This window comes from Homo sapiens, chromosome 4 (genome assembly GCF_000001405.40).
Source record: "Homo sapiens chromosome 4, GRCh38.p14 Primary Assembly".
Taxonomy (NCBI): Eukaryota; Metazoa; Chordata; class Mammalia; order Primates; family Hominidae; genus Homo; species Homo sapiens.
This window is the reverse complement of record NC_000004.12, coordinates 9,624,258-9,757,454: the sequence shown is the minus strand read 5'-3', so window position 1 is coordinate 9,757,454 and position 133,197 is coordinate 9,624,258. Positions and strand designations below refer to the sequence as shown.

At 47.1% G+C, this 133,197-nt stretch overlaps 1 long non-coding RNA gene and 5 pseudogenes across 5 annotated transcripts, besides 7 other annotated features; 1 reads left to right on the top strand and 5 right to left on the bottom strand.

Annotated features, from left to right (window-relative positions):
- On the bottom strand, window positions 1,649–2,562 carry OR7E35P (olfactory receptor family 7 subfamily E member 35 pseudogene; annotated as a pseudogene).
- EVA1CP1 (EVA1C pseudogene 1) lies at window positions 15,089–24,085 on the bottom strand (annotated as a pseudogene).
- Window positions 24,539–25,326: an enhancer, noted in NCBI's record as "NANOG-H3K27ac hESC enhancer chr4:9733753-9734540 (GRCh37/hg19 assembly coordinates)". NCBI's record gives its function as "activates a minimal SCP1, AML or CMV promoter by ChIP-STARR-seq in naive and primed H9 embryonic stem cells {active_cell/tissue: H9 hESC(naive and primed)}" and the evidence as "EXISTENCE:reporter gene assay evidence [ECO:0000049][PMID:30033119]".
- Window positions 46,643–54,811, top strand: ALG1L3P (ALG1 like 3, pseudogene; annotated as a pseudogene).
- On the bottom strand, window positions 53,861–64,358 carry FAM86MP (family with sequence similarity 86 member M, pseudogene; annotated as a pseudogene).
- Window positions 53,941–54,000: an enhancer, noted in NCBI's record as "active region_21302". NCBI's record gives its function as "activates an Ori minimal core promoter by ATAC-STARR-seq in GM12878 lymphoblastoid cells {active_cell/tissue: GM12878}" and the evidence as "EXISTENCE:reporter gene assay evidence [ECO:0000049][PMID:35858748]".
- Window positions 64,237–64,746: an enhancer, noted in NCBI's record as "H3K27ac-H3K4me1 hESC enhancer chr4:9694333-9694842 (GRCh37/hg19 assembly coordinates)". NCBI's record gives its function as "activates a minimal SCP1, AML or CMV promoter by ChIP-STARR-seq in primed H9 embryonic stem cells {active_cell/tissue: H9 hESC(primed)}" and the evidence as "EXISTENCE:reporter gene assay evidence [ECO:0000049][PMID:30033119]".
- Window positions 64,747–65,257: an enhancer, noted in NCBI's record as "H3K27ac-H3K4me1 hESC enhancer chr4:9693822-9694332 (GRCh37/hg19 assembly coordinates)". NCBI's record gives its function as "activates a minimal SCP1, AML or CMV promoter by ChIP-STARR-seq in primed H9 embryonic stem cells {active_cell/tissue: H9 hESC(primed)}" and the evidence as "EXISTENCE:reporter gene assay evidence [ECO:0000049][PMID:30033119]".
- Window positions 65,565–65,714: a silencer, noted in NCBI's record as "silent region_15272". NCBI's record gives its function as "represses an Ori minimal core promoter by ATAC-STARR-seq in GM12878 lymphoblastoid cells {active_cell/tissue: GM12878}" and the evidence as "EXISTENCE:reporter gene assay evidence [ECO:0000049][PMID:35858748]".
- Window positions 65,725–65,774: a silencer, noted in NCBI's record as "silent region_15271". NCBI's record gives its function as "represses an Ori minimal core promoter by ATAC-STARR-seq in GM12878 lymphoblastoid cells {active_cell/tissue: GM12878}" and the evidence as "EXISTENCE:reporter gene assay evidence [ECO:0000049][PMID:35858748]".
- Window positions 65,835–65,914: a silencer, noted in NCBI's record as "silent region_15270". NCBI's record gives its function as "represses an Ori minimal core promoter by ATAC-STARR-seq in GM12878 lymphoblastoid cells {active_cell/tissue: GM12878}" and the evidence as "EXISTENCE:reporter gene assay evidence [ECO:0000049][PMID:35858748]".
- Window positions 66,901–98,430, bottom strand: LOC124900660 (uncharacterized). 5 transcript variants are annotated; one of them, XR_007058016.1, is made up of 5 exons: window positions 92,735–98,430; window positions 86,108–91,026; window positions 79,521–80,144; window positions 72,213–72,448; window positions 66,901–67,165 (listed from the first exon to the last, which is right to left on the bottom strand). It is a non-coding gene; the product is annotated as an uncharacterized LOC124900660 (long non-coding RNA). The 5 variants fall into 5 exon arrangements; XR_007058017.1 differs by having other exon boundaries at window positions 86,108–86,237; XR_007058019.1 differs by having other exon boundaries at window positions 86,108–86,237; window positions 92,792–98,430.
- Window positions 79,521–80,147, bottom strand: ENPP7P11 (ectonucleotide pyrophosphatase/phosphodiesterase 7 pseudogene 11; annotated as a pseudogene).
- Window positions 98,431–133,197: the final 34,767 nt, after the last annotated feature.

Below are 133,197 nucleotides of genomic sequence, written 5' to 3'. Positions count from 1 at the left end.
TCACAGGGCTGTACACCCTGTGATAGTATTCATAATTTCCCAGGGGTTTATTCTCCTATTCGAACAGACGATAACACCCTGTGACATTATTCGTAATATTCTAGCGAGATGATACTCCTCATGTCACAGGGGGTGTACAACCTGTTTTATTATTCTTACCATTCTAGGGAGATGTTACTCCTAATGTCACAGGGATGTACACCCTGTGATATTATTCATAGTGTACCAGAGGGATATTAGCACTAATGTCACGATGCGTGTACACCTTGTGATATTATTTGTCATATCCTAATGTCACAGGGGGTGTGTTCCGTGTGATATTCTTCCTAACATCCTAGACGGATATTGCTCCTATTGTCACAGGGTGTGTACACCTTGTCACCTCATTCACAATATCCTAAAACTACGCTATTCCTCAGGTCACAGGGGGTGTTCACCCTGTGATATTTTTCATCATAGTTTTGTGGGATGTTACTCCTAAAGTCACACGGGGTGTACACAGAGTCACACAGTGATATGAGTTGTAATATTCTATAGACATGTTACTCGTAAATCACAGGGGCTGTACCTCCTGTGATATTATTCATAATGTTCTAGGGAAATGTTGCTACTATTGTCACGGGGGTGTACACCCTGTGATATGACTCGTCATATCCCAGCGGGATGTTACTACTGATGTCCCAATTCCTGTACACCCTGTGATACTATTTGTAATATCCTAAAGAGATGTTACTACTAAGGTCACAATGCATGTGCACCCTCTGATATTATTCATTGTATCCTCAGGGGGTGTTACTCTTAATGTCACACGGGCTGTACTCCTTGTCATATTCGTAATATCCAAGGGGGATGTTATTTTTAATGTCACGGGGGGTGACATTATGCATTAAGAATGTGTATTCAAGGCCTGTGACACTATTCCTAATATCCTAGGGGCATGCTCTTCCGAATGTCACATGGGGTGTACACCATGTGTGTACACCTGCTGTGGTATTATTCGTAATATCCTAGGGGAATGTTACTCCTGATGACACAGGCGGTGTACACCATGTGTGTACCCCTCCTGTGTTATTATTCATAATATCCTAGGGGGATGTTTCTTTTAATGTCACAAAGAGTGTACAAAACGTCACAGGAGGTGTACACGTTGTGACGTTAGCTGTAATACCCTAGAAGGATGTTACTCCTAATATGTCACAGGGGTGTACACGCTTTGATGTTATTTATAATCTCATAGAGAGACAAGACTTCAAATATCACAGTGGATGTACACACATAATGTATATCCTGTGATAGTATTCATAATATCCTAGGGAGACACAACTCCTGATATCACAGTGCGTGTACCCCGTGTGTGTACACCCTTGATATGAGTCATAATATCCAGGGTAAATATTACTCCTTATATCACACAGTGTGCACACCCTGTGATATTTTTCATCATACTTAGGGAGATATTGCTTCTAATATCACAGTGGGTGTACCCCATGTGTGTATACTCTGTGACAGTATATTCTATATCCTAGAGAGCTATTACTCGTAATGTCACAGTGGGTGTTCACCCTGTGATGTCATTCTTATTTGACCTTGCTGCCTTTTTTAACCCACCCTACAAAAGGAATGGAACAGATAAGAAGATATTGAGATTAGACCGTGCTGCCGTGCGGCCGCCGCAGGACACTTTTCATATCCCTGTTTCTCAGGCTGTAGATGAAGGGGTTCAGCATGGGGGTGACCATCTTGTACATCACTGAGGCCACTGCAGCCTTTCTCAGGGAAGATGACACATCTGAACTGAGGTACCCTCCAACACCTGTTCCATAAAATCAGCAAATAACTGACAGGTGAGACCCACAGGTGGAGAAGGTTTTATACTTCCCGCCTGATGATGAAACCCTCAGAATGGAGGAAACAGTTTTAAAGAGAAAAGGGTCCCCGAGATGGGAAGGAAAACAAATATGACAGCAGGGAAATACACGATGATGTTATTGGTGAAGGTGTCACAACATGCAAGATGGGGGAGTTGAGAAGGGTCACAGAAGAAATTAGGAATTTCCACATCCTTGAAGCAGGTCATTTGTAAAGCAATCAAGTTGTGCAGCTGGGTGTCTAAAAGACTGAGAAAAAAAAAAAAAGACAACAAAAGTAGGAAGCCACAGAAACATGGATTCATGATGGCTGAATGATATAGAGGGTGACAGATGGCTACAAACCGGTCATAGGCCATCACACTCAGGAGCATTTCTGTCTTCCATGCCTCCAAAAATGGCAAAGAGAGACATCTGAGTCAGGCGGCCTGCATAGGAGATCACTCTGCTGTGAGACTGGATGTCCACAATCATCTTGGGGACAATGGTGGAGGTGAAACTGATGTCAGGCAAGGACAGGTTGGAGAGGAAGAAGTACATGTGGGTGTGGAGGTGGGAGTCAGGGCTGAAGGCCAACATGATGAGCAGCTTCCCCAGCACTGTGACCAGGCACATGGACAGGAACAGCCCAGTGAGGACCGGCTGCCGTTCTGGATCCTCTGTGGTTCTAGGAGGAGGAATATAGAGACATCCATTAGATTCTGTGGGTCTGTAGAGATTGGACACCTTTTGCCTAGAAAAGAGGGTTGAGAAATCGGAAACAGGTAAACCAACACCCAGCATCGTGTCTGCATTTTGGATAGAAGCAATTCACAAGTCATGTTTTCAGATTTCAGAGCAATCCACACTCAGCAATATTTTGCAGTTCTGACAAACTCAATTGTCTTCTAATGCTTTCATCATTGATTTCTGTGTTATTCACTTCTTGTTGTACACACCCGCCTCAGAGTCACTAGATTCAAGAATGTTCCAAGAACCAGATCATCATATATAACAAATTCATAATTGCTAGAAAATATAGCTTATCTTTACCAAAGGAAACTATGTAATAAAATCATTCTCTTCACTTTAAGAAAAAGGTTATCCTAATTAAAGGAAATTAAGAACTCAAATGTTTTATTTTATTCGAATAGATTGATACAAATTCCCTTGATTTAGAACATCTGTAAACACTGTATAGCTGCTGAGACCATGCCATCTGGAAATGAAATGAAAGTTGATAGTTCATAAGCAGAAAATAGTTCCACAGGCCAGTTGGGTCCTAGTGATTTCATCATTCTGTTTTCTGACTTTTCTCCTTCAAGAGAGTAATTGCTTACTCAAATCGGTGGGTCTTGTTTCCAAATTCATGGAAGCTATAACTCCTGTCCTTAGCTTCGGTGGACTTAGAGTTTTCATCAGAACGTTTGGCCAGACACTGTGGCTCACGCCTCTGATCCCAGCACTTTGAGAGGCCGAGGAGGGCGAATCACGAGGTCAGGAGATCAAGACCATCCCGGCCAACATGGTGAAACCCCACCTCTACTGAAAACACAAAAACCTCACGCAGTATGGTGGTGCACACCTGTAGTCCCAGCTACTCAGGAGGCTGCTGTGGCAGGAGAATGGCTTGAACTTGGGAGGCAGATGCTACAGTGAGCCGAGATCACACCACTGCACTCCAGCCTTGGCAACAAGAGCAAAAATCCTTCTCAAAAAACAAAAAGCCAAAAACACACACTCTATCACACTGACGTCACACTGATGACAGCCAATTTTTGTGAACCAAGGAAGTGTCAATTCAATAATTCACATAGATGTTTCCTTTTGCTATCTCCTATGTGTCAAGCAAGATATAGGCTCTGGGGAATCAGAAACAAGAGACTCACTTGTTCCTCTCGCAATACTTAGTACTTACTGAGATAAGGACAAAATAAAATGTCCTGTCTGGAATGCAGGGAAACCAGAACTTCAGGTCAGGGGATATTTCCGTTGAACCGTATGGAGTTTAAGTTTAAAATATTTATGAATATATCTAAAATTCACTTTGCCTTTACTTTATGCATCCATTACGTAGAGATCACACAGCAGGCAACCACGATCGGTTTAATCATCGCTCACTTCCATTGGATCAACTAGAAATCAACTCAGATCAGAGTGCTGAGTCTCAGAGGATGGACGTCTCACCCCTTGCCGTACAGAGAAGTAGAAAGGGTGGTATTGAAAATTAATGACCAGACTCTAAGTCCCGGGCACTATACTTGATGGTCTCCCAACCCTCAAAATGTTGTGGGTTCTTTTTTGTTTTTGTATTTGTTTTTTTTTCAGACGGAGTCTCATTCTGTTGCCCAGACTGGAGTGCAGTGGAGTGATCTCGGCTCACTGCAACCTCCGCATCCCAGGTTCCAGCTGTTCTCTTGCCTCAGCCTGCTGAGTAGCTGAGATTACAGGCGCCCGCCACTACGCCAGGCTCATTTTTTTCTCTTTTTAGGAGAGACGGGGTTTCACCATGTTGGCCAGGCTGGTCTCGAACACCTGACCTTGTGATTTGCCTGCCTCAGCCTCCCAAAGGGCTGGGATTACACGTGTGAGCCACCGCTCCCAGCTTCCAAAAGTTTTCAACAGAGCTCAGAGGTCTTAACCACAGGCACATCGGAGGAGCATTTTTGAAACACTTTCCAGCTTCCTCAATAGGAATGGAAGCCAAACCCCGAATTGATGACTCCTTTGAGGAAGTCGAGAGCTGTAAGGAAAGCCAGGAACAGGGGCAAGGGACAGATGGATCCCGAATGATCCTGTGCCAATTCTTTCCGGAATCTTTGATGTGATCTCAGCTGCCCTTTCCATAGTTGACACAGTGATTGTGGCACCCACTGGTCTAGCTGTGGTCTAAAAGGAACCCCCAAAGGGAAGGGCACAGTGAGCAGGGGCATCGGCCCGAGTGACAAGGATTGGAGGGGGCAGGTTGGATGCAGGGAGAGGACTGGCCAAATGCCATGTGTCTGGCCTTAGACTGCCTGGTTCAAATTAGGCTTCACCCTTTTTGACTTCATGATCTGGTACAAGTTCTATGAAAATGTGTTGCTCCTTTTCTAGTCTGTAAAATCATCATGAAATGTGCACTAATAACTGAGAGACTACACAGATGAAATGAAACAAGCTGCATAGAGCACAGAGCTCAGAGCCTGGCCTTTAGGAAGCTTTCAGTTAAGTGTTCATGATACCATGGTGTCTGTCATCATCCTCTTTATCCTCATCATCACCTTCATCATCTTTTTGTTGTTCTGAGGGAATAGTTTAGAGGGACTCATTCCCTGCTATCATGGGTGAGATGTCTATGAAAAGGACAACAAGTGGGGGAGGGAAGCAAAATTTTGAAGAAGATTTCTGAGACCCCCAGCACAATCAAGAACAGAAACTCCACAGACTGCTGAGCAGAGAGTTTGCACATTGGTCTCCTCCCATCTGCCCACCGCACTATCCTGTTTGTCCTGAGGAGGAGGAAACAAAAGAAGGCTCTCGACCGTCCCTCAGCACTCACTTGAAGGGGTGACCTGCCCCTCCACACCTGTGGGTATTTCTAGTTGGGTGGGATGAGAGACTGAGGAAAGAAATAAGACACAGAGACAAAGTATAGAGAAACAAGTGAGCCCAGGGGACCGGCGCTCAGCATACCAAGGATCTGCACCAACACCAGCCTCTGAGTTCCCTCAGTTTTTATTGATTATTATTTTTATTATTTTAGCAAAAAGGAATGTAGTAGGAGGGCAGGGTGATAATAAGGAGAAGGTCAGCAAGGAACATGTGAGCAATACAATCTATGTCATAATGAAGTTCAAGGGAAGGTACTATGACTGAACGTATACGTAAGCCAGATTGATGTTTCTCTCCACCCAAACATCTCAGTGGAGTAAAGAATAACAAGGCAGCATTGCTGCGAACATGTCTCACCTCCCACCATAGGGCGGTTTTTCCCCCATCTCAGAATTGAACAAATGTACAATCGGGTTTTATACCGAGACATTCAGTTCCCAGGGGAAGGCAGGAGACAGCAGCCTTCCTCTCTCTCAACTGCAAGAGGCTTTCCTCTTTGACTAATCCACCTCAGCACAGACCCTTTACGGGTGTCAGGCTCGGAGACGGTCAGGTCTTTCTCATCCCACGAGGCCACTTTTCAGACTATCACATGGGGAGAAACCTTTGACAATAGGCCGCTTTCAAGGCACGATTCCCTGAGGCTTTCCACAGTGTATCGTGCCCCTGGTTTATTGAGACTAGAGAATGGCGATGACTTTTACCAAGTATACTGCTTGGAAACATCTTGTTAACAAGGCACGTCCTGCACAGCCCTAGATCCCTTAAACCTTGATTTCATATGACACATATTTTTGTGAGCTTCAGGTTGGGTCAAAGTGGCTGGGGCAAAGCTACACATTAACAACATCTCAGCAAAGCAATTGTTGAAAGTAAAGGTCTTTTTCAAAATGGAGCCTCTTATGTCTTTCCTTTCTACATAGACACAGTAAGAGTCTGATCTCACTTTCTTTTGCCTACACTCACTGAACTGTCCTTCCCCTCTGCTGGGCCATGACCACGGAGAACAGGTCCACTGTCCTCCCTGCATGGTGCACGATGGAGGATCAGACTCCGTCCTCAAGGCTGGCAAGAAGACAGGGTGAGACATGAGCCTCCTGATACAGGTGACGGGTGTGGAGCCCACAGGACTGGAACCTCACACTGCAGGGCTGGAAGCACAGACTGAGTATTTACTGTTCTGTGGCCTGGGGGGTTCAAGACACAGAGCTCCTCATTAGCCAAAGTCACCCAAGTTCCCCAGCCTCTAAGGATTTCCTCATAATAATGCAAGAAGAAGAAGAGAAAAGTGAGTGTCCATAGAAGTTTTGGGGCTCTTCTTCTAATCAGGAGAAAGCTGGTGTGTATTATTTGCTTCTTTCTCTTCTTTTTAAAGATCCAACTGCTTTAATTTTCATCTTTTATTATGGGAAAATATACCACGTATAAATATTAAAAAATTATATATATATTAGTTCATATAGAATGGCCAGTATAAACATTTACAATTTCCACTCTTTTTCACTTTACAGTTTCACGACATTAAGTACATTCACATTGTTTAGCAACCATCACCGCCATCATCTCCGGAACAGATTTATCTTTGAAAATGGAAATTGCACCCATTCAGCAAGCTCTCCACTCCTCTCTCTCACCCACCCCTGGGGGCCACCTTTATATTTTGCAACTCTGTAAGTTTAACTACTCTAGACACTTGATAGATAAGTGGAATCATACCGTGTTTAATTTTTTTGTTTTGGAGACAGTCTTTCTCTGTCGCCCAGGCTGGAGTGCAGTGGCATGATCTTGGCTCACTGCAACCTCCGCATCTTGGGTTCAAGTGATTCTTGTGTCTCAGTCTCCCGAGTAGCTGGGATTACAGGTGTGCGCTATCACGCCCAGCTAATTTTTGTATTTTTACTAGAGACGAGCTTTCACTATATTGGCCAGGCTGGTCTCCAACTCCTGAGCTTAAGTGATCCACCTGCATCAGCCTCCCCAAGTGCTGGGGTTCCAGGTGCGAGCCACTGAGCCTGGGCGTGTTTATCCTTTTGGGATTTATTGATTTCACTGACGAGAATGTCTTCAAGGTTCATCCATGCTGCGGCCTGCGTCAGAAGTGCCTGTTTGTTTTTGTTTTTTTTTTTTTGGTTTGGTTTTATTTTGTTTTGTTTTGCGTTTTCATGGACCCTCACTCTGTCGCACAGGCTGGAGTGCAGTGGCACAATGTGTGCTCACTGCAAACACCACCTCCTGGGTTCGAGCGATTCTTGTGCCTCAGCCTCCTGAGTAGCTGAGATTACAGGTGCGTGCCACCACACCAGCTAATTTTTGTATTTTTAGTAGAGATGGGGTTTGCCATGTTGGCCAAGCTGGTCTTGAACTCCTGACCTCAGGTGATCCACCTGCCTCAACTTTCCAAAGTGGTAGGATTACAGACGTGAGCCACTGTGCCCAGCCCAAGGATGAGTATATTTTCTATAGACTTTTGATGATAATCCTTTGACAGCAAATATATTGTGAATATATATATATATATATATATATATATATATATATATATATGGAGAGAGAGAGAGAGAGAGAGAGAGAGAGAGCATGTGAGAGAGAGAGAAAGAGAGTCTCCCTTTGTCACTCAGGCTGGAGTGCAGTGGCACAATCATAGCATGCCATGGCCTTGAATTTCTGGGCTCAAACAATCCTCTCAACTCAGCCTCCTGAGTAGCTGGGACTACAGGCATGTACTACCATGCCCGGCTAACTTTTTATTATATTTTTTTGTAGAGATGAGGTCTGACTTTGTTGCCCGGGCTGGTCTTAAACTCCTGGCTGAATGTGATCCTCCTGCCTTGGCCTCCCCAAGTGCTGGGATTACAGGGGTGAGCCATTGCATCTGGTGTGAAGCTGGGATTGCAGGTGTGAGACATGGCATCTGGTGTGAATATCTACTGGTAAGTACCTTGTACTTTCACTTTCATTAAGATGTCTTTCGACCTCATGAAATTATCTGAAAAACAGGGATGAAACACTGTTCTGCTCCATCTTCCCTGCAGGCACTTGGTTCCCATCCTGCTCTCTTGCCTCCCTCTTCTAGTGAATGGCCAGATAGGAACTATTGCAGGTTGATGGGCCATGTGGTCTCTGTTGCAAATATAACAGCTTTGCTGTTGTAGTGCAAAAGTAACCACAGACCACATGGAAACCATCTTTCCTGCATGGCCTCTATAATCTTTTAGAAATACACGTTGGGTCACACCACTGCCTGACTTAAAACATATAGATGACCTCTTCCCTGTCCTAAGCTATTAGGTTGGTGCAAAAGTAATTGCTGTTTCCATTAAAAGTAATGGCAGAAATTGGCTGGGCATGGTGGCTCACACCTGTAATTCCAGCAGTTTGAGAGACCGAGGCAGGTGGATCACTTGAGGTCAGCAGTTTGAGATCAGCCTGGGCAACATGGTGAAACCCCATCTCTACTAAAAATATAAAAATTAAAATTAGCTGGGGGTGGTGGCGTATGCCTGTAGTCCCAGCTACTTGGGAGGATGAGGCAGGAAAATGGCTTGAACCTGGGAGGCAGAGGTTGCAGTGATCCAAGATCACACCACTGCACTCCAACCTGGGTGACTGAGACACAGTCTGATAAAAAAAAAAAAGAAAGTAATGGCGGAAATCACAATTACTTTTGCACCAAACTAATAAAAGTCAAGTTCTGACCACAGCCTAGGAAGCTGGCTATGACCTGGCTCTTGTCACCCTCCCCAAGTTCAACTCCCGAGAACTTCCATTTCTTCTCCACTCCCCGCTCTGGTCTGCCATTCCTCACTCGTGTTGCATCAGATGCCTGCTCACCCTGGTGTTTCTGCATGTGCTCTTCTGTTAGCCTGGAAAGTTCTTTCCTCCCTCTTCATCCAGCACTACTAGACACCTCCCCCTGCCTTAGCCTAGCCATGTCCCCTGTCATTTAGTCTCAGAGTATCTTGAACGTCTTCTTCACAGCCCAACTTACAATCCTCACTCATTTGCTGAGTGGGTGCCATCCTTTCCACCTAGAATGCAAGCTCCCTGAGGGCAGGGGCTGGAACCGTCTTGTTCTTTGCCAAATCCCCAGTGCCATCTCTGGCACAGAGTGGGCATTATGAAAATATTTGCTGAGTGCATAAAAGGAGGGAATCATGGATTTAAGCACTCGGCTTGGTGCCCTGGGGATGGGGCTCCATAAAATCAGTTCCCATTTTTTCTCTCTCCTCTTCTCCTGGGAGGTGGGTGTCTGGGTTCTCCTGCCAGGCGAGCTTCTCTCTCATAAGACTCCAGGTGCCTCTTGGTCTAGGCCTGCCTCCTGCTAAGTGAGACTCTTTAGGGCAAGTCTGCATCTACTCTGCTGAGATGCAGCCACCAGAGATGGGCAACATGGGCCATGCTTGGCAGGTCCTGGGAATGAGGCTTCCTAGTCATCTGAATCAACTAGTCTGAAGTTACAAACTCACCAGATGTTGGTCAGCTGGAATCTTAGTGATGAGCTGGTCCAACCCCTCTTGTCGTAGTCAAGTCACTTGTGCAAAGCCACCACTTGGCTGGGACCCCAAGCTCAGGCCAGGGCTCTCTCCATGGTCCCAGGCTTTACACTAAGGGAATGTCAACTGTTCTCTAGAATCACTTGGACTACTTTATACTTTTGTGTCTCCTTTTCCTATTCTGTATTCTGGAAAAACAGAGTTTTCCTTGTGATTGAACAGAATCTTCACACTGTGTTGTTGCCGGCATTGTTTGAAATTTAGCCTTGGTTCATCCCCAGCTGGAGTGAATGACTTTCATTTGATCAGCTGCTGGATGTGCTGGGGAGGCTCTGAAGGGGGACCTATGGCCTTTAAGGCTCCTTTCCACCGTTAGATCCTGACTTGGGGCAAACACACACTCCAGCTCCTTCATGTCCAGATAAGACACCCAGAGGCCATGGCGAGGGTTCCCCCTGTCGGGGCCCTATTGCTGTTGAGAGGATCAAGGCAGCAGTCAGGGCCCGAGGGTTGTCCAGAAGAAAGCACAAAGCATACCGAGCCCTGGTCTGACAGCACTTAGGGGTGTGACAAAACCTTCTGTCATGGAACCAGAGATTGGAGACCATGGGAACACATCTGAATCCACATCACCGTGACAAGGTGGTGCTGATTTCCAGTGGTCCTCCCTGGTGGGGGAATCACGTAGCTCTGACTCTGGAGCGTGTTGTTGTGTTTCTCTTTCAGTATGAGCTTCTCTGTGGCCCTGGAGTTGCTCCCTTATGAAACAATGATGCCTCCCAACACAGGACATTCCAGGCTGCAAGCCTGTCCCTTCTGCCCAGCTTCCTTACCCCTGTGCCCCAAAAGCCCACAGCAGGTCCTGCCAGAGGCTGATGACATAACTGTCACTGTCCCAAGGGGGCAGGGGTAGCGATGGAAATATTAGGCCACAAAAGGCATGCCTGCGGGCACATATGAGGTAAACACCCAAAGCCAGATGTCAATGAAACAGTAATTCGGTGGAATAGGAGAGGTCATATTCTCATGCAAGACTGTGTAAATACATAAGTCTCCTTGGGCACAATCTGCCAGGGGACAATGGTTCATGCCGAGCCAGCTATTACACTGCGTTGCTAAGAACTTCCAACACACACTTAGACACACAGATACACACGCACATATGCATGCACACATATGCATGCATACACACATGTACCCCCACACACACATGGAAGCACACATACAGATACACACACGCACAAAAATACAGATATACATACAGGCACACACATGCACACACACAGATACACATGCACACACAGATACACATATGCACAGAGCTACACATGCATGCACACACATGCAAACACACATGCACATGCACACATATGCACACACATACATGCACACACACATGCACACCCAGAGATATGCATGCACGTACAGGCTCACACATGCAAACATTCACACGCAGATATGCATGTACACACGTACACACAAACACACATGCACACATATATATGCACACACAAAAACACGTGCACACACACATGCACACGCGCATATACACATACAGATGCACACACATGCACACAGACACATGCACACACATGCACACATCCACATGCACACACACGCTCACACATAGGCATGCACATGCACATGCACACACGTATGCACATGCTTACAGACGCACACGCACACTTGCGCACATGCACATGCACACACGTGAACACACATGCACACACGTATGCAGACATGCACGTGCACACACATGCACACACACATGCACACATGCACACACATGCACACACGCACACATACACACACACCACTCCTTTTCCATTTCTCTAATTTCCAATTTTTTTTCTATGAGCTTCCTCAGACTCATGATCTTGATTCTAGAATGAATTCAGGGAGTAAGTCTGTATTATTGAAATGACAGTAAATTCAAACATGCCTAAGCTTTTTCAATGTTGGGGAAACCATCTCACAGATCATTCAAATGACCCCAGGAGACATTTCACCAGGAACACTTGTTCATATCCCTCTCCCTTCTGCCAACCTCTGTGCTTTAATTATCAGGGGACCTATCTCTCGATTTTGGTTTCTCACCTCTTTGTCCCCATGTACACTGGACTGCACTACTGTGTCAAAGCTACTTGCAGCCTGACCTGGGAAATGCACTTTTGGATTCACTCAATTTGCTATCTATTTGGGTGGTTTGGGCTGGAAACTGCCCTGCTCACACTCTTGGCTCCCAGCTGCTCCTGCTTTGGGGGCGCCTAGAGACCCCAGCTCATCCCATGGGTCACATCCCCACAGTGGGGCCGGGGATGCGACTGAGAGTTGTCTGGGCTCCTCTCTCCAGCAGCATTGAGGATGGAGCTCAGCACTGTGTGACGTTGGCTGGTGGCCACTGCCTGTTTAGGTCGGAATGGCCCAGCCTGATGTCCACATGCACCTCTGCGACACACTGGCCTGCAGACCCCCGAGAATGTGCTGCATGCTTCTCACCTCTAGAGTGGCCACCCAGACAGCGATACAGACACACCAAGAAAACCCACAGGCAAGCCCAGAGTCGCCCGTTCTATAGGGCTTTGTGAGCCTCTGTGATTTGAGTCACAAGCTTCTTGTGGTGATTTCATTTAGCTAACATCCAACACAGTGCATTTAGAGACTCTTTCTCTTGGACATTATGTGGAGGCGTGGCAATGGTTTGTTGAGATAAATGTCCCAAAACACCCCTCAATAAAACCAAATAACAGCTCATCAATCCCTTACATTTAAAAAAACAATTCATATCTTATAGACAGCAAATATTGGACGACAATAAGGCACAGGAAAAAGCTCATAAGCCCAGATCAGCAGTCATCATTCAATTGTTCCTTAACTACTGACTGTGCACCTGTTCTGTACCAGCACCGCATCCTAGATGCAGGGACACCACACGAAATAAGATGACAAAGCAGCTGCCCCTGTGGATCTGAGCCACTAGCAGAAGAGACAGTCACTAAACGAATATCTCTATCCTGTGGTTTCTGGGAATGACAATCACATAAAAGGATAGAAACGGATGGAGGAAACCTAATTCAGACAACTCAGGATCAGAGTGGGGAGGTGGTTGCATCCCTCAAAATTCAGAGTAGCTGGAGTGCAAGCCTTGTCTTAGCTGAGCCTGAATCCTGGCCCTGCCGTTGACCATGGTGTCCTCAGGCAAATGGCTCAACTCCTCTGACCACCGGCTTCAAGTGCAGAACAGGGGACCAGAGTCCCATCTCTCAGGGTTGTTGCTGTGGACTGAATTGTGTTCCCCCCAATTCACTCATTAGGAGCTAATTAAGGTTAAAGGGGGTCATAAGGGTGGAATCCTAATCTGATAGGATTGGTGGTTTTATAACAAGAAGAGATGTCTCTGTCTCGGTCTCTCCCCCTCTCTGTCATGTGAAGACAAGCAAGAAGGCTGCTGTCTGCAAGGCAGGAAGACAGCCATTACCAGAAAGGGATTGGTGGATACTTCAATCATGAACTTCTGGCCTCCAGAACAGTGAGAAAATCAATGTCTGTTATTTAGGCCATCCGGTCTCGAGTACTTTGATATGGCAGCTGGGCTGGCTGAGGCAGTTGTTGAGAGGAACCGACAAGGTAGTTGGGGTAAAGCACACAGCACAGCCACAGCTCACTGAGCACAATGTCAGTCTCATTCCCCTTCAATTGTTATTTTCTGTCTGGAGGATTTTCATGATGGATTTTCTCCAAGAAGCTCCCTGGGCTCTTTGTAAATATGGAGATATTTCTGACAAGAAAAATCCTTACAGTTCTTAACATTGACAATGATCAGGAACAGCAAGACATGAAAATGAGAAGGTGACTAGAAAACAGAGGACCCACAGAAGAAACCAACAACCACACAACACACAAACACACAGGAGGAATTCTAATGCAGAAGGAGAATAGAACAGCAGGGGACCCCAAGACTGAACTCTGCATCTCATGTATTGAGATCATTCCCTGATATGGTTTGGCTGTGTCCCTACCCAAATCTCATCTTGAATTGTAGCTCCCCTAATCCACATGTGTAATGGGAGGGACGTGGTGGGAGGCAATTGAATCATTGGGTAGGTCTTTCCCATGCTGTCCTCATGATAGTGAATAAGTCTCATGAGATCTGATGGTTTTATAAAGGGGAGTTCCCCTGCACAAGCTCTCTTGCCTGCTGCCAAGAAAGACGTGACTTTGCTCCTTATTCACCTTCCACCAAGATTGTGAGGCCTCCTTAACCATGTGGAACTGTGAGTCCATTCAACCTCTTTCCTTTATAAATTACCCAGCCTCAGGTATGTCTTTATTAGTAGCATGAGAACAGACAAATACATTCCCTAAGCCTCTATTTTCCTCTGAGACAGGCTTACCCTGAATAGCCCCATCTTTGCAGGCCTTGAATAGTAATACTGTTATGTGCTACATTAACATGTATTTTACTGAAGGTCTCTGGTTTTTGTCTCTCTGAACATAGGCAGGCATTGCTGAAACTTGCAGATGACATTCCAAAATGTGTTCTGTCTTAAGATAAGCAGAGAGGGTCATGAGGAAAAACTGTACATACCTTCCCCCCAGTGATGAGGTCCCCACAGTGTGGCCAGCCTTTGTATAAGCCTTTTGGCTCTGCTAATTCATGAGGGCTGAGTCTGATTGATCCTCATGGGGAAGACTAACAAGGGAATCCTTGGCAACCATTAGGAATAACACTCATGACCCAGAAAGTGGTTCTGTCTTCATGGGCCATCATCTGTCTTGTTTACTAAGTGACCTTTGGGCTCATTTTTCTTCCAGCCAGGGTTGGAATTCAATAATCCTAGTTCCTTCCCAAATTTTAGAGCTGGGAAATGCATTCCTCGGGTTTCTACTTTTCAAAACCAACAATATCTGTGGAGCTCAACTCCTAAATAGTGTGACTTTGTCTGTTTATGTGGTTCTCTTTCTGACTGCCTGGTTGCGACTGTGCCTGAACTCAGGCCTCTGTGTTTCTGAGTCTTAGAAGTGGTGGTTGGCATGTCAAACTTGAAGTCATTGTCCTTTAGTTATCTGAGTGTTATAATTGAACAGCACATTTATTAACAAGACCTTAGGAAATCCATCAGCTTTCTAGGAAGCTTTGATTCATTGACCTATCTCTAATGTAAGCAAAGGCTGCCAGAGAGTTGCTAACAAGAATTCCATCTTTCCTCAGAACCTTCGATTCGCTTGGGTCAAAGTTTATACCTGTTTCATGAAAAATGCAAAACCAATTAATCACAGCTGCTCATAGCATGCCTATTCTAAGAGACCTCTGCTGTTCCTACCCCAGGGACTGCCAGAATAATTAAAAGTCACAGAAATCAAACAAATGGGCCTCTGGCTAAATTATAGATGATTAACCCAGGAAGAGCACTTATTAAATAGTAAGCAGTCCCTGAAAATATTAAAGTACAAAAAGGATTAGAAATTGTTTTAAGTGTTGGTTCCAACTTCAGGTGCTGGTCTTCCACTCCACTGCGGAAGGGAACAAATGGATTTTCCCATCCTAAAGACAATGACATTCATCACGCCCCTTGGAGGCTTAATAACATCTCACTTTATGTTATTTTATTTATTTATTTATTTATTTATTTTTGAGATGGAGTTTCACTCTTGTTGCCCAGGCTAGAGTGCAATGGTGCGATCTCGGCTCACTGCAACCTCTATCTCCTGGCTTCAAGCGATTCTCCTACCTCAGCCTCCTGAGTAGCTGGGATTACAGGCACGTGCCACCATGCCCAGCAAATTTTTGTATTTTTATTAGAGATGGGGTTTCACCACTTTGGCCAGGTTGGTCTCGAACTCCTGACCTCAGGCGATCTGCCTGCCTCGGCCTCCCAAAGTGCTGGAATAGCAGGCGTGAGCCACCCCCCCGGCCAATAATATCTCACGTTAAGCTTGGAGTTGCTGTCCGCTGTGCTGTGTGGCCAGAGATAAAACAAGTCGCCATTACAGAGGGAGGTGGTATGGGGCTACATTTTTTTTTGGAAACAACAGCAAAATGTGAGGCAAATCCGCTTTTAGATCCTGGTTACACTGCTGGATGGAGCTTAGCAAGCCTGTGATAGCGTAGCCTGGTGGTGCCTTGGGGGACTCCTAGCCATGTCAGACAGGACAGATGCCTTTGAGGAGAGATGGCACAGTGCTGGCTCTCAGGCCCCCATTGCAGGGGGACCAGGCTATTTATGGATCGGGTGGGAACCCTGTTAGAAAAATAAGAGGAGGCTGGGTGTGGTGGCCTACGCCTGTAATCCCAGCATCTTTGGAGGATGAAGTGGGTGGATTGCTTGAGCCCAGGAGTTCGAGACCAGCCAGGGCAACTTGGCAAAGCCCTGTCTTTAGAAAAATAATAATAATAGTTAATTAATTAGTTATTTTTTTTAAAAAAAGAAAGAGAAGTGGAGCTGAGGAACACAGAGCCTGCCAGAAAGCCAAGGTGGTCAGCTAGAAGGACACAGAAGAACATTACCATAGTTCTCACTGAGCTTTTGGACTAGGGGTGTTTCATGTGGTTTTCATATCATACTTTACTTTTATACTTAGCGGGGAAAGACCTAATACATACAATAAAGGTAACACAAGACAAAACTCTCACCAAAGCCTAACATCTTAGATGCTCTACTGGGTCTCTGCAATTTCTACTAGGGACCCCACGGGTTTGAATTCCAGTTAGATTTGATAAGAAAATCCAAATGCTCAACCCCATCATCCCCCCCCTCTTCCAGCCCGTCCACCCTATTTACAAAAGCCAAGTGAAAACTAAGGAGGGGCCAGGTGCAGTGGTTCACACCTGTAATCCCAGCACTTTGGGAGGCTGAGGCGAGGGGAACACCTGAGGTCAGGAGTTCGAGACCAGCCTGACTAACATGGTAAAACCCCGTCTCTACTGAAAACACAAAAATTAGCAAGGTGTGGTGGTGGACACCTATAATCCCAGCTACTTGGGAGGCTGAGGCAGGAGAATCACTTGAACCCGGAGGCAGAGGTTGCAGTAAGTGGAGATTGCGCTACCGCACGCCAGCCTGGGTGAGAAAAAGCGAAACTCCAAAGAAAAAGAAGAAAGAAAGGAAGAAAGAAAGAAAGAGAGAGAGAGAGAGGGAGAGAGGGAGAGAGGGAGGGAGGGAGGGAGGGAGGGAAAGAAAGAGAGAGAAAGAGAAAAAGAAAGAAAGAGAGAGACAGAGAGAGAGAAAGAAAGAAAGCAGAAGGAGAAGAAGGAAGGAAGGAAGAAAAGAGAGAGGGAGGGAGGGAGGGAAGGAGGGAGGAAGGGAGGAAGGAAACTAAGGAGGAAGGTGGCATGTACAGAGGTACAGAGGCCCTCAGGTCCTAGCTGGCCCTGGGTGACAAGAGTGAAACTCTGAAGCAAAAGGAAGGAAGGAAGGAAACTAAGGAGGAAGGTGGTGTCTACAGAGGTACAGAGGCCCTCAAGTCCTAGCCGGCACTGGCACCTACGCAGGTTCCAATGGGCTGAGCTTTGCAAAAAGCTCATTGTGTAACCCAGGAAGCACAAATTTATTTCTGAGCAGATGTCTTTTCAAAGTGATTTTCTTTTAGGAAGTGAGAGGAGAATGAAGGGGAGGTTTATCCTACTTCTGATGTTAAAAAAGTCATAACAAAATAAATTGGTGTTGATTTGCAACTATTGGCCAAAGCACTATCGTCACCGGGACCGGTACCTCAAACACACCTCCTGACAGCCCCTTCCATTCTAATCAAGGTATTCCCAACTGTGGTCACCCAGGGGCTGTTTACTTTTACTTAAAGAGAAATGCTGGTAGTAAGCCATAAAAATTACCATATTCACCATCTTTCTGCTTCAAAGAAGGTTTTAGATTAGCAATGGCTGGATCAATCACTGTGAGTATGTTCTTGGGAACTAAAAGCCAAAAAGAAATATTTTAAATACGTGGTATATTTTTAAAATGTGGACTCAATATATTTTTAAATGCAATGTAGATAAGATTTTAAAATCACTTTCCAAATCGGTGCAAGAGTCACTCCCTCTCCCTGTTAGATGCACATACTTACACACAAACCAATGGTATCCACATGATCATCAAGTGCTCCAGAGAGGTGGTTTTAGGTCTATTTTGCAAGATTTAAAAAATGGAGAATAAAAACAAGATATGATATGTCCATCCAGCAGAATGCACCTCAGTAATAAAAAGGAATGAAAAGCTCGGCATGGTGGCTTACACCTGTAATCCCAGCACTTTGGGAGGTCGAGGTGGATGGATTACTTGAGGTCAGGAGTTCGAGACCAGCCTGGCCAACATATTTGAAACCCCATCTGTACTAAAAATACAAAGTTAGCTGGGCGTGGTGGCACACGGCTGTAATCCCAGCTACTTGGGAGGCTGAGGCAGGGAGAATTGCTTGAACCCGGGAGGCAGAGGTTGCAGTGAGCGAAGATCACACCACTGTATCCCAGCCTGGGTGATAGCGTGAGACTTCAACTCCAAAAAAAAAAAAGTGAAGTACTGATATGATACATGCTACAACATGTACGAACCTCTGAAACATTACATTCAGTTAAAGAAGTTAGCTGTGCACACACACACAAAACCATCCATTGCATAATTCCATTTGTATGAAATATTCAGAAAAGGCAAATCTAGAGAGAAAGTAGATGCGTGGTTACCTGGGACCGGGGGGTTGGTAATGGGGCAGTGATGGCAAATGGGCACACAGGAGCTTCGGGAGATTGTGAAAATGTTTTAAAACTGGAGGGTAGTGATGGTTGCACAACTCTAAATTTACTAAAAATCACTGAATTTTATTCACGTGTAATAGAATTTTGAGAAAAATAAACAACACCTCAATAGAGTGGTTAACTCTGGGCCGGGCATGGTGGCTCATGCCTGTAATCCTAGCACTTTGGGAGGCTGAGGCAGGTGGATCACTTGAGTCAGGAGTTCAAGACCAGCCTGGCCAACATGGTGAAACCCCGTCTCTACTAAAAAATACAAAAATTAGCCGGACGTGCTCACTTGAACCCAAGAAGTGGAGGTTGCAGTGAGCTGAGAGTGTGCCACTGCACTCCAGCCTGGGTGACAGAGCAAGACTCCATCTCAAAAAAAAAAAAATATATATACATATATATATATATATATATATATATATATATATATATATATATGTGGTGGTTAACTCTGAAGATGAGCTTCCCTGGACTTAGTAAAGCAAAATGACTGTGACCAACTCAAAATCCACCATCAAACTCTCCCAGCACCTGCTCTTCTGCTTTCTACCCCAAGCTCTTTGCCTCTGTGTTTCCATCGTAAATCTGGAAAGAATTCGAAGACTCTGTGCTAAAGTGATTTGCTAAATATTATCAGAAAGGACTACAGAAAGATGCAGAGAGGATGGCAGCGTGACCGACTCCTTTGAAGGTGGTTTAAGACTCTGCTGAACTGACCCTAAGAATAAGCCCTGGGATGTCAGAATCCCCAGGCAAAGCAGCTGGCAGATGACAACACCCGCTGAAACAGAGGGCAGAGCAAGAATTCTGCAGGCCAAGCACACTGCCGCAGGCTGGGAGAAGGGAGTGGAAACCGAATATTCCTCCTGCATAAAATTGCTTATTTTTGTTTGTTCCTCAGCCCAGCTGAGATCTTGGAGAAGTAGCAACAGGAAATGGAAAGAAAGCAAAAACAAACTGCAAATTCAATTGCACTGCTTTTTTAAAAAAGAACAAGTGAGACATCTTCAGCAGCAAGAAAACCTTGTTTCCTTTCTTGGAAGGCTTAACTAAATTCTTCTGGGGATGTCCCAGGATCAGCAACCACAGGACATTCCTAGATTTTGCGTTTTCCATGTACAGGAGGCCCTGGTGCGTTCGTGCCTATCAGCAGCAAGGGAGACTTCCCAGGGAGGCCCGGTGAAGTTGCTGGAGGTGGCTGATGATTTCCAGGGCCTTGAGGAATGTCCCTTGGCTGTCGTCAGGGCACACCACTGATCCTGGGACCATGGCAGCTTTGGAGAGCTGAGCGGAGCTGTTGCAAAATGCTTTCTGCTTTAATTACCTCGCATTCATTTCTGGGCCCTGAGAAGGATGCAGTGGCCTGGGAAGTGTCAGCTCTCCCTGCCAGGAGTGGTACTTCTTTCTCATGTCTGCCTCTTGGCTTATTCTCAAACTGTGGCTTCAGGAGGGCCTTGGCTCTTGGCAAATGCCAGAGGCTTTACAGTTTGAGAAAGAATCAGAATTTTGAAGAGGAGCTCAGAGAGGAAGGTAATTCTAGGATGCACTTTGCAGAATAACCAGGCAGTGAAAAGGTTAATTGGCTGTGGATGACACAGGCCACTGCAGGGAATGTGCCCCTCTACTATATGAAATTGGTTCTGTAATCCAGAGAATCTCTTAGGTCCTTTAAAATCACCGTTGTCAACACACTTGTCAGATTTTTGCATCTGCTTGTTTCAAACTGGTTCAGAATGAGGTCGGGGACAGGGGTGTGATTGATCACCGTCCTGCTCCACTTCAGATATGTTGGTGAAAACACTAGGGACCACTCTTCATGGAGCTCCTACTGTGTGCAGGACCCTGTTCTCAGCAGTTTAAACCAGGGCCATCTTCCTCCTCATCAACACCTTTCCTCTCCCACTCAGCAATCTCAGTGTCTCAGCCCCTAGAGTGAAGCTAGTGTGCATACCCTAGTGTTCACCCTACAGGATGGTTCTCTTTGGAAGACTTAAACCACCACCCCCAAGCCAAATTAGGCCCCCTCCACTGCTATAGTCTTCTTCCCTTTTCTAAAATAGCATTTGTCATAGTAGGGCATGATGATGTGTCTGCCTATTTGGTTAATGCTTGCCTTTCTCCCTCAACTGTTCACCCCATGAAAACAGGACCCTGTCTTTTTTTTTTTTTTTTTGAGACAGAGTTTCACTCTTCTCACCCAAGCTGGAGTGCATTGGTGAGATCTCAGCTCACTGCCAACTCCGCCTACCAGTTTCAAGTGATTCTTCTTGTCACAGCCTCCCAAGTAGCTGGGATTACAGGCATGCGCCACCATACCCAGATAATTTTGTATTTTTAGTAGAGACGGCGTTTCATCATGTTGGCCAGGCTGGTCTTGAACTCCTGACCTCGTGATCCACCCGCCTCAGCTTCCCAAAGTCCTAGGATTATAGGCATGAGCCACTGTGCCCGGCCAGTTCTTGTTCTTTTACTTATTTATTTTTGGCAGATTACTGTTTACAAGCATTTATACACACACACACACACACACACACACATATGGGAGTTTATTAACTATTAACTTTCACGATCACAAGATTGTGATTGTGTTATTAAGTATTGACTTCCACAATCATATATATATATGTATATATATATATATATATCCCATTATATATCCTATTAGTTCTGCCCCTCTAGAGAACCCCGGCTAATACACATACAAAAGCACATACCGAAAAGGGGGGAGCCGCTCTGGCTTGGAGGAGCAGATGTCCCTTTCCTGGGTCCTCCTGCCATATGTCACAGAGTAGATGTTGAGGAACTTGGATTCATGGCAGTGCAGTTTCAGCTCCTTGTCTTCACACACGGTTTTGTTTTTTAATTCATCTGAAGCAGAAACAAAAATTGAAGGCACCATCAGCTTCCACCAGAAGGAATTGATGGGCTCTCTCCAAGTCCCACTGCTCATTTCCCCGGGGCTGCACCCTGAGAAGGGGGCAGCGGGGATGGCCCTGTGGGCTCATGCTGTCTCTGATCCCAGAAAACAAAGCCCTCTGCAGGAAGCAGGTGGGAAGTAACCTGTTGACAAGCGCAAAGACCCTGGGAATTATACTAAGGGGCAAATGGAGGAGAGGTGCTGGCGTTAAGGAGGCAGACACATGGAGTTAGGCCCCAGGAAGGGCGTGGCTAGAAAGGAAGTTTCTCTTGCTCAGCACTTCAGGTCACACATTCCTTCACTGAAGGGGACCTTTTCTCAAATGTTGGCTTGGGATCCACATAGGTAAAGACAGACCAGAAATTACTTGAAAGAAGCATTAAGCTTCTTTCTCTCTCTAGAGAGAGCCCAGTTAAACCTCACCTCCAGCCCCTCAACTGGCATCCCCTTGTGTGTATGAATTATTTATTATGTTAGTTTAGCTTAGTTTTTTTTTTTTTTTTTTTTTTTTTGAGATGGAGTTTCACTCTTGTTGCCCAGGCTGGAGTGCAATGGCACCATCTCGGCTGACCGCAACCTCCGCCTCCCGGGTTCAAGCAATTCTCCTGCCTCAGCCTCCCGAGTAGCTGGGATTACAGGCATGTGCCGCCACACCCGGCTAATTTTTTTGTATTTTTAGTAGAGACGGGGTTTCACCATGTTAGCCAGGATGGTCTCGATCTGACCTCGTGATCTGCCCGCCTCAGCCTCCCAAAGTGCTGGGATTACAGGCGTGAGCCACTGCGCCCAGCATTAGTTTAGTTTTTTAGAGACAGGGTTTCACTCTGTTACCCAGGCTAGAGTGCAGTGGTGCAATCATAGCTCACTGCAGCCTTGAACTCTTGGGCTCAAACCTAGGCTCAAGGGATCCTCTCGCCTCGGCTTCTCAAGTACCTGGGAATATATGAATGCACACCATGCCCAGCTTACGTTTACTTGTTTAAAAGACAAGAAAGAGGCCAGGCACAGTGGCTCACACGTGTAATCCCAGCATTTTGGGAGGGAGGCTGAGGCAGGAGGATTGCTTGAGTCCAGAATTTGGAGACCAGCCTGGGAAACATAGCAAGGCCTCATCTCTAATTAAAAAAAAAAAAAAAGCAAGAAAGATGATATGATACCAAATAAAATCATTTCCTTTCCTAGGAAAAGGGAAAAAACAAGGCACGTTGTCAGTTAAGAATCCCTCTTTAGAGAAGCTTGAAGTCTGCCCCAAATCTGGTAAATCCAGGAACAACTGACTGTGAAGCTGATGGTGCATTCTAGGTTAGGATGATTTGGACCAGGTTGTACTTTGTTCCTAAAGAATTCAAGGAAAAGTTTGTTTGTTTGTTTAATCTGCTTAACATAGTAAAATCTTTCTTTGCAATGTCATACAAAGTTGGCATTACGTGTGCACTGTTGAAGAAAACATAGTTAATTGTTTTTTTTTAAAGAGTGTACTCCAAAACCATTTAATTAGTAAATATGTTTAATAATGATTTTTTTTTTTTTTTTTTTTTTTTTTTTTTTTTTTTTTTTTTTTTTTTTTTTTTTTGAGACAGAGTCTCGCTCTGTTGCCCAGGCTGGAGTGCAGTGGCGCTATCTCTGCTTACTGCAAGCTCCACCTCCCGGGTTCGTGCCATTCTCCTGCCTCAGCCTCTGGAGTAGCTGGGACTACAGGTGCCCACCACCACACCCGGCTAATTTTTTGTATTTTTAGTAGAGACAGCGTTTCACCGTGTGAGCCAGGATGGTCTCAATCTCCTGACATTGTGATCCACCTGCCTTGGCCTCCCAAAGTGCTGGGATTACAGGCATGAGCCACTGCGCCTGGCCCTTTGAGTACATTCTCTAAGAAGTTGGTCATGAGTTCAGATGTCTGCCTCAAAGAGACACTTGTGGTTTCCATTAAAGAACACACCTTCCCTTTCTACAGGAGTATTTATGGGAGATACGGGCCTGGAGGTTGGAATCTATCCTGGTTGTACTTTGCTATACTGAAGTAAGGAGTAAACCTACAAGTAAATTCATATTGAAGTGTACAAAGGGGCTCTACAATAGGTAGGAATTCTATTTAGTTTTGTTGAGTAACAAATCCTTTGAGAAGCAAATAATAGCTCACCTACAAAACTGGTGATCTGTATAAGTTGGGATTTTTTATGGATCAGTTTTGCTTGGATTGAACTATATAATCACAAATATATTTATACCCAGAGAGACAGAAAGAGTGTCTGTTGAAACTGTATCATCTTAACGTGTCTATAAAAGGCAATATCTGGAAGGTGGTGGGTGCCACACAGGTTAAGCTGTCTTCCCTCTGGCAGGCAGGCTTCTGGGAACTACACATTGGGTAATCTTGCCCATAAAATGCCGATTGGATACTTATTGTAGAATGCCAAGGGCACTATGGATTCAGATAGTCCCCATCACAGGCATAGGTGGTGTGGTTTTGCAGGAGTTTGGTTAGGTAACCTGGAAAATATTCAGTCGGTTTACAAGAGGCCCAGGAACCCACCACTCCTCCTTGGGTTTGGGGACAGGAGGACGTTGGTTCCCCTGGGGAAGGGCTGTTGAGTTAACAACATGTGGGGTAGGGCCTCCCTAGCAGCTCTGGTGCAGAGGTCACAAAACCAGGCCCAGAGGTGGGGCACAGGAGCCAACGTCAGCTTTCATGTTGATATGGAAGGGGGGCAGGGGAATGCTGGGTAGAGAAGGGTGGGGTCCCTGGCGAGGGCTTTGCCCTTGGGCTTGTGCCCTTGCACCTTAGTGAGAACAGGCACTCCTGTTTTCATGTCCAAATATTGCATTTTCCAAGACTACTCTGGCCTGCTATGACCCCCATCCTGTGCCCATAAAAAACCCAAGACCCTAGTGGGCACAGACACAAATGGCTGGACATCCAGAGGAGCAGAGAAGCAGAAGAGCACACCGACAGACATCAGCAGATGCTGGCAGGCTTTTGACAGTGGGGAGATGTGGAATTCAGTTGGGGGCGGTTGGAGGAGAGTCTGGCTGCTAGGCAGCCCAACTCTAGGGGAAGACCACCTTCCCTCTCCATCCCCCTTCTGGCTCCCCATCCATCTGAGAGCCACCTCCTCCACTCAATAAAATCTTGCATTCATTCTCCAAGTCCACGTGTGATCTGATTTTTCAAGTAAAGCAGACATGAGACTCTATTTTGTTCTGTACTAAGAAAAATTCTTCTGCCTTGAGATGCTGTTAATCTGTAACCCTACCCCCAACCCTGTGCTCCCTGAGACATGTGCTGTGTCAACTCAGGGTTAAATGGATTAAGGGCTGTACGGGGTGTGCTTTGTTAAACAAATGCTTGAAGGCAGCATGCTTGTTAAGAGTCATCACCACTCCCTAATCTCAAGTACCCAGAGACACAAAACGCTGCGGAAGGCCACAGGGACCTCTGCCTGGGAAAGCCAGGTATTGTCCAAGGTTTCTCCCCATGTGATAGCCTGATATATGGCCTCCTGGGAAGGGAAAGACCTGACTGTCCCCCAGCCGGACACCCATAAAGGGTCTGTGCTGGGGAGGATTATTGAAAGAGGAAGGCCTCTTTGCAGTTGAGATAAAAGGAAGGCATCTGTCTCCTGCTTGTCCCTGGGCAATGGGACATCTTGGTATCAAGCCCGATTGTATATTCCATCTACTGAGATAAAGGAAAACCACCTTAGGGCTGGAGGTGGGACATGCTGGCAGCAATACTGCTATTTAATGGATTAAGATGTTTATGTGTATGCACATCAGAAGCACAGCAGTTAATTCTTTAACTTGTTTAAGATGCAGAGACCTTTGTTCACGTGTTTTCCTACTGACCTTCTCTCTGCTATTACCCTATTGTCCTGCCAAATCCCCCTCCCCGGGAAACGCCTGATAATGATCAATAAATACTAAGGGAACTCAGAGGCTGGTACCGGCATGGGTCCTCCGTATGCTGAACGCCCTTCCCCTGGGCCCTATTTTCTTTCTCTATACTTTGTCTCTGTGTCTCTTTCTTTTCCAGGTCTCTCATTCCATGTAAGGAGAAACACCCACAGGTGTGGAGGGGCAACCCACCCCTTCAATCAGGAACCTCAGAATGTGACATTTGTAAATTGGGTGGTTGCAGATGTAATGAATTAACTTGGCCACATACTGGAGTAAGGTGGGCCCTTCACACCATATGACTGGTATCCTTATAAGAAGAAAAGAAGAGACACAGAGGGAAGACAGCCGTGTGCATCTGGAATGATGCATCTGAAGCCAAGGAATGCCGCGCATTGCCGGCCACCACCCAAAACTGGAAAAAGTCAGGAAGGATTCTTCCCTAGAACCTTCAAAGGCAGCACAGCCCTGCCAACACCTGGATTCAGACTCTGGCCTCCAGAACTGTGAGAGGATGAATTTCTGTTGTTTTCAGCCACCCAAGCTTAGGAAATGGGTTGCAGCAGACTGGGAATAAGACAGGCAGCCAGGCAGCCTCCGTGGAATTCCCAGGCAGCTTGCAGGAGCCACAGTGGGCCCTGGGCTCTGAGAAGGTCTGAGGCCCAGCAGGTGCAGGGGCCTAAATTATTTCTCGGCAAGGAGGAAGGAGGCTCATCCAGAACGTAGATCCCCTTCCTCCTTCTCACACCTCACAAGGTCACAGCGAGGTGGCTGGGAGGAGAGCCAGTGACTTTTCACTGAGGTGTGTGGGAGACAGCTTGGCCACCCTTGGCCTCTGAAGGGAGGAGGTGGCCTGAAAGAGGGCGGCTTCGGAACTTCCCAGTTCCTGCTTGATGGCCTGTGTGTAAAGTATTCCTGTTTAGGTTTCAAAATCCTCTGAGAAACATAATTCTCAGAAAATCCAGGCACCCAATCCAGCTCCCTGGCCTTCCCTGAAATCTGAAGTCAAAGGGGCTGAGCCAGCCTGCCCTGGGTGTCAGGCCTCTGAGCCCAAGCTAAGCCATCATATCACCTGTGACCTGCACGTACACATCCAGGTGGCTGGTTCCTGCCTTAACTGATGACATTCCTCCACAAAAGAAATGAAAATGGCCTGTTCCTGCCTTAACTGATGACATTGTCTTGTGAAATTCCTTCTCCTGGCTCATCCTGGCTCAAAACCTCCCCCACTGAGTACCTTGTGACCCCCACTCTGCCCGCCAGAGAACAACGCCCCTTTGACTGTAATTTTCCCTTACCTACCCAAATCCTATAAAACGGTCCCACCCCATCTCCCTTCACTGACTCTCTTTCAGACTCAGCCCGCCTGCACCCAGGTGAAATAAACAGCCATGTTGCTCACACAAAGCCTGTTTGGTGGTCTCTTCACATGGACGCACATGAATCTGGGGTCCTTACGCCCACCAGCCCAGAGTGCTCTCTAGAGGAAGGCTACAGACACTTCCTGGCTCGCTCATCCAGACGTTAGCTGTCTTGCTGAAACTCCTTTTTTCACCCTTGAAAACCACTGGAAGAATGTCCAAGAACGCAGCTATCCTGAGTAAGTTCCCTTAGAGAAGCAAAATCTAACATGAGTGGCAAAATGGACATTGGCACCAGGAGTGTGGGTCAGAATCCTGCCCCTTGGAACTACATCATCACTTGTACAGTGAACCCCCCAGGCAACAAGAGACCAGGCCGAGACCCTTCAGTGGCCCTGGGCCTCTGGTCAGTGTCTTCCCGCCTGGCACACAGGCAGGCCCTCATAAAACAATGAGTACTGAAAGTTCCAGCCTTCTTGGTGGGTTCTCAGTACCCTGTCATGAGCCACACCCTGCCCCAGGGAAATCAGGATCACCCTGATGCTACCCCTAGGCCAGTGCCCCTTCTGAAGTGCCCCAGGCTGGTACCCCTATACTTAGGTCTCTTCAGCCTCCTCATGAAAACCTTCTTGTCCATCACCCCAGCATTCCCCACACTGTGCTAAATGAGCAGCTGACCACACGTCAAATCAATTTTCAGAGTTTGCCTTTAGTTTAATATTCATGGCTCATCCAAAAGATCTTGTCACCATAGCTAGATGAAAAAAATGACAAGGCTCTGGAGAAGCAGAGCCACAAGATGGAAGATACCTGGGTCCCAGCTTCATGAGGAAAGGAGCTGCCTGCTCCACAGACTGTCACATGAGTGGGAATGAAACTTTTGCTGCTTTTAGACCATTACCTTTCTTCACTCTGTCACATAGTCTATCCCCGCTAAACAGAACTTGACCTCTGCCAGACCTCATCAAGACCTGTATGTGCAGTGCAGTGGCCTGAGCCTCCCATCCATGCCCCACCTATCCAACCAGCCTTACCATATTCTTCCTCTGAGAGTGGGATTCTGGGGACAGAAGCTCAGTGCATAGAATTGACTAATGCCAGATCCTTCAGGCACTTTGCACTTTGAAGTCTATCCATCCTAGCACATTCCAAGTACAAAGAAGACACTTTAGCAGTATAACCTGGCCTACACTCAGTTCAATTCCTTCTTCAAAAACCTAGGCCTGGACAGGTGTGGTGGCTCACATCTGTATTCCCAACACTTTGGGAGGCTGAGGCGGATGGGTCACCTGACGTCAGGAGTTCGAGACCAGCTTGGCCAACATGGTGAAATTCCATCTCTACTAAAAATGAAAAAAATTAGCCAGGTGTGGTGGCACGCCCCTGTAATTCCAGCTACGCTGGAGGCTGAGGTGGGGAAATTGCTTGAACCCTGGAGGTGGAGGCTGCAGTGAGCTGAGATTGTGCCACTGCACTCCAGCCAGGGAAACAGAGCAAAACCCCATCTCAAAAAACATCAACAACAACAACAACAATAAAAAACAAAGAAACCTAGGCCCACTTCCAGACAATGGAATGTTACTTAGCACTAAAATGAAATGAGCTATGAAACCACAAAAAGACATGGAGAAACCTTAAATGCATATTCCTAAGTGAACGAAGTCCATCCGAAAAGGCTGCGCACTGTATGATTCCAACTATATGACATTCTGGATAAAGCAAAACTATAGAGACAGCGAAAATATCCACGGTTGCCTGAGGTCAGGAGAAAGGAGGAATGAATTGGTGAAACACAGAGGATTTTTAGGGCAGTGAAACTACTCTGCGTGATACTACAATGGTGGATCCACGTAGTTGTCCATATGTCCAAACCCACGCAATGTACAACACCAAGAGTGAGCCCTCATGTAAACTATGGACTCTGGGTGATAGTGATGTGTCAATGTAGGTTTATTGATTATGACAAATATCCCACTCAGGTTTGATATTGCTAGTGGGGGAAGCTGCGTGTGTGTGTGTGTGTGTGTGTGTGTGGCAGGTGGGAGTAGATGTTGATGAAAACTCTGCACTTTCTGCTCCGTTTTTCTTTCTTTTCTTTTCTGTTTCTTTCCTTTTCCCTTCCTTCCTTCCTTCCTTCTTTCCTTCCTTCCTTCTTTCCTCCCTTCCTTCCTTCCTTCCTTCCTTCCTTCCTTCCTTCCCTCCCTCCCTCCCTCCCTCCCTCCTTTGTTTCTCTCTCTCTCTCTCTTTCTTTCTCCTTTCTTTTTTTCTTTCTTTGTCACCCAGGCTGGAATACAGTGGTAAGATCTCAGCCCACTGCAACCTCCACCTCCGAGGTTCAAGCAATTGTCCTGCCTCAGCCTCCCAAATATCTAGGATTACAAGCATGCACCACCATGCCCGGCTAATTTTTTGTATTTGTAGTATAGACAGGGTTTCATCATCATGTTGGTCAGGTTGGTCTCAAACTCCTGACCTCGTGATCTGCCCACCTCGGCCTCTCAAAGTGCTGGGATTACAGGTGTGAGCCACAGGGCCTGGCCTCTGCTCCATTTTTCTATGAACCTAGAACTTCTCTAACACATTAAGTCTATTTAAAAGGAAAAAAAAATAATCCCTATCCCCAGGATAGCATTACCTTTGGGAGGAGAGGAGCTAGCGTTAGGGAGGGGAGAACGAGGAGCTCAGGAGAGCTGGACATGCCCTGTTCTTTGATCTGCATGGTGTGCATGTGCTTTACTTTGTGAAAGCTCACCCAGTTATCCACTTTGGATATGTAAACAAAAATGTTTAAGAAAACTTCACCTGCAGTTATCTGACCTACACTTTTAAACAATAAAGAAAGCCTAGGCACACGGAGCCTTGGGTAACTCATGGAGCAAGTGGGTGCGGAATGCCTTCTGTAGCCAGCCTCTGTCCCACGAGGATGGGCTGCTGGGTGACAGCAGGACAGGCTCATGAGGACTAGCCATCGCCCAAATGCTCTGGTCCTCCAGGCTGCCTGCCCATGCCTCAAGCTGTTTGGTCTACAGTGCCAGAAGTTGAGGAAGAAGGACAGTTAGAACAACCCCATGGTTTCAGCAACATGGAGGCCATCAAGAACCATTTTGAATCCATATGGAATGGGGGGTGGGGACAGAAGCTTGTTTGGAAAAGGTGGAAAAGTGAGTGGAGGGGCCAGGTGTGGTGGCTCATGCTTGTAATCCCAGCACTTTGGGAGGCTGAGGCAGGTGGATCACCTGAGATCGAGAGTTCAAGACCAGCCTGACTAACATGGAAAAACCCCATCTCTGCTAAAAATACAAAATTAGCCGGGTGTGGTGGCAGGTGTTTATAATCCCAGTTACTCGGGAGGCTGAGGCAGGTGAATCACTTGAATCTAGGAGGCAGAGGTTGCAGTGAGCTGAGATTGCACCATTGCACGCCAGCCTGGGCAGCAAGAGCAAAATTCCATCTCAAAAAAAAAAAAAAAAAAGAAAGAAAAAGAAAAAAGAAAAGTGAATGGAAGTTAAGAAAGTCAAAGATGGTCCATGTGGTAGGCAGAATAACGGCCCCCAAAGATGTCCACAGGCCTTAATCCCCAGGACCAGTGATTATGTTACCAGACATTCGTGGTAAAAGGGACTTGGCAGATGTGAGTAAGTTGAGGATTTTGAATGGGGGAGATCATCCTGGATTATCTGGAAGGAGTTTATAGAATCACAAGCGTCCTTAAAAGGAGGAAGGTGGCTGAGTGCAGTGGCTCACACCTGTAATCCCAGCACTTTGGGAGACCGAGGTGGGTGGATCACCTGAGATCAGGAGTTCAAGGCCAGCCTGGCCAATATGGTGAAACTCTGTCTCTACTAAAAACACAAAAAATTAGCTGGGCATGCTGGCGGATGCCTGTAATCCCAGCTACTCAGGAGGCTGAGGCAGGAGAATAGCTTGAACCTGAGAGGCGGAGGTTGCAGTGAGCCGAGATCGCACCATTGCACTCCAGCCTGGGCAACAAGAGCAAGACTCCATCTCAGATAAAAAAAAAAAAAAAGAAAGAAAGCAACATAATAAAATGGAAATGGTTTATACTGGATCATGCTACCTGGGGAATGCAGGGAGGAGATATTCCCAAGCAGGGAGGCTCTTTTCTCCTACGACTGACTCTGGAAGAGTGAGGAGCTGCTGGATTCTATCAGCAGTTCAACAGTGCCCTATATAACCAGCTCTCAACTCACTCACCCCCAGCTGTTTGGTCTATGGATGACAATTTCGAGGTGAACAAACAACATCCTGTTTGGACAGCTGCTACTCTGGCTAAAGATGGTAAAAATCAGTCAGCTCAGTGAGCTGAATTGCATGCTCTTTTTCTAGCTGCTGATTTATACTAGAATGATGGCAATAACTGATTTTCAAAGAATCATAGTATGTGTCCCAAAGTGTTCCACAGGAGTGTGATATTGTGAAATATATATTTGATCAGTTGAACAGTGGTAGAAGCCCCCTGTTTGGGTTTTTACTGACTCCTGGGCAGTGACCAGTGTCTTGGCTGTACACTCAGGCAAGAGGACAATAGCCACCTGGCTTATTAACGGGATGTCCATATGGGGCACAGCCCTGTGGAGAGGTGAAAGATGCCTTGAGGTAGAACAGGTTCACGCCCATCAGAAAAACTCCCTTCCAGTCTCTGGAGGTGGCTGGAGTCACCAAGTGGATTTTTTTTGTGTGCTCCTTTGAGGTGGTCGCCTGGGTCCGTGAAATGAGTGAACAAGGCGGTTCTGCAGCAGTGCAGAGATGGGCTGAATCTAGCCATGCCCCTCGGGCTCAAAATGCCAATAAGAACTGTTCTGTCGCTGGGTGCGGTGGCTCAAGCCTGTAGTTCCAGCACTTTGAGAGGCCGAGGCAGATGGATCACCTGAGTTTGGGAGTTCGAGACCAGCCTGACCGACATGGAGAAACCCCATCTCTACTAAAAATACAAAATTACCGGGGCTTGGTGGTGCATGCCTATAATCCCAGCTGAGGCAGGAGAATTGCTTGTACCCAGGAGGCGGAGGTTGCGGTGAGCCGAGATGATGCCATTGGACTCCAGCCTGGGCAACAAGAGTGGAACAACGTCTCAAAAAAAAAAAAGAACTGTTCTGTCTGCCAGCAAGAGAAAGAGAGACTGCCCATGGCTGCGAGGTACATTCCCTGGTGGGAAAGCTCTTAACATAAGTGGCAAGTGAGATGGATGCTGGCAGCCCTGGGGGGCTGCATCTAGGTCTTGACAGGAATAGACACTGTCTCCGGACTGGGCTTTGTTTGTGTGGTAGAAGATGCAAACACTCAGAGTGCCATTAAAAAAAAGAAAAAGGGCCAGGCATGGTGGCTCATGCCTGTAATCCCAGCACTTTGTGAGGCTGAGGCGGGCAGGTCACCTGAGGTCAGGAGTTCAAGACCAGCCTGGCAAACATGGTGACAACCCGTCACTACAAAAATACAAAAAAATTAGCCAATCCCAGCTACTTGGGAGCCTGAGGTGGAAGAATCACCTGAACCCAGGAGGCGGAGGTTGCAGTGAGCCGAGATCATGCCATTGCACTCTAGCCTGGGAGACAGAGGGAGACTCTGTCTCAAAAAAAAAAATTAAAAAAAAAAAAACAGAACAGGAGATACTGCATGAATCTTGATGGCCAACGTCATTGCTTCAGAAAAAAGAGCACTCTGTACAGCCCATAATGTCCAACAATGGGCAGAGAGGCATCCTCTTCAGAGTCATAATTTGGCACAGAATTGGAACAGGCAATTCAAACGCTGGTTGTCTAAAACGGGGGAGGTGAAAGCAGAAGGGCTGGTGATAGAGTTTGGATCTGTATCTCCACCAAATTGTGTGTTGAATTGTAATCCCCAGTGTTGGAGCTGGGGCCTGGTGGTAGGCAGTTGGATCATGGGGGCAGGTTTCCCATGGATGGTTTAGCACTATTCTCTTTGGTATTGTACTCACGATAGTAAGTGAGTTCTTGTGAGATCTGGTCATTTAAAAGTGTGTTGGGCCGGGCATGGTGGCTGATGCCTGTAATCCCAGCATTTTGAAAGGCTGAGGTGGGTGGATCACCTGAGGTCAGGAGTTCAAGACCAGCCTGGCCAATATGGCAAAACCCCATCTCTAGTAAAAATACAAAAAGTAGCCAGCGTGGTTGTGGGTGCCTGTAATCCCAGCGACTTGGGAGGCTGAGGCAGGAGAATCACTTGAGCTCAGGAGGCAGAGCCAAGATCACTGTGATCTTGCAGTGAGCCAAGATCACACTATTGCACTCCAGCTTGGATGACAGAGAAAGACTCTATCTCAAAAAAAAAAAAAAAAAAGTGCACAGCACCTCCCCCAGTCATTCTCTCTGGCTCCTGCTCCTGCCATGTAAGAGAACAACTGCTCCTCCTTCATCTTCTGCCATGATTGGAAGCTTCCTGAGGCCTCACCAGAAGCAGAAGCTGCTATGCTTCCCATACAGTCTGCAGAACAGTGAGCCAATTCAACCTCTTTCCTTGTAAATTACACAATCCCATTGCTTCTCAGCCTTTTGGCTAAGATCAAGAGTAAATTACCCACTCTCAGATATTTCTTTATAGCAATGCAAGAATGAACTAATATAGCTGGCTTGCACGCTTTGTGAGTGTGCACTCATACTTAGCATGAGTGGTCTAAAGGAGTGGCCTTCCAGATTTTTCTCCATTTTTTTGGTTGATCTGGGGAAGAGGGGGTGGGGAGGATGCTGACATGACCATGAAATTTTTTTTTTTTTTCCCGAGACGGAGTCTTGCTTTGTCACCCAGGCTGCAGTGCAGTGGTGCAATCTCAGCTCACTGCAACCTCTGCCTCCCAGATTCAAGCAATTCTCCTGTCTCTTCCTCCCAAGTAGCTGGGATTACAGGCGCATGCCACCAGGCCCAGCTAATTTTTGTATTTTTAGTAGAGATGGGGTTTCACCATGTTGGCCAGGTTGGTCTCAAACTCCTGACCTCATGATCCACCCACCTCAGCCTCCCGAAGTGCTGGGATTACAGGTGTGAACCACCGCACCCAGCCCAATGAACACTTCTTGAATGAATGAGACAGTGAAGAAGACTACCAGAACAAGAGCAGATCAAAGGTGAATAAGTGAGTAGTAGCTTCTGATTAATCCTCATCAGCAACCAACATAACCCAGGGCTTATAGATTTCTCTATGTAATATGCTACTCACACGTCTACGGAAAGAGAGAGAGAGAGAAGCACATCAGTCAACCAATTATCAAAAGTTACTGTAAATCTGCTGTGTTGGTCTTGTATTACAATCTTTAGATTACACTACTATTTTATTTCAAACAGGACTGGTAGAAACTTCTTCATGCCTTTGCAACCAAAGGCCTTTAGTCCTATAAAACTGATCACCTTGTTGCTTGGCCAAGTACCAACCTTAGAAAGTTATGCAGTGAACACCATCTGACTTAGATTAGTTGAAAAGTAACTGGATCAATCCCCCTTTACCCCAAACATCTAAACGGAACAATTTTCTTTTCTTCAGGATGCAGCATAATCCTCAAACTGCAGAGCCACTTGGTGATGAAGCCAGGATCGCAGTGCATTTGACAACTTAATGCAACTTTTTACTAGCACTTAAAACTCAGATATGAAATCTATACTTGATCTTTTCTGCTTGGAATTGGCCAGATTAGTGGTTCTGCCCCGGCATACAACAAAAGGCTCTCAGAAACACTCAGGGTCGCTAACCAATTAGGAGAACCAACAGAGCTCGACAAACAGACAAGAGGGAGAAGGGCACCGCCTTCCACCCCGCCCGCTTAGACAGCCTTTCAACTCTGTCCACTTTGAGGATGTGTAGGATGATCCAGGTAATCATGACATCTACCTTAACTTCAAGGTAGAAATTAAGGCTTGAGGGCACTTATTTGGTGCCTTATTCAGTTAATTGGAAGATTATATGGTAATTTCACTGCTCATAATAATTAAACCTTTTTTTTCACTTTAGGGATGATAATGACATTTGGAGAGTAGCACTATAAACGTCAAACATCTATTTTGGAGATGATTGGATTTAGGAGCAGGACAGGTTTGCTGTACACTTGACCGAACATGCTTTGTTCCCCAAAGCAGCAAAAAAGCCACAGCCTGGAAGTTTCTAAAACTTGAAGCAGATGTAAGTGGCAAATCCAAAAAGCCGTGCCTAGAGAACAGGTCGGGTGACCGGCTGTATCTATTCCAGCCTCCCCATTGGCTCGGTGGAGGACTTCGGACAGGTCTCTCAGTTTCGCCTTCTTTGGTTTCACCTTAGAATGAGGGGAAGTCACAGCATTTCTTCCTTTGTATTTCACAGAAACACAGTCAGCAAATGTAAAAAAATACGGGCGCCCACATGGTGATTATGCTGGCCTGGTCTCAAGCTTCATATTCATCCTTAATTGATTCCCAGACACACTCGCCAGTGACCTGGCTCCGCTTCACTGAATGGCCCCAAGGGTCCACGCTTTCTTAATTCTCCTGTGGACCCTTTATTCACTCCCCCTCATCCTTCCTTTGCTGACGGTGGTTGCTTCTGACTGCCCCAATCTTTTTTTTCTTTTTCTTTTTTCTTTTTTTTTTGAGATGTAGTCTTGCTCTGTTGCCCAGGCTGGAGTGCTGTGGTGAGATCTCAGCTCACTGCAACCTCTGCCTCCCCAGTTCAAGCGATTCTCCTGCCTTGGCCTCCCGAGTAGCTAGGATTACAGGCATGTGCCACCACGCCTGGCTAATTTTTTTTGTATTTTTAGTACAGATGGAGTTTCACCATGTTGGCCAGGCTGGTCTCTAACTCCCAACCTCAAATGATCCACCTGCCTTGGCCTCCCAAAGTGCTAGGATTACAGGCATGAGCTACCGAGCCTGGCCTCAATCTTATGCTTACTATTCTTAATCTGTTGCCTCATTTTATAGCCACAGCTCAGGTGACAGCTGAGGGATTACCTTCATCTGTCTCTGAGCCTCTAAGACTTCTATTTTCTTCACCACTCTCCAGGAATCTTTTTTTCTAGCTCTTGGTTGCTGGCCATCTCCTGGACGGTTCAGTTGAAAATCTGACCTCCAGTTCATTGGTGCATCTACAATCAATCCTCATTACCTGCAGATTCTGTAGCTGCAAATTCACCTGCTTGATAATGTTTCTTTATAGCCCCTAAATCAATCCCAGTGGGGCTTTCCTGGATGTGCACCAAGTGCTGAAGAGGTTGAATGGCTGATATGCACGGTCCCAGCAGAGCTCCATCGAGGAACCTCTGCCTTTTGGTTTCCGCTCTTATACCATAAATGAATGCCCTTTTCTTGGTCGTTTTGGTTTTTTTTTTGAGACAGAGTCTCACTCTGTCAACCAAGCTGGAGTGCAGTGGTGTGATTGCAACCTCTGCCTCTCAGGTTCAAGCGATTCTCCTGCCTCAGCCTCCCGAGTAGCTGGGACTACAGGCCTGTGCCGCCACACCCAGCCAATTTTTGTTTTTTGGTAGAGATGGGGTTTCACCATATTGGCCAGGCTGGTCTCAAACTCCTGACCTCAGGTGATCCACTTGCCTTGGCCTCCCAAAGTGCTGGGATTACAGGTGTGAGCCACCATGCCCAGCCAGGGTTCTCTTAAATATAATGGAAAGAGGAGAATTGGAATGGCAGAGAGAGAGAACTAGGACCCTGAATGAATGAATCAAGTTGAGTTGGAGAGAAACTGTATTTATAGGAAAGTTAAGGCTCTGAGTTTGGAGGCCAAGCAGGGTGGGGGTGAGCAAAGCCGTGAGAAGGAAAGCAGGGCTTCAAAAAGCAGCTGCTCCTTCTTGATAGACGCAGAGAGGAAACAGGAAAGACCGGGGTCCATGCAGTCTTATTTGTAGCACTTGAATAACTTGGTGCTTAGAGTCCCAAGGCCTCCAGCTAGTGATCCAGAGATGCCATTAGAGGGCAAAAGCACTCGCTGCTCCCTCATTTGTCACCAAGAAGACCTGGTATGGCCCTGGTTTTAAGGACAATTTAGTCAATTGCTTATTGTATATCACAAGATGAACGCTGGGAGAGAGGAAATGCAGGGTCTGTAGGGAGAGGGCAAAAACAGCTACATCTGACCCACCCCAGAGACGAGGAAGGCTTCCAGGTGGGAGGTGATGTCAGGAGGTAACCAGGTGGAAATCACCCTCAAGTAGCAGGGACAGGTGTGCAAAAGCTCAGAGGGAGCTTCTCCAGGATCAGCAGAGCTCGAATGTAGGGTGTGAGGCTGTCACAGAGGCTGGAGAAATAAGCAGTGCCTTGCTAAGAAGTCTGAATTTTATCCTGAAGGGACATGGGAGTTACTGCAGGCTGGTAAGCAGGGGGGTGATATTGGTTGGATTGCAATGCAGAGAAACCCTGGGTTGGCCTGCGTCTGATGGACTGGAGAGACCCTTGAAGAAATCAGGGTACAGGCAGTACTCCGGAGTAGAAATGAGGAAGGTGCCACCTGAGACCACAGCAGTGGGGAAGAGTGTAAGAGGGATGGAAATTGAGATGAATTCATGGGTGTTTGGCCTGTGCAGTCACACAGGGCCCCATGCTGAGAGGGACCCTGAGCTTGGCTTAATGCTTTGCTGTTACCGTCTTAAAATTCCTCCTCATTTTATCTTTGAGTCTATGTTTTGTTTTGTTTTGAGAAAGAGTCTTGCTCTGTCACCCAGGCTGGAGTGTACTGGCACCATCTCAGCTCACTGAGATCTCCACCTCCCAGGCTCAAGTGATTCTCCTGCCTCAGCCTCCCAAGTAGCTGGGACTACAGCCACCTGCCAGCACGCCTGGTTAATTTTTGTATTTTTAGTAGAGAGTGGGTTTCACCATATTGGCCAGGCTGGTCTTGAACTCCTGACCTCAAGTGATCTGCCCACCTCAGCCTCCCAAAATGCTGGGATTACAGACGTGAGCCACTGCACCCAGTCTGAATCTATGTTTTATCAGTGAAATCCAATGGGCAATAGAACATGTGCATGGGCAGATGAGACACCAACAATAAGAGTTACCCCCATCCCTTGCCACTGCACTCCCCATGGCGTGTCTGCTGTGCCCTGAGCATAGAATCTTGGGGGGCCCGCAGTGCATGGGAGTCCAGCAAGGCTCCAAGTTAGCATAAGGGAAGCCTACTATGTCCACAACGGAGTCCGTGAGACATGCTGACAGCACTAAGAGGTCACGCTTTCTCTTATTATAGAATCAGAATTGAAAACCAAGTCAATGGCATTCTAAGAAACAGGAACAAACAAGGAACCCTCTCCCAGCCTTTTCTACCCATCTGATTCCCTGTAGTAGCCAGCCACTTCCACTGGAAATGATGACACAGGAGAAGCAAAGATAGCAGAGTCATAGTTATTTTTCCTTTCAATTCTTCCTTACACATCAGTAAGCCAAAGGTAGAGAGTGGTGGTAGATTGTATAGGTGTGAAAAAGTGAAATAAAAACAGCTGAATGGCGAGTGTGGTGGCTCATGTCTGTAATCCCAGCATTTTAGGAGGCCGAGGTGGGTGGATCACAAGGTCAGGAGTTCGAGACCAGCCTGGCCAACATGGCAAAACCCCGACTCTATTAAAAATACAAAAAATAGGAGGGTATGTTGGCGGGCTCCTGTAATCCCAGCTACTCAGGAGGCTGAAGGCAGGAAAATGGTCTGAACCCGGGAGGCAGAGGTTGCAGTGAGCAGAGATCTCACCACTGCACTCCAGCCTGGGCAAGAGAGCAAGACTCTGTCTCAGGGAAAAAAATAAAAACAAACAAACAAACAAACAAAAACAGCTGAATTAGTTTCCTGCAACATCTCACTGTTTCTGTGAGGCAAAAAAATCCCACATGCAAAGTACAAATTATGTCATTTCTGTGATTCCACATTTGAGTCCAATGTTCCTGTTGAAATCTGGCATTGCACAATATAAAGAGGAACAGTATAATCCATGCTGGTAATTTAAAATGTTATTTTTTTTTTTTTTACTTAGAAGGACATTAAATAACAAATGAAAGCATCATGATAAATTGAGACACAGAGACCACAGAGGAAAGAAAATGCTGTATATGTTAATACTTCAGCAGTGCTTTTCCTCTGATTTTTGAATAAGGGGGCCCATGTTTTCATCTTGCACTGGACCTTGCAAATTCTGCAGCTGGTCCTGACTGTCAAGAGAGGGATTTAGCCATTAAATCAGCAGGGGTTGGTCGTGGGGATGTGGGGTACAGGAAGATAGAGGATTTAGGCATGGCTGCAGGGTTTTAAGCTGGTGGGACTGTTGGCTGGGAAATCTAGGAAATCCAGCATTGAAGGACAGGCTTTGTGAATCTGTTGTGGATGGGCTGAGCCTTCAGTGGCCATGGGGCAACCTGCCTGGGAGGAGGGCGAGCAGCAGTTCATCAGCATAGGTGGTGAATGAGGCTCAGGAGGGGCTACTGAGGCCGGAACTGTGGGCAGGGATGCTGGGGAAAGCAGACATTTAGGAGATGGGACAACAGCTGGGTATGATGGCTCACACATGTAATCCCAGCTACTCAGGAGGCTAAGACAGGAGGATAGCTCGAGGCCAGGAGTTCAAGATCAGCCTGCACAACATAGCGAGACCCCCTTTCCCCCCCACAAAAAAAAAATTACTGCAAAGTAAAAATACAAAAAAGAGATGGGACAACAAAGAAGGCCTCATAAAAGAGATGGAGAGGAAGGGGACAGGAGGAAAGGGGAGAGGGAAGGCGACAGCCAGAGGCAGGCATGAGAGGTTCCCTAGAGTGGAGTTTTTATTATCTCAAGTGACCATGAGCAAACTACTGAACCTGTCTGTGCTGCAGACATCATGGATAAAATGAAGACGAAATGAAGACAATAACAACAGCACTTATGGGTGGGGCAGTTGTGGTGAAGATTCAATGAAGAGTTTATATGGGAAGGGCTCAGAATGCTGCTGTATTAAATGCCTCAGGTTGCTATAACAAGGTACCACAAGCTGGGTGGCTTAGAACTACAGAAATGCATCGTCTCACACCTGCAGGCCAGAAGGCTGAGATGAAGGCGTTCTCAGGGCCATGCTCTCTCTGAAGATGCTAGGGAAGGATCTCCCTCCGAGCTTCCGCCAGCTCCTTAGCTTGTGGCAGCAGAAGTCCAATCTTCACGTGGCCTTCTCCCTGTGTGCATCTGTGTCCAAATTTCCCCTTTCCATATCTATATCTATATCTACACACACACATACACATATATGTAGTGTGTGTGTGTGTATATATATATATATTTATGTATGTATGTATGTATTTATTTATTTATTTATTTATTTTGAGACAGAATCCTGCTCCGTCACCCAGGCTGGAGTGCAGTGGTGCAATCTTGGCTCACTGCCACTTCCGCCTCCCGAGTTCAAGCAATTATCCTGCCTCAGCCACCTGAGTAGCTGGGATTACAGGTGCCTGCCACTATGCCCAGCTAATTTTTTTGTATTTTTAGTAGACACAGGTTTCACCATGTTGGCCAGGCTGGTCTTGAACTCCTGACCTCAAGTGATCCACCTGCCTCGGCCTCCCAAACTGCTAAGATTACAGGTGTGAGCCACCGCACCTGGCCTATTTATTGTTTTTTAAAGATGGGAGTCTTGCTATGTTGGCCAGGTTTGGTTTTGGACCTTAGCCTCAAGTGATCCTCCTGCCTCAGCCTCCCAAACTGCTAGGATTACAGGCATGAGCCACTGTGCCTGGCCTATTTTATTTATTATCTTTTTAATAGAGATGGGAGTCTCCCTATGTTGGCCAGGTTGGTCTTGAACCTCGGCCTCAAGTGATCCTCTTGCCTCAGCCTCCCAAAGTGCTAGGATTACAGGCATGAGCCGCTGCACCTGGCCAATTTCCCCTTTCCATAAGGACACCCATTATACTGGATAAAGCCCACTCTATCAACCTCATTTTAACTTGACTACCTTTGTAATGACTATCTCCAAATATGTCACGTTTTGAGGTACTGGGGGTCAGGACTCCAAGAAGTCTTTTGTGAGAGAGGGGATGCAATTCAACCCACAACAGTGCTCTGCTCTGTTAAATGTTCACCTTTATGAATAAGACGACCTCCACGAGTTGTTTTCTTCAAAGGTATGAGGCAGAGACCAGTGAGGGACAACCTGAGGGTGGGGAACCTAAATTTTCATGGCCACAATCTCCACAACAACCCAATGTTTCTCCCGCAGCACTTAGCAGCCCAGGTGAAGGTAAATACAAGAAGGAGAGGGAACAAAGATGAGGGAGGGACACATCCTGATAATGCGCCAAAGACAACCACAGGCAGGAATACTGATGGCAACGAGGCAGACAGGGAACACTGCCCATTGCTCTGCCTGCCTCACTTTTGTTCAGGGGCCACCAGGAGGCCTGAGGTCCCAGGTGGACAGAAATCACCACAATCCCCTCTTGTCCCCAACCAACATATGCACAGGAGGCAAACCAACTTTTGATCATTTATTGAAACAAATAAGAGGTTAATCTCTGGGTAAAAAGGCCTTGTTTGCCAGCAGCTCAGGGGATGCCTTCAAGCTGACAGGCACTAGTGCACTTTGAAGTAGGAAGCATCACATAGGTTCTGGAGATAAGCAATAGATAAACAACGGGAGTTACCAGAAGTGTCGAGCCAGGCATCACCTTAACAGAAATTATTCCTGGAGCTAATGTGGAAGTCAGTAATCCCAAGAGAAAAGACAGAGGTGGGCATGGTGGCTCATGCCTGTCATCTCAACACTTCGGGAGGCCGAGGTGGGAGGATCCCTTGAAGCCAAGAGTTCAAGATCAGCCTGGGCAACAGAGTGAGACCTCATCTCTAGAAAAACTAAAATAAATAAAATAAATTAGCCAGGTGCAGTGATGCACACCTATAGTCCCAGCTACTGAGGAGGCTAAGGCAGGAGGATTGCTTGAGCCCAGGAGGTCAAGGCTGCAGTGACCTATGATCACATCACTGCACTCCAGCCTGGGCAACAGAGCAAGACCCTGTCTCTAAAAATAAGAGAACAGAAGACAGATGAAGCAAAGTGGGCCAAAACTTAGAAAAAGGGAATTGCTCTGTTTTAGATGAAGGATTGTGAAACAAAATTTTCAAGAGCAGAAATGAAACACCTGTCTACCACAGTGTAGCCCTCAGCAAAACCACAAGTTGGCAGACTCTGACTCTCCCACACCCCTCTGGCTAACCCCAAACCCCTTCTAGATAGAATGTTCTCCTTCCTCTTCATCCTAATGCCAGGAGCAAGTTTGGTGGTGCGTTCCCCACACCTGCGCCCTTTGCCAAAGCTCCAGGTTCCAAAGCCTTTCTTTCTTCTCTTCTGCTTTAAGGCTTGCTTACCCTGAGTTCAAGACCCTTACAGCCTTGTTAGATAAATGGCTACATAAGATGATTGGTTAATCAGAGCGAGTATGGCTGATGATGGCTTCTGCAATATAATGCAATGAACCCGCACCCACCTTCACTGAACGATCAACATTCACTTTGGTGTAATGGGATAAACCATCAGCATGTCCCTCCTGATGCGATGCACAGAGAACATGACACCATTGCTGTGATAATCCCACCTCAAATGCATAAGAATATCACCGCCAAGAAACATCAGCCAAATCCAAAGTAAGGGACAATCTATCAAATAACCATCTTGCGTTCTTCAAGAATGCCAATACCATGAAAGATAAAGAAAAACCGAGGAGCTGTTCCAAGCTAAAAGGGACCTACAGAGACACAGCAACTGAAAATAATGCATGATCTGGGATTATCGTTTGCTCCAATGTACATCATTGGGTTAACTGGCAAAATCTGAATGAGGTCCCTACATTAGAAAACCTTATTGTAGCAGGGTTAGTTTCCTGATTTTGATATTGCCTTGGTTATATAAGACAAAGTCCGTGTTATTAAGGAATACACAGGAATATTTAGGGGTAAAAGATAACTCATCTGCCACTTAGAAAATAATAAAGCAAATGGGGTAAAATGGTAGCACTGGGGAATCTCAGCGAAGGGTATAAATGATGTCTTTGTACTATTCTTGCAACGCTTCTGTGTCTGGAAAAATAATAATAAATATTACATGTTTAATAACTAAATGAATGAAAAAGTGTGCAAGGTTTCTGCAGGTGTCAACCTTGGCGATACAACAGGATCATCTCAGAAGCTCTGCATGAATATCAGTGCCCAGGCCCCAACCCAGAGATTCATAGTCAGTTAGCTGGGGGTGAAACTCCAGACATCGGCACGTGTGAAACACACCCCAAGGTCATTCTAGCGTGAATCCAGAATAATAAGAAGAAAGCTTAGCCTTTAGTGTCATTGGGTGACAGGAAAGTTCTAGGCTGGGGACTTTCTGAGCCCCCCATGTCTGCTTGGTTTGAGATCTGATCTTGGGGGCAGCATGGTGACACAAAACAGGAGTACAGTTGTGGGTCCAGTCTTGGTCCTTCCTCTAATAAGATGGGAGACATTGGGTCAGATCCCTTGCCTGTGCCAAGCCTGGGTTTTCTCAGCTGTGGAATGAGGTTAACCAGGAAGTGCCTCAGAGGCCAATGTGCATTCAAGGAAGAAGATGCCCAGCTCAGATATGGTGTGGCTGTGTCCCCACCCAAATCTCTAATTGTAGTTCCCATAATCACCACATGTTGTGGGAGGGACCTAGTGGGAGGTAACTAAATCATGGGGTGGGTCTTTCTCCTGCTGTTCTCATGACATTGAATAAGTCTCACAAGATCTAATTCTTTTTTTCTTTTTTTGAGACCGAGTCTCACTCTGTTGCCCAGGCTGGAGTGCAGTGGCGTGATCTCAGCTCACTGCAACCTCCACCTCCTGGGTTTAAGCAATTTTCATGCCTCAGCCTCCCGAGAATCTGGGACAACAGGCGTGAGCCATCATACCTGGCTAATTTTTGTATTTTTATTAGAGATGGGGTTTCAACATGTTGGCCAGGCTGGTCTCAAACTCCTGATCTCAGGTGATCCACCCACCTTGGTTTCCCAAAGTGCTGTGATTAGAGATGTGAGTCACTGTTCCCTGCCTGATCTAATGATTTTATAAAGGGGAGCTCCCCTGCACAACTCTCTTGCCTGCTGCCATGTAAGATGTGACTTTTTTCCTCCTCCACCTTCTGCCATAATCATGAGGCCTACTCAGTCATGTGGATCTGTGAGTCCATTAAACCTCTTTTTCTTTATAAATTACACAGTCTCAGGTATGTCTTTATTAGCAGAGTGAGAAAGGACTAATAGAGTAACCCTTAAACCCCCGGACCCCAAAATGGAGTTGCCGCAGGATGGAAGTCTGAAATCCTTGTGATGTCCAGCTGGCAGAAAGGAATTTGGATGAGTAGGGCTGGCCAACTTCTGGTATTGCTGGTGGGTCCTGTCATTGTGTGGGTGACTCCTTGCACCCCTGGCCCTTCATAGGACTAAATTCTGGGAGGGTTCTTGGGAAAGAGGCTAGAGAAGGCAAGAGGACATCAATCTTCTTCCAGGCAGTAGGAAGGCAAGCTGGAGAGGCCAAGCTCCCAAGTAAATGGAGGCACCTCCACTGGCCCCTTTGTGAGGCACGTTTGACCTGGGTTTTACGGAAAGAAAGTGCCCTCACCAAACGGTGCAAAACAAGGCCCCAGGCTCCACACCTGATCCCAGGTGCCCCCCTCTGCCCTGCCCTAGACTCACCTAAAGCTGTACTGCCCAGAGTCATGGCCTCAGGCCACACATGGCTACTGGCCACTTGAGATGTGGCCGTCTCAGTTGAGATATGCTGTTAGTGTAAAATATACACTAGATTTCCAAGCCTTCATAAGCAAAAAGAAAAACATAAAATATCTCATTAAGAATTTTTAAGTATTCATTAATGTTGAAATAATAATATTTTGAATATAGTGGTTAAATAAAGTTTACTAGGAGAATTCATTTCACGCCTTTTACTTTTTCTAATGTGGTGACTAAATTATTTAATATTACACATGTGGATTACATTGTATTTCTATTGGATAGCTCTGTTCTAAAGTCTGCACATTGTCCTTTTGTGGCTTATTTCCTTGATAATTTTATTAAAATTAAATTGGGGGGCCAGGTGCAGTGACTCACATCTGTAATCTCAGCATTTTGGGAGGCTGAGGCAGGTGGGTCACCTGAGGTCAGGAGTTCGAGACCAGCCTGGCCAACATGGTGAAATCCTGTCTCTACTTAAAAATACAAAAATTAGCCGGGCATAGTGGTGCGTAACTATAATCCCAGCTACGCGGGAGGCTGAGGTAGGAGAATCGCTTGAATCCTGGAGGCAGAAGTAGCAGTGAGCCGAAATCACACCACTGCACTCCAGCCTGGGGGACAAGAACGAAAATCCATCTCTAAATAAATAAATAAATAAATAGAAAAACAAAATTGAGGGCCGGGCACGGTGGCTCATGCCTGTAATCCCAGCACTTTGGGAGGCCGAGGCAGGAGGATTACCTGAGGTCAGGAGTTCGAGACCAGCCTGGCCAGCATGGTGAAATCCCGTCTCTACTAAAAATACAAAAATTAGCTGGGCTTTGTGGTGGGTGCCTGAAATCCCAGCTACTCCAGAGGCTGAGGCAGGAGAATCAGTTGAACCCAGGAGGTGAGGTTGCAATGAGCTCAGATTGCACCAAGGCGCTCCAGCCTGGGCGACAGAGTGAGACCCTGTCTCAAAAAATAAAGAAAGAAATAAAAATAAATTGAGGAAGGACTGAGCATGCAAAATAGAATCAGCCTTTGACCCTGAATACCCTGCAGTGAGAATTCCCCTGTGGTTCTCAGGCTTCTGTAATTCCAGCAAATACACTCTTTCCTCAGGTTCACTAAAATGCAGATATTGTGAGATAATGCTCATTTCTCACAGATTGCTTGAATAATAATAATGATCATTACAGTAATTTACAACTTAATAGTCAATACTGCCTTTTTAACCCAGTCTGTGAGACTGAATCGTAAACGTGACATTCTTTGAAGTAAAGCTCTCAATTAATATACCAGACTGCATAAACTCTAATAACTTACCTTTCCATGGAAAGAGAATATGTGGGTATTCTCTTTGAAGACAAATGGTGGAGAGTAGACTCTCATCAAAGACCCTCTGGCAGTAATGAGTTGCATTCGGGAAGGTTCCAGAAGGTTCTGTGGAAGTCTGCAGTTTGGGATTGGTTCTCAGGTGTCTGTCTAACTGCTTTCTAAGGATGAAGACTCCTGGTTCATGCTTCAGCTCCACCCACAGGAGCAACAGACTGACATTCCTCCACATAATAACAGACCCAGGCAGTGCAGAGCCATGTGGGGGGTCTTATCTGTCCTGTTGTCCACAGTCTGGTTTTATCTTAGACCCAGCCTGGTGCAATTCATGTTGTGTATTGGCACTCCACTTAAGTTTCCTGTTTGTAAAAAGCCTCTTTCATTCGGTGATTTCTCAGGGCTTTAGGGGAACTTTCTGGAAAGCAGGAAGAAGGAAATAAAGGTTGTTTTGCTGAGGATGGGTGACATTGGGCGCGGGACCCAAATGAGTGGTTTGAGAAGAAAGTAGCCTTCACGCTGGACTAATGCTTGGCAACATTATGGGAAAATTTGGGGAAGCTGGGAGAGGAGGGGGCAGAGTTTCCTTCCCAGCCAGCCAGGGGGTCCAGGCAGTTTTGGTCCTAGGACATCTCTCTGTGCATTCCCAAGTAATTGCAAGGCTTTTTCTTGTCATCGTCTGAGACTTGGATTCCCCAAGCGTCCTTCTTTTCCTGGAGCCTCTGAGTCCTCTATTCCTGAGGCCTTTCTTCAGCACCCCCAATAGCCCCGCCATGATTTCATTGCAGGGCTGTGACCGTCTACGACAAACCGGCATCTTTCTTTAAAGAGGCACCTCTGGACCTGCAGCACTGGCTCTTCATGAAGCTGGGCAGCACACACTCTCTGTTCAGGGCCCGGTAGGCCTCCCATCCTCAGCTGCCTTCTCTCCTGCTCGCCACTGCCCTGGCCTCTCCCCTTCTCGCTGCAGACCTGGGAAACCACTCATCCAGGGGTTGGCAAACTAAGGCTACAGGCCAGTCTCCTGATTTTGTAAATCAAGTTTCATTGGGACACAACACACTCATTAACTTCTGAGTTGTCTACAGCTGCCTTTGAGCTACAATAGCAGAATCGCGTTTTGCAACAGAGAACCTGTGGCCCGCAAAGCCTGAAGTATTTACTCTCTGGCCCTTTAAGAAATGTTTGTGGACCCCTGCACTGTCTTACTCTCCTGTCAATGGGTTCCCAGATCTGTGGCAGGATCTGTGGACCTGTGTGTCCCCTGGGGTGTCTCATGGGGCTAAGGAGGGGACCTTTGTGCAGGTCCACACACCCTGAGGTGTGCCCCTGGGTAAGCTGGGGTGGTGTGGGAGGGCATCCCTGCACCCTCATCTTGAGTCCAGGGGATGATAAGACAGTAAGTCCCGTGGAGAAAAGGAATGAGTCAGTCTTGTTTGCTGTTGTAATCTTAGCACCCAGCAACAATATTAGAGAAAGCAAGCCCAGGCCTCGGATGGCAGGGGTGGCCTGGTGCTGCTGATGTGGCCAGGCACCCCAACCGCTGGGAGCCTGCAGGCCTCGCCATGGCAGGAGATGCCCGTCCTTGGTCCTGGGCCTGCTCTGTGGCCTCTCACAGGCTTTTTTTCTGCTCTTTCATCTCAGAACCTGAGGATCCAGCCACGGAGCGGTCGGCCTTCATGGAGCAGGATGCTGGGAGCAGGCTGGTGACACGTCTCCATGAGCAGCCAGCCCTGCTGGTCAGCAGCACGAGCTGGACAGGTCTGCAGGACCCCTGGGGCACATGGGTTTGGTGTGACGGGCACCTGGCCAACCTGTGTTCTCCTCACCTCTGCCAGTCCTGCATGCCCCCACCCCGTCACAGTCTCAGTGAGAAGGGGAGGGTGTGTGACCTGGAAGAGAGGTGTCTAGTAACAGGACCCTGACATTCAATTCTCTTCTCATAGAGGATGAAGACTTCTCCATCCTGCTGGAAGCTTTAGAAAGTAGCTGTGTGGCTGCGGTGAGGAGCTCTGGGCTTGTCGGGGGCCACTGAGCTGTGAGCTGCTTGCCTGGCCTGCAGCATGTTCCTGAGCTGGACCACTGGGTGGGGCAGCCTGGGGACAGTGGGGGTGGTGGAGGTGGGCCGCCCTGAATCCCCAGTTGGGTCATTGAGTGACCAGGCCCTCAGGCTGAAATGCCCCCTCCAGGAGAGTATCTCACAGAGGATGGTGGCCTCCCCACCAGAGCAGTGCTCTTTCTCCACCTTACCAGGTGACTCTGGCTATTGTTTATTTAAAAATTTTTTTCTGAATGGGCATGGTGGCTCACACCTGTAATCCTAGAACTCTGGGAGGCTGAGGCAGGCAGATCACCTGAGGTCAGGAGTTCGAGACCAACCTGGCCAACATGGCGAAACCTGTGTCTACTAAAAATACAAAAATTAGCTAGGTATGGTGGTGGGCGCCTGTAGTCCCAGCTACTTGGGAGGCTGATGCATGAGAATTACTTGAACCTGGGAGGCAGAGATTGCAGTGAGCTGAGATCGCACCATTGCATTCCAGCCTGGGTGACAGAGCGAGAGTCTGTCAGAAAAAAAAAAAAAAAAATTCTATCAGAAATTCCATGTAGAATTGTTTCTTTTTTTAAACACAGAGTTTGAACAACTGACTCTTGACGGACACAACCTTCCTTCTCTCGTCTGTGTGATAACAGGTACCGCCTGGGACCCTGGCTTTCTGTTTGGTTGGGGGATGGCGGAGGGGGCGGAGCATGCAGTCTTTACCCTGTGCTTCCCACGATCTTGTCTCCTTAATCCTCACTGCAGCTCTCTGCCATAGGGTCTTATATTGCTTGACATGGGGGAAACTGAGGCTCAGAGGGTTTCACAGCAGGGCAGGGAGCCCAGATTTGAATCTGTAGATACCAAACTTTTTACTTTTTCAGTAGTTTCCAAGCATCTTCTTTTTGTTGTTGTTACGTCATTGGTGTCTTTTTTTTTTTTTTTTTTTTTGAGATAGAGTCTTTGTCGCCCGGGCTGGAGTGCAGTGGTGCGATCTGGGCTCACTGCAAACTCCGCCTCCCACATTCAAGCAATTCTCGTGCCTCAGCCTCCTGAGTAGCTGGGACTACAGGTGACCACCACACCCGGCTAATTTTTGTATTTTTAGTAGAGACAGAGTTTCACCATGTTGGCCAGGCTGGTCTTGAACTCCTGACCTCAGGTGATCCACCCGTCTTGGCCTCCCAATATGCTGGAATTACAGGCATGAACCACTGTGCCCGGCCATGTCATTGGTGCCTTAACCGAGCCTCTTAATTTTTCAAATGGAAGAGCCCCTGTCCCACAGTTACTGCTGCTGAGCCCTTTCAAGGTGACTCAGTGAGGAGGGAGAAAAGCGGAAGCGGTGTGGGAAGAGGCGGGGTCTGGGCCAGCTGCTGGTCCTGCTCTCCTCCTTCTTCTGGCCTCTAGGCTCCCAGGAGTGGTTTGGAACCCGCGCCATGTGCTCTGGAGGCTGTGTCAGGGAAGGGGGAGTCCTCGTGTCCCCTGCGCACAACACAGACAGAAGGCTGGATCCACCCAGTGGGCGGTCGGGTGCCAGGCCAGTGCTTACCCCGCCATGTTTGCAGCCCGAGGCCAGCTGGCTGCAGGTACAGGGCTGTGCGTCAGGGGTCAGCGTGCACACACCCCTGCAGGTCTTGGGGCTCCTGGGTTGCTTCTGGAAGGGCCCGCATGGGGCCTGACTGGAGCTGCCGAGGAGTGGAGCTTCTGGGAAAGGGATCCCTCCTAGGGGGGAGTGTCTTGGGCCTGGGGCCACGTGGCAGGGACAGAGACGGGTCCATGGCAGTGTCTCCTCTTCTCTGTGAAGGCAAACGGCCTCTGAGGGAGTATTACAGCTGCCTCATCCACCAGAAGCATTTCCAGCATATCCAGGTCTGCACCCCCTGGCTGGAGGCCGAGGACTACCCCCTGCTTCTAGGTGAGAGGCCAGCAGGAGGCTCAGGGAGGAGGCGGGGCCTTAAGCAGGGGGAACGGGGTGGGCGGGATGTGCTTTTTCTGAAAAGGTGGCTCTGGAGGCCACTTGGGCACGGGACCTTGGCTCTGGCTGAACTCCCAGGAGGAGGCTACTTCCTGGTGTGCCAGCCCCTCCCTGCCAGTTGGCCCCAGAGGCCGTTTACCAAGGCGTTTGAGGAGGCCACGTCCTTTCAGCCTGCCACGCCCTCCATTCAGTCCTCTTCCTTCCTGCAGGAGGGCTGGGCCTGGGGTTGGGGCCACTGTTGCCCAGGTGTGGGAGGGCAGTGGCTTTGGGAGGTACAAGGATGATGTGTCAAACAGCGTCGCCTCTCCCAGTGAGATGGTTCTCCTTTGCCTCCGTCTCTTTCCCCATTGATTCCTCCAAGTGGGGAGTCGTGTCTTGGTCCTGATGCGTCTCTAGAGCTGCATCTTCCGGCTTTGAGTGAGCAGAGCAGTTGGAGGCTGAGGGCCTTTTCCTGGCAGGACTCTCCAGCTAGTCTTTGTTTTAGACAGTCTCGCTGCATTGCCTAGGCTGGAGTGCACGATCTCAGTTCATGCAACCTCTGCCTCCTGGGTTCAAGTGATTCTCCCACCTCAGCCTCCTGAGTAGATTACAGGATTACAGGAGCCCACCACAACACCTGGCTTATTTTTGTATTTTTAGTAGAAACAGGGTTTCACCGTGTTGGCCAGGCTGGTCTTGAACTCCTGACCTTAAGTGATCCTCCTGCCTTGGCCTCCCTAAGTGCTGGGATTCCAGGCATGACCCATCATGCCTGGCCCCAGCTAGTCTTTAGAAATGTTAAGCTATATGGCTTTATTTTCACAGTGACAGCTGGTTTGTGGTGGGTGTGCTGTGGTTTATTATTATTATTAGTATTAGTATTAGTATTAGTATTATTAGTATTTTGAGATGGAGTTTCACTCTTGTAGCCCAGGCTGGAGTGCAATGGCATGATCTTGTCTCACTGCAACCTCTGCCTTCCCAGGTTCAAGCGATTCTCCTGCCTCAGCCTCCTGAGTAGCTGGGATTGGAGGCACCTGCCACGACGCTTCGCTAATTTTGTATTTTTTTAGTAGAGATGGGGTTTCACCATATTGGCCAGGCTGGTCTTGAACTCCTGACCTCAGGTGATCCACCCGCCTTGGCCTCCCAAAATGCTGGGATTACAGGTGGGAGGTGAACTTGGGAGGTGGAGGTTGCAGTGAGCTGAGATTGTGCCACTGCACTCCAGCCTGGGTGACAGAGTGAGACTCTGTCTCAAAACAAGACAAAACAAAACAACAACAACAAAACCAAATTGTGGTTATGTAGAAAAAGTGTCAACTTATGTTTTCAGATGTCCCAGCCAGGCCGTGTGGCTGCTTGGCCAGCTTAAGCCACTTGTGCTTGGTGATATTGGGGGCCTTATGAGATTTTCACTCCCCTCCGGGGATGTTCCCTCACTGTGCTGGGAGGATTTGTGTTCCCAAGGCAGAGACCAGCGCTCTGACCGCACCCCTCTTGCCTAGCATGGTCGGTGGACCTGGGTGTCTGTCTGCACATGTCCTCCAGTGGCCTGGACCTGCCCATGAAGGTGGTGGACATGTTCGGGTGCTGTTTGCCTGTGTGTGCCATGAACTTCAAGTGGTAGGAGCAGAACCCGAATCTTTCTGGGGATAGCTTCACAAATCCACCGCTGAGGGGGAAGCAGTGCAGAGCGAGATGCCCACAGTGAGGCCCTGTCCCTCGGTCAGTCCAGCACACACTGGAGGCCAGGAGGAGGAGCCCTGCATTTGCTGTGGCTGGGCTGAGCCTCATTGAAGTAGTTGCTTCCATTTAGAGCTCATGTTATATTTAGGTTGGTGCAAAAGTAATCACGGTTTTTGCCATTAAAAATGACAATTACTTTTGCACCAACCTAATATGAAAAAAAAAGCATCTTAAATACTAGAACTCCACTCGGGGCTTTTGCTCCTGGAGTAGAATTGGCGGGAATTGCCTGCAGGCTTACATGGTTTTCTTTGTTGTTTTCTCTCCCACCATGTCCCTTTTGGCCAAGCTTACGTGGTGGGTTTGAATCAGTTGAATGAGTGTCATGCTGTGGCCTCACTCCACCCAGCATAGACGGGTGTTTGGAAGGGTGGCACTAGAGGAGATTCTAGAAGCAGTAGCCTCAGCACAAGTTGAGCCCTTGGCCCCTGCTCAGGAGCCGGCCCCTGGATGGGATTCAGGGATGTGAGCCCCTCGTGTGATCTGAGCTCAGGGAATGTCAGGATCAAACCTGGTGCCCTAGAAAAGTCATCTTTTATGTGCTGAGCCAGTCTCCAGGGGGTTGCCTTTACTTATTCCATGGCCATGGAATTAAGAAAAACATGCAAAAATAATTCTTCAGTCCTTGAAGAGCATGCAGCACAGAAGGTACAAACCCTCCTTAAGGCTCCCTCCTCAAATCGCTTTGGCCATTTTGATGTGCACCAGCGCCCCCCCCAGGCCTTTGTACCCTCAGATGCCAAGTCTAAGAACCAGCTCCTGGAAACCACACCCCCCTGTTCCAACCCCCAGCCTGGCTTGAGCGTGGGGTGGGTGGGAGCCCTGGTGGGCACCACAGCGGTCTGGTATCTTCTCCAGGCAGCTCTCAGGCTCCCTTGGTTCTCTCTGCAGTTTACATGAGCTGGTGAAACATGAAGAAAACGGCCTGGTCCTTGAGGACTCAGAGGAACTGGCAGCTCAGCTGCAGGTAGCCACGTCTGCCACCACGCCCGGGTGGGCAGGGTTCTGGAGACTGGCACCGAGCCACGCTCCCTGATCCCTGCTTCTCACAGCCAGGGTGGGACCATGTGGGGTCTGGTGGAAAAGCTAGGGAGGGAGCAGAGGTCACAGATGCTGGCCCTCTCTGCTGCCCAGTTTTGGTACAGTAGGCTCGGGAAAGTTAGGACACACCCCCTCCTGCCCTCTGGATTTATGGAGCTGACACTCCACAAATGATGCTGGAGCCGGGTGGGTCGGGCTGCAGTTTAGGAAGTGATCAGGATCAGGTAGGTGTGTAGGTAAAGGGAGCTTCTGGGACCAGCCTTGAAAGATGGGCGGAATTCTGCAAAGGTTACTTGTTTCTTATTGCTAAAAGTAATACATCATTCTTGCCAACAGAGTGACTGGGAGGATTTTCAGTAAAGGTCCAGGTCGGAAGTCATTTAGACTGGGTGCCCCAGTCTCTGTCACAACCATGGTACTCTGTTGTGGTGTGAAAGTAGCCACAGATCGTCTGTAGATTAAGGGGTGTGGTTTTGTTCCAATAAAACTTTATTTAGAAACACAGGCTGTGGGCTGGATTTGGCCTGCAGGCTGTAGTTTGTGATCCTTGATTCAGACAGTTTAGCAAGGCTGAAAAGAACACCGACAGCCACTCATTACCCACAGATGGGTGGGACTGTGTTGGCCAGAGGCCGAGAGGAGGGTGCTCACAGGGGAACGTACAGCATGTAGAGGCCGGAAGGTGCTCCAGGGCACCAAGTGTGGGAAAGTGGGACATACAGGTAAGTTTCCAGGGGAAGTTTCCGGAAAGCATAATGTCAAGTTGGAGGCGGAGCACTGCTGGGGCGTGAAGGGTCTTGAGTTCAAGTGAGGGAGTTAGGGGCTTGGGAGGGGTTGTTATTGGGTCGGGGACCTGGGGTCATCCAGGTGGTGACCTGGGATGGGGTTGGGACAGGCAATGAGGTAAGCTCTGCTCTTTATTTTTTTGCAGATGCTTTTCTCAAACTTTCCTGACCCTGAGGGCAAGCTAAACCAGTTCCGGAAGAACCTGCGGGAGTCGCAGAAGCTCCGATGGGATGAGAGCTGGGTGCAGACTGTGCTCCCTTTGGTTATGGACACAGAACTCCTGGGCCAGAGGCTAAAACCCCAGGGCCCCTGCTGTCCTTCCCGCAGCTTCTTCTCGGAGTCTCAGGGCAAATCCTTTCGAGTAGCGCCTCCCAGTGGCCAGAAGCTGATATGACGGCAGTGGTGCCGCCTGGTGAATGAATTGGTTCTGTGACCGGGGAAGCTGTGGTTGGCCCTGATTTCTTCTCTGGAGGCTCAGAAACGCTTCCTGTCTTCTTCTGTTCTTCACGCCCCATGCTCCTGCTAGAGTATTACTGTTCTGTGACTTCCCTGTGACCTCTGCAGTACTCCTTAGCCTGCGTTTGGTCTCCAGGTGCCACCTTTCTGCCGTGTTCCTAACATGTTGATTCCTGTCTTGAAAAAAGCACCTGCTGCACCATAAGCCCAGGGATGTGACAGCTGCAGCGGGCTTGGCTTTGTGAGGAACCGAGTGTGTCCACGTTGGGGGAACATCATACTTGATACACACGTTTTTATTTGCACAAAGAAATTGCTATTTTCGGAGCCAGAATTTTCATGTCTGATTTATGGTGATTTTCTTAAGAACCAGAACTGCTGGCAGAAAGGGGGCACCCACACGCTTAGATAGCCGATGTCTTATTAGAGGGCACTTTGTGGTTCCTGATTTGGAAATTAACACTCTCCAAACATTCCAGTCCAATGAAAGTTTTATCCGCTTTCCCATATAAAAATTCTTCCCACGAGAGTGACTTGATTCTCACGATCCTGTTGGAGTCGTGTGTGAGTCCTACAGTGTGAGGTTCAGCATTGCCATCTCCAAGTGCTCTCCTTAGGGAAACAGTTTCTGGTCATGATGAGCTTCCGCTTCCCATGTGATCCTGGCCCGGCCTGGAAACAGAACACGTGTTTGAGGATGGCGGTGTTTGGGGACAGGACATGAGCATTTTGTGTGGGGCTGCTAGGACAGGCCTGGCGGGGTGGGGGGTGTCCAAGTCAGTTTACTTGGTTCACAGGTTCCCAGGCCCACCCAGGTGCCTAGAATTGGCCTCCAGGATGGGACAAGAAATCTGGTTTTGCATAGAAATGGCTAGCAGCAGGCACCGTGCTGCTGTCCACTCTCTGCCTGCGTCCATCCTAGCACTTGGCACAGCGGGACAGAAGCAGAGATCTGAACCCACATCTACCTGGCTGCTCAGTCAACCCACTCTTCACAAAGCTTAGAAAGCCGCCGGGTACAGTGGCTTACGCCTGTAATCCCAACACTTTGGGAGGCCGAGGCGGGCGGATCACTTGAGGTCAGGAGTTCGAGACCAGCCTGGCCAACATGGTGAAACCCCATCTCTACAAAAATACAAAAATTAGCCAGGCATCATGGTGGGTGCCTGTAATCCCAGCTACTTGGGAGGCTGTGGTGGGAGAATTGCTTGAACCCAGGAGGCGGAGGTTGCAGTGAGCTGAGATTGTGCCACTGCACTCAACCGTGAGTGACAGAGTGAGACTCCATCTCAAAACAAACAAACAAACAAACAAAAAAAAAACCGCACACACCACACACACACACACACAAAGCTTAGAAGGGGCTGGTGTTCTCAGAAGCACAGATGTCTGAAGAGCCGTTAGCCAGAATGATTCTTTTTTTTTTTTTTTTGAGATACGATCTTGTTCTGTCACCCAGGCTGGAGTGCAGTGGCACAGTCATTGCTCACCACAGCCTCGACTCCTGGGCTCTAGCAATCCTCCCACTTCCTGAGTAGCTGGCATGACAGGTGCATGCCACCATGCCAGTAATTTTTTTGTTTTGTAGAGATGGGGTCCTGAACGCATGGCCTCAAGTGATGCTCCTGCCTCAGCCTCTTTTATTATTTTTTTTTAGACGGAGTTTTACTCTGTGCCCCAGGCTGGAGTGCAGTGGCGAAATCTCAGCTCACTGCAACGCCTCCCAGGTTCAAGTGATTCTCCTTCCTCAGCCTCCCGGGTAGCTGGGATTATAGGCGTGCACCACCATGCCTGGCTAATTTTTGTGTTTTTAGTAGAGATGGGGTTTCACCGTGTTGGCCAGGCTGGTCTTGAACTCTTGACCTCAAGTGATCCACTCACCTCAGCCTCCCAAAGCCTCAGCCTCTTACAGTGTTGGGATTACAGGTGTGAGACACTGTGACCTCGGATGATTTTCAATCACAGTTTTTTGTTACAAGTGGAAAATGCGTATTTTTAAAAATGAAGTAGAACAGACATGAACGTGTAGAAGTCTCTATAATCCTGCCAATGGCACCTGTTCACGTGTATATCAGGGATATACAATATTTTGGCCTCCATGGGCCACGTTGAAAGAAGAAGAATCGCCTTAGGCCACACATAAAATACACTAATGCTAGCGATAGCTGGTGAGCTAAAAGAAAAAAAATCACACAAACTCCTCATACTGTTCTAAGAAAGTTTACAGATTTGTGTTGGGCCGCAGGTTGGACAAGCCTGCTGTATATATATTCTAGGTTTTCCCCTATAGGTATACTTATGTGAAAATGATGATTGTGATAATTTTTTTTTGAGATGAAGTCTTGCTATGTTGCTCAAGGTGGCCACAAACTCCTGGGCTTAAGCCATCCTCCTGTCTCAGCCTCCTGAGTAGTTGGGAATATAGGTACTCAAAACCATGTGTGGGTGATTATTATTAGTTTTTAAACAAAAATGGGTCGGGGCGCAGTAGCTCACACCTGTAATCCTAACACTTTGGGAGGCTGAGGCAGCAGATCACTTGAGGTCAGGAGTTCAAGACCAGCCTGGCCAACATGGCGAAACCTCAACTCTACAAAAAATACAAAAATTAGCCAGGCGTGGTAGCACGCGCCTGTAGTCCCAGCTACCCAGGAGGCTGAGATGGGAGAATAGCTTGAACCTGGGAGTTGCGAGGTTGCAGTGGGCTGAGATGGCACCACTGCACTCCAGCCTGGGCAATGCGAAACCAGACTCTGTCTCAAAAAAAAAAAAAAAAAAAAGGTTGGTAGGGGCTTATGCTATGTGTGCTGTTTGGCACTTTTTTCACTTAAAAGATATTGCAGGTATTTTTTCATGTAAGTATCTGAAGAAAGACTTCCTGTTTTTTTTTTTGTTTTTTTTTGTTGTTTTTTTTTTTTTGCCTTTTTGAGACAGGGTCTTGCTCTGTTGCCTAGGCTGGAGTGCAGTGGTGAGATGAGGGCTCACTGCAGCCTCCACCTCCTGGGCTCAAGCCATCCTCCTACCTCAGCCTCCTGAGTAGCTGGGACTACAGGTGTGCGCAACCACACCTGGCTAGTTTCTGTATGTTTTGTGGAGATGGGGTCCCACTATGTTGCACAGGTTGGTCTTGAACTCCTGGCGTCAAGAAGTCCTCCTGCCTTAGCCTCCTAAAGTGCTGGGATGACAGGCCTGAGCCCCGCGCCCAGCCAGCCTCCTGTGCGACGTTTTGCGGGACTCTGTCGTGGAACCCAGTATGCCTTCGTGTGCTGGCTTGTTTGTTGGCTCTGTAGTTAACGGGCTGCCCCACGTGGGCAGGCATTGGATCATCCGTGTCTCTGTGTGCAGGCAGAGGCTGCTGCAGGTGCATCTGTGCACATGGCTCCCAGGAGGGGCTGTGCTCAGGGGGAGCTGGAGCAGAGGCTGATGGCATTGGGGGGCTTGGGTGTAGTGTGGAGGCATGAGAGCCAGGTGGCCGGGCTGCAGTCTGCGGGAGTTCAGGGGTCGCTTGGCCTCTGTGTGTCCTAGTGTCTTTGTCAGTGAGATGGGACAAAGACAGCACACCCTCACAGGTGCTGGGGGCTGACAAATGTCAGGTCTGAGGACAGTTGCTGGCACACTACGGGGCCAGTTCCCCTTCTTTACAGTCATCCTGCTCGTCTTCCATCGACTGGGTGCTCAGGACAGTGGCATGGTGGATCCGCCTGTATAGCCTGTGCTCCAGCATCCTGCAGGCCACAGCTGTGTCCAGCCCTGAACCCGACTGCCTCTCCTGCCACCTCCATTTTATAGATGAGGAAACCGAGGCCCAAGGGCTTAGGGAACCCTGCTCTGAAGCACACAGTAGGGCTGCTGGGCTCAGACCTTCCCTCCCTGGGCTGAGCTGCCCTCCTGCTGCCGCAAGCCCTCCATGCCCCAAGCCCACCCTGCTCACTGTCCTCTGCCCGAGTTCCCCGCATGGTGTGGGAGTGTGGGGCATCCTAGCTTTTCCCCGGTGCCCAATTCTTTCACTTCCAATGGAGTCCTGCAGGGACAGCTCGGGGACCATGCAGGCGCAGGTGGACATGGAGGCTCACCTAGCTCGGTGGTGAACAGCTGGCACGTCTCTGGGTTGCGGACAGTGAAGGCCACATAGACCTCAGGAGCCCGCTGGTGCTCCCGGCAGGCAGCCAGCCTCCACAGGACCCTGACCAGCGACACAATGGCTTCTGGGCAATACAGCACGTCTACGGTGAAAGCTTCAGGTTACTGAATGGGACCAGCGGACAGTTCCAGGTCATGCTGTCCTCAGCAGCAGGGCGAGGCCAGAGAGGCAGCGGTCATATGAGATTGGTAGATGCCATTTGACCATTTGTGCCATTAGATGGAAAGGCAATTACTTGGTGAAAAAGGAGAACCCTTAGTAGAGCAAGCTGCAAAAGACCGAAGCAAAAGAAAAAAATCTCCAGACTCACTGGTGTTCCTTAGAAAAACAGCTCTGGTTCTCGGCCTATCTAGAGGGCTTCGAATGACACAAAGCCTGACCCTGCCATGAACTTCGTGTTTCAGGCATCTGCCGATTGGTCTGCTGGCTTGCAGGCGTGGACCTGTGTCCCTGGCCACCGCTGGACCTGTGGTTTTCAGGGCGGGGCCCAGGACCACAGGCAGAGCTCTGCTTGACCAGAGACCCCTCTCTGGTCTCTAGGGTGACCAGAGACACCTTAGGGACTGAGTGTGCTGGCAGGGGTGAGGGGTTTTTGGTGGCCCAGCCAAACACCACCTTCTCTCAAGAGCCCTGTCCTTGTCCCAGAAGTGGTTGTTTTCCTCCTGTGGTCTCTGAAGGACACAGGGCATGGCTCTGGGACAGAGCCATGTGGTGACAACTGTAACAGGAGTATGCCTGTCTCCAACAAGAGGGCTGTGGCTTGAAGGTCACCTTAAGAGGCACCCCTGTCCTTTGATGTCACCCTGGAGGCCCAGAGTAACTCTTCTGGAAGCCCCATCATGTCCATGCCCGACAGCGTCCATTGTTCCCTTTTCCCAGAGCCAAGAGCTGGGTAGAGCTGCAAGGACACTGCCTGCACAGGATGCCCGGGGCTGGGCATTACCTGCTGCAATGACAACATCTGGCTGGAAGGCAGAGAGCTGATGGACCGTCGCGACGTCCCAGTCCAGCTGGGCCAATGTCACCCTGGGGCTGTCTAAGTTGGAAGTGATGTCTGCCTCTAATGAGAGGCCATTGAGGACATTCCCTCGGAGCTGCTCGAGGACCCGGCTGTGACAGTCGCTGAAGATGTATGCCCGGGGGCGGCACATCTTGCAGATGGCCAGGCCTGTGAGGCTGGCACCACTGCCAAGCTCTAAGACAGTCCTGGCGGGAGGAAAGGGGACCGTGTCTGTGACTGCACCAAGGTAAGCCTGCCCTGCACCCCGAGGCCACCTGTGAGTGAAGGCTGCTGGGTTCTCGGCCCATTCTGCAAGGTAGAGGGCAGTGTCCCATGTGACCAGGCCTGTGGTGCCGTGGGAGATGATGGCCGTACTCTCGGAGAGTGTGACGGAGCCTCCCGAGGGCTGCACCAAGAGAGGGCGGGAGAGTCAGTCCAGCAATCAGAAGACAAGTGGCATAGAAGATAAGTAGCCATCCACCACATGGCTGAATAAACCATGACAGGACCAATCGCCACTCAGCAATCAGAAGCAGCTAACTGTTCACATCCCAACAGCTTGCATGGGCCTCCGGTGTCACGTGGCATGAAAGACACTCATCTCAGGCCACACAGGAGTCCACTCATCCAACATTCCTGAGACGACAGAATTCTGGTGATGGAGCACAGGTCAGCGGTGGCCAGGGCCTGGGTGTGGCTATGAAGGGGTGACTGCCTTGTGATGTTTCAATATGCTATGTTTTTCCTTTGTGGTTTTCTGTATCTATGTTTTATCTTATTTTTTTTGAGCTTTGTCACCCAGGCTGGAGTCAGTGGCACGATCTTGGCTCACTGCAACCTCCACCTCCTGGGTTCAAGCAATTCCCCTGCCTCAGCTGCCCAAGTAGCTGTGACTACAGGCATGTGTCACCATGTCCGGCTAATTTTTGTACTTTTTTTGAGACAGACTTTCATTCTCGTTGCCCAGGCCAGAGTGCAATGGCGCAATCTCGGCTCACTACAACCTCCACCTCCCGGGTTCAAGAGATTCTCCTGCCTCAGCTTCCTGAGTAGCTGGGATTACAGGCGCCCAATGCCACACCCTGCTAATTTTTGTATTTTTAGTAAAGATGGAGTTTCACCATGTTGGCCAGGCTGGTCTCAAACTCCTGACCTCAGGTGATCCACCCGCCTCAGCCTCCCAAAGTGCTGGGATTACAGGCATGAGCCACCACGCCCAGCCTAATTTTTGTATTTTTAGTAGAGACAGGGTTTCACCATATTGGCCAGGCTGGTCTCGAACTCCTGACCTCAGATCCACCAGCCTCGGCCTCCCAAAGTGCTGGGATTACAGGCGTGAGCCACCGCGCCTGGCCCTGTCAAGTATTCTTTGAGGACTGGGCACCAGGTCCTTGTGCAGCAGGTAGTGTGTGTTACCTATTGGACAACTGCCCAACAACCCCACGAGACATGCTGTTGTTGTTGAAGTGCTTGATTTACAGACAGGGAAACTGAGGCCAAAGAAGGTTAACAGACCTCATGTCTAAGACTGCAGCATGGGTGAGTCAGGACTTGAACCCACACCCACGTTTTCACTTTGTCTGTGCAGGAAGGGTATCTGGGCTGTGAGGGGGAGGAGGGTGCCCTTCTCATACCAGCAAATAGCTCCAGTGGCCCTGGGTGGACCCCTTGGCCATCAGGGTCTCTGCCAGCACCTTGTACAGCTCGTCCAAAGGCTCCGTGTGGACAGCCTCGTGCTGGGGGCAGACAGAGTAAGAGCTTGTTTGCTTTCCTTCTAATCTGTAAAAATGGCCAGATGATTTTCACCAAGCTTGGAGGGGAGATTTGGGATGGAATGGTGTAATACCGGCCAGTTGGCATATAAAATATTCACTTCGTTGGGCGTGGTGGTGTGTGCTGAATAGTCCCAGCTACTCTAGAGGCTGACATGGGAGGACTGCTTGAGCCCAGGAGTTCGAGGACAGCCTGGGCAACAGAGATCTTGTCTCTAAAAAAATAATTCACTTGATAGGGAAACCTGGATGGGAGGGCCTTCAACAAGAGGTGTTGAGAGGGTAGGGTTAGGTGTAGTCTAGTGCAGGAGACAAGGATTCCGTGAGAGCTGCCACATAACCATGACAGAGAGGAGGAAAACAAAAGGTGCTTTTAAGTGAGCCCAGGCAGAACTGCGAGGGCGGCCCATGCTGCAGGCTGTGGCTGTCAGCAGGCTGCTTCTCCACAGCTGGCCCCGTCCTAAGATTCACAGGGCAGCAGCAGGGTACACTGGGTGACTGCTGCCCTCTCTTGGTGGCACAGGGCAGACCTGCTGGTGACCACAGATGCACCCTTTTGGGGAGGACTAGGGAGAAAGCAGGTATTGGAGAAGCAGGGGATTGTTTATTTGCTAAAAGTGTGGCCCTTTCACTCAGCAGGTCTGCTACTGCCTACTAAGGAATGGCCTCTCGACATCCTCACGTCAAACCCTGCATGTTCGGGCCCATCTTTAAAATCCATCCTAGGCCAGGTGCGGTGGCTCATGCCTGTAATCCCAGCACTTTGGGAGGCCGAGGCAGGCGGATCACCTGAGGTCAGGAGTTCGAGACCAGCCTGGCCAACATGGTGAAACTCTGTCTCTACTAAAAATACAAAAACTAGCCAGGCATGGTGGCGTTTGCCTGTAGTTTCAGCTTCTTAGGAGGCTAGGCACGAGAATCGCTTGAACCAAGGAGGCAGAGGTTTCAGTGAGCCGAGATTGTGCCACGATAATCCAGCCTGGGCAACACAGTGAGACTGTGTCTCAAAAAAATAAATAAATAAGTAAAAAATAAAATCCATCCTATATCAGTCAGGAAAGAGCTCATTCCAGCAGGATCAATGCGGAGAATTCACCAGAGGAACTAGTTCCAAAGGTATGGCAAGAGGAAAAACTTCCAACAGGGGCCCGTGGGGCAACCGAGAGACGGAAAAGAGCAGGAAACTCCAAACCCTTTGGCGGGCAGGACAGAGGGTGTGGGTGAGGGTTCCAGTGCTGTGGGCTGGGCCAGCCTGGTAGGAATGAGAATCCATATGCTAGAAACTGGGGCCCCAGAGAAGCAGCTGCTGCGGAAACCCCAGGAGGCAGAGTGAGGGAGAGACGCTGGCCTCCCCTTCTTCCCGCCCTGCACTGTTTCCCATGGGTCACACACAGCTGCAGCCAGTTGCCTGGGGAGGCCCCTGCCATGCTGGGGTTTGCAAAGCAGGCCCAGGGCCTGGGAAGGACAGGGTGTGCAGCATGCAGGTGGCTATGCTGTCCGGCTACTGGGTGGACACTGCCCATAACTGACCTTTTTGATGAGTTCTGAGAGAAAGCACCAGGCATACTTGACTGACGGCGGGTGCTTCACACACACAGGATACTTCACAGTCTACAGCAAAGGACAGAACGTTGGTTGCTCGAGAGCCCATCTTAAGTCTCCTATGAGCTTCAAGCCAACACAGCAGAGGGCAAACTCCAGGCTACCCAATCCCTCAGCAAAGATGAAGATGGACACAGCGTTCTGGCCCCACGCATCTGCAGTTTGTCTTAAGATATAAGCCGTTTCCTAAAAATGCTTCCACTGCAGTGGCACAGGCTATGGCAGCATTTCTAATGCCCATTCTGAGCAGGAACACAGGGCATGTGGGCCCAAACCACCTCCCTCCCAGGGGAGCCAGTGTGAACCAGGGTTTGCAGTAAGGACAGTCGCCAACTGTCTGGCTCTATGGAAGAGGCAGGAAGGCCCACTCGGCAACTGCTCTCTTGGAGCATGTGTCCCTGGGGACAGGATGGAGGGGAGGTGACACTCCAACTAAAGCCAAGAGAAGCCAAGTGCAGGACGAGCAAGTTCCAGGCAGTGGGAACAGCCGGTGCAAGCTCTGAGGTGGCCACAGCCTGGCACTTGGAAATGAGGGCAGAGGGAATTGTGCAGCAGGAGGGGGGACGGTGGGAAAACAAGAGCCTGGAGGGAGAGGGAGGAGACGGTCCGCAGTGCCTGCTGGCTGGGAGGGATGCAGATTCTGCCCAAGGGCAGCAAAGTACCCCACGCAATATACAGGCTCTTCAGGCTGGTGCTGGTTTTTCATTTATTCTGACACAGAGTCTCGCTCTGTTGCCCAGGCTGGAGTGCAGTGGCCCGATCTTGGCTCACTGCAGCCTCCACCTCCCAGGTTCAAGCAATTCTCCTGCCTCAGCCTCCCGAGTAACTGGGACTATAGGCGTGCACCACCACGCCCAGCTATTTTTTGTATTTTTAGTAGAGATGGGTTTTTGCTATGTTGGCTAGGCCGGTCTTGAACTCCTGACCTTAGGTGTTCCGTCCACCTCAGCTTCCCAAAGTCCTGAGATTACAGGTGTGAGCCAGTGCATCCAGCCTTTTGCTGGATTTTAAAGCAGCTCTCCCTACATTTCATGCTTCACCACCTACGAGAGTGAGGCTCAGGGTGAAACTCAGAGTAGGGTGCAAGATAACTTCAGGTATCTCCCTGCTTGAAGCCCTGTCCTACTGTATTGCCCTGAAAGTCTTCCCTGCTGTGGCTGCATCTTTTCCACGTGGATAATCTTGGTTCACCTCTAGCACAGGAATTCTTCACTGGGGCTCCTAGGATGGGCTGGGTGGGTGGGGGTGGAGGATGTCTGCCTCCCCTGAGTTTGTATGGAAAACGTATTCTTCTGGTGCACTTCTTTCTGGGAGGGAGTCTGTTGCTTTGTCTTTTCTGAAGGGCTCATGGCCCTTTGAAGGTGAAGACCCAGGATGCAGGGTGATCTGCACTTGGCCCTCAAGGCCAAGGTCAGGCTGTGGCTGGGCCGGGTGGTGATCCTGCCTCTCACCTTCATGCAGATGCACTTGAGTGCAAACCCCACCCTGGGCAAAGCAAGGGCCCATTTAGGTCTAGAATAGACAGGAGTGGACAGGACAGGCCTCATAAATGAAAAAAGAAACTCTCTGAGCATCTACCAAATGCTAGAAGCTGTTTTGCACCTGTCATCTCTGTTTCTGCTGTGGATGGTTTAAAAAACATTCCCTAGATTCCCCCCTCTTATGCAGATTTTTGTATATACTGATGTCTTTGTCTAAGTCTTAGATAGAAAACAAAAGTGCTGGAGCTATCGGAGGTGCTGACACCCACCTGCAGTGCTGACTCAATGTTTTTGTTCTTTGAACAGGGGTGTTTTTAAAGGGTACAAGCACATCTGTGGTTCTTCTCTCAGGTCTTCCGGAGAGATTCAGGAGGCAGGGTCATGAGTCCCAGGGACTCTGGGACTCTTACCTTCTGCAAAATATCCCACAGAAGCTCAGAATCTGATGAGTCTCTTAACTTTGCTTCTAAGCTCTATGTGGAGGGAAGAGAGAGAAATCTCAAGGGTGCATTCACAGGAACATTAAACGTGCAATAGAATGTGTTGGCAAAGCGCTATGTGATCTCTCCTTGGGGACGTGGAGCCAGTTGGAAGTGGAAGCCACAGCAGCTGAAAGCCTGACCTTCAAATGTTGCAGGTGCACCTGGATGAGTCACAGGAAGAAGGCTAGAAGACTGACTCTTGGCCACATTAGTCTTGGCTACTTAGCTGCCACCCAGGTCATGGGCCAGCTCCCTGGTTGCACTGGTCAGCCAGGAATTACCAGGGCAGCCATGGCACCAAGGTTTGATGGGCTTGCCATCTGAGTTTAAGTGGAAATGCAGAATGTGCCCATACCAGCCTGGGTTACATTGTCCTCTTACAGGGGCCTCAAGCCCAGCAGCGAGCTTTGGCTCCCGAGTTAGGCAGACTGTCTCGGCTGGTATGTGACACGGGGCAAGGCACTTCATTGCTTCAGAGCTCCTTCCATGCCGTAAAAGGCCCTACAAGACCTGGTCCTAATCCCTCTCTCTGGCCTGTTCTCCCTCACCTCTTGCCCACCCTGCTCACTCCACTCCAGCCACACTGGCTGCCTTGCTGTTGTTCCTCAACCACAGCTGGCTTGTTTCCACCACAGGGACTTTGCATATCCTGTTCCCCAAGCCCTTCCCATGGCTAGCTGCTTCACCACTCAGGCCCCAGTTCAAATGCCACCTCTTTGGGGAAGGCTTCCCTGATTCCCCGACTTTGGTGACTCTTCTCCCCAGTTACTCCATTCACCATTTCCCTGTTTTATTGGCTTTAAAGCTACTCTCATCTGGTCTTTTCTTGTTTATTCATTTATTTGTTTGTTCTCTGGCTCTCCCATGCAAGCAGAGCCTCATCTGTCATGGGTACTGCTGATCCATGGTGCCGGGCTCACGAAAGGCATTTATTAAACATTTTCAGACCGAATAAAAACAGTAGCTAACACCGACATGCATTTACCATGAGCCAGGCACTGATCCACAGGCTTTTGTACTCAACTCTGACAACAACCCTAAGAGGTAGCTATCATTATATCCCCCATTTTATTAAGAAGAAAACAATAGCACAGAGAAGGGCTCAGGAGGCGGGGCCGGGGCGGGGCGTTGACTATGTCGTAGCACATGACCAGGCGGTGCTCGGACTCTGGGAGGCAGAGCTTAGGGAGGGCCGACGTGGGGAGGGGCCCAGGGTCCGGGAGGCGGGTCCGAGTCTGGGCTGCGGGCTACGCTCAGGAGGCGGGCCATGGGGGTATGGCCAGGCGCTGCTCGGGCCCTGGGAGGCGGAGCTTAGGGAGGCGCCGGTGTCGGGAGGAACCCAGGGACTGGGAGGTGGGTCGGGGCTGGGCTCAGGGGCCGAGACGGAGCTGGGCTTGGGGCGGGGCCGAGACGGAGCGAGGGGTCCAGGGTGTGGGAAACGGGGAGGGGTTTGAGGAGGGAATCGGAGTGTGGCTCACGTTCGGGAGGCGTTACCTGCGGAGGGTTTGAGGCAGGCCCAGGAGCAAGGCCATGGTCGGCCGAGGCGGGGCCAGGGGCGGGCCCTAGGAGCCGGAGCTTTGGGCGGGGCCGAGTACGGGTTTGGGGCCCGGGAGGCGGGGCCGGTTAGGGCAAGGGTCCCTGGGATCGTCGAGTCAGGCCTTGGGCCAAAGTAGACACTCTCGCAGTTCCTCCGCCTTCAGGAAGGTCTTTTTGGCAGGGGCCTTATGGGTGCGCGCTTCGGTCCTGGAGGCCTTATCCCAGCCGCCTCTCCATCAGCGCCACCCGTCTGGGGCCCGACAGGAGGGAGCTTTCCCTCTGTCCTCCAGCCTTTGGACTGTCACCAAACAAGCCATTCGTTCACCAAATACTTACTAAGCGCCTACCATGCGCCTGGCAAGGCAGATGTAACAGTGAGAAAAACTAGGTGTGGTCCAGACCCTCCAGGGTCTCAGGGGCTCGTGGAAGAAGTGGACATTGAAGTACTTATGATACAAATGAATATAAAAGTACAATAGCGATATCTGCCATGAAGGTGAGCAGACAGAGCTAGCGGGGCTTCCAGGAGGAGTTTTGATCTTGCAGGGACAGGAAGGAGGAGTTAGCTCCTGCGGGGTGGGATTAGCGGTGGTGGTGATATAGACTTGGGGACAGAGTGGAAAACAACAAAAATATAATTATTTTAGTTCAAAGTTATTGTGTCTTGAGTTGAAAGGCAGGGCAGTTAGCAACACAGTTCATATTTCAGTACTGCCCCTGAAATCTGAACTGTGTTCAAAGTCTAAAACGTTTACCTTAGCAAATGCCTCATAAAACTCCATTTGGAAGAGTCCAGAGAGCTAATTTGTTGAGTATACTTGCAGAAGGTAGATGAGGAGACAGATTAAATCTTATTACCTCTTTCAGATGAGAGGCACTTGAGCCCTGCTCAGCTATGAGAATAAGAGAGGGGAATTAATTCTAATTGAATACACTTGTTCTCTCATAGCTGTTGTTCCCCACCAGAACCAAATGAGCGCAAGATCTGACAAAGAAAAAAAAGGTTCATCTTTTATTCTCCCAAACACTTTCATTTAAATCAAGAGGGTGGGATGTGGTTATTGCTGTGCTTTTAGACAGAATCAACGGTTTCTGGGTCTGAGATATTGCATATACCCTCTCAGTCCCTGTATCCTGAGATGGAGTCACCTGAGAATCCACAGCAAGTCCTAACCAGGGATGGGTCTGCGTGGTTAAGGAAGGTTGGCTTCAGAACTGGGCCAGGGGCACTGCTTTGCTTTTGCTGTTTTGATCAGCTCTCTGCCTGTAGGAGACAAGGAAAACCAATGGGAACAGGTTAGTTACACTCATAAATCCTGGGCTTATTTTACTAACTCACATAATAGCTATTAATTGCCTTTCTTCCAAGGAGCAAAAGGGTATATACGGTCAATGCCATAGTAAGTAACACTGTATTATGTTATACTAAAATATTAATAAATCTAGGTTGGTTCAGTCTTTCCTGATTCCATAGATTGGAAGCGGATTGAGGAAGGACGCTAGCGGACCACAGAGCTGAGCCATGCACACAGAAGAAACCTTTTTTTTTTTTTTTTTTGTGAGACGGAGTTTCGCTCTCTTGTTGCCCAGGCTGGAGTGCAATGGCACGATCTCGGCTCACTGCAACCTCCACCTCCTGGGTTCAAGTGATTCTCCTGCCTCAGCCTCCCGAGTAGCTGGGATTACAGGCGTGAGCCACCATGCCGGGCCATTTTTGTATTTTTAGTAGAGACAGTGTTTTAACATGTTGGCCAGGCTGGTCTCAAATTCCTGACTTCAGGTGATCTGCCCGCCTCTGCCTCCCAAAGTGCTGGGATTACAGACGTGAGCCACCGCGCCCGGCCAGAAGAAATCTTTATCTTGGTGTGCGGGCTCTGATGAGGGACAAATGTCATCTATCTTGGACCTGAATCTGGAAGGATCAAGGCACTGAAGGGATTTTTTTGTTTCAGACAGTCTCCCTCTGTTGCCAGGCTGGAGTGCAGCGGCACGATCTCAGCTCACGGCAACCTCTGCCTCCCGGGCTCCAGCGATTCTCTTGCCTCAGCCTCCTGAGTAGCTGGAACTACAGGCACGCGTCACCACGCCCAGTTAATTTTTGTATTTTTAGTAGAGACAGGTTTTCACCATGTTGGCCAGGATTGTCTCAATTTCTTGACCTCATGATCCATCTGCCTTGGCCTCCCAAAGGGCTGGGATTACAGGCGTTAGCCACCATGCCCGGCCTCACTGAAAGGATTTTTTTAATGTCACGTGGCTCTCACAGGTGCGGTGTGTTCGGGTGCAAGTGAAGATTATGACTGATGCTTAAAACCAAACGTAAAATTCCAGGTGGTGTTGCTATGGGAAGAAGCATTAGAACAATCTGAGTGGTTTCAGTTGCAAGTGTGTGTCTATGTGCAAGAACTACAATCAAGATTCAACTTCTGGCTTTGAGGGTCTCTTTAATAACAGTAATAGCAACCTAAGGCAGTTTAACAGTATGGAATGATTGCCTTTTAGAAATTAAGCTATGGGCATGGAAGTTCAATCAGTACACTGAAGTTTTTCCTTTATCTCTCCTATGGTTAATTGTTTCTGCAGAAAAGGACCAACTGATTTCTTTCTAAAACGTTGCTTCAGGGTGTAGAGACCTTTATAGGTCCTGTTTCAACTTACAGAAAATTTTTATAGTTCAAATATAAATTATGTTCAATGTGGACTTTGTAATAGGATTTAAGGTTAAGTAAAGTTTCCACTTTCCTTAGGCTGTTTGCAGTGCCCAGCAGGCCCCATGATATCGAGATGGAAGTTATGTTAAAGGAGGAGATTGGTCAGGGATGGGCAGAATAAGGAATATGGGCAGCTCAGGCTAATGATACAATGATTGAGGTGTAGAAAGAGGGTCAGGCATGGGATAACGCCTGTAATCCCAGTGCTTTTGGAGGCCAAGGCAAGAGGATCGCTTGAGGTCAGGAGACCAGCCTGGTCAACAGAGTGAGACCTAATCTGTACCAAAAAAAAAAAAAAAAAATTAGTTGGGCATGGTGGTGTGCACCTGTAGTCTCAGCCACTTGGAAGGCTGAGGTCAGGGGATCCCTTGAGCCTAGGAGTTTGAGGCTGCAGTGAACTATAATCACATAACTGTACTCCAGCCTGGGTGATAGGGTGAGGCCCTGACTAAAAAAAATTGAGTCAGGGAAAAAATTGGAAATCTCAATCCTCGGTACCCAGGAATGTGACCTTATTTGGAAATAGGGTACTTGTAGATGTAATCAAGTAACGATGAGTCATACTGGATTGGGGGCTGCTGTTGGGGGGACAGATGCAATCACTGGTGTCCTTATAAAAGAAGAGAATGAGTGCCGGGCATGGTGGCTCATGCCTGTAATCTCAGCACACTTTGGGAGGGTGAGGTGGGTGGATCACTTGAGGTCAGGAGTTCGAGACCAGCCTGGCCAACATGGTGAAACTCCATCTCTACTAAAAATACAAAATTAGCACTGCGTGGTGGCGGGCACCTGTAATCCCAGCTACCCAGGAGGCTGAGGTGGGAGAATCACTTGAACCTAGGAGGCAGAGGTTGCAGTGAGCCAAGATTGTGCCACTGCACTTCAGCCTGGGTGACAGAGGGAAACTCCATTTCAAAAAAATAAAATAAAGAGGAGAATGTCAGGTGAAGACAGAGACACAGGGAGAAGGCAGCCATGTGATGAGGGAGGAGAGATTAGAGCAATGCATCTACAAGGAACACCAAGCATTGCCAGCGGCCACCAGAAGCCAGAAGAGGCAAGGAAGTATTCTCTCTTACATGTTTCAGAGGAAGCGAAGCCCGGCTGACACCCTGATTTTGGACTTCTAGCATTCAGGCCTGCGAGACAATACATTTCTGTTGTTTTCAGCCACATGCGGGGCCCTCGTTGTTGTTGTGGTTGTTTTTTTTTTTTTTTCTGGAGACGGAGTTTCACTCTTGTGCCCCAGGCCGGAGTGCAATGGCGCGACCTCGACTCTCTACAACCACCTCCTCCCAGGTTCAAGAAATTCTCCTGCCTCAGCCTCCTGAGTAGCTGGGATTACAGGCATGCGCCACCTTGTCCAGCTAATTTTTGTATTTTTAGTAGAGATGGGGTTTCACCATGTTGACCAGGCTGGTCTCAAAATCCTGACCTCAAGTGATCCGCCCGCCTAAGCATCCCAAAGTGCTGGGATTATAGGCATGAGCCCCCACGCCCGGCCTTGTGGTTATTTTTTTAGACAAGATCCCTCTGTGTCATTCAGGCTGGAGTGCAGTGGTACAATCTCAGCTCCTGCAGCCTCGACCTCCCTGGGCTCAGGTAATTTTCCCATCTCAGCCTCCAAGTAGCTGGGACTACACGCTTGGCTAATTTTTGTATTTTCTGTAGAGATGGGATCTTGCTATGTTGCCCAGGCTGGTCTCAAACTCCTTGGGCTCAAGCCATCTGCCTGCCTTGGCCTCCCAAAGTGCTAGGATTACAGACATGAGCCACTATCCCTGGCCACCCTTGTTAAAAAATAAAGAATTTCAAGATGGTGATGGCAGATTATTAAACCACAGTGGGGACTCTTCTGTGTCCCTGTGGGACTGTCCAGGTTGCAAACCCATGAAGCTGGCCCTGGCTGCTGGGTTCTTGGAGTGCTGGACCTCCTGTGGCATGTGGCAAGGAGTTGTCATGGGTTATCATATGAATGATCAACTACAGGAGACCCAAAGCCCACTCAGTCCTTTTTCCGATGAATGGCTGTGTATGTCACACTAGCAACAAACAGAACCGCAAGAGCTCCTGTGACAATGCTGAACCCGATCACTGCACCTTGCAGAGCAGATGCCATCTGTACCTCCGCTCCTGTTAAGAAACCAGAGGGTTTTTAATTGCCTGATTTTTAAGAGGTTGTTCTGGTTGCTCCTGGTTCCCTGGGAAGTTTCCCATCTAGCCGCCAGTGAGTATTCATTATGGAAATGAAATGTACATTTAACCCAAGAAAATGCTCACTCTAGAGAAATCTCATAGGGCAAGTCGTTGAAAGCCGATTTACTAAATGACCTTTTCACTAAATGACCCATTTGCCTAATGAACAATTTGCCAAGTGATCAATTTGCTGAAAGCCAATTCACTGAAAATCTGTTTGTGGGATGTCCTGCTTATCAGTAACTGACAGTCGGACACAGCTTATCCCAGGCTCCCAATGGGATGTGGGACAGGGGAAGGGCTACAAAATAGTTGTAGAAAAACTCCAAAACTTAAAAAGCAGAAAAATCCTCCATAATTTGGTGAATTAGTCATTCATTTAATTAGTTTTCCACAAAAGGGACTGCTTCCTGTAGGTTGGAAAGGAGATCATGGGCAGTGGCTTACAAGAAGAGAAAGGATGTGTATCACCCCTGCCCTCCCCTCTTTTCCTTTTTTTTTTTTTTTTTTTTTTTTTTTTAGAGGCAGGAATTGGAGTCCCGTAGCACAATCATAGCTCACTGCAGCCTCAAACTCCTGGGTTCCAGCTATCCTCCCACCTCAGCCTCCCAGTAGCTGGGACTACAGGCATGTGACACTACACCCAGCTAATTTTTTGTAGAGACAAGGTCTCACTATGTTGCCCAGGCTGGTCTCAATCTCCTGGCCCCAAGTGATCCTCCTACCTTGTCCTCCCAAAGTCCTGGGATTACAAGTATCAGCCACTGTGCCCAGCCCTACTCCTTTTTGCATGTAATTGCTTTAAGTGCTCATTAGATCACTGGACAGTGTCCAAGTCTCTCCTGGTATAAGGAAAGATAACCAGTGTTTGTAAACACAAAAGAAGGCAACAGCAAATTCTGAGATGGTTTTATTCTTCCTTTGTATCACCCAGATTGAAGGGGTTTGAAGTCTTGAGAATTTGCAGTCTCATTTCAGACTCTCCCCTCTCCTTTTTTCAGCATCGAGGGAACAGCAGGGTTTTGCTCCTCCCCTATGAACAGCTTTCTGTGCTATTGAAGGAGGGCTGATTTCCATATCTGGAAGGGGCATCTTGGGGGCAGACTGTACACAGTGATTTCCTGAGGACCGGAAGGATTACAGCCTGACTTTATAGAGCACCTTCCCTTTGCCTAAAAGACACTATGTAAAATGTTACCAGCAGGTCGAGGGATTCCCTACCTCCCCTGCTATCTGTTTGGAGCTATTGGCATCTTGTTCCTGGGGCTCCAAAGCTGCTGGGAAACAGGATTGTTGTGCTTGAATTCCCTCCTCCCCACCATGAGACCCCTTTTTGATTCTTTTCTATCTCAGGACAGAGCAGACTATGCTGACAGTTTTCTGGCAGCTGCTTTTGTGTCTCACCTGGCTGCTGGACATAGGAGTTCACGAGCATTTCCTGGGTGACTGCCAGGGAGCTGTTGTGGGTTTGGGGGTGACTCCCAGGAGCTTACACATGAATGGGTAGATGTGGATGCCATTAAAAGGCTCGGCCAGGCGATTCCTCTTGAAATCTGGCCCGAAAGCTCTGAATATGGTCTCATATCCATGAGGACATTATCAAAGCCACGGCTGCCTTTGTTGAAACACATTATAATTCTCTGAAAAATAATAACAATAAAAAAGCCATTTTAGGTTCCAATCCACTGAAAGAAAACTGTCCCTTAGTTAATGTCATGCTTGTTGAATCCATGAAGTCTTTGAGAATTTAAACTACAAGGACACTGCTCTCGGTGGTGGTGGAGAGAATACCGAGGATTTAAAGGTCTTTAAGAAAGAGAATGTAGAAAGCGTACCCATTGGAAACAGCAAGATGATGATAATCTGAATGCTTCATAAATATATGTTACCTCCTTTACCCTCATGGCAGCCCAGTAAAGGTGCCATTCCCCATTTTACAGTTGGGGAAACTGAGTTACAGAGCTTTTCTGCACTAAGTCATCAGGAGCAAATGCTAGATCAGGTAATTGAACCCAAGCAATCTGGTTCCAGAGCCAAATAGATGTATTTTTTATGGTATAAATACATATACATATACTTTTAGGGGAAGGGTGGGGGTAGGATGGGATGAGGATTCTGGGTAATTGCATGGTAAATGCCAAATACCTTTCTTGTCTGTGCCTCTTTTCAAATGATAAAGTAATGTCAATTGCAACACTTTTTTCTATTTTTGAGACAAGGTCTAGCTGAAGTAGAGTGATGCAGTCATAGCCCACTGCAGCTTCAAATTCCTGGGCTTAAGCAATCCATCTACATCAGCTTCCCAAGTAGTTGGGACTACAGGCCCACACTACTATGCCCAGCTAATTATTTTAATTTTTGTAGAGATGGCAGGTGGTGGTGGGGGTGTCTCGCCATGTTGCCCAGGCTGGTCTTGAACACTTGACCTCAAGTGAACCTCCTGCCTCAGCCCCACAAAGCTCTGGAATTATAGCCACTGTGGCTGGCTACAATACTATTTATTTATATTTTAGACCAACAGATATTCTAGCATATAAGAAATATGATGCTCTCTGTACATTGAAGAGTTGGTCTAATATTTGGCCTGGTGCATACAGAAATTGCCTGTCTGCTCCGCTCTGGTTGAAGAAACCAGTCCGACTGTCTCTGAGGCTATGGAGCAGTCCATCAAGAATGAAAGCCCTCTGTCAGGCACGTTTTCTCACACCTGTAATACCAGCGTTTTGGGAGGCCAAGGCAGGTGGATCACTTGAAGTGAGGAGTTTGACACCAGCATGGCCAACATGGTGAAACCCTGTCTCTACAAGAAATAGAAAAATTAGCTGGGCCTGGTGATGTGTGCCTGTAATCCCAGCTACTCAGGAGGCTGAGGCAGGAGAATCACTTGAACCTGGGAGGCAGAGGTTGCAGTGGGGAGCTGAGATCACACCACTGCATTCCAGCCTGGGCGACAGAGTGACACTCTCTCAAAAAAAAAAAAAAAAAAAAAATGAACGTCCTCATGATGGCCTCAAGCAGGTTGGTCCCTGAAGAGAGTCAAGGAAGGCCCACTTTACTCTGCACTGCAAAGCAGGCAGGTGGACAGGATGAGAAGTGGATTCAGTGAGAGACATTGACCCAAAGGATTTTCTGGCTAATGGTCGGTTCAGCAGAATATTAAACTGAGCACAGCATCCTGTTCCCTCAAACCATCTGGCTGGTCAGTGGGGAATGTTCTTGTCTCGTTAAATGTCCTCATGCTACTGTCAAGATACCCTGTTACAAAACGTCATAAACCAGGTTTATGGGCGTGGGATTGGTGTGCAGTAATCACAGTGTTCCGGGCCACTTGAGGGATAAAATATACCTTAGGTGATAAACTGTTGTATTTTAATGTGAATATTTCCACCAACATTCAACAGTAACCCCATGAGTTTTCTCATACCTGTTACACTCTGGAGTTGCAGCAAGCTAACATGAAGTAAGTGGTAAACATAATGATCGCATTTGGCTTCTATTCACAGCAAGGGTTCTTCAAGCTGTACCTGGGGCAGTCTTCCCTCACATGAGGTTTATAGCATCATTTATTTAATTATTTATTTATTTTTTGAGACGGAGATTCGCTCTGTTGCCCAGGCTGGAGTGCAATGGTGAGATCTTGGCTCACTGCAACCTCTGCCCCACCAGGGTTCAAGCGATTCTCCTGCCTCAGTCTCCCGAGTAGCTGGGATTATAGGCACCCGCTACCACGCCTGGCTAATTTTTGTATTTTTATTAGAGACGGGGTTTCACCATGTTGACCGGGCTGGTCTCAAACTCCTGATTTCAGGTGATCCACCCGCCTCAGCCTCCCAAAGTGTTGGGATTACTGGCGTGAGCCACAGCGCCTGGCTATAGCATCATTTAAACTTTGTTTCTGCCATGAATTGTTAGTTGGTAGTTAACAAAAAATAGACAACCTCATTTATGTCTCACAGTTAGCATTGGTTTTTGTGTTTTCTTTAGGCTTGTTTTTTAATTGTTTTCAAAATTGTGAAACAGGGTCTTGTTCTGTTGCTGAGGCCAGAGTGCAGTGACACAATCTTGGCTCACTGCAGCCTCAACCTCCTGGGCTCAAGCAATCCTCCCACTTTAGCCTCCTGAGTAGCTGGGACTACAAACAAGAGCCACCACCGCTGGCTAATTTTTAATTTTTAATTTTTTTTTTTGGAAATGGAGTTTTGCTCTGTCTCCCAGCAGTTTGGAGTGCAGTGGCGTAATCTCAGCTCACTGCAACCTCCACCTCTCGGGTTCAAGCGATTCTTCTGCCTCAGCCTCGGCACCCACCACCATGCCTGGCTAATTTTTAAAAAGTATTTTTTGTAACAACAGGGTTTCACCATGTTGGCGAGTCTGGTCTTGAACTCCTGACCTCAAGTGATCCACCTACCTCAGCCTCCCACAGTGCTGGGATTACAGGCATGAGCCACCACGCCAAGCCTAATTTTTAAATTTTTTGTAGAGACCAGGTTTTGCCATGTTGTCTAGGCTGGTCTTGAACTCCTGGGCTCAAGTGATCCTCCTGCCTTGGCCTCTCAAAGTGCTGGGATTACAGGCATGGCCCTTATATCTGGCCCTTAAAGCTGCTTTTTAATAACAGCTTTATTGAAAGATAATTCACATACCACACAATTTTCCCATTTAAAGTGTACAATTTGGCCGGGCATGGTGGCTCATACTTGTAATCCCAGCACTTTGGGAGGCTGAGGTGGGAGGATCGCTTGAACCCAAGAGTTTGAGATGAGCCCGAGCAACATGGCAAAACCCTGTCTCGACCAAAAATACAAAAAAATTAGCTGAGCATGGTGGTGTGTGTCTGTAGTCCCAGCTACTCAGGAGGCTGAAGTGGGAGGATGGTTTGAGCCTGGGAGGTGGAGGGTGCAGTGAGTTGAGATTGTACCACTGCACTCCAGCCTGGGCAACAGAGCCAGACCCTGTCTCTAAATAAATAAATAAAGTGCATAACTCAGTGGTTTTTAATATATTCACAGAGTTGTGCAGCCATCATCACCATCAATTTTAGAAATTTTAATTACCCCAGAAGAAACCCTGTATCCATTAGCAGTCACCCCTTATTTCCCTCCAACTATCCCCACCCCTGGCCCCTGGAAACCATTAATCTACTTTCTGTTTCTTTGGATTTTCATATTCTGGGCATATATATATACACAGAGAGAGAGAGAGAGAGAGAGAATCATCTCATATTTGTCTGGCTTCTCTCACTTAGCCTAATGGTTTCAAGGTGTATCCAGGTTGTAGCATGAATCAGCCGTTCATTCCATATTTTGGCTGATTAATGTTCCATCACACGGGTAGACTGTACTTGTTTGCCCATTCTTCTGTTGTTGATAGGCATTTGTGTTGTTGCCACCTTTTGACAATTATGAATAATTTTGCTATGAGCATCTGTGTGTGTCTTTGTATGAACAGGCTTGCATATTTTTTGATATGGGCAAATGAGAACCAGCGGCGGGGGGCTTCTGTGGTGACTTTTTTGGTGATCTTTGTGTACTCTGTATAATGATTGGCCACTCAGGCTTGGGGGCAGCACTTAACCTTACATTTCTTTCTTTTTTTTAAGATAGGGTCTCTCTCTCTGCCACCCAGGCCAGAGTGCAGTTGACGCAGGGCAGGGGAGCCCCGAAATGGAGCATAGTGTGTCTGGAACTGGTGGGTTCTTGGTCTCACTGACTTCAAGAATGAAGCCACGGACCCTCGCGGTGAGTGTCACAGTTCTTAAAGGCGGCGTGTCCGGAGTTTGTTCCTTCTGATGCTCAGATGTGTTCAGAGTTTCTTCCTTCTGGTGGGTTGGTGGTCTCGCTGGCTTCAGGAGTGAAGCTGCAGACCTTCGCAGTGACTGTTACAGCTCATAAACGCAGTGTGGACCCAAAGAGTGAGCAGCAGCAAGATTTATTGCAAACAGCAAAAGAACAAAGCTTCCACAGTGTGGAAAGGGACCCCAGTGGGTTGCCACTGCTGGCTGGGGCAGCCTGCTTTTATTCCCTTATACGGCCCCACCCACATCCTGCTGATTGGTCCATTTTACAGAGAGCCGATTGGTCTGTTTTACAGAGAGCTGATTGGTCTGTTTTGACAGGGTGCTGATTGGTGCATTTACAATCCCTGAGCTAGACACAAAAGTTCTCCAAGTCCCTACTAGATTAGCTAGATACAGAGTGTCGACTGGTGCGTTCACAAACCCTGAGCTAGACACAGGGTGCTGATTGGTGTGTTTACAAACCATGAGCTAGATACAGTGTGCCGATTGGTGTATTTACAATCCCTTAGCTAGACATAAAGGTTCTCAAAGTCCCCAACAGACTCAGGAGCCCAGCTGGCCTCACCAAGTGGATCCCACATGGGGGCCGCAGGTGGAGCTGCCTGCCAGTCCTGTGCCCTGCACTGGCACTCCTCAGCCCTTGGGTGGTCAATGGGACTGGGTGCCCTGGAGCAGGGGGCGGTGCTCATGGGGGAGGCTCGGCACTCATCGGGGAGGCTCAGGCCACGCAGGAGCACATGGCGGGTTGGGGGGAGCCTCAGGCATGGCGGGCTGCATGTCCCGAGCCCTGCCTACAGGGAAGCAGCTAAAGCCCGGCGAGAAACTGAGCAAAGCAGCTGCTGGCCCAGGTGCTAAGCCCCTCACTGCCAGGGTCCAGCAGGGCCAACGGGCCACTCCGAGTGCGGGGCCCAGTGAGCCCATGCCTACCCAGAACTCGCGCTGACCCACAAGCGCCGTGCCCAGCCCCGGTTCCTGCCCGCGCCTCTCCCTCTGCACCTCCCCACAAGCTGAGGGAGCCGGCTCCAGCCTCGGCCAGCCCAGGAAGGGGCTCCCACAGTGCAGCGGCGGGCTGAAGGGCTCCTCAAGTGCCGCCAAAGTGGGAGCCAAAGCAGAGGAGGCGCCGAGAGTGAGCTTGAGGGCTGCCAGCATGCTGTCACCTCTCAAAAGTACGTGAGGGTTCTTGTCTTTACCCAGGAAAGAATTCAAGGGCAAGCCAGAGGTATAGAAGAAGACAGCTTTATTGAAGAGGCAGCATTACAGCCCTGTGACTGCTCCTGTAGGGCAGGGCTACCCTGGAGGCAGAGAACAGCGGCAGAGAGTTTGCAATCACATTTATACCCACTTTTAATTGCATGCAGATTAAAGGGCAGTTTATGCAGGAATTTCTAGAAAATGGGTAGTAACTTTTGAGTCATTGGGTCATTGCCATGGAAAGGGGCAGTAACTCCTGGGTGTTGCCTTGGCAATAGTAAACTCACATGGCACACTGGTGGGCATGTCTGATGGAAAGCTGCTTCTGCCCCAGCCCTGTTTTAGCTAGTCCTCAATTTGGTCTGGTGTCCAAGCCCTGCCTGTGGAGTCAAGTCCTGCCTCCTATCTCACAGTGGCGTGATCATGGCTCACTGCAGACTCAACACCCCCGGGCTCAAGCAGTTCTCCCACCTCAGCCTCCTGAGTTGCTGGGACCACAGGCACGTGCCACTACACCCAGCTACTTTTTTTGCATTTTTTGTAGAGGTGATGTTTCACTGTGTTGCCTAGACTGGTCTCAAACTCCTGGGCTCAAGCAGTCTACCTACCTTAGCCTTCTAAAGTGCTGGGATTACATGTGTGAGCCACTGCACCCAGCCCAACCTTAAATTTTTAATCTCAAGTCGCTTCTCTCTAGGTTTTGATTTCTTCTTTAAAATGGTGGAACTAAGATCATCTATTTTATAGGGCTGTTGGGAAGACAAAAATGAAAGAACTGCTATTCAATGTTTAGTGAAGAGCTATGCACAGTTTTGAATAATGAAGTTGGTGTTTATTTTTTATTATTTGTTTATTTATTTTTTAGAGGCGGGGTCTTGCTCTATTGCTCAAGCTGGAGTGCAGTGGTGCAATCACAGCTTAGTGCAGCCTTGACCTCCTGGGCTCAAGAAATCCTGCCACCTCAGCCTCCTGAGTAGCTGGGACTACAGGCATGCATCGCCATGTCTGGCTATTTATTTATTTGTTTGTTTTTTGTAGAGATGGGTCTCCCTATGTTGCCCGGGCTGGTCTTGAACTCCTGGCCTTAAGCAACCCTCCTGTCTTGGCCTCCCAAAACACTGAGATTACAGGTGTGAACCACCATGGCCAGCCTTATTTTTATTTTTAAATCAGCCTTGTCAAGTTGAATTGGTCATTAATCTTGTATAATGGTAATTTGGGGCAGCATTGGTTGGGCGGGGGGTGGGGAACATTTAGGACCCTGTGGGCTACAACTCGTAGTGTGTGCACTTATTTTATTTTATTTTGTTTTGTTTTGTTTTATTATGTTATATTATATTATATTTTTTTGAGACAGGGTCTCACTCTATTGCCCAGGCTGGAGTGCAGTAGCATGATCTTGGCTCACTGCAACCTCTGCCTCCCAGGTTCAAGCGATTCTCCTGCCTCAGCCTCCAGAGTAGCTGGAACTACAGATGTGCGCCACCATGCCCGGCTAATTTTTGTATTTTTAGTAGAGATGGGGTTTCACCATGTTGGCCAGGCTGGTCTCAAACTCCTGACCTCAGGTGATACACCTGCCTCAGCCTCCTGAAGTGCTGCGATTATAGGCTTGAGCCACCCTGCCCGGCTGTGCACTTATGTTTGATTTTTGCAGAACCACCCTTCTCTAATGGTTGTCTCCTAGATCCAAGGTGACTTTATTCATTTTAGAATGAACTTACCCCATTGATACTGTAACCAGAGTTGGCATACATCACGATTGGCAGAACCTGGTCATGTTTAGCAAGATGGAAATGCTCTGGAAACTCCTCCTTCTTGAAGATGTGGAGGTGAGGGTATGCATTCTTCAGTGCCTGGTAAAGGGTTTCCTCTTGCCCCAATTTGGGTAGGGGCATCCCAAAGCCACCGTAGCCCACAATATCAAACTTGACCAAGTTCCTGAACTTGATGTAGTTGGACAAGGGATCTTGTTGACATTGGGTCTCTTCTTCACGGTGGTCATCCCATGGTCTCATGTGATGATGATGCTGAGGTGCTCTGCAGGCTGTGCTTCTCAGTGGCTCCCACCAGATACCCGATGGTCCTGTCGATTTGCTGAATCATCAACTTCCTGTTCTCTGCCTCTGGCCCAAATCGATGTCCCACGTTATCTGGCTCTCTGTAGCACAGAGTCACAAAGTCAAAGTCTTCCTAGGTGAACCAGTTCATGACAGTATCGATGTTCCCCTCCGCTCTGTCTCGTTGCTGTTTGGGTGAATGTAGGACTCCACCAGGGACCGCTTGACAGCCTCACCCTTGTATTTAGCACCTCCCCTGGAATAATGGAATGATGCCGCTTTGTTCCCCTGCAAGTACAAGAAGAAAATTCCATCAGGGCTATTTCTCATACCTTTCTCACAATCAGCAAAGCTCGAGTTGTCTACATCTGTGCCCCAGTCCAAAGGCATAGGAAATATGTGATCTTTGGAGTCAGACAGGGTGGAGTTAGATTCTGGGCTTCCCGAGGATCTCATAGCATCTACAACATTGTTAGTTACAAGATGTGCTATTATGTTATGGGCTACTAAGCAGAAAAATGCTGCCAAGGAGACCGTGACATTCCAGTGATTGTAAGGTGTATTCCAACTTCAGAGATGGCAAGATGAAAAATAATTCCTTAGAATAGAGGGAGAGGGTAATTTCTGAGTTGGTGGTGGTGAATTTGTGCATGTGTGTTTTTTATATATATACATATATATATACACACACATATATACACGTATACATGTATATATACACACATACATATATACATATACATATATACATGTACATGTATATATGTGTGTCTATATACATATATACATATACATGTATATATGTGTGTCTATATATACATATATATGTATATATAGTGGTGCAGTAGTACAATCATAGCTCATTGCACCCTTGAACTTCTGGGCTTAAGTGATTCTGCCACCTCAGGCTCTTGAGTAGCTGGGGCCACAGGCATGTGCCACCATACCTATTTTTTTTTTTTTTTGAGACACAGTCTCACTCTGTCACCTAGGTTGGAGTGCAGTGGTGCAATCTCAGCTCACTGCAACCTCTGACTCCTGGGTTAAAGCAGTTCTCGTGCCTCAGCCTCCCAAGTAGATGGGATTATAGACATGTGCCACTATGCCCAGCTAAGTTTTGTATTTTTAGTTGAGATAGAATTTTGTCGTGTTGGCCAGGATGGTTTTGAATCCCTGTGCTGAAGTGATCCACTTGCCTTGGCCTCCCAAATTGCTGGGATTACCTGTGTGAGCCACCGCGCCTAGCCCTGATTTTTTTTTTTTTAATATTTATAGAGATGAGGTCTCACTAATTTGCCCAGGCTGGTCATGAACTCCTGGGTTCAAGTAATTCTCCTGCCTCAGCCTCTCAAAGTGCTGGGATTACAGGCATGAGACACCTTGCCCGGCTGGTGGTGAGTTTTAAAATCTCCCAGTGCCTCAGCGTCTCAGTGTTTCTACCTGTAGAATGCCAAAAAGTAGATGGCATCTTTGTGAGGATTAAGCAGGCTAGCTTTTTATTTTTTTATTTTTATTTTTTTATTTTGAGACAGAATTTCTCTCTTGTCACCCAGGCTGGAGTGCAATGGCATGATCTTGGCTCACTGCAACCTCCGCCTCCTGGATCCAAGTGGTTCTCCTGCCTCAGTCTCCCAAGTAGCTGGGATTACAAAGCCAGCTAGCTTTAAGATACAGTGTTGGGCATCACATTTTGGCACAGAGCAGGCACTCTTTTCTTTGCCCCCAGGTGGGACTAAGCCACCACAAGCCTTTCCTGGTGTGTGCAGTGGGTGATGAATGCTTGCCTGCTCAGCACCCACTCCCTGGTGGACTGGGTCACATTACTCTGACTCCCCCTTGAGCTTCAGTCCACGTCTGGTTCAAGATGTATTGACTCAACCCGAGGATCCAGAGGTGGGATGTAGCTCTGGCCTGGCCAGAGGACTGAGGATGCTGAATGCCATGGCTACAGCAACTGGTCAGCTTTGGGCTCATGTTCTAGTCAGAGCCAGTGAGATGTAATGTTGGGATATCTGCTGGGCTGTTGGGAAGGGGAAAGGCTGCCCTGCTCATCCCCATTCCTGATGCTGAGGGATCTGAGAAAATCACTTGTAAAATTTGGGGGTGTCTGGAAAAAGGGGAGACTGATGTCTCTTTCTCTCTACAGACATCTGATCAGCTACAGAGCTTGACTAACCTACCCAGAGGCAGAATGATATGGTGGTTAAAAGTGGGCTCTGGGACGAGTTTTTGCCACTGTACTCCAGCCTGGACGACAGAGTGAGACTCCATCTAAAAAAAAAAAAAAAAAAAAAAAAATAGTGTGCTCTGGGCTGGGTGCGGGGGCTCACGACTTTAATCCCAGCACTTTGGGAGGCTGAGGCAGGAGGATCGCTTGAAGTCAGGAGTTTGGGATCAGACCCTATCTCTAGAAAAATGTTTTTTAAAAATTAGCTGTGTTGGTGGTGAATGCCTCTAGTCCCAGCTACTCGGGAGCCTGAGGTGGGAAGATTGCTGGAGCTCGGGAGTTCAAGGCTGCAGTGAGCTATGATCAGGCCACTGCACTCCAGTTTGAGGGACAGAGAGAGACCCCATCTCTCTGAACAACAAAAATGTGTGCTCTGGTGCCGCACTGCCTGGTTAGATCCTTTGTCCACCACTTAGATGCATGTTATATTAATGCTCTCCTCAGTTTCCTTGTCTGTAACTTGGGGATGGTAATGCTGCCCCAAGAAGTGGTTATGGGGACTAAATGCATGTGGGCATATTGGTAAGTATTCAACAAGCTTGATTTTTCCTGGAGAGGGAGAAAGAGCATGTAGTGAGGTGGCATGCTCAGGTGCATTGGGACAAGGATTATTTCCTCTGGCTTCTGCCTCCTGGGAGATACTAAGAAGTGATCTGAAATGTGTCTGCAGACCCCAGAGCTGGGGACTGCAGAGGAAAATTGAGATCAGGGACCCCAGTCTGGCAGAAATGTGTGCAGCATGGGGCATTGTGTTCCTTCCATCAGAGGCATGGGGTGTGTTGCAGACAGTCTTGAAATGTGACTGAATCTTGCAAGGGACCCACGGTCCTAGGGTTGCCACTTGAGACAAAGACCCCTGTCAGTGGAACCTGGTGACCTTCACCCTTCTGTATCAGGCTGCAGACAGCAAGAGATGGCAGCAGATTACACCCAACAGGAAAAGGTCCATTGCCGTCCCACAGGTTGCCATAGGAGGAGATGACATCTCTCCCTCTCCTCCTCCAGCAGTGTCAGCTGGGGAAGAGGTGGGTGGGTGTGCACAAAAGAGTAGACCACAGAGCATGCTCCTTCTCCTCCAGTCTGCTGGGGCCCCCAGAGAGTCTGCAGCCCTTGGCCAGGGACCGGCTGACACAGGAGAACAAAACAGCTTAGGCTGGGATAACATAGTGGTGCAGTTCATCCTCTGGCGCTCCCTGTGAGATCAGACTGGAGCCAGTCTCCTGCTGAGACCACATCTCACTTAGCTCCTGCCCTGCCATATCCTGTTTTCCTTACTCCTATCTCCTGAGAGTTCTTCCTGAATCAATTACATGCACTCAATCCCTGCCTCAGGCTCTGCTTTTAGGGAACTTGAGCTAAGACAGAAATCTTACTACTAAATACTTTGCAAGGCCTCAGAAGCTCTGCTATCCACAGGCAGGTGAGATATTACCTTCCCTACTGCCTGGCAGTCATAGTCTGTGATGCGATTCAGCTTTATGGAAGTGCTTCTCTAAAGAACTTCCCCCAATTTAAGATGATCTTAATTTGCTCACTTGTTTACTGTCCATTTAGCTGCTCTAAAATGTGAGCTCCAAATCAGGGGCCATGTCTGGTTGGTTACCCATTTCCTGGGACCTAGAACAGGCCTAGCTCAGAGCAGGTGCTCACTATTGATGGAATGCATGTTGAAAGAATGCATGAATCTCATCTCCTTTTGTGGGTGAAAAACTCATCCTATTCTCACCCTGATTAACTTTCTTTCTTTCTTTCTTTCTTTCTTTCTTTCTTTCTTTCTTTCTTTCTTTCTTTTTTCTTTCTTTTTTTTTTTCAAAATGGAGCCGTGATCTGTCACCCAGGCAGGAGTGCAATGGTGTGATCTCTGCTCGCTGCAACCTCTGCCTTCTGGAGTAAAGCAATTCTCCTGCCTCAGCCTCCCAGGTAACTGGGATTACAGGTGCATGCCACCACGCTCGGCTAATTTTTTGTATTTTTAATAGAGACAGGGTTTCACCATGTTGGCCAGGCTGGTCTCGAGCTCCTGACCTCATGATCTGCCCCCTTTGGCCTCCCAAAGTCCTGGGATTACAGGCATGAGACACCATACCCAGCCACTCTTGATTAACTTAATGGAAATATTTACAGGTATTCTTTCTCTTTTGGGTTCTAGCGTCTTATCTGTAACCTCTGCAGGTAATACATTTTCCTTCCTGATGATAGCATTTCTATGGTTGCTTTCACTTGCAAATCCTCTAATACTTATTTATTCCATTTCTGATGCGCACTAGACATAATTCTCAACTTTTAGCGACAGCACTTTGTTTAACTTACATATAAATCGACTTTGCCTTGAAATGTGACATTGACGAGAAGGATGAAACTTCTAACATGCAGTAGAACACAGTTTGACTGGCTAATTTATTATTTAGAAGAAGCTAATATTGCCATTATGAGGGACTTAGGTAGCACTGAAGAACCAGTTGTATTTCTAATGTTTGCAATGTTAAATCACAGATATTGCCAACGTGAAATAGTTTCCATATGCTGTGTTCTCAATACACACCTTTTCCAAAGATATTCCAAGCTGTAGTCTTAGGAAACTGTGATTTTTCTTATTTGGTCTCATAGGAATTTGGGGAGCTATGCGGGATCTCCATAAAACGAGCTCCAGAAAAACACATGTGTGCACACACACACACACACACACACACTCACACATGTACCACACCACACTTGACTCTGTTTATTTGGGACACTTGATTATCAGAAGTGCTATTTTCAACAAATACTTCTGAGAAATAATCTGAACACTTAATTGGATGCAAAAGAATGGGTATTTATTATATAATATATATTATATATAATATATATTATATATATTAAATATATATTATATATATTATATATATTAAATATATATTATATATATTATATATATTAAATATATAATATATATATATAGAAAATAATCAGTGTTTCCAGCAGCAAAAGCAATTAGAAAATCGCTAGTTTTATTAGGTTCATTATTCTCCCTTAGCGTAGTGTGGCATCAGCATGGCTATTATTCCTAAATTGCCTCTTTAAAACAAGGGCTGGTGCTTCTTACAGGCAATTCCTAACTCTTGGGTTTTGTAGAGGGTCCAAAACTCTTTGGAACCTATAATTCAAGGAAAGGCTCCACTTTGGTTTTGCATTTTGTGTGGTCTCTTTGGGTGACTGAATTTATGTCACAAGGTGCACATGTTTTGGGGAGGCTCATGGACAGCCCATCGCTCTTGTGTTTTGGTAGGAAGTACGTGCCATTAAGGGGAAGGACTTAGTTACTGATTCTAGGGAACAATTGGGTAGAAAGAGATGGACTCCCTGTATTTGAAATTCGAACTCAAGCTTGGCTCTAAGTGTTTCCTTGCTTTGCTGTGCTCCAGGGGAGTCACTGAGCAGAAGGAAGCGAGTTGCCTGAGATTCCTCAAAGCCCGCAGCCCTTTTGGAGGTTACATTGTTATTCTCAGAAACTTTATGATGCATAATAAAGACCTAGCTTAGACCAATATTAGGATGAGTTATCTTGCTATTAACATTCTTTTAGGTAGAAGTTGCTGGTCCCATCTTGCTCACAATCCTCCAAAGTTTGGAAGTTACTTTCCAGGAGACTTAGCTTGCACTGAGAGCTGCCCTCCCACCCTCTCTCCAAATTTCCTCTTGGGGGTAGCCTAACAAGGTGCTGTCACAGACCCTTGCCAGCCATGATGACCCCACCCAGACCATCCCTCTGCTGTTTCACTCTTTGATACTCTGGAGCTCTCTGGGGAGGGGTGAGACCTGCTGTCTGGTTTGTACGGTTTGCCCAGGTCTTACAGTCATGGCTGGCTGCCTCTCTCTGAGAACTGGGACTCCTGAACTTGGTGAAATACCTCAGCCATCAATCATGTTAAATTATTGGGGACACTCATTTAAAATCCGAGTCTGCTCCAGATGGACTTCTCTCTTTCTGCCCAGACCGTGAGAGAGAGACCGTGAGAGAGAGAGAGAGAGACCGTGCCCTGACCTGCTGGACGGTGGAGATGCTCGTGGGCTGTGAGCAACAGATGCAAAGGCTGCCGGGAATCCCATCTTTCCAGCATCATCTGCCAAGGCACATCAGTTCCTGGGTGTCTTGATGGGTTCTGGCAGCATTACTGTCATTGAAGGAAAACATTTTAGCCATATTAAAGGTGAATGCAGCAATCCCCACACAGGCTGCCTAGAAGGGACGCGGGACAAGGGTAGGTTTTCTCTGTGATGGACAGGAGGCAGGCGGCCCTCCCACAGCCCTGCCTGGCAATGCAGATTTGTTCCCAAAAGGCACTGGGGGTCAGCTGGAGTGCTGTGCCAAGGCGGGCTCACCCGGGCCGTGGGTTCGCTCTGATTTCAGTGGTTTCCCACCAGCTCCTTGGAGAGCTGGCAGATGACCCAGCCCCACGGCGGAGCTGTGAATGGCAGAACGAGATACAACAATTTGATATCCACTTGCCAGATGAGCTGGGTGTCGTCAGTCACCTGGCTCTGCGCCAACCTCTTTTTGCACAAACACTTATGAATTCAGCCAGGAGGAAAAGCACTCTGATTATGAATTGAGCAGAAGGAAACAAAGTTCTGCAGATAAACACCAATGAGACAAAAAACCACGAATAAGAAAAATGACAGAAAAGGAGAACCTTCCCAGAAGCCTCCTGCCAGTGAACGGCCACCATAGCAAGAGCATGGAGGCCCTGGGTTTTGAACTGTGAGATAAGGAAGATGATGAAAACCTCCCTAGCAGCCAGGCAAGCACAAGATTCCTGTGAAATCCAGATCTAAGCGTTTTGACCACAGAAGTAATATTATGTCATAGATGAGAGCTGTGAGTTGCTGAACCCATAGTGAGTTCAAATCCGAGCTCTGCCTCCTGCTACCTGTGTGACTTTGAGAAGTTCCAGCACCGCTTTGTGCCTCAGTTTTGTCATCTGTTAAATGGGCATAATCATAGCTCCTGCCTCAAAGTAGTTGTAAATTAATACATGTAAAGCACTGAAATCATCCTGGTATACAGAAATTGTTATGGACGTTATTTTCTTGGAAGGACAGAACTTATTTTCATGGTCTAATCCTAAAAGTCTAAAAAATGTGAGAGAAGAGGAAAGAATCTAGAGTCTCACCATGAGGGGGAAAAGTCAACTTGAAGCAGGACAGGGTCATTGACAATTTCCTGTGATTCCACAGCTGCCTTGTACACTATGGTAGCTCCTAGCCACTTGTTGTTTAGATTTTGTGATTTAGAAATTAATTAAGGCCGGGCATGTTGGCTCACACCTGTAATCCCAGCATTTTGGGAGGCCAAGTTGGGCAGATCACCTGAGGTCAGGCGTTCAAGATCAGCCTGGCCAACATGGTGAAATCTCGTCTCTACAAAAATACAAAAATTAGCCGGGCATGATGGCGCGTTCCTGTAATCCTGGCTACTCAGGAGGCTGAGGCAGGAGAACTGCTTGAACCCGGGAGATGGAGGTTGCAGTGAGATGAGATTGCACCACTACACTCCAGCCTGGAGGACAGAGTGAGACTCTGTCTCAAAAAAAAAAAAAAAAAATAGTTAAGAGAAAATTGAAATTTCAGCTCTTCATTCTCACTAGCCACATTTCAAGGGCTCAACAGCCCATGTGGGTGGCTAGCAGCTCCCATGTTGGACAGTGCAGAGTAGAGCAAGCCCGCCATTGCAGAATGTTTGATTGGACCGTGACTGAATAGTCTAGTGCAGTGGTCCCCAATTTTTTTTAGCACCAAGGACCAGTTTCCATGTATTTGTGGGGGGAAATTTCAGGATGATTCAAGTGCATTACATTTATTGTGTACTTTATTTCTATTGTTATTAACATTATAATATATAATGAAATCCTTATACAACTCACCACAATGTAGAATCAGTGGGAGCCCTGCACTTGTTTTCCTGCAACTGGATAATTCCATCTCTAGGTGGTGGGAAACAGTGACAGATCATCAGGCATTAGATTCTCATAAGGAGCACACAACCTAGATCACTTCCACATGCAGTTTATAATAGGGTTGGTGCTCCTATCAGAATCTAATGCCACTGCTGATCTGACAGGAGACAGAGCTCAGGCAGTAACGCTAGCCATGAGGAGCTGCTGTAAATACAGATGAAGCTTCACTCACTAGTCCACTGCTCACCTCCTTCTGTGCAGCCCAGTTCCTAACAGGCCACAGACCGCTACTGGTCTGTGGTCTGGGGGATGGGGACCTCTGGTCTATTGGATAACACTGGCTTGGAGGGTACTGATCAGCCAAAGAAGCGCTGAGATGATTTGGCCTCCATTAATAAGAATGATGGACTTTTTTTTTTTTTTTTTTTTGAGACAGTTTCACTCTTGTTGCCCATGCTGGAGTGCAGTGGCACCATCTCGGCTCACTGCAACCTCTGACTCCCAGGTTCAAGAGATTCTCATGCCTCAGCCTCCCAAGTAGCTGGAATTACAGGTGCCTGCCACCATGCCTGACTAATTTTTGTGTTTTTAGTAGAGTCGGGGTTTTGCCATGTTGACAAGGCTGGTCTTGAATTCCTGACCTCAACAGATCCACCTGCCTCAGTCTCCCAAAGTGCTGAGATTACAGGTGTGAGACACCGTGCCTGGCCACATGGACTTTTTTTGAGCATTTATTTCCAAGCACCTTCCCTGCATTTTCTGTTAATCCTCCCAGTGACTCTTTGAAGCAGGGACTATGATAATCATCATTTCACAGATGGAGCAACTCAGGCACAGAGAGCAAGTCAATGGCCACGGTCGCCCAGCTAAGGAAGGATGGAACCGGCTGAGATCCTGTTCTGGGGATCTAACTCTGCAGCCTGCATTCTGGGCTGCTGTATTCTCCCATGTTGCTATCTGACGAGCACAGCATGGGCTCAGAGTACAGAGAGGAGGCACCAGCTAATAAGGATAGGTCTGGGGTGAAGGCTAGTGCCTTGGGGAAGAAGAGAGAGGTCGCATTCTAAAGGGATGGCATTGGAAGTTCATAGTGATAAAGCAAGGCCAACAGATTTTGGGCCTGGGAGTTAAACACACAGCTCTGGTTTCTGCCTTTTCACAGCGGTGATGAATGGGCACTGAGAGCCTCTCAAGCTAAAGTTGTCATCACTGCTCTTCATAGTCTGAAGGTGCATGAAATGGTCAACTTTTTTCCAAAGGGCTTTTATGCCTAAGTCTGTGGTTAGTGTATAAACAGATATTTACTGAAGTCCTGCTGGGTGCAGACACTGTGGCCAACCCTGACGCTACAGTCGAGATGAAGCCAGTTTCTGTCCTCATGGAGACCTGTCTATTGATAAGAAAAGAGAAAGCTCACTGAGCATTGACCCTGTGCCTACTGCTTTTGATGCATCTCTCATTTAATCCTTCTATCAAATCTGTGAAATAAACACATCACCATCATCCCTATTTCACATTTAGGGAAACATATGCTTAGAGAGGGTAAGTAACTTGGTCAAGGTCACACAGCTTCGAACTCTCATCCCACAGGTGCAGGAATGAGAGGCAGCAGCTGTGGAAGCCAGGGTCTCTGGCAGTCCTTGTCTCTGGGTGGTGATCCAGAGAGAGAGAGAACATGATTGTCTCAGCAATGGGTCTTCTTCTGAGTCGTCTTGAAGGAGTAATTCCAGAGCGTCTCGGTGTTAAACATCATGTTGTGAATGACTCCGTGAGCTCTGACCCAGTGACCTTGGGGATAAAGGAGGGGAGGTACAGAGAAACTCTTTGAATGGATGTTACCGGGGTGTCAGTGTTCTTTGAGGGCACAGGCTATGTGTCACCAAATTGAAGGGGTGGCCTGCCCCTCCACCCCTGTGGGTATTTCTAGTCGGGTGGGATGAGTGACAGAGAAAAGAAATAAGACACAGAGTCAAAGTATAGAGAAACAACAGTGGTTCCAGGGGACAGACACTCAGCACATAAAGGACGTGCACTGGCACCGGCCTCTGAGTTCCCTCAGTTTTTATTGATTATGATTTTCATTATTTCAGCAAAAAGAAATGTAGTAGGAGAGCAGGGTGATAATAAGGAGAAGACCAACAAGAAATATGTGAGCAAAAGAATCTATATCATAATTAAGTTCAAGGGAAGGTACTATGCCTGGACGTGCATGTAGGCCAGATTCATGCTTCTCTCCACCCAAACATCTCAGTGGAGTAAAGAACATGGCAGCATTGCTGCAAACATGTCTCGCCTCCCGCCACAGGGCAGCTTTTCTCCTATCTCAGAGTTGAACAAATGTACAATCGGGCTTCACAGCGAGACATTCAGTTCCCAGGGGCAAGCAGGAGACAGTGGCCTTCCTCCATCTCAACTGCAAGAGGCTTTCCTCTTTTACTAATCCACCTCAGCACAGACCCTTTAAGGTATCGGGCTGGGGGACAGTCAGGTCTTTCTCATCCCATGAGGCCATATTTCAGACTATCACATGGGGAGAAACCTTGGACAATACCCTGCTCTCAAGGGCAGAGGTCCCTCTGGCTTTCCACAGTACATTGTGCCCTTGGTTTGTTGAGACTAGAGAATGGCGATGACTTTTACCAAGTATACTGCTTGTAAACATTTTGTTAACAAGGCACTTCCTGCACAGCCCTAGATCCCTTAAACCTTGATTTTATACAACACATGTTTTTGTGAGTTTCAAGTTGGGTCAAAGTGGCTGGAGCAAAGTGGCTGGGGCAAGGCTACAAATTAACAATATCTAAGCAAAGCAATTGTTTAAAGTACACGTCTTTTTCAAAATGGAGACTCTTATGTCTTCCTTTTCTACATAGACACTGTGACAGTCTGATCTCTCTTTCTTTTCCCTGCATTTCCCCCTTTTCTTTTTGACAAAACCGCCATCGTCATCATGGCCCATTCTCGCTGGTCGCTGTCTCTCCGGAGCTGCTGGATATACCTCTGTAGACTAACAATAGAGAGGACAGACATACAAGAATTAATACAAAATTTGCAATAGTGGAATTTCCAATGGTTTTAACCCAAGTGATAGGGTTAAGATTTGTGAGGCTGTCAACAGCTTTTACCATTGCCTCAGTTTCTGGCACCAGATTTAACTGGGCTTTTGATGTTTCAAAAATTTGTTCTTTCAATTTAGAAATATCTAAGGTAAGATTATCTTCTCTTCCTTGTAGATGGCATCTAACCATGTCCCAGTGATGTTCAGATTCATTATAGGCTCGAGGTCTAATACAAAAATCTGACGTATTCCAGTCACACTGTAACTGAAAAAGATATTCCAAGCTCATGAGCCTATCTCTTATCCAAATAACAGTTTGTCTAAGATCATTAATTTGATTTGCCAATTTTTGATCTATTTGAGTCTGAGAATTCCACAATTTTGAGGAATTCTTTTGCCAATTATTCACATATTCTGCAGTTTGAACAGAGGAGTGTAAAGCAATTCCAGCAGCCGCAGCAGTAGCTGTGACTGCAATAAGACCCATAATCACTGCAATCAGAGTAAAAATGAATCTTTTAGATCTAGTTAGAACTCCTTTTACTACTTCTGTTAAGATATGTACGGATGGAGAAGCCTCCCACCGTCGACCCATGGACACAGGGATCCACACGCCTTCTCTTGCCCTTACTAACAGAATACCATGCTGTCAGTCAAAAGTTGAATCAATGCAAGTAAACAATCTACAATTTTCACAGCTTATAGTTTGGGAATCTGGTTTAATAGCTATGTTTCCTACAACTAACATATAAGGGGGTTTTACACAACTTTGCAAAGGAATTGTCAGATTGGAATTTAGGTTAATAGTATAATATGGCTTATGATTTCTTGTTCCCATAACTTGATTTCCAGACCAAATTCTAATGTGGTACGAGGCCACAGTGAGCTTTCATAATTCTGGGTGTTCAGGACCAACAACAGGACTAACTAACTTTGGTCGGGGTGATGGAATCCCCTTTTCACCCCATTTCCATGGATAGGGTGATTCTAGCCTTCTATAAACCTGGTCTAGCCTTTTAGTTAAGTCACCATCGTAGGCCAGATTAGTGGGCCAGACAGATGGAGCCTGTGAACATGAGTGGGTCTGGCCCATACAGTCATAATATAATTGGCCTCGAGGGGCCCAGTCTATAATAATTCTGAATTTATTGTTTTGTAGTACCACTGCAGTATCAGCCACACATTCTTCCCAAACTAAGACTTCTGGGTCTTTTGATTCTTCTGGAATTTCCTTCTGGCATGGTTTCCATTTAGGCCTAAATTTTAATGATCTTTGATAGGAAGAATTCTGTAAATTATTCATTTGTGACCCAAGTGACATTCCACTTATCATATGATAAGTAAATTTACTGGTGGCACTGACAGTAGGTTCTTCTACCAACCAATTTTGGATTGTAGGCATTAAGCATCCTGGTGTTTTTCCCAGGCAAATAGAAGGATAATGATACCCAATGGAAATGTTTATCATCATTCCTTCTTCTTCAGGTTGGGCAGGGCCACGGTCATCTGTGGGTCCTGGTACCCATGCACTGTTATTAACATATACTTCAATAGGATTATCTATCCAAGTGACTGCCCGAATTAAGGGTGGGAAAGGCACATAGGCCCAGTAAGTATAGTTAGCTGTAGCAGCTCCTGCAGACATAGGGAGACTTACCACCGTTGATACAATCATTAAAGCTGCAAGCAGCTTATTCTCTGGAGTTTGTGTTACCCTTGTGTTTTCCAGGCTTTTTTCAGCTAACTGTGTCAGCTTCTTTAGCTGGGCCCAGGTCGGCGGCCCCGCTTTCTTGGTGGATGGCAACTTCATCTGTTCTTCTGATATCACCATTTTGTTCACCCTGCGAGTCAATGATGTTCGATTGCGGGTTCTCTGTCTCTGCGGAGGTGCCTTCCCTTGCATCTCTGATGGGTTCATTGTAGAACTTCACATGTCTAGTGGGTACCCAAACAGGAAGCTGATTTTCTCCTGGCGAAACACAAGCAAAACCTCTCCCCCATGTCATCACCTTACCTATTTCCCAAGTTTTGTTTTTGTTGTCTTTCCACCAAATCAGTTTTCCCTCATGTGGGCTGTTCTTTTTACCAGTAAAATGTTATTCTGCAGAAGTAGTGGTCTGATTTCTATATATATTTAAAACATTTAAAGTATATCGTGCTAGATTAAGTTGCATCTGGGGAGTGTTATACTCCTTACTGTCTTTTTCCTTTTTTTGTTTAACCAATTGAGCTTTGAGTGTTCTATTAGTTCTTTCAATTATGGCCCGTCCTTGGGAATTACAAAGGATTCCTGTTGTATGTGTAATTTTCCACTGATTTAAGAATTTTCGAAATGCTTTACTACAGTATCCTGGCCTATTATCTGTTTTAATTTTTTCTGGAACTCCCATGACTGCAAAACAAGATAATAAATGTCTTTTAACATGGGAAGTACTTTCTCCTGTCTGGCAGGTTGCCCATATGAAATGTGAATAAGTATCAACTGTCACATGGACAAATGACAGTTTTCCAAATGAAGGTACATGTGTGATGTCCATTTGCCATAATGCGTCAGGACATAAACCTCTAGGATTAACTCCTGCCTCTTGAGTGGGCAGGTGTAAGACTTGACACTGAGCACAATGTTGTACAATATTTTTTGCTTGTTTCCATGTGATATCAAATTTGTTTTTTAATCCTGTTGCATTTACATGAGTCAGGGCCTGAAGTTCTTGTGCTTCCATGAAGGCAGATGATACTAGCAAGTCAGCTTGTTCATTTGCCTTAGTTAAAGTCCCTGGTACATTAGTATGTGCTCGAATATGAGTAATATAAAATGGGAAACTTCTTTTTCTAACAGTTTGTTGTAACAATTTAAACAGCTGATTTAACTGATCATCCACACTATATTTGATTAGGGCTGTCTCAACATCCTTTGTAGCCTGTACTACATATGCAGAATCTGAAACAATGTTAATAGGCTGATTAAAATCTTGTAACACTGAAATGACAGCAACCAATTCTGCTCTTTGAGCTGAGTGATATTGAGTTTCAGTGACTCGTTCTTTTGGCCCAGTGTAAGCTGCTTTTCCATTGCTGGAACCATCAGTAAACACCGTCAGAGCATTTCCTGGAGGTTTTTGTCTGGTAATTTTAGGTAAAATCCAAGTAGTCAATTTCAAAAACTGGAAGATTTTTGCTTTTGGGTAATGATTGTCAATAATTCCCACAAAATCAGCAATACTAATCTTCCGTGCGCCAGAATTGATAAAGGCTTCTCTAACCTGTTCCTTATTTAAAGGAACAATGATTTTATCTGGGTCATTTCCACACAATTTTACTATTCGTAGTCTTGCCTGACCAATTAATGTACCCATTTGATCTAAGTACAATGTAAAAGTCTTAACCGTACTGTGAGGAAGGAATGACAACTCCACTAGATCTGTATTTTGAACAATAATGCCTGTTGGAGAATGTGCAGTAGCAAAAATTAAAAGTTGGAGTGGGGCTAAGTGATCTATTTACTTGTGCTGACTGAATTTTTTCTTAAACTAATTCTATTTCTTTAGTTGCCCCTGGAGTTAATGTTCTTTTACTATTTAAGTCTGGATCCCCTCTCAAGATAGAGAACAAAGTTGACATGGCATAAGTACGGATGCCTAGAGTTGGCCAAATCCAATTAATATCTCCTAGCAATTTTTGAAAGTCATTTAATGTTCTTAATGTGTCTTTTCTTACTTCTACTTTTTGTGGTTTAATTTTTCTCTCCTCTACCTGCATTCCCAAATAATGAAAACGAGTGGAGGTCTGAATCTTATCAGATGCTATTGTCAGGCCTGCATTTGCAACCTCTGTCTGCAGAAATGTGTAACCGTCAATTAATTTGTCTCTTATTTCTGCAGCACACAAAATATCATCAACATAATGAATGATATAACAGTCTGAAAACTTGTCTCTAACTGGTTGAAGAACTTGAACTACAAAAGTCTGACACACAGTTGGACTATTAAGCATTCCCTGAGGCAACACTTTCCAATGAAATCTGGTGGCTGGTTCTTTATTATTTCTGGCTGGTATAGTAAAAGCAAATTTTTCAAAATCCTGTTTTGCCAGAGGAATGGTAAAAAAGCAATCCTTCAGATCAGTTATAATTAAAGGCCAATATTTGGGGATCATGGCTGGAGAGGGCAGCCCAAGTTGGAGAGGCCCCATGGGTTGAATTACTGCATTAGCGGCTCTTAAATCAGTTAGCATGTGTCATCTGCCTGTTTTTTTCTGAATTACAAACACAGGAGAATTCCAAGGCGAAAATGAAGGCTCAATATGTCCCTTTTCCAATTGTTCTTTTGCCAGTAAGTGTAAGGCTTCCAGCTTTTGTTTTGGTAGTGGCCACTGATTTACCTTTATAGGCTTTTCTGTTTTCCAAGTTGATGGAATGGGTTTTGGAGGCTCTACAGTGGCCACCCTTAAGAAGGATACCTTAGTCCTTTTCTTTCTGGATTTCCCTTAGCCTCAATTGGAACTTTAATGCCTTCTCCATTTTTGCCTAGTCCTTTGCCAGGGAGATATCCCATTTTAGTCATGATTTTTTGACTCGTGGGGCTGTATAGAGAGACTGGAATGGTAATCTCTGCATGCCACTGTTCTAATAAGTCTTGGCCCCATAAATTAATTGGAATAGAAGTAATCATAGGCTGAACTGTACTCTCTTGATTATCAGGTCCTAGACGATGTAAAATCCTGGCACTTTGATACACTTCTGAGGCAGTGCCCACACCAACAAGTCCTGTAACAGGCTTTTGTTTAGGCTGATTTTTTGGTCATTGATTTAAGGCAATGAGAGAAACATCAGCCCCAGTATCCACTAATCCTTCAAACTGTTTTCCCTGAATAGTAACTGTACACACAGGTCTATTCTCTGAGAGCTGACTAGCCCAATAAACAGCTTTTCCAGCAGGGTTGGTACTTCCAAACCCTCCTGTTCTTTCTGTTTTGTTATCCCCAATTTTAATATAAGGCAAGAGCAGTAATTGAGCAATTCTATCACCTGGATTGGCACTCCAGGGAACAGTAGAGCTGATCACTAACTGAATTTCCCCTTTATAATCTGAGTCAATTACCCCAGTATAAATTTGAACTCCTTTCAAATTTAGACTAGATCTTCCTAAAATAAGGCCTACCATCCCTTCTGGCAGTGGGCCATATACCCCTGTAGGAATCTTTTGCGGGGGCTCTCCAGGGAGTAAAGAAATCATTTGAGCAGAACATAAATCTACTGCAGCGCTGCCTGCTGTGGCAGGGGATAGTTGTTGTATTGTTGTAATTGGCTGATTTCCTGAAATGGTGGTATTTACTGTGGGGGTTGTTGTCCCTGAAAACCCTGAGGAACAAATGGCTGAATCGGGAATGCCCCACTTTGTTGCGGGGCCTGGGGCTGGCCCCTCTTCCCATTTCCCGACAATGGCTGTCCAATTTCATCAAATTTAGAAAGACATTCCTTAGCCCAATATTTTCCTTTTCCACATCTTGGACACAGGCCAGGTGGCTCTTTTTTTTTTTTTTTTTTTGCTCTGTTTATTTAAGCCTAGGCAATTCTTTTTTAGATGTCCGATTTGACCACAATTATAACATTTTTCCCCAAATGTTTTAACTTGTCCTCCTAAAGCAACCCCTGTAATTGCTTGAGCCAATAACATTGCCTTACGCATAGCTCCTCCAATCCCATCACAAGCCTTCACATATTCTGTAATTACATCAACTCCTGCTGAAACCTTTCCTCTTAATGGCTTTATGGCCGATTGACATTCTGGATTTTCATTTTGATAAGCTATTATTTCTACAGTAACTTTTCGGGCGTTATTATCTGCAATGGATTTTTGAGCTGCATCTTGCAACCTTGCCACAAAGTCTGGATATGGATCTTTAGAGCCTTATCTGATTGAACTAAAAGCAGAGCAGGAGGTTCCTGGGTCCTGAATCTTTTCCCAGGCCCTGAGGCAAATAGCCCTTAGTTGTTCAGTAGCCTCATTTTGCATTACTGATTGTTGGTTAATAGTGCCCCAATTTGGACCTGTTCCTGGTAATTGGTCTGCATCTATATAAGCAACAGGATTAGTAGCCTGATTTTTTCATACCTGTTCATGTACCCCATCAATCCACCAGGTTTTAAACTGTAGATACTGAGAGGGTGAAAGGGAAGATTTAGCCAAAATTTCCCAATTATAAGGAATAAGTCTATTTCCATGAGCAATGGAATCTAATAATGTTCTCATATAAGGAGAGTTAGGTCCATATTGTTTAACTCCTTCCTTCATATCTTTTAACATTTTTGTGGTGAAAGATTCATATCTGGTCTCAGTTCAGACAGACGCTCCTGCTTGACTCCCTTTCCCGGCCGGCATCGGTTGTAACATTACCAGATATTGCCATGCCTCAAGATCTCCCTGTTTTCTGGCTGTAGCAATGGTCTCATGCAGTGCACTATCTTGTCCACTAGGTGGTACTGTAAGATCAAACGCCATCGCCGTGGGTTGTTGATATAGTGCCTTGCTATTTGGCACAGGACGCACCTCCTGAGATCCATACTGAACCTCTGGAGACGGCCGATACTGAAATTCGGCTGGCGGCTGGTGTTGATAAACTACCGATGGTTGGGTTTATTTTCTACTGGCTGGTATTGCGGATACTGTGCCTGGATTGGCATTTGAGATTGTGACATCACAGGCATCTGAACCGCGGGAGAAGGGGTTGGTGGCCATCTTGGTCTAAACTCTGATGGCCCAAATAATTCTGGAACTCCTTCTCCCAATTTTGATGATTCAGGATACATTACCTCCTGTAATTGATTATAGTCAACATTTTGCATTGACCGAACCATTACAGGCTCTACTGCATTTTTACAATGTGTACTTTCCATTCCTTTCTTAAAGTCTGTTCCTGCCTCTTCTTCACAATCTATTACACAGCTTTCAGGGGCATCAAAGACTGAAACGCCATCTTCTTCTATTTGAAATTGTTCTAAAATTGCTTTAATAATGGCCCAATCATTCCATGCTGTAAGTGGGATGATCTTACCTTCCCTAGTTGCTTGTTGTAGTTCTTTGCCAATTTTTTCCCCATCATTTAAATCTAAAATTCCCTGTTCTGGAAACCATGGGCGGAATTGTTCTATTGCTTGAAATAGCGTAACTAGATTTTCTGTAGAAGCTTTAACTCCCCCTCTTCTTAAGAGAATTTTAATGAAGCTGAGATAAGAAGCATATTTACTTTCAGTTTGCCCCATTGTTACCCTGGATTCCTCCGAGCGCACAAGCTTACCTCAAGGCTGACTGTGGACGTACTCGGGAATCTCTCGTCGGCTGTCCTCAATGCTCACGTTCTTAGGGTACCTTCACCCTAGAGAAGGGCCCCATGTTGGGCACCAGATGAAGGGATGGCCTGCCCCTCCACACCTGTGGGTATTTCAAGTCGGGTGGGATGAGAGACGGAGAAAATAAATAAGACACAAAGTATAGAGAAACAACAGTGGGCCCAGAGGACCGGCACTCAGCACACCAAGGACCTGCACAGGCACCGGCCTCTGAGTTCCCTCAGTTTTTATTGATTATGATTTTCATTATTTCAGCAAAAAGAAATGTAGTAGGAGAGCAGGGTGATAATAAGGAGAAAGTCAACAAAAAACGTGAGCAAAATAATCTATATCATAATTAAGTTCAAGGGAAGGTACTATGCCTGGATGTGCACGTAGGCCAGATTTATGTGTCTCTCCACCCAAACGTCTCAGTGGAGTAAAGAATAACAAGGCAGCATTGCTGCAAACATGTCTCGCCTCCTGCCACAGGGCAGCTTTTCTCCTATCTCAGAGTTGAACAAATGTACAATCGGGTTTTACACCGAGACATTCAGTTCCCAGGGGCAAGCAGGAGACAGTGGCCTTCCTCCATCTCAACTGCAAGAGGCTTTCCTCTTTTACTAATCCACCTCAGCACAGACCCTTTACGGGTATCGGGCTGGGGGACAGTCAGGTCTTTCGCATCCCATGAGGCCATATTTCAGACTATCACATGGGGAGAAACCTTGGACAATACCTTGCTCTCAAGGGCAGAGGTCGCTGCGGCTTTCCACAGTGTATTATGCCCCTGGTTTGTTGAGACTAGAGAATGGTGATGACTTTTACCAAGTATACTGCTTGTAAACATTTTGTTAACAAGGCACGTCCTGCACAGACCTAGATCCCTTAAACCTTGATTTCATACAACACATGTTTTTGTGAGCTCCAGGTTGGGTCAAAGTAGCTGGGGCAAAGTGGCTGGGGCAAAGCAACAAATTAACAACATCTAAGCAAAGCAATTATTTAAAGTACAGGTCCTTTTCAAAATGGAGTCTCTTATGTCTTCCCTTTCTACATAGACACAGTGACAGTCTGATCTCTCTTTTCCCTACACAAATAAAGAACCCAGTAACTTTTCTCATTGCTCAGGAGATTGAAGGGGTAGGAAGAAAAGATGTTAGGTTATAAACATGTTTCAGTTTTGTTACCACTTGAACCAATTTATGTTTTGAAGAGGAAAGAGTCTTGCCTACAAAGTCAGCCCCTGGGTTTTCCTTCTGCTTATGGAATCCAGGGAATGGGCAAAGAGAAAAAGAAAACTAAGGAATCAGCCAGATGCAGTGGCTCATGCTTGTAATCTTGGCACTTTGGGAGGCTGAGGCAGGTGGACTTCTTGAGTCCAGGAGTTCAAGACCAGCCTGGCCCACATAGTGAGACCCCGTTTCTACAAAAAATACAAAAAGTTGCTGAGCATGGTGGCATGCACCTGTAGTCCCAGTTACTTGGGAGGCTGAGGTGGGAGAACTACTTCAGCCCAGGAGGTTGAGGCTGCAGTGAGCCATGATTGTGCCACTATACTCCAGCCTTGGTGACAGAGTGAGGCCCTGGCTCAAAAGAAAACAAAAAAGATAAGAAAAAGAAAACTAGGGAATCTGGACAGAATAAGTTTATATATATAATAAAGAACTGAGATAGAACTGGGTTGACTGAATAATTATTTGAATTGCTTTTGAGTGAATTTTTCCTATTGGAGTCTACCTTTGTGTGTGTGTGTGTGTGTGTGTGTGTGTGTGTGTGTGTGTGTGAGCTTTTTTGTTTTTTTTTTTGGTTTTTTTTTGGTTTAGTTTTGTCTTTGTGTTTTTTTGAGACTGGGCCTTGCTCTGTTGCCCAGGCTGCTGGAGTGCGGTGGCACGATCTCAGCTCACTGCAACCTCTGACTCCTGGGTTCAAGCAATTCTTCTGCCTCAGCCTCCCCAGAAGCTGGGACTACTGGGCATGTACCACCAAGCCCAGCTAATTTTTGTATTTTTAGTAGAGATGGGGTTTCACCATGTTGGCCAGGCCTGGTCTTGAACTCCTGGGCTCAAGTGATCCACCTGCCTCAGCATCCCAAAGTGCTGGGATTACAGCTGTGAGCCCCTGCACCCAGCTAGAGTCTACCTTTCTTTGAATTCATTGCAGTGCAAAGACTGGGACATGTGGAACTCCAGGTGTATATGGGTTATGTAGAGACGCTAGGGGCTGATTAAGGAAGGAAAGATATGAGAAGCCTGCAGAGCATGCTTTCCCAGACTGTATGGGCCCTGGGAAGGGAGAAGTGGACAGAAAGGGAACACTAGGTGCCCTGGAAGAGAAGATTCATCCAAGTCATCAGGGAAGTTACTAAAGCAAGGGAAAAAATGCAGAGACGGGGACAAACACGCTTCTTCCAAGTCCTTTCTGTCCGCTCAGTCACCTCTATGCTTATTTTTCTTCTTTCCCGTAAGTAGTGTCATGCGTTTTCTTCCCATTCCTAGTCACTCCTAGTCAACTAACTCCTCTCTTTACCATCTTTTCATCAGAACTTGAATCCTCCTCTCCTTTATGTATTAGTGATCGTGTTTCTCCATAATACTGCTAGAAACAAGAATTGAAACCTGGAAAACCTGCATTTGAGAACCAGATCTGCCTCTGCTAGCTATTTGAGAAGTGATTTTGTTCCATTCTTTTTGTTGTTGTCGAAACAGGGTGTCATTCTGTCGCCCAGGCTGGAGTGCAGTGGTTCAATCTTGGCTCACTGCAGCCTCAACCTCCTGGGCTCAAGCAATCCTTCCACATCAGCCTCCTGAGTAGCTGAGACTACAGGTGTGTGCCACCACAGCTGGCTAATTTTTAATGGTTTTTTTTTTTTGTTTACTTTTTTTTTTGTAGAGATGGGGTCTTCAGTGCCCCATTGCTCAAACCTCTAGGGGAGCACGCAGACAGGCAGCGAGCCCCATGGCAGTGTCCAGGGGTGAATGTTTATAGTTGAAGCACCAGTGGGCGTGTGTTACAGAGTGCTCTTTTAGTTTAGCCATCTGTAGGTAGCTTGTGTTAGTCGGCTCAATTAGAGCTCCGCCTTATTGCAAGGACAGAGGACTCTCTTTGTCCTGGGGTTCTTGCCATGGTGTACCGGAAGTGGTGCGATCTCAGCTCACTGCAAGCTCCACCTCCAGGGTTCATGCCATTCTCCTGCCTCAGCCTCCCGAGTAGCTGGGACTACAGGTGCCCACCACCAAGCCCGGCTAATTTTTTTGTATTTTTAGTAGAGATGAGGTTTCACTGTGTTAGCCAGGATGGTTTGGATCTCCTGACCTCGTGATCTGCCCACCTCGGCCTCCCAAAGTGCTGGGATTACAGGCATGAGAGTGCAAGGTTTTATTGAGTGGAAGTATCTCTCAGCAGATGGGGGAGCCAGAAGGGAGGTGGTTTACCCCTGGAGTCGGGCGAGTGGCCTGACTCTTCTCCGAATGTCCCAGCCAAACTGTGCGTTGTTCTGCCAGTCAGTGGCCTGCGGTGTGCCGGTGCCCATTGGTGCCTTCCTCTTGATGTCCAGCGCCCTTGTGTTCCTCCGCTGATGTGCTCCTCTCGAAGTCCAGCTGCCTGTGTGTCTGCCTGCTAGGGTCTCAGGGTTTTTATAGGCACAGAATGGGAGTGTGGCAGCCAGGGTGGTCTTGGGAAATGCAACATTTGGGCAGGAAAACAAAAATGCCTGTCCTCACCTAGGTCCGTGGGCACAGGCCCTGGGGTGGAGCCCTAGCCAGGGACCACACCCTCCTCTACCCAGTACTTCCCTTCCTCACTTCCATATCATTTAAAAGGACCACATTCTTCCCTTCCGAGCACTTCCCTTCTGTATCACAAAGTGCTGGGATTATAGGCATGAGCCACTGGTCCCAGCCAATTCCGTTCTTTTAATGCAAACTAGAAAATAGGTGTTCAGAAAGGCCTGCCCTATCCACCTCAAGGAGTTGCTATGAAGATCAAATTAGATCATGTGCAACAGAAGTTTAGAAAGGTTTCCTAAAGCACTGTGCAATGGGAATGTATTTTTAAACTCCACTGAGTGGACTTAAAACTATGTTTTATTTTTTTCTTTCTTTCTTTTTTTTTGTTTGAGACAGAGTTTCACTCTTGTTTCCTAGGCTGGAGTGCCACGATGCCATCTTGGCTTACTGCAACCTCTGCCTCCCAGGTTCAAGTGGTTCTCTGCCTCAGCCACCGGAGTAGCTGGGATTACAGACACTCGCCACCATGCCTGGCTAATTTCTTTCTTTCTTTTGTTTTTGTCTTTTTAGTAGAGATGTGGTTTCACAGTGTCGGCCAGGCTGGTCTCGAACCCCTGACCTTAGGTGATTCACCCACCTTGGCCTCCCAGAGTGCTGGGATTAAGGCTTGAGCCACCGCACCCCACCTGTGTTTCTTTTTTAAGCAAGAAAACAAATGTCTCTCCCCAGCGCTCACTAAACAAATCCCTCTGTTTTTCTTTCCATAGGATTCTTATCCTTCTTGCCCCACTGCAAACAATCTATTTTCTTTTGGCCCTTCCGTCCATCTGTGAAAGGGTCAGGCTTTCTAGCTAACCCTTAATCAAATATTTTTGATTACCACAGTCAAGACAGTACTTATTATTTTTTTTTGAGACGGAGTTTTGCTCTTGTTGCCCAGGCTGGAGTACAATGGTGCAATCTCGGCTCACTGCAACTTCTGCCTCCAGTGTCCAAGTGATTCTCTTGCCTCAGCCTCCCAGGTAGCTGGGATTACAGGTGCACAACACCACGCCCATCTAATTTTTGTATTTTTAGTAGAGATGGGGTTTCTCCATGTTGGTCAGGCTGGTCTCTAACTCCTGACCTCAGGTGATCTACCCATATCAGCCTCCCAAAGTGCTGGGATTACAGGGGTGAGCCACCCTGACTGACCAAGACAGTGCTTATTAATGCCTGAGATGCATCCAGGAGCACATGACCTGGCTGTGACTGTTCTAACAAAGTTCCCCAAATGGGTGGCTCAAGACAACAGAAAGTCATTCTCTCCCGTTCCAGAAGCTTGATGTCTGAAACGGGCAGGGCCGTGCTCCCTCTGAAGTTTCTAGGGATGAATACTTCCTTGCCTCTTCTGGCTTCTGGTAGTTGCTGGCAATCCTTGGCTTGTGGCCACATCATTCTATTTTCTTCCTTCATTCTCATGTGGCCTTCTCTCCTGTATGTCTCTGTCTCTTCTTCTCTTCCCATGAGGATGCCATTATTATTCGATTTAAGGTCCACGCTATTCCAATATGACCTCTTTGTAATTAGATCTGCAGTGACCCTATTTTCTTTTCTTTTTTTTTTGAGATGGAGTCTTGCTCTGTTGCCCAGGCTGGAGTTCAGTGACACAACCTCAGCTCGCTGCAACTCTGCCTCCTGGGTTCAAGTGATTCTTCAGCCTCGGCCTCCAAAGTAGCTGGGATTACAGGTGCATGCCACCATGTCTAGCTAATTTTTGTGTTTTTAGTAGAGACAGGGTTTTGCCATGCTAGCCAGGCTGGTCTTGAACTCCTGACATCAAGTGATCCTCCTGCCTCACCCTCCCAAAGTGTTAAGACTACAAGCATGAGCCACCATGCCCTGCCCCTATTTTCTAATAAGGCCACATTCTGGGATTCCTGGTGAATGTGAATTTTTGGAGGACAGTATTCAGTCTGGCAAAAGGCAGAACATCCTCACTTTCTTCCCTACCTCAGAAATAAAGAAGTTAACCTCGACCCCTCTGAGAGAGAGAGGCTTCCTGAGCTTCCAACTATCAATTATCCAAATATTAGTCACAGAAGAGCACTAAGGGTTGTGCACAGCACGTGGCCAGCCCGTTCTCAGAGTCTGTCAAGTTTAAGGTGAACGCTAATCCTGAATGATTTAAAATGTGTTTGGCATATCCTCGTCATTGTAAAATGTTCTCACATTGTGATGGCTGGGGCTTCCCTCTCAGGTGTAATCTGCAAAGTCAGACGTGACACAGCCTGGGTGAGGTGGGTCAAGCTGGGAACTGGGTTAGGAGGGAGGTTGGGGAATGATCTCCAAGGTCTCAGATCCCATACTGGCTTTAGCTTGATTCATCCAGAGGGATCTCATAAAAAATGCACATTCCGGGGCCCACCCCAGACCTAATGAATCAGAATTACCTGGGAAGGAGCCTGGGGAGCTCTGTTTTCAGAAGCAGCCCAGCCGAATCCTACGGTCAGACAGGGCTAGGAAACCGAGCTCAGTCTAGGGCGGTAGTTCCCAAACTCATCTGTGCTTCAAAAAATACAGATGCTGATGTCCAGGCATGGTGGCTCATGCCTATAATCCCAGCAGTTTGGGAGGCTGAGGCGGGAGTATTGCTTGAGCCCAGGAGTTTGAGACAAGCCTGGAGAACATAGGGACATACTGCCTCTGTAAAAAATTTAAAAATTAGCCAGGCGTGGTGGTGCCCGCCTGTGATCCCAGCTACCGTGGAGGTTGAAGTGGGAGGGTTTCTTGAGTCCAGGAGTTGGAGGCTGTAGTGAGCTATGATTGTGCCACTGCACTCCAGCCTGGGTAACAGAGTGAGGCCCTGTCTCAAAAACAAAACAAAACAAAAAACAGATGCTCTGTCCCATTCCAGAGGTTAGGGTTCAATTGTTCTTGGGTGTGGCCTGGGTTTTGGAAGATTTAAAAAAAAATCGCATGTGACCTTAAAGTGTAGATGAGTTTGGAAACCACACATCGAAGGCACACTTGAATGGGGGAGCAGTGAGGTGGCATGAGCTAGCCGGCCAGAACCCAGGGGTGGGGCAGTAGGAACCAGCATTGCAGAGGCCATGAAGGCTGGGAAGCATAGTGTCTGGGGCCCATAACAATGCTTTGACATGAATGCTTTAGACCTAAGACAATTGGCTCCTAAATGTGCAAACTGCAAGGCTGAAATGAATGCATGTTTAATGCTTTACAACACTGTCAAGTGGTCAGCTGCAACTCCGTTCTGAGGGCGTGATGCCTGAGATATGCCTGTAATGGGGGTGGATTTTAATGAATTTAATATGGTGTGGAGTGGGGCCTTCAAGAGTAAAGATGTCAGTTCTAAGTTGGTTGCAGGGGTCTGGGCAAAGGTCTTAAAACCCCATGGTGAGCAGATGGCCAATCCTGAACGCCCCAATTTTAAAACAGGGCTTTTTTTCCAAGAGACTTTTTGAAAATAGCTCCTATTTTGAGGGGAGGAACCCTGGCAGGAGAGAGCCAGAGTTAAGCCCAGCTGGGTTGGCAGGCAGGGGCCTGCCTGGTCCTCACTGAAGCTTGATACTCAGGGTGAGCTTCCTAAACCAATGCCGATTTGCTGGCCCACTGAGCCTCGCAGATGAGAACCTGCATTTCAACAAGGTCCTCAGTGCAGCAAAGTTTGAGATATACTGGGCTAGAACACCCAGGGGACACAAAGGTTCTCTGAAAACTAAGGAAAATAGGCAGGGTGTGGTGGCTCATGCCTGTAATCCTTGTATTTTGGGATGCCAAGGCGGGCGGATCACCTGAGATCAGGAGTTCGAGATCAGCCTTGATCAACATGGTGAAACACCATCTCTACAAAAAATACAAAAATTAGCTGGGTGCGGCCGGGCACAGTGGCTCATGCCTGTAATCCTTGATTACAGTAATGCCTCCTTTGGTAGGCCGAGGCGGGCAGATCATGAGGTTAGGAGATCGAGACCATCCTGGCTAACACGATGAAACCCTGCCTCTACTAAAAATACAAAAAAATTAACCGGGCGTGGTGACAGTGCCTGTAGTCCCAACTACTCGGGAGGCTGAGGGAGGAGAATGGCATGAACCTGGGAGGTGGAGCTTGCAGTGAGCCGAGATTGCACCACTGCACCGCAGCCTGGGCAACAGAGCCAGACTCGGTCTCAAAAAAAAAAAAAATTATCTGGGTGAAGTGCCAAGTACCTGTAGTCCCAGCCACTTGGGGGGCCGAGACAGGAGAATAGATTGATCCTGGGAGACGGAAGTTGCAGTGGCCCGAGATCGCACCACTGCACTCCAGTCTGGTGGCAGAGTGAGACTCCATCTAAAAAAATAAAAAATAAAAAATAAATAAATAAATAAAAAATAAAAATAAATACTGGGCTAGAAGACCCAGGAGACCCGAAGATTCTCTCAAAACTAAGGAAAATAATCTAGGTCACAAATATATTCTCTTTCTCCTTCTCCCCATTGCCCCCCTCCACCAGGAATCTTTATAGACTCAAATTGAGTTGATGTTCTATAATCAATTCTAGTCACTTTTATTTATATTTATTTATTTTAGAGATGGGGGTCTCACTATGTTGCTCAGGCTGGTCTCAAACTCCTGGGCTCAAGTGATCCACCCAAGTCGGTCTCCCAAAGTGCTGGGATTACAGGCACCAGCCACTGAACCTGGCCGTCACTTTTATTTTTGATGTTCAAATTATAAGCTAATGCCTGTGAGACCATAGATTCTTTTTATGCACTCAATACATTTTCGTGTTTACCTTACATTTTTATTATGGAAAAATTCTGTTTTTTCCACTTGTTTCTATTTGATAATGAAGCCCTCTGTGCCTATCACCAGCCTCAGCCGCCATCATCTCATTACCAAGCTGGGTTATTTTGAAGCAAATATCTTCTAATATTTAGCCGGCGTTCAAATTTCCCTAACCATCCTAAATGAATGTTTAGAATAGTTGTTTTATTGGAAACAAGGTCAAAACAAGTACATTTTACATTTTTAGGCCAGTCTTGAAAGTTAGTGTAAAACCATGTGTGGGGTAGGAGGTGGGACTAGACTCTCAAGGTGCGGCCAGGATACCAGACCCAATTGAGGACTAGCTAAGAGAGATTCCACAATGAATAACACCAGGAGGTGGGAATATTAAGGTCTATTGTGAAGGATGGCTACCACAATTATTAGATCAACTAATTATCAACCCTGACTGCAGCTGAGAGAGATTTGTTTTCGCTTTTTTTTTTTTTTTTTTCAGAGACAGGGTCTTGCTATGTTGCCCAGGCTGGACTCAAACTCCTGGGCTCAAGTGATTCTTCTGCCTCAGCCTCCTGAGTAGCTGAGACTACAGGTGTGTGCCACTGTGCCCAGCAAGATTTTAAAAAATACGTATGCCCGGACACCACTCTAAACCAACTAAATCAGAATCAGATATAGTGAAGTCATTAATCATTTTGCTCCTGGGTCTTTATGATAGTTTTACTCCTGGGAAACTCTTGGGAATGTGGTAGAGAGACAGAAAGAAGCGGGAAAATAAGATTTTAAGAAGTGTTGCTATGCCTTTTGAAAATAATTTTTCTTTGGTGTTTGTCTTGAGGGACGTCGGTAAACATTTCAATTGCCTTTAAGTATGCTTGGATGCTGGAATGATGGTTCTTTGAATGCAGCATCAAACTGGCATTGGGCCACATGGCAGCCAGCGTGAGCCTTTATGCCACATTTATAAAACATGAATGTCATGAGTCCACTCTCAGGGACCTTACAATTTGGAGGGTTAGGTCAGATCCACAAATCTCTTCTATCTCATGGTAAAGGAAACCTGGCATGTAGCAGGAGATGGCGTGATAGCCATAACATATTGCATGATTAATATTTGTATTCTTCTGATCAATATTAAACTTTTTGACCCCCTCCATTGTGTCATAAATTTGCTTAATACAGTTTCTGCCTCAGCGTCAGTTTTTAGGCCTGGCATAAGCTGTTTGAAACCCAGGCACGTACCCACCTGTCATCTTTGGCCTAGTTAACACCTCCCCTCCCTGAGTGGTGGTTTGGAGAACCTGCTTGTTCCTCATCCCACTGATCCCAAACCCAGGACACCCCACAGCTGTTGACCATGATTAAACCTAACGGAGATTTAATGCCTTTCTTCTGATTCTCAGGGACTGACGTTCATTCACTTAAATACTTGCAGAGTCAGCCAGGTGTGGTGGCTCACACCTGTAATCCCAGCACTTTGGGAGGCCAAGGTGGGTGGATCACGAGGTCAAGAGTTCGAGACCAGCCTGGCCAACATGGTGAAACCCCATCTCTACTAAAAATACAAAAATTAACTGATGTAGCAGTGCGTGCCTGTAATCCCAGCTGCTCAGGAGGCTGAGGCAGGGGATTTGCTTGAACCTGGGAGGTGGAGGTTGCAGTGAGCCAAGATTATGCCATTGCACTCCAGTCTGGGCAGCAGAGTGAGATTCCGTCTCAAAAAACAACCCAAAAACTTCCAGAGTGAATTCAGGAAACCATGAAGTCCAGAGTTTGATCGAATCCCTTCCTTTTTCTCTTTCTCAAATATTTTGAGCCAGGTACTATTCTAGATTGTCTTGTGATATTTACAATCTAGGAGAAGGCAGGAGAGAGAACTAAGAAGAGAGAGCATGTTCTGAGATGTCTGCTGTGTTTGCAGTTACCTTCCCTCAATTTCCCTACTCATTGGCCATGCTAGAAAGCAGGTCTTGGCGCCATATTTGTACTATGGTGCTTCCCCTCCCTATACTCAATTGGTTGGCCAGAAGCCCAATTATCATTCTCTCTCTGTCTCTCTCTCTCTCTCCCTCTCCCTCTCTCCCTCCCTCCCTCTCCAAGATATCCAGTAACAGACTGATCAGCTGGTGGTGGGTTCTGCTGGCTGCCATGATGGGCCACCAGCAAAAAGGGAAAATTGGTTGTGAGTGAGAGAAGCAGAGATAAGAAAGTCCACAGGGCTGATAAGAAAGACCAAGGGCTGCCGGGAGCGGTGGCTCATGCCTGTAATCCCAGCACTTTGGGAGGCCAAGACGGGTGGATCAGGAGGTCAGGAGACCGAGACCATCCTGGCTCACACGGTGAAACCCCATCTCTACTAAAAATACAAAAAATTAGCCAGGTGTGGTGGCTGGTGCCTCTAGTCCCAGCTAATTGGTAGGCTGAGGCGGGAGAATGGCGTGAACCCTGGGAGGTGGAGCTTGCAGTGAGCTGAGATAGCACGACTGCACTCCAGCCTGGGCGACAGAGCAAGACTGTGTCTCAAAAAAAAAAAAAAAAAAAAAAAAGAGACCATGGGCTTCTGAGAGCCAGAAAGAGGCATTTTGGTTTCTGTAACTGCAGTTTCCATTCTCTCATGGCCTCTCATTTGTTTCTTGTGCCCATGAGTTTGCCTGTTAGAGATAAGGTGTGCTCCTTTCCCTCCAGCTCATGCAAATGGGTTTCTGTTACTTACAATCATTGTTCCCAGATATGGGTGGTGACTGATGCTCTACTAAATACTGAAAAAAAGCAGAATGGAAGCACAGAAAAGAGGGCTTCTCTGAGGAGGTGACGTTAGAGCCCAGTTGGAAGGCAGGAGTAAATGTGCACTGTGATTTTTTAGGATTAAAACCAAGTATCTCACTGCTTGGGCACATGTAGATAGAGGTGATTTAATATTAAACTGTCCCAGTTGTATCCATTGTCAGTTACCTCACCACAGGGATTATGTAGCCATGAGTTTGGTTAGTGCTTATTTATTTTAGGTTGTTGTTTTTCCAAACCTCTTAAATGATACGTGTTTGGAACAGGTGATAGCATTGTTCATTGATGTTGTGGACAAACCACTCTTTTATTACTCAAGACTGGGTAATTTATAAAGAAAAAGAGGTTTAATGGGCTCACAGTTCCATGTGGCTGAAGAAGCCTCAAAATCATGGTGGAAGGCAAAAGGCACATCTTACATGGTGACAGACAAGTGTGATGAGAGCTATTTTGGTCATTGTTCACTGGCCATAGAATTTACTTCTATATTTTGAATTAAGACAAGAGCCAGGCACACAAGACGGTTACAGGTCTGTTTTTTGTTTTTGATGATGATGATGATGATGATGATGATGATGAAGTGGCTGACATGGTTCATGACTTGCTGTTTCTCATCATCTCAGAGCTGGATTTTTGGCTGGACTATTGGCTTGGGATGGATGAAAATCATTCCTTGTATCCCCTGATCTTAAAGTCAAGACTGAAGCAGCCTCCAGACACAAGCCTTCATGGGGCTTCAGATACCATGAGGAATGGGCGTCCCTGCAATATTGTCATGGCTGTCAAAAGTGTTATTGGAGCTGGGCAAGTGGGCGCTCTCCTGCCATTCCATCCTGCTTAGATTTCCCATTCAACACCAATCTTATTTCCTTTTTTTTTTTTTTTTTTTTGACAGAGTCTCACTCTCTCTCCTAGGCTGAAGTGCAGTGGTGGGATCTCGGCTCACTACAGTCTCCACCTCCCAGGTTTAAGTGATTCTTTTGCCTCAGCCTCCCAAGTAGCTGGGATTGTGGGTACACACCATCAAGCCTGGCTCATTTTTTTTTTTTTTTGTATTTTTAGTAGAAACAGGGTTTCGCCATGTTGGCCAGGTTGGTCTTGAACTGCTGACCTCAAATGATCCACCTACCTTGGCCTCCCAAAGTGCTGGGATTACAGGTGTGAGTCACCGTACCTGGCCCCATTTCCTCTTATACCATAAGTCATTGCCTGCAAATGTGTTTTCTCCATTAGTTTGCAAAAGCTTCCTGAGAGTAGGGCTGTGCCTCATTTATTCTGGAATCTTCCTGGCACAAAGCACAGGGCTTTATCCTCAGTAGGCATCCAACAAATGTTTAATTTCATTCAACAGCTCCTCTTACCACTGCCCCCACCTTATTTGCAGGTGACTAAGTATAATCAGAACAAGTAGGTATCATAAGATTTAGTCCAGAGTCAATTTGGGAAGAAATTACTTTAGTAATATGAAAAGAAACCATGCTATTTAGTCAGAATACTTCTGAGAGTATCCCCTGTCCAAGCATTTGCTGAATTTCTATCTACTAATTTTCAGGTGGAACAGTATGGTTGCAGAGAGTCCATTTGGACATAGATACACTTTCATGCATTCATGTCTTTAACAATAATTTGTGGCCCTACTGTGTTTGTTCACTAACTCCTTCGAACCTACCATATAAGCTAAATCTTTATTTTCCTTGTAATTTGGGAGGTCCAATGCTTCATTAAGCTCACATGCCTGAAACTAATGAAGAAAATAGCTCGTTAACCAGCTAGTATAAAAAGAGCCACCAAAACAAATCAATCACCCGCCTTAAATCAGCCGAGTACTCCCATCTTGAGCGGAGAAGCCCATTCTGAATCACATTCAAGACATTGATGGAAAAACAGCTCTCTCTGGGTATCAAAACCACGCTCACCCCAAATCCTCCTCCCCAGAGTTCTCCTCATTGCTCACCCACTGAACCCAGAACAAACCAGAAGTGCTTGAAATGAGGACGGGTAGCTCCATGTACCAATCGGAATTTAAAACTGTCAATTCCTGCTACAGAAATGAGGCTTCTCCCCAGGACCAGCATTCCATGAAGGCAGCCCTTTTCTAGATGGAGAAAACAGAACCTGAAGGCACCCGTTTCCCTAAACTGCTCTCGCTCATGTGTAAGTACAAATGAAAAATGCTGACGCTGCTTCTGTTGGCATTGCTTTATAATTACGGCCATCAATAAATCATTTTATCCTTGAACAAGACTTGAGAATGGCCCGAAGACAGAGGCATGATTCGTTAGGAATTAGGCCAACAGAGAATGGGCTCTCTCTCTTCCCACCTCTTCTCTTACTCTGCTGTCAGAAACAGAAAGGTTCTCTGTGAGTAGCTGGGAGCAGACGGCCGCACTTGAGTTCCATCGGGGGTTCTGTTGATACAGTTTTACCCCAGCCTGCCTTGATGGCCACTGCCACACAAGCTGCATCTGTTCTTTCTTCTGCACCTTTTGTTACTTCGTTGTTTTTCCTCTTTCTAGTGTAGTGAGCTGAATGGTGGCTTTGCACAAGATATATCCAGATCCTTGTGCCTAGAATCCGTGGAGGTGGCATTATTTGGAAAAAGCGTTTTTGCAGATGTAATTAAGTTAAGGATCTTGAGATGAGATTATCCTGGAGTATTTTAGGTAGGCTGTACATCTAATGACAAATGTCCTTATAAGAGGACACTTTTATCAGGGCACAGTGGCTCATGCCAGTAATCCCAGCACTTTGGTAGGCTGAGGCGGGTGGATCATCTGAGGTCAGGACTTTGAGACCAGCCTGACCAACATGGAGAAACCCAATCTCTACTAAAAATACAAAATTAGCCGGGCATGGTGGCGCGTGCCTGCAATCCCAGCTACTGGGGAGGCTGAGGCAGGAGAGTTGCTTGAACCCAGGAGGAGGAGGTGGCAGTGAGCTGAGATCATGCCATTGCACTCCAGCCTGGGCAACAAGAGTGAAACTCCATCTCAAAAAAAAAAAAAAAGAAGGACACTTTTTCACGCGCATCCGTGTGAAGAGACCACCAAACAGGCTTAGTGTGAGCAATAAAGCTGTGTATTTCACCTGGGTGCAGGCAGGCTGAGCCCAAAAAGAGTCAGCGAAGGGAGATGGGGTGGGGCTGCTTTATCGGATTTGGGTAGGGAAGGAAAAAGGGGTTGTTCTCTGGCAGGCAGGAGTGGGGGTCACAAGGTACTCAGTAGGGGAGCTTTTGAGCCAGGATGAGCCAGGAGAAGGAATTTCACAAGATAATGTCATCAGTTAAGGCAGGAACAGGCCATTTTCATTTATTTTGTGGTAGAATGTCATCAGTTAAGGCAGGAACCGGTCATCTGGATGTGTACGTGCAGGTCACAAGGGATATGATGGCTTAGCTTGGTCTCAGAGGCTTGACGTTCCTGTCTTCTTATATTAATAAGAAAAATAAAACGAAATAGTGGTAAAGTGTTGGGACGGCAAAAATTTTTGGGGATGGTATGGAGAGGTAATGGGCGATGTTTCTCAGGGCTGCTTTGAGCGGGATTAGGGGCAGCATGGGAACCTAGAGTGGGAGAGATTAAGCTGAAGGAAGATTTTGTGGTAAGGGGTGATATTGTTGGGTTGTTAGAAGAAACATTTGTCATTTAGAATTATTGGTGATGGCTTGGATACAGTTTTGTATGAATTGAAAAACTAAACAGAATAAGAGAAGGAGAAAAACAGGTATTAAAGGACTAAGAATTGGGAGGACCTAGGACATCTAATTAGAGAGTGCCTAATGAGGTTCAGCATAGCCTTGCCAGCAAAGATTATGTATTTAAGAGTTAAGAGTGGTGGTTTGGGGATAGTAACAGTAGATATCAGCTGTGATGGCTTGGAGAAACAGTGTAAACCACCAGTGTAAACAAGAGCAGGACATGTATGAGTTGTTGAGAACGATGAATAGGAGTATGACTAGACAGAAGATAGTAGGGATGACAAGTTTTTTGGGGCACAGTCCAAGTTGGTCTGGTGTCTGGAATGAGACTGGGGCCTAATAAAAAGGAGCGTCTATACAGGAGCTCAAATGGGCTGTACCTTGTAGCATTCCAAGGACAGGCCTGACTTCTGAGAAGGGAAAGTGCTAAAAGTATTGTCCAGTCCTTTTTTAGTTGGTGGCTGAGCTTGGTGAGGTGTGCTTTTAAAAGACCATTAGTCTGTTCTACCTTTCCTGAAGACTGAGGACTGTAAAGGATATAAAGGTTTCACTGAATACTAAGAGCCTGAAACAATGTTTGGCTGATTTGACTAATAAAGGCCAGTCTACTATTGGACTGTATAGAGGTGGGAAGGCCAAACTGAGGAATTATGTCTGACAGAAGGGAAGAAATGACCGTGGTGGCCTTCTTAGACCCTGTGGGAAAGGACTCTACCTATCCAGTGAAAGTGTCTACCTAGACCAAAAGGTGTTTTAGTTTCCTGAATCGGGGCACGTTGAGTAAAGCTATTATGTCAGTCCTGGGTGGGGGCAAATCCCTGAGCTTGATGTGTAGGGAAGGGAGGGGGCCTGAATAATCCCTGAGGAGTAGTAGAATAGCAGATGGAACACTGAGAAGTTATTTCTTTGAGGATAGATTTCCACAATGGAAAGGAAATAAGAGTTTCTAAGAGGCGGGCTAGTGGCTTGTACTATAGCATAGCCTGCCTTTGCTGGTGTGTGGCGAGTAGGCCTGGTGGAACTGCCATCAATAAACTAAGTGTGATCAGGGTGAGAAACAGGGTAGAAGGAAATGTGGGGAAATGGCGAGAATGTCAGGTGGATCAGAGAGATACAGTCATGAGGGTCAGGTGTGGTATCAGGAATAATGTGGGAGGCCGGATTGAAGTCCGGGCCAGGAACAATGGTACTTACGGGAGACTTAACAAAGAGTGAGTACAGCTGAAGGAGCCGGGGAGCAGAAAGTATATGCATCAGGTGTGAGGAAGAAAATAGATTTTGGAAATTATGAGAACTGTAGAGAGTGAGTTGAGCATGGTTTGTGATTTTAAGGGCCTCTAAAAGTATTAGGGCAGCAGCAGCCACTGCACGGAGATATAATGGCCAGCCTAAAACAGTAAGGTCAAGTTGTTTGGACAAAAAGCCTACAGGAGGCAATCGTGGTCCTTGTGTAAGAATTTCGACTGCACAGCGCTGCATTTCGGTTGTGTGTAATGAAAAGGGTGGGGATGAGTCAGGGAGAGCTAGGGTGGGGGCAGTCTTTAAAGCTGTCTTCAAGGAACAGAAAGAGGGGTGGGGAAAGGATTTAAGATCTATGGGGTCAGCTAGGTTTCCTTTTTTGAGTTTATATAATGGTTTTGTTAGGATGGCAAAACCAGGTATCTAAAGGCAAAAGTATCCAACCATGCCCAGGAAGGAAAGGAGTTGTTTTGTAGCTGGGGTTGGGGTTTGAGAGATTAGTCGGACACGATCGGCAGGGAGAGCACATGTGTTCTTATGAGAATTATGCTGAGATAGGTAACAGATAAGGGAGAAATTTGAGCTTGACTGAAGTAATGGGGGCTGTCTGTGAAGCTTTGCGTCAGTACAGCCCAGGTAATTTGCTGAGCCTGATGGGTGTCAGGGTCAGTCCAAGTGAAAGCGAAGAGAGGCTGGGATGAAGGGTGCAAAGGAATAGTAAAGAAAGCATACTTGAGATCCAGAACAGAATAATGGGTTGTGGAGGGAGGAATTGAGGATAGGAGAGTATATGCGTTTGGCACCATGGGGTGGAGAGGCAAAACAATTTGGTTGATAAGGCAAAGATCCTGAACTAACTTGTAAGGCTTGTCTGCTTTTAGGACAGGTAAAATGGGGGCATTGTAAAGAGAGTTTATAGGCTTTAAAAGGCCATGCTGTAGCAGGCGAGTGATAACAGGCTTTAATCCTTTCAAAGCATGCTGTGGGATGTGATATTGGCATTGAGAGGGGTAAGGGTGATTAGGTTTTAATGAGATGGTAAGGGGTGCATGATCGGTCGCCAAGGAGGGAGTAGAGGTATCTCCTACTTGTGGGTTAAGGTGGGTGGCAATGAGATGTAGCTATAGTCCAGGAATACTCAGGGAAGCAGATAATTTAGTTAAAGTGTCTCAGCCTAATAAGGGAACTGGGCAGGTGGGGATAACTAAAAAGGAGTGCTTAAAAGAGTATTGTCTAAGTTGGCACCAGATTTGGGGAGTTTTAAGAGGTTTAGAAGCCTGGCCGTCAATACCCACAACAGTTATGGAGGCAAGGGAAACAGGTCCTTGAAGAGAAGGTAATGTGGAGTGGGTAGCCTCCATATTGATTAAGAAGGGGACGGACTTACCCTCCACTGTGAGAGTTACCTAGAGCGTCTGTGATGGTCCTGTAGGCTTCCGAAGTGATCGATCAGGCATTGTCAGTCTTCAGCTGCTAAGCCAAGAAGATCTGGGAAGGAGTCAGTCAGAGAGCCTTGGGCCAGAGTTTCAGGGGCTCTGGGAGTGGCTGCCAGGTGAATGGAACAGTCCAATTTCTAGTGGGGTCCTGCAAAGATGGGACATGGCTTAGGAGGAATCCCGGGCTGTGGGCATTCCTTGGCCTGGTGGCCAGCTTTCTGGCACTTGTAGCAAGCTCCTGGGGGAGGCGGTTCTGGAGGAACACCTGGCCACTGCGCTTTAGACGTTTGGAAGTTCTTGTGTGCTGGAGATGTGGCTGGGGTTTGTCTCACTGTGGAGGAAAAGAATTACAACTCAGAAATATGTTGCTTCTTGGCTGCCTCTACTCTATTATTGTACACCTTGAAGGCGAGGTTAATTAAGTCCTGTTGTGGGGTTTGAGGGCCAGAATTTAATTTTCAGAGCTTTATTTAATGTCGGGAGCAGATTGGGTAATACAATGTAGATTGAGAATAAGACGGCCTGTTGACCTTTTAGGGTCTAGGGCTGTAAAGCATCTCAGGGTTGCTGCCAAATGAGCCACGAACTGGGCTGGATTTTCATATTTGATGAAAAAGAGCCTAAACCCTATCTGATTTGGGATAAAGAAAAAGGAACATTAACCTTGACTGTGCCTTTAGCTCCAGACACCTTATTAAGAGGAAATGGCTGGGCAGGTGGAGGAGGGCTAGTCATGGAATGAAACTGTAAGCTGGAGCTGGTGTGAGGAGGGGAGGTGATAAAAGGATTATAGGGTGGAGGAGCGGAGGCTGAGGAAGAATTGGGGCCTAGCTCAGCCTGGTGAGGAGGGGAGATGTCAGGTTAGTCTGCAGAAAAGGAAGATTAGAAAGACTCAGTGACGCTTGTGGTTGGGACTGAGGGGACAGGTGGGACGGAAAGAAGGAATATTTGGGATGAGTTGCACTAGGAACAGACTAGGGAGGGACCAATGTGTAAAAGAATGCCTGGACGTCAGTCACCTCAGACCGTTTGCCCATTTTACGACAAGAAATATCTAGATCTTGTAGGATGGAAAAATTGAAAGTGTCATTTTCTAGATATTTGGAAATACTGTCGAGTTTGTATTGGGGTCAAGAGGCATTGTGGAAGAAAATAAGGCATTTAGGTTTTAGGTCAGGTGTGAGTTGAAGAGGTTTTAGGTTTTTAAGAACACAGGCTAAGGGAGAAGAAGGGGGAATGGAGGGCAGAAACTTGCCCATAGTGAAGGAGGTAAGCCTAGGGAAAAGAGAGAGTAGAGACACAGAGATAAGGGGTGGGGGGTTCTTGCCTTCCAGAAAAGCGAGAAAGGGGTTGGGGTGTAGAAATAAAGGGTTGTGGTGCAGAGCTAAGAGGTCAGAGCACAGAAATAAGGGGTTGGGGTGCAGAGCTAAGAGGTCAGGTCACGGAAATAAGGGATAGGGTCACAGAGATAAGAGTTTGGGGCATGGAAATAAAGGATCGGGGCACAGAGATAAGAGGGGGTTCCTGCCCCTCCCCCAGAAAAGCGGGACTTGCTGCTAAGGGTGAAGGAGAAGGGGTTGAGGGGTTCTTGCCCCTTCCCCCAGAAAAGCGGGACTTGCCACTAAGGGTGAAGGACCAAGTCAGGCGTCCCTGCGTGGTCTGACACCTCTGAAGCCTGGCTGAATAATCAGAGAGGTGTCCCTGCAATGATTAAACACCAAGGAAAGGCTGCCTTCCCTAGTCTGTGACAGGCACCGGAATTTTGGCTCCACGGATAAAACGTGTCTCCTTTGTCTCTACCAGAAAATGAAAGGAATTGAAATTAAGAGAAGGGAGAGATTGAAGTGTGGCGCCAAGATTGAAAGGAGAAAGAGGTTGAGGGATAGTGAGGGAGGTTGGAGAAGAGAGTAAAAAGAAGCTGCTTCCCAGATTTGAAATTGGTGAGATGTTTCTTGGGCTGGTCAGTCTGAGGACCTGAGGTCGTAGGTGGATCTTTCTCACAGAGCAAAGAGCAGGAGAACAGGGGATTGATCTCCCAAGGGAGGTCCCCCCCCCGCATCCGAGTCACAGCACCAAATTTCACATGGGTGTGTGTGAAGAGACCACCAAACAGGGTTTGTTTGAGCAATAAAGCTGTTTATTTCACCTGGGTGCATGCGGGCTGAGTCCGAAAAGAGTGAGCAAAGGGAGATAGGGGTGGGGCCATTTTATAGGATTTGGGTAGGTAAAGGAAAAGGGGAGGTTGTTCTCTGGCAGGCAGGAGTGGGGGGTCACAAGGTGCTCAGAAGGGGAGCTTTTGAGCCAGGATGAGCAAGGAGAAGGAATTTCACAAGATAATGTCATCAGTTAAGGCAGGAACTGGCCATCTGGATGTGTACATGCAGGTCACAGGGGATATGATGGCTTAGCTTGGGCTCAGAGGCCTGGCACTCTTCCTCCAGAGGAGGAGACCCAGACAGAAGAGAAGAGGAGGAGGCAAGGTGATCACAGAGGCAGAGATTGGATCATGCAGCCACAAGTTGAGGAATTCTAATAGCCTCTATAAGCTGGAAGAGGCAAGGAATGGATTCTCCCCTAGAACCTCTGAAGGAGCATGGTCCTGCTGACATTTGATTGATTTTGGACTTCTGGCCTCCAGACATTTTTTTTTCTTTTTTTTTTAGACAGAGCCTTGATCTGTTGCCCAGTCTGTAGTGCAGTTGCACGATCTCGGTTCACTGCAACCTCCACCTCCCGGGCTCAAGCCATTCTCTAGCCTCTGCCTCCCAAGTAGCTGGGCTACAGGTGCATGCCACCATGCATGGCTAATTTTTGTATTTTTAGTAGAGATGAGGTTTTGCCATATTGGCCAGGCTGGTCTCGAATTCCTGGCCTCAAGTGATCCACCCACCTCAGCCTCCCCAAGTGCTGAGATTATTTAGGTGTGAGCCACAGCACCAGGCCCAGACATTGTTTGAAGCCACCAATTTCATGGTTCTTTGCTGCAGTGGTTGTGGAATATGAATGCACTCATGTTGTTGGTTGGACTTTGCTGACCTTGTGTCTGTTATTCCCTGGCAGTTCTACAGGGCCTGGAGCTGATACGAAAAACCTCCCTTCTTTCCCAAATGGTCCCCAGCTTCCCCGTTCACTGAAGGCCCTGCAGTCGGGAACAGTCAGGACTTTGCACCCAGTTGTTTTGGGTGTTTGGACGACCCTTCCTCTTGTGTGATTCATGGACCCGCAGCATTGCATCACCCGTGAGCTTTTGGAATTGAAGACTCTCAGGGCTCACCCGGGAGGACCTGCTGGGCCAGAATCTGCATTTTAACAAGATACCCAGGTAATTTGTGTACACCTTCAGATCTGAGAAGTGCTGGTAGGAGAGGCTTTAAGGTGGTAATTAGATCTTTTCTCCACCTGCAAGAATCTTAGTTTCTTCATGTTAAATCTATTAACTGTGGCAATGGCATGGGGGTTATAAAACAAAACAAAATCCTTACATCAAGAATGCACCCTGGTGTGTTATGGATGTGGGTGAAATGAAATATGTGGAATTTGCTTTAAAATGTTGTAAAATAGCAAGAAGGAAAAGAAAAGCGGGAACTGGAATGAGAATGGCGACCTGTTGACAAATTCTCGCAGTGGGATGATGGGTGCTTGGGGGTTCATGGTGCAATTCTCTCCCTGCCTTTTGTGCGTATGGGAAATTTCCATAATGAAAAGTTAGAGGTCGGGCACGGTGGCTCATGCCTGTAATTTCAGCATTTTGGGAGGCTGAGGTGGGTAGATTGCTTGAACCTAGGACTTCAAGACCATCCTGGACAACATGGCAAAACCCCATCTCTACTAAAAATGCAAAAATTAGCCAGGCATGGTGACAACATGCCTGTAGTCATGTTGAGGCACGAGGTTGAGGCATGAGAATCACTTGAACCCAGGAGGTGGAGGTTGCAGTGAGCCGAGATCGCACCATTACACTCCAGCCTGGGCGACAGAGTGAGACTTGGTCTCAAAAAATTTTTTAATTTTCTTTTTTTTTTTTTGAGATGGAGTCTTGCTCTTTTGCCCAGGCTGGAGTGCAGTGGCATGATGTTGGCTCACTGCAAGCTCCACCTCCCCAGTTCACTCCATTCTTCTGCCTCAGCGTCCAGAGTAGCTGGGACTACAGGCACCCACCACCATGTCCGGCTAATTGTTTGTATTTTTAGTACAGATGGGGCTTCACTGTGTCTGGATGGTCTTGATCTCCTGACCTCATGATCTACCCACCTTGGCCTCCCAAAGTGCTGGGATTACAGGCATGAGCCATCGTGCCCAGCCTTAATGTTGTTTAATTTTTTTATTTGTTGAGACGGGATCTCATTCTGTAGCCCAGGCTGGAGTGCAGTGGTGTGATCACGGATCACTGCAGCCTCTACCTCCTGGGTTCAAGCGATCTTCCCACCTCAGCCTCCCGAGTAACTGAGACCACAGGCCTGTATCACCACACCTGGTTAATTTTTTCCCTTTTTCTAGAGGCAAGGTCTTGCTGTGTTGCCCAGGCTGGTCTTGAACTCCTGAGCTCAAGCAATCTTCCCGTCTCAGCCTGGGAGTAATCCCAAAGTTCTGGGATTACAGATGTGAGTCACTCTACCCAGCCTCAACTGTTTTTCGTGACTTCACTTTTTCTCCCCTCTTGGAAATGACTAGTCTTCTAGGGAATGTCTTTTTTTGTCTCAATCTCTGGTTTCTTTGCTCAGTGCACCTGTGTTTGGCACTTTGTTGATCTCCAGGCCTTTTTCAGCAGCGTTGTCCCTGTAGGGCAGGATGGGAGCTGACGGCTTCTCAGCATCTTTTAACTCAGTTTAAAGATGACTATCAACAACATCTAGTCAGCATCTGTTGCTCTTGACAGCTGGGACTTCATTTCCTTTCTCTTTCTCCACCTCTCTAACCTCTTTAAGACTCTGTCTTTGTCATGGGTACAGCATCACCTGTGTGACCCTTAGGCTCTCTTACTTACATGTGATCTACATATTGTGTCTTTACTTCAGGGCTTCTCAGCCAGGGGGTGATTTTGCCCCCCAGAGAACATGTGGCCATGTCTGGAGACAGTTTTGGTGGTTGCGGCTGGAGGAGGTGGTGCTACTGGCAGCTAATGGGTAGAGGCCAGGGATGCTGCTAAGTGTCCTACAATGCCCCGACAACTCCCACTAAGACAGAGTAATGATCCAGCCCCAAATGTCAATAGTGCTGAAAGTGAGACACCCTGATTCCATCTTAGAGATCATCTAAGCACATTTGGCCAAATTGTTTTTGCTACTGTCCCATGAAGAAAAGGCAGACTCATGACTGATGGCAACATCGATGGGAATTTTGTTTACCTCTTCTTGGTGGACTTTGGGATACGATGACTTACCATTTGTGCAAGTTGTGCATTGCACAACTCCAGGGGGTGCCACCCACATATTTATGAAAATGCCACCCCAGGAATTGCACAGTACATAGTCTACATGGCTATAAGCAGTTGCTCTGGTTTTGGGGTTACCCTGGGGTGCTCTGAAACTGGGAGGAACTTTATTTTTGGCCATTAGAGGCCCTGAGCATGACATTGAGTATCCTTTCAAGAAAGGAGAAATGTTGAACAGAGAGGACCTCATTTTTATAACTCTTGATCATCATCTAGTTACGGAGCATCCACTTTTCACCCCTGGGCCATGTCCATTTGACGGATGTAAAATGGCCAAATTATAACATCATGGCTTTCACTTTTGATAGCTTCTTCCCGGAACATGGCTGTAAGATCCTCTCATTTTCAACTGATTCATTGGGGGAGAAAATATACACGGCTGCCCTAAGACTTTCTGTTACACACCATTTGCTTGACGGGATTTCTTTAGTTTCTGTAGCATAACTTATTCTAACTGGTCCTCAATCACTTTGCAATAAAAACTGAGCTTGTGAAAATGTTCATTGTCATTACCAGTGATGGAGCAGTAAGTACAGAGTTCTGCAGAGGGAAGGAATCGAGAGATTTAAACTAGCAGAATGAGCCGCTCACCCTCAGAATTGCTTTTATTCTTGGTGAGAACTGAGGGGAATTTCGACAGGGTTCAGTGGGACTGCGGGAAGTGGGGCTGGGAGGTGGCTGTTTGCACGTGTGGTCAGCAAATCCAGTGAGGGGGTCCATGTACTGTGGGCAGCCCCACAGATGGAGTAGGGATTGCCCTGGACTGAGTACTGGCTCATCAGATTGCAAACCGCCATTCTCAAGACATCGAGGCCCAGGCTGGTGCCGGAGATACATTGCAGTGTGTCAGTCTTTCTTCCATCGCTCCTCTCCAATGACAGTTCCCGATTTTCCACCGAGGAGTCACTAGTACCCCACGGCATGTGTGTGACTAGCCACTCCCCACCCTGATCTGGGGCTGGGGCATGTGGTCCCAGCCTGGATGTCAATATCCTTCCACCACCCTGGCCACAGTGATTGGGCCTGAGAAGCAGATTAGCCAAAGGAAAGACAATCTTGGAAATTTCATGTTCATGCTTAAGAAAGTAAAATGGAAAGCGGGGGGAGGGTGAGGGGTCATTCTGATGATATAGTTTGAGGACCTGGATGTAGCCACACCTGTAGCTGTCAACTCTGTGCCATAGTACTGCTTTTTTTTTTTTTCCTTCAAATTTAAATACTTCCTAGAGGCAAGGTCTTACTATGTTTCTTAGGCTGGTTTTGAAATGTCCCTTTCGGGGGGATGCTTTTACTGCTTCACTTCCTTTCTATGACAGCTCCTGGAATCAGAAGACAAGGGAGATGATTTTTTTTTTTTTTTTTTTTTTTTTTTTTTGAGACAGGGCTTGCTCTATTGCCCAGGCTGGAGTGCAGTGGTGCAATCACAGCTCGCCACAGCCTTGATCTTCTGGACTCAAGCGACCCTCCTGCTTCAGCCTCCTGAGTAGCTGGGACTGTAGGCGAGTAGCACCATGCCTAGCTAATTAATTTTTTTTTTTAATGAGATCTCACTATGTCACCCAGGCTGGCTACATACTCCTGGGCTCAAGTGATCGCCCTGCCTTAGCTTGCCAAACTTACAGGTGTGAGCCCCCAACACCAGTCAACACCGTGGTCTTATGCACCTGGTGTCCCCCTAGGCCCTGAGCAATGATCCTCCTGCTTCAACCTCCCAAAGTGCTGGGATAACAGATGTGAAGCACCATGTGTGGCCCACATAGTATTCTTATGGGTTAAATTGAGTCCTCCTCAAAAGATGTTGAAATCCTAAATTCTAGTAGCTCAGAATGTGACCTTATTTAGCAATAGAGTTATTGCGGGTCGGGCGTGGTGGCTCATGCCTGTAATCCCAGCACTTTGGGAGGCCGAGGCAGGTGGATAACCTGAGGTCAGGAATTTGAGACAAGCCTAACCAACATGGAGAAACTCTGTCTCTACTAAAAATACAAAATTAGCTGGGTGTGGTGGCGCATACCTGTAATCCCAGCTACTTGGGAGGCTGAGGCAGAAGAATCGCTTGAACCCAGGAGGCGAAGGTGGCATTGAGCTGAGATCACGCCATTGCACTCCAGCCTGGGCAACAATAGTGAAACTCCGTCTCAAAAAAAAAAAAAAAAAAAGAAAGAAAGAAAGAAAGAAACAGAGTTATTGCAGATGCTATTGATTAGAATGAAGACATCCTGGAGCAGGGAGGGCCCTAAGTCAATGACTGGTGTCCTTATAAAACAGGAGAGGACAGGCTGAGTCACAGAGACACAGGGAAGAAGGCTATGGATCGGACGGAAGATTGGACTGATGCGTCTGCAAACCAAGGAACACCGAAGACTGCCAGGAGACCACAGGAAGCTAGGACGAGGCAAGGCAGGACTCCCCAACAAGTGCAGGAGGGAGTGTGGCCCTGCTGGCACCTCCATTTCAGACTGCTGGCCACCAGAGCCACAAGACAATCAATTACTCTTGTTTCAAATCACCCAGCTTGTGGTACTTGGTTGTGGCAGCCCTAGGGAATGAATATAAGTAGTTTCTTTTTTTTTTCTTTTTTTGAGATGGAGTCTCACTCTGTCACTCAGGCTGGAGTGCAGTGGCACGATCTCAGCTCACTGCAAGCTCCGCCTCCAGGGTTCATGCCATTCTCCTGCCTCAGCCTCATGAGTAGCTGGGACTACAGGCACCTGCCACCAAGCCCAGCTAATTTTTTGTATTTTTAATAGAGACGGGGTTTCACCGTGTTAGCCAGGACGGTCTCCATCTCCTGACCTCGTGATCCACCTGCCTCAGTCTCCCAAAGTGCTGGGATTACAGGCGTGAACCACTGCGCCCGGCCAAATATAAGTGTTTTTAAATTAATCCTCCTTTTCTCTCCATCTTCTTCTAAATCATCATTTTTGCCTAAGCAACAGCTAGGGTCTAATACGGATGTGATGACTCACTTCAAAGTGGGGGAAGCCAGTTCCCATGTGCGCCGAAAGCTCCTGCTGCCTTGGCCCAGGGCTCAGAGACTGGACCATCATTTTGGGGGCTTGCTGGAGATCTGAGACAGGGCAGCATTCTCTGTTGCCTTTAAACAAAGGCTGGTGCTTGCCCAGGAATGTGAGCTCCACCGAAGATCTATTTGGAAGGCAGAATTCTGAGATGACCCCTTAGGTTCCTGCTCTGGATAAATGTCAAGTGTAATCTCCTCTCCCCTGGAGTGTAGGCAGGACCCGTGGCTTGCTTCTAGTCTATACCTATGGAAAAGTTGAAGGGATTTTGCAGATGTAACTGAGCCCCTAATCCGTTCACTTTGAGTTAATCAAAAGGGAGATTATTCAGGGTGGGCCTGACGTCTTCAGGTGAGATCTTCAGTGAGGTTCTGGAGGAGAGAGACTCCTTCCTCCTGGTTTTTGGTTTTTGTTTGTTTGTTTGTTTGTTTGTTTTGAGATGGAGTCTCACTCTGTTGCCCAGGCTGGAGTGGAGTGGCACGATCTCGGCTTACTGCAACCTCTGCCTCCCGGGTTCAAGTGATTCTCCTGCCTCAGCCTCCCAAGTAGCTGGGATTACAGGCATGTGCCATCATGCCCTGCTAAGTATTGTATTTTTAGTAGAGACGCGGTTTCACCATATTGCCAGGCTGGTCTCGAACTCCTGACCTCAGGTGATCCACCTGCCTCAGCCTCCGAAAGTGCTGGGACTACAGGCGTGAGCCACCACGCCTGGCTGGTTTTGAAGAAGCCAGCCACATGAGTTCCACAGTTGCATGGAAATAAATTCTGCCAACAACCATGTGAGGTTGGGAGAAGACCCCAAGCCTCATATGAGACACTTAATTCCAGCCGACACCTTGATCATAACCTTGTAAGAACCTTAGCAGAGGACCCAGCTAAAGGCGCACCCCCAGGCTCCTGACCCACAGGAAAGGAGAGGTAATAGATGGGTGTTTTAAGCTGCTAAATTTGTGTTGATTTGTTATGCAGCTTAGAAAATGAATACATCATTCCATTTTTGAAAAATCATAAGCTAATCACACCATTCAATTTTTTTTTTTTTTTTTTTGAGACAGAGTCTCACTCTATTGCCCAGGCTGGAGTGCAATGGCACAATCTCAGCTCACTGTAACCTCTGCTTCCTGGGTTCAAGTGATTCCCTTTCCTCAGCCCCCCAAGTATGTGTGACTACAGGCATGCACCACCACACCCAGCTAATTTTTGTATTTTTAGTAGAGATAGAGTTTCACCATGTTGGTCAGGCTGGTCTCGATCTCCTGACCTCAAGTGACCTGCCTGCCTCAGCCTCCCAAAGTGCTGAGGTTACTGACATAAGCCACTGCGCCCAGCCTGACACACCATTCAATTTTAAGGAAATTCCAGGTGCTGTTGTCAAGCCCCTCTTGTGTGGCATGGAGGTGGGGAGAGATGGGTTGGAAGATGACTGGATGGGGACATGGAGCTAGATGGGAAGAGGAAAAGTGTCTTGAAGGAAGTAAGTCCCTTCAGAAAAGGGAGGGAGAAGCTTGATCAATATGCAGACTTTCACAGCCCTTCAGTCCTGGGGTTATTGGAGGAGAGACAGGTCTTGCCTTGTATTTGAGAGTTACCATCCCAGGCAGAGGGCCTACTTCCACCTTCTTGCAGGTGGGGCTGGGGGGCAAATACTTAGAGGAGAAACGAACACCCTTTGTAAGCATGTGAAAAGTTTCTGGAATGGAGAGATGATGAAGCAGGATATTTGGAGTCAATAGCCAATGTTTTTATTTTATTATTACACTTTAAGTTTTAGGGTACATGTGCACAACGTGCAGGTTTGTTACATATGTATACATGTGCCATGTTGGTTTGCTGCACCCATTAATTCATCATTTAACATTAGGTATGTCTCCTAATGTTATCCCTCCCGCCTCCCCCCACCCCACAAAAGGCCCCTGTATGTGATGTTCCCCTTCCTGTGTCCATGTGTTCTCATTGTTCAATTCCCAGCTATGAGTGAGAACATGTGGTGTTTGGTTTTTTGTCCTTGCGATAGTTTGCTGAGAATTATGGTTTCCAGCTTCATCCATGTCCCTACAAAGGACATGAACTCATCATCTTTTATGGCTGCATAGTATTTCATGGTGTATATGTGCCAAATTTTGTTGATGCAGTCTATCATTGTTGGACATTTGGGTTGGTTCCAAGTCTTTGCTATTGTGAACAGTGCTGCAATAAACATACGTGTGCATGTGTCTTTATAGCAGCATGATTTGTAATCTTTGGGTATATATCCAGTAATGGGATGGCTGGGTCAAATGGTATCTCTTGTTCTAGATCCCTGAGGAATCGCCACACTGACTTCCATAATGGTTGAACTAGTTTACAGTCCCACCAACAGTGTAAAAGTGTTCCTATTTCTCCACATCCTCTGCAGCACCTGTTGTTTTCTGACTGTTAATGATCGCCGTTCTAACTGGTGTGATATGGTATCTTATTGTGGTTCTGATTTGCATTTTTCTGATGGCCAGTGATGATGAGCATTTTTTTCATGTGTCTTTTGGCTGCATAAATGTCTTCTTTTGAGAAGTGTCTGTTCAGATCCTTTGCCCACTTGTTGATGGGGTTGTTTGTTTTTTTCCTGTAAATTTGTTGGTGTTCATTGTAGATTCTGGATATCAGCTCTTTGTCAGATGAGTAGATTGCAAAAATTTTCTCCCATTCTGTAGGTTGCCTGTTCACTCTCATGGTAGTTTCTTTTGCTGTGCAGAAGCTCTTGAGTTTAATTAGATCCCATTTGTCAATTTTGGTTTTGGTTGCCATTGCTTTTGGTGTTTTAGACATGAAGTCCTTGTCCATGCCTATGTCCTGAATGGTATTGCCTAGGTTTTCTTCTAGGGTTTTTATGGTTTTAGGTCTACCATTTAAGTCTTTAATCCATCTTGAATTAATTTTAGTATAAGGTGTAAGGAAGGGATCCAGTTTCAGCTTTCTACATATGGCTAGCCAGTTTTCCCAGCACCATTTATTAAATAGGGAATCCTTTCCCCATTTCTTGTTTTTGTCAGGTTTGTCAAAGATCAGATCGTTGTAGATATGCAGTATTATTTCTGAGGGCTCTCTTCTGTTCCATTGGTCTATATCTCTGTTTTGGTACCAGTACCATGCTGTTTTGGTTACTGTAGCCTTGTAGTATAGTTTGAAGTCAGGTAGCATGATGCCTCCAGCTTTGTTCTTTTGGCTTAGGATTGACTTGGCAATGTGGGGTCTTTTTGGTTCCATATGAACTTTAAAGTAGTTTTTTCCAATTCTGTGAAGAAAGGCATTGGTAGCTTGATGGGTATGGCATTGAATCTATAAATTACCTTGGGCAGTATGGCCATTTTCACGATATAGATTCCTCCTACCCATGAGCATGGAATGTTCTTCCATTTGTTTGTATCCTCTTTTATTTCGTTGAGCAGTGGTTTGTAGTTCTCCTTGAAGAGGTCCTTCATGTCCCTTGTGAGTTGGATTCCTAGGTATTTTATTCTCTTTGAAGCAATTGTGAATGGGAGTTCACTCGTGATTTGGCTCTCTGTCTGTTATTGATGTATAAGAATGCTTGTGATTTTTGCAGATTGATTTTGTATCCTGAGACTTTGCTGAAGTTGCCTATCAGCTTCAGGAGATTTTGGGCTGAGACGATGGGGTTTTCTAGATATACAATCATGTCATGTGCAAACAGGGACAATTTGGCTTCCTCTTTTCCTAACTGAATACCCTTTATTTCCTTCTCCTGCCTAATTGCCCTGGCCAGAACTTCCAACACTATGTTGAATAGGAGTGGTGAGAGAGGGCATCCCTGTCTCGTGCCAGTTTTCAAAGGGAGTGATTCCAGTTTTTGCCAGTTCAGTATGATATTGGCTGTGGGTTTGTCATAGACAGCTCTTACTATTTTGAGATACATCCCATCAGTACCTAATTTATTGAGAGTTTTTAGCATGAAGCATTGTTGAATTTTGTCAAGGGTCTTTTCTGCATCTATTGAGATAATCATGTGGTTTTTGTCTTTGGTTCTGTTTATATGCTGGATTACGTTTATTGAACAGCCAATGTTTTTAAAAATCCTCTCTCCCTGAGACTTTCCCTCACTCAAACAGCTGGCACCTTCGGCCTCCTTGCTTCTAGGAAAGAATGTGCTGGAGAAAAACAGAGACTCCCTCTGGCCTAGAGCTTCACAAGCTTAGCCCCTTCCAGGAGCCACAGAGGAGTTGGGGCATCGGGAAAGTCTTGGAGGATACAAGGTGAGTAAGAACACAGTCTTGGCTGGGTGTGGGGGCTCACACTTGTAATCCTAACACTTTGGGAAGCCAAGGCAGAAGGATCACTTGAGCCCAGGGGGTTTGAGAAAGCGTGAGCAACACAGCGTGATCCCATTTTTATATATATATATATATATATATATATATATATATATATAAAACTAGTTGGGCGTGGTGGTGCATAGTTGTAGTCTCAGCTATTCAGGAGGCTGAGGCAGGAGGATTGCTTGAGCCCAGATGTTTAAGGCTGTGGTGAGCTGGGATTGCATCACAGCACTCCTGCCTGTGCAATAGAGCAAGACCCTGTCTCCAAAACAACAACAACAACAACAACAAAACAACAAATGCCATCTCCCTTGTCTTCTGATTCCCTGAGCTGTCAGAGAAAGGACATGAAGCAGTGAAAGCATCCTCCCAAAAGGGACTTTTAAATCCTTCTCCCTGAGCTGAACTCTACAGCGAAAAGGAAGCCATTCTCACAGAAAGGTCTATGGGATCACAGAGTGGAGGGGACCTGAGCCCCATGTCATGGGACAAGCCCTGGGAAGATGGCACCATTCCCAAGATACATGAGTTCTATCGTTTGCCACCATTCCCACTGCCTGGACTAAAGTAGATGCTCAAAGTATTCCCCAAGTGAAAGAAGGAATACAGCATCAGCCTTCTCAAAGAACTCTCCAGTAAGACTTTCCTTCATCAGCAGCAGGGAAAGCTAATGAGGGTCATGTGACCCTGCCTCCCAGGTGAGGTCTGAGATGTCTGCACTGTGCACCTCCACAGACACATGGCGGGTACCATCGGCTTGGCTTTGCAGAGATACCATGTGCCCCAGGGAGAATCTGGGTAGTCAAGTCAGCTCTCTTAGGGAGTCTCTCCCAGAAGGGATCTTGTGCCAGGGGGATTGGACTCTGCTGGCTTTGTTTCCTGCTTGGGACCACCAAGCTCCTGGTACCCCCAGGACTCTGTCTAGGTAGCTTGGAGGGCTGTCTACGTGGCTTCTTGGACCTGAAACCTAACTGGACCTGTGCATGGTCTTGCAGCTCAGATGTGAAACAGGGATCACCCCACCTCACCAGCAATCCCCCTTGTTTTAAACTGCAGTTAATAACTGGCTGGGCTGAGGGAGCCCCCTTTATCATAGTTTATGTGCAGCCTACCCCCTGGAATCTGATGAAGTCTTTGGGTGCTGGCAGTACCAATTTTTATCCATTATTTTTTCTATTACGGATAATTCCTTTCTGCATTGGAGTCACCCAGAAGTCGGCTTGAGCCCAGCCACATGAAGACAAATGCCAGTGATTTTGCCGGGTCCCGGGTGCCCTCTGTTTCATTAAAGCAACATATTCGGGATATATATCTGTTGCCTGGAAGCTTGGGGGTGGGTGAAATTCATAGGGGTTTGTAATGAGGACTTAATTAGAACTAAAGACACATGAGGGCTGAGGCTGGAGGAGGGCGGTGGGGGGTGGCAGAGGCAGGGATGGGCCACCCAGTTCCTTGAACCATCCAGGGCTGAGATGGAATCCTGCCCTGCCTCTCCCCACCTGTGTGACCTCAGCCTCTGATTTCTCACCTTTAAGGAAGGAACCTGCCTGACTTGCTATCACTGTTTAGAGAATTGAAAAGGAGCTGATGATTGTGGAATCTGCTGGACATTTTCTGAAGCCAGGTACTGGGTTCAACATGGTATATAGTTATCTCCAGGCACTGGTTCTTAGTTGAGGGTGAATTTGCACCCCCAGCAGGTACTTGGCAGTGTCTGGAGATACTTCTGGTTGTCACGATGGGAACAGGGGTGCCAATGGCATCCATCTGGTCAGTAGAGCGCAGGAAAGCTAGTAACATCCCACAGTGCCCAGAACAGCCCCATGCAACAGAGAATGATCCTGCCCCAAATGTCAATAGTGCTGAGGTCAACAAACCTATTTCTTGGTTTGGAGGTGGGGGCAGGGTCTCACTGCATTGCCCAGGTTGGAGTGCAGTGGCACAGTCATAACCCACTGCAGCCTTGACCTCCTGGGCTCAAGCAATTCTCCCACCTCAGCCTCCTGAGTAGCTGGAACCATGGGTGTGCACCACCAAACCTGGCTAACTTTTTATTTTAATTTCTTGTAGAGACGGGATCTTGCTATGTTGCCCAGGCTGGGCTTGAACTCCTAGGCTCAAGCAGTCCTCCTGCCTTGGTCTCCCAAAGTGCTGGGATTATAGGCATGAGCCATCACGTGTGGCCAAAAAGCGGTTTTAATGTTGAAGCAGAGTAAATATTCCCCAGTTCAATACATGGTCTATTTGGTTATAAATAAGAGGCACACAGGAACATGTTGTTTCCACAATGAGTGAACGAAAAATACTTTATGTTACAACAGTTTGTTGTTTGTAGGCAATGAATAGCTTTGCATGTACATCCCTTACCACCAAGCAAATATGTCAGCAGGACAAAGTCCTACAAGTGGAATCGCCAAATAAGAAAGTTCATGCATTAAAAAAAATTTTTTTTTGAGAAAGGATCTTGCACTGTCACCCAGGCTAGAGTGCAGTGGTGTGATCACAGCTCACTGCAGCCTCAACCTCCCAGGCTCAAACAGTTCTCCCACCTCAGCCTCCAGAGTAGCTGGGACTAAAGATGTTCACCACTATGCCTGGCTAATTTTTGTATTTTTTGTAGAGATGGGGTCTCATCATATTGCCCAGTCTGGTCTCAAACTCCTGGGTGAAGTGATCCTCACCCCTTGGCCTCCCAAAGCACTGAGATTATAGGTGTGAGTCCCAGTGTTCAGTGCACTATCTGATTTTGCCAAATTACACTTCACTGAAGCCATACACATTTCTTTTCTTTCTTTTCCTTTTTTTTTTTTTTTTTTTGAGTTGGAGTTTTGCTCTTGTTGCCCAGGCTGGATTCTCATGGCACAATCTTGGCCCACTGCAACCTCCGCTTCCTGGGTTCAAGTAAATCTCCTGCCTCAGCCTCCCAAGTAGCTGGGATTACAGGTGTATGCCATCATGCCCAGCTAATTTTCTATTTTTAGTAGAGACGGGGTTTTGCCATCTTGGCCAGGCTTGTCATGGACTCCTGACCCTCAGGTGATCCGCCCGCCTCGGCCTCCCAAACTGCTGGGATTATGGGCATAAGCAACCGCGCCCAGCCTGAATGTAGAAGAGCAGTGGGGTGATTCGGTAATTTTAAAAATGTGCTCTCTCTGTTTATATCTTCTCATCAAAATCTGGGAATAAATAAAAGGTGGACACGCTGTATGATGGTTGGTGCCCATCATATTCTCAGCACTCAGGGATCCATCCAGGATCTGCCCACGGGAGATCTTTTAAGTGTAATGAAGTTAACACCACCGGGAATTGGCTTCCCCTTTCTCTAGAAAAGGGATATTTGGCTCCTGCTTCCTGACACTAAGAGCCCACAAATGACTTGCCTCTCAGAGTTTGCATGTAGAAAAATCTACCTCAGCAAATCTTCCTTTGAATGGTTGTTCAGCTTTGTTTTTTCAATTTCTATTCTTTTTTTTAAAAAAAAAAATTTAAGATAGAGTCTCACTCTGTTGCCCAGGCTGCAGTGCAGTGGCGCAATCTCGGCTTACTGCAGCCTTCGCCTCCTAGGTTTAAGCGATTCTCATGCCTCAGCCTCCTGAGAAGCTGGAACTACAGGCGTGGGCCACCACACTTGGCTAATTTTTGTATTTCTTTTAGTAGAGATGGAGTTTCACCATGTTGGCCAGGCTGATCTTGAACTCCTGACCTCAGGTGATCGGCCCGCCTTGGCCTCCCAGAGTGCTGAGATTACATGTGCGAACCACCGCACCCAGCCTATTTTTAAAGTTTCTGATTCGAGGACGCCTTTGAGAGTCTGATGAAAGTGATAAACCCTCTCCCCAGAAGAACGCACCTGCAATTTGCCTGGAATCTCCAAGGTTCCAGAAGATTTCCTGGGCCCCTGAAGAAGCGGCTGTCTGGATAGGAGTGAGGCTCATGCCATCAGGCACTCTGTCTTGCCTCACCTTTCTCTGAGGTGCACTGCCTAAGGGGGACTTCCAGGCTCAGAAAAGCAGGTAGAACCAGTTCCGTGTGGCCAGGGACGCCCCAATTCCAAGTCTGTCTTCCCTACTTTCTAGCAGAGCAACTGGTCAGTTATTCAGCATGTTTTTGTTTTTTTTTTTTGTTTTTGATACAGAGTCTTGCTCTGTCACCCAGGCTGGAGTGCAGTGACATGATCTCGGCTCACTGCAACCTCCACCTCCCGGGTTCAAGCGACTATCCTGTCTCAGCCTCCCAAGTAACTGGGATTACAGGCATGAACTACCACAACCAGCTACTTTTTGTATTTTTAGTAGAGACAGGGTTTTGCCATGTTGGCCAGGCTGGTCTCGAGCTCCTGACTCCAGATGATCCGCCCACCTCGGCCTCCCAAAACGCTGGGAT